This window comes from Pseudophryne corroboree, chromosome 7, assembly GCF_028390025.1.
Source record: "Pseudophryne corroboree isolate aPseCor3 chromosome 7, aPseCor3.hap2, whole genome shotgun sequence".
NCBI lineage: Eukaryota > Metazoa > Chordata > Amphibia > Anura > Myobatrachidae > Pseudophryne > Pseudophryne corroboree.
Genome location: NC_086450.1, coordinates 423,253,066 through 423,397,244, shown reverse-complemented (window position 1 = coordinate 423,397,244; position 144,179 = coordinate 423,253,066). Strand labels below are relative to the sequence as shown.

The window sequence follows — 144,179 nt, the reverse complement described above, 5'->3', positions numbered from 1 at the left end:
TAAATACTTTATTCTTTACATAGTTGAATGTGCTGACAACAGAATCACACAAAAATTATCAATGGAAATCAAATTTATTAACCCATGGAGGTCTGGATTTGGAGTCACCCTCAAAATTAAAGTGGAAAAACACACTACAGGCTGATCCAACTTTGATGTAATGTCCTTAAAAGAAATCAAAATGAGGATCAGTAGTGTCTGTGGCCTCCAAGTGCCTGTATGACCTCCCTACAACCCACACAAGTGGCTCAGGTAGTGCAGCTCATCCAGGATGACACATCAATGCGAGCTGTGGCAAGAAGGTTTGCTGTGTCTGTCAGCGTAGTATCCAGAGCATGGAGGCGCTACCAGGAGACAGGCCAGTACATCAGGAGATGTGGAGGAGGCCGTAGGAGGGCAACAACCCAGCAGTAGGACCGCTACCTCCGCCTTTGTGCAAGGAGGAACAGGAGGAGCACTGCCAGAGCCAGGGCCGGTTCAAGGGCGCTCTGCGCCCCGGGCAGGAAATGGGGTGTGGCCTAATACAGGGGGCGTGGTCAATTACGCCCCCTGTACATTAAAAGCGCCGCTTGAATGCTGAGCGGTGCGCGATGACGTCATCGCGCACCGCACAGCAAAAGGTCCTCTCCACGAAGGGAAACTAGACGCTGCAACATCCTCCAGTATGAGGGCCCGACGCCCACAGGTTGGGGTTATGCTTACAGTCCAACACCGTGCAGGACGTTGGGCATTTGCCAGAGAACACCAAGATTGGCAAATTCACCACTGGTGCCCTGTGCTCTTCACAGATGAAAGCAGGTTCTCACTGAGCACATGTGACAGACGTGACAGAGTCTGGAGACGCCAAGGAGAACGTTCTGCTGCCTGCAACATCCTCCAGCATGACCGGTTTGGCAGTGGGTCAGTAATGGTGTGGGGTGGCATTCCTTTGGGGGCCGCACAGCCCTCCATGTGCTCGCCAGAGGTAACCTGACTGCCATTAGGTACCGAGATGAGATCCTCAGACCCCTTGTGAGACCATATGCTGGTGCGGTTGGCCCTGGGTTCCTCCTAATGCAAGACAATGCTAGACCTCATGTGGCTGGAATGTGTCAGACCATCCGCCACCTCATCAGGAGCATGCCCAGGCGTTGTAGGGAGGTTATACAGCCACGAGGAGGCCACAGACACTACTGAGCCTCATTTTGACTTGTTTTAAGGACATTACATCAAAGTTGGATCAGCCTGTAGTGTGTTTTTCCACTTTCATTTTGAGGGTGACTCCAAATCCAGACCTCCATGGGTTAATAAATTTGATTTCCATTGATAATTTTTGTGTGATTTTGTTGTCAGCACATTCAACTATGTAAAGAATAAAGTATTTAATAAGAATATTTCATTCATTCAGATCTAGGATGTGTTATTTTAGTGTTCCCTTTATTTTTTTGAGCAGTGTATATATATATATATATATATATATATATATATATATATATACAGGTATAGTTTTTTTTTATTATCATGTTCATTTACACCCAGTAATACAGTTGGTGCCGACAGGGTCACCCACATACGACTGTGTCTTCCCATACAGTGTTTACTTTGTAAAAGCTTACAACTACCGACATGCTGACACTTAATCTACTGAATCAAGTACCATCAGGAGTCGGCAACGCCGACAGAGGGATCCCCATAGCTGTTTGTGGCAGAGCACTCACACATGTCGACACACGTGTACTAAATCGCTATAATGGGTAGATTCCAGGATCTGACAGGGAGAACACAGAAACTTTTTAACAACTCATTAACCACACGCTCATTTATACATATATAGTGCTTCTTATATGAGCCCATAGTGCACTAAGCAACTGTGCCCCCCTCTGTTTTACACTGTTAGTTTTTCCCCAGTGTTTTGGTGGGCCAGCATCTCTGTGAGGAGAAAATGGCGCTGTATAGAGTTGTGAGGGCTAAGCCACGCCCCCTTCTCGGCGCACTTCAGCCCCGCTCATTTTTCACCGTTTTTTACTGGCGGGGGTCTGGATGCCAGGATGTATATATGAGGTATAATTGCTGCCCTGGGTGCCCCCCCTGCGCCCTGCACCCGTGTAGTGCCGCTTGTGTGTGGGAACAATGGCGCGCAGCGCGACCGCTGCGCGGTACCTCAGAGACTCTGAAGTCTTCTGCCGTCACTGAAGTCTTCTGTTCTTCTAATACTCACCCGGCTTCTTTCTTCTGGCTCTGTGAGGGGGGGTGACGGCGCGGCTCCGGGAACGAGCAGCTAGGCGAACCAAGTGATCAGACCCTCTGGAGCTAATGGTGTCCAGTAGCCTAAGAAGCAGAGCCCTTGAACTCAGAAGAAGTAGGTATGGTGCTGTAGCTGGTCCCAAAATGGTAGGGGGCATGGTCCCGTAACCACATGGTAGTACCGGGTAGTACCAAATTGTAGGAGGCGGGGCCGCATACCCACGAAGGCGGGGCGGCCACGCCTCAGGTGGTACAACGTTGCGTGAGCATGGCGCACCGCTCCCCTTGTTTTTTCGTGCCCTGCAGTTTGTTTTGGTTGTGATTATGTATTTAATCAATAAAGCTGTGATCTTTTGATTTGCCCAAGAAACGAAGTTGTCTTGTCTCAGTTATTGCTTGACCAAAGAGAGGTGCCGGCATGTCGCCCTCTCCCTCCTTAACCCAGGAGAGCTCCCCTAGTGTGTGTCCAGTCTCTCTGGACACAGAGTCTAACTGGAGTCTGGAGGAAGGGCATAGAGGGAGGAGCCAGTTCACACCCATTCAAAGTCTTATAGTGTGCCCATGTCTCCTGCGGATCCTGTCTATACCCCATGGTCCTTTTGGAGTCCCCAGCATCCTCTAGGACATATGAGAAATCTATTTGCAGTACAGTACAGTGAGCAATTGGTTTGCAGTAATAAGATATGTATCCTAGTCAGCTTGTAAAGGGGAGACTGCTGATATGTTTATTCTTGTGTACCTAAAATATTATATGTATTTGTGCCATTTTTCATTTTACATGCTTATTGCAACTTTGCTACCCACCGTTTATTCTGTTCCTGACCGTGCCGTGTTTTTGCACCTTCCTTGTCTCCTGTTGTCTATGACTTTTGCCAGCCCTGACCCACCCTCAAATGTCAACAAACAAAAAAGGCCCCCTTCTCCTCTACCTCCCCTCCCCAATGCACATCGACCCACCAGGAATTTTCCCTGTTATCCCTATGGCCAATCCACACCTACTCCTTGGAATTAACTTTGCTTTCTTAATGCCACAGTTACAGTCTTTTGGTAAGACAGTTAACCATTTTAGTCTGCTTTATCATTGTTCATACACCAATGGAATTATCATTCTTCATTGCATCCCACTGATTCTTTAACATAATGCACATCGTTCTGCTGTTACTCAAGTCTTCAAGTATATTACTGTGTTTACCAGTACTGTGTTATCCTGAATTCTCCAATACTAGTTATTTGTGTTTCTGCAGTCCTGATTATGTTATGTATTACTGGTACTCTGTTTCTTTTATTCTAACATCTGGAATTCTCTAGTACTTGGACTCAAGTATTACCCAGAGGGGTGTGTTGACAAATTAAAAACAGCTCTATTGTATTGTTCTGTATTTGTGATATATTTACTAACAACACCATTACAGAATGTAACAACTGGGGATGGTGTTTTACTAATAATAGACATTTGGGTGTAGGCAGAGTCCCTTTTGATGTTAATAATACTTATGACTGCAGTCTGTTGAGATTGTGATTATTTATTTCTAGTAACAGACTACTTCTATTTGTAAATGTCTTTTAAATATTTTTTTTCCCTGTGGTATAGTATTTGACTAAATTAATTTTTATATATAAGCTGGTGTATCAGATTGTTTGTTACTACTGATTGCCAGCTAATATTATTGACTTTATATTACTCATCTTTGTATTTGATTTTGGATTTATTATGACAGCTGATGCTGGTGGGTGATGATACAGCAAAATGTAAAAAGGACAGAACAGAACTGTGTGAATGCGCGCAGTACAATTAAGAGAATGCGGAACCAACACCCATGAGTGAGTCATTATCTTAAGCTTCAACAAGGAGGCCAGTCGCTGGTAATGGCTTGCTTGCACGAGATTTGTGCGGCATGGGATCCGGTCTCTAGGTCAACAGTAACTAGGTTAACACTATATAGGTCGACCACTATTGGTCGACAGTATCTAGGTCGACAGGATTTCTAGATCGACAGGGTCTCTAGGTCAACATGTTCTAGGTCGACAGGTGAAAAGGTCGACATGAGTTTTTCACAATTATTTTCTTTTTTTAAATTTTTTTCACACTTAACGATCCACGTGGACTACGATTGGAATGGTAATCTGTGCCGAGCGAAGCATGGCGAGTGAAGCAAGCCATGCAAGGGGACACGGTGCACTAATTGGGGTTCCCGGTCACTCTACGAAGAAAACGACACCAAAAAACATGAAAGACTCATGTCGACCTTTTGACCTGCCTACCTAGACCATGTCGACCTAAAGACCCTGTCGACCTAGAGACCCTGTCAACCTAGTTACTGTCGACCAATAGTGGTCGACCTAGACACTGTCGACCTAGTTACTATCTACCGTCCATACCACACCCATGCGGCATACCCAATAGCTAGAAGAGCAAGCTGCCAAGCATATTGCTAGGGATCGTGGCAATACACCCCTTTTCAAAGAGTGACTACCAGATGCCCCATGTTTGGTATGTTTTGTGGAAAAAAAAACCAGTGTATGGGCATGAAGGTTATCAATAGACTTCCAAGATCATTTTTCTAGCTACATTCCTCTACTTGACGAGAAATCGCCAACTTCCATGGATGTTGGACAGTCAGAATCTTCTCTACGCGGTATTCATCTTGCCCTTGAACCTAGATGGGTGGAAGACCTAACGGAAGGTATTGAAGAAGATAATAATGCGTTCATGGACAACATGTATCCTGAACTTATTGTACAGCAATTGACGCATGAGTGCAGAAGATAGAGGTTTTTATAAAATGGAAAATTGAACATTAGTCAGTTTATGCAATGGTCATCTTAAAAATTAATTCTTAGTTGATTACAAACTTTGTCCCACGCAGAAAATACAGGAGCCAGCCGTGATGTTTATTGGCTTCACCTTTTATTCACTTTTTGCTGTTTGAGTTTGAAACATATACAGTATGTAAAGAATTGCAAAAAGCTCTCCAGAACCATTCTGGTAATCGATTGACTACAACTAGTATAGTAGTTTGAACTATGGATGGTGGAGATGTCTTTCTAAGGACCTGTGGTTGTAGGCAGAAGTTAAAGTAAACTGGCAGGTGCTAAATATCAAATGTATTTAGTGATTTGGTACCAACAATAATATCAGGAGAAAGGCAGGAAGGCCCTGCTTGCAAGCTTACAATCTATAGGGAAATAGGCATTGATACACAAGGATAGATGCTACCTATTGCATAATGGTCCACCAGATTCCTAGGTTCTTAATGGGTTGTATGATATGATCACCGAGCAATGTTGGAAGACAAAATAAGTGAAGTTATGTGGACTGTGCAGAGAGGATGTAATTAGATAGGGAAGCATTGAAGATTATGTGGATGGGACTGGAATTTGATAGGCTTCTCTGAAGAGGTGAGTTTTCAGGGAACGTTTAAAGGTTTGGAGACTAGAGGTGAGTCTTATTGTGCATGGGAGGGCATTCCACAGAGTGGGGGAAGCCCAGATAAAGTCCTGTAATTTTGAGTGGGAACAAGTAATACTTGTGGATGAGAGACGCAGATCTTGTGCAGAGCAGAGAGGTCTGGTAGGGAGATATTTTGAGACGAGTGAGGAGATGATGGTGCAGTATGGTTAATAGCCTTGTATGTAAGTAAAATTATTTTATATTTAACACAGTAGAATACCGGTAACCAATGGAGGGACTGACAGAGGGGGTCAGCAGATGAAGAACGTCTAGCGAGGAAGATTAGCCTCGCAGCTGCATTTAAAATGGATTGTAGTGGTGAGAGTCTATCTTTGGGAAGACCAGTAAGCAGACTATTACAAAAATCAATGTGGGAGATGATGAGTGCATGGCTTAGAGTTTTTGCAGTGTCTTGTGTAAGATAAGGACAGTTCAGAGTCAAGGATGAAACCTAGGCAGCGAGCTTGTGGGGTAAGATGGATAGTCGCATTGTCAACAGTTATGGAGATATCAGGCTGGTAACTACTCTTGGCTGGTGGGAAAATAATTAATAATGTTTTGGAAATGTTAAGTTTGAGGTGGCGAGATGACATCCAAGATGAAATGGCAGACAGGCATTCAGTGACACGAACCAATACAGATGGTGATAAATCTGGGGAGGATAGGTAGATTTGAGTATCATCAGTGTATAAATGATACTGAAATCTGAAGGAGCTGATTAGTTTACCAAGAGATGAGGTATAGATTGAGAAGAGCAGAGGACCTAAGACTGAGCCTTGCGGTACTCCAACTGATAGAGGTAGAGAAGAAGAGATAGAATCAGAGAAGTGAACACTAAAAGAGCAATTAGATAGGTAGGATGAGAACCAAGTAAGGGCTGTGTCCTGAAGATCTAGGGATTGTAGTGTTTGTTTAAAGAAGAGAGTGGTCCTCAGTGTCAAAAGCAGCAGAGAGATCTAGAAGAATAAGAAGTGTGTAATGACCTTTCGATCTAGCAGTGACCAGATCATTCACTACTTTGGTCAGTGCCGTCTCTGTGGAGTGTTGGGCATGAAAGCCTGACTGAAGTGGGTCCAATAAGTAGTGTAAGGTGCATGTAGGCAAGTCTCTCAAGTAGCTTGGAGAGACATGGGAGCTGAGAAATGGGAGTGTAGTTAAAAAGAGTGTTTGGGTCAGAATTGTGTTTTTTTCAGAATGGGAGTAATCACTGCATGCTTAAACAGAGACGGAAATATACCAGTAGAGAGAGAGAGATTACAGATTTTAGTTAAGGTTGGGATAAGCACAGGAGACAAATTTTTACTGACTTGTGAGGGTATAGAATCAAGAGGAGAGGTAGTGGAGTAGGAGGATGAAAAGAGTGTTGATACTTCATCTTCACTTGTGGGATCAAATGAAGAGAAAGTGCCAGAGGGTTCAGGTAGGGAATTGAGCAGGTCACTGGCTGAGTTAGAGCATACCATTTCATCTCGGATTTTATCAATCTTATCCTTGAAGTAGGAAGCAAGTTCTTGTGCACGGATAGTAGCTAGTGGGGGAGATGAGGGAGGTTAAAGAAGTGATTTAAATGTATTAAAAAGTCACTTGGGGTTGGTGGCATGAGAAGAGATGAGAGATTGGAAATATGTTTGATTGGCAGTGTCCAGGGCCTGACTATAGGAGTGGGTGGTGCTCTATTATGTGAGAAAGTCACTTGGATTTTGAGATTTACGCCACTGACGCTCTACTTAACGTGGCAGTTTTTGTAGGTGTCTTGTTGATTTAGAGTGCCACGGTTGGCATCTAAGTCTACGTGGAGTGTGATGGGTAGCTGGAGTCACTTCATCAAGGGCACGCTCTAGAGTCTGGTGCAGATGGGATACAGCAGTCTCAGGTGTGTAGAAATTGATGACAGCAGTTGTTGCAGAGAAGTGGAAAGTTGTTGAAAATGTATATTGTTAGTATTTCAGCAGGTTAGAGGACGCTTGCTTGTTTTTAGTGTCATAGAGTTTAGAGTAATGGAAGAGATTGAGAAGGTGATCAGGTTGTGGTTGTGATTAGGAGTGTTAATGAATTCAGAAACTGAGCAGAGCCTGGTGAACTCAAGATCAAGGCAGGAATTTTGTTTTCTTCTCTTTTACAGGTTCCCCAATCTAGGAATTGTCCACATCAGTCTAAAAAACACTTCTTACATATAAAATTATGTTTTTATTACATTTTATTGGAATTTGGTATTTTAATAATAATCCCCAATGTCTTTTAATTATATGTTTAATCTGTTCCTATTGATAATTGTATTGTATAATAAGAGATTTGATATTACAGGATCTATTTTTTGATAACTGATCCAGCAGTTGGTTCCTATAAATCCATCCAGCATTCTGTTTGCTTTATTTATGAACTCTACATCCCTTCCATAGAAATTGTTCTTTTCATTTTATTTGGTCCTATGGACCTGTTTTAAATGACTGTCCAAAATTCTTTTAAGCAAATTTTGATTGTCATTACTGTTATTATGTACAAAATGCAATCAATTGCTTTTTTTTGCATGAATTTCAATATTATCAATGTTTATAATGAACTCTAAAAAAATGTACTAGAATTAAAGGCAAGTTGAATATTGAAATATAAATACAAAATTGTTCAAGGGAATCATAACCCCCTCTCCAGATAAAGAAAGCATTGTCAATATATGGAAACTAGAATGCCAAGTTTATAGCAAAAGTGTGAACCGTCTACTTAGAAAGGTCCTTTCAATATAGCAAAACCACCAGGTTGCCAAATTTTGTCTGAAAAGTTGAATAAGTCCACATGGAAGGGACCTCTCAGTTTCCAATAATCTAGGGGCAAGCTTGGTACCCATTACTGTTCTTGTCTTCTGTAAATATAATTCCTCAAACAAAAAAACATATATTATTGCTTGATATAAATTCAATAAGGATTTCCAATATTATTAACTTGATTCCTTATCTAAAAATATTTGGTGGCCTCCAGTTCTTTCTGTGTAAAGCAAACTCATATCTGACATGTTTAATTTTGAGCCTGTTGCCATTTGATATTATGTAACATCAGTATATAGCTAATATATCTTTTTGGCCCCCCCAAGGTGCCTCGCAAATCAGGAGTTATGGTGCTCCACAATGTCATAAAGCAATTGTAGGAATAAATATTTTAGGAAATGAGTCAAGGAGATAGCTTGGGTCTGCAGTTCAAGATGACTCTATAATCGCTTGGTAGTAGCATCAATGTTTTCCCGGATGAGTGAAGCAGTGATGGCTTTTATGATGTTTAGAAAGGAAAAATATTTCTTTCTTCTCTACATATTTTATCATAGTTACATGTTAGGACATCTGATTTGCAATTATGAGTATTAAAGCATATAAAACACAGAGCCAAAGAACCTGACTTGAATTCAATTTCTTGGCAGTTTATATTCTTCAGATTTTTATGATCTATTTAAATTGTAATTTATAACTAGAACCTTCCGGTAGATGTCTCCACTCTTTTAAGACTAGACGAATCACAAGGAAATCTCTATATTCTACTAAATAATTTACCTCTGCTGGCGTCAGTCTTTTTGAAAATTAAGCGCATTGATAAAAGATCTTTTTTTCCACACATAGCTCCTATTTTGGATACACATGCATCAACTTTTACAAAGAATGCTGGAACTGGTTTAGGGTGAACCAGCAAAGACGCTAAATGAAATGTCTTCCTTAATTTAAGAAAAACCTCTTAAGCCAAGATGGGCCATTGGAAAGCACTGAATTCGTAAGATGTGTAATACATTGAATGATTCTACAGGAGTTTTTTTTAATTTGTTTTTAAGTTCCTGTAAAAATGAGCAAATCTTAAAAACCCCTGAATAGGTTTCATAACACCACTAATCTGTCCATTCTCACGCCATCATTTTGGTAATGACTTGCTTCAAGAAATCTACAGTTATTCTACAAGATGCTAAAAGTTGTCCTACAGGCCATTTTCCATTCATCTCTAGACCTAAGTCAAGGGGAATTTTTATTTGTTTGTAAAGGTGATACACAGCGTTGTCTTTAAAAAAAAATTGCTGATAATCTGCTGTTTGTCAAACTGCCATTTGGTAAACAAGACCCCAAGCTTAGTTGAAATCCTAGTAAGTGTCTTTCCTTTACAAAAGTTTCAGAATATGTGGAAGAATTAATGATATTACTATTTCAGAAATACACAGAGGGACTGAGGCCTCCATCATTTTTCCCAATAATAATGAGGCCCATGCTGAAGATATGCAGGGACGGCTAAAACCTCTTTTAAAATAATCAATGCTGTATTCCTTAAGAATATCAAAGTGTATATTTCACCAAATGGAGTAGAAGCCCAGGGAATTAGTTTAATCAGGCAATCATAAGAGACAGGGGAAAGTGTGTGTGTGTGTGTGTGTGGGGGGGGGGGGGGGGTTTGAGATTCAGATTGCCTTGTATCAAACACATTCCTAAATTCTTAATATTGAAAAGCAATTTTGTAATCTGCTGTCTGTAGAGGATGCTGTCAAGATGCCGGCTGTTGGGACTCCAGAATCCTGACAGCTGGCAGACTGCCAACGCCTAAATCCCCACAGGGTCAGGAGAGCAACGTCAGAATCCTGACACCGACATCCTGACCGTAAGCATGGCGGGCGGGTTAGGGCCGGGTGTGGTATTGAAAGTCGACAGTAACTAGGTCGACAATGTCTAGGTCGACCACTATTGGTCGACAGTAACTAGGTCGACAGAGTGTCTAGGTCGACAGAGTCTTTAGGTCGACATGTTCTAGGTTGACAGGTCAAAAGGTCGACATGAGTTTTTAATGTTATTTTGGTGTCGTTTTCTTCGTAGAGTGACCGGGAACCCCAATTAGTGCACCGCGTCCCCTCGCATGGCTCGCTTCGCTCGCCATGCTTCGGGCATGGTGCCTTCGCTTCGCTTGGCACAGATTACCGTTCCAATCGTAGTCCACGTGGATCGTTAAGTATGAAAAGGTTCAAAAAAAGAAAAAAATTGTGAAAAACTCATGTCGACCTTTTGACCTGTCGACCTAGAACATGTCGATCTAAAGACCCTGTCGACCTAGACACCCTGTCGACCTAGTTACTATCGACCAATAGTGGTCGACCTAGACGTTGTCGACCTAGTTACTGTCGACTTTCAATCCGGATCCCGTTAGGGCCAGTGGGGGTTAGGTTTAGTCACCACCTGGAGGGTTAGGATTAGGCTGTGGGAGTTGGTTAGGGTTAGGCTGCAGAGAGGGGGGTTAGGCACCACTGGGAAGTGGGGGTGGGTGTTAGATTTAGGCACTGAGAGGGAGGGTTAGGCTGCGGGGAAAGGGGATGTTATGTTTAGACAGCACCGGGGGGAGGTTAGGGTCAGACATTAAGGGGGAGGTTAAGCTTAGGCTGCGGAAAGGGAGGGTTAGGGGGTAGTGGAGAGGAACAGTCTTACCTCCCCCTGTCATGATTTACACTTTCAGGATGTCGGCATCTGTATTGTGACCGCCGGCATCCCGTCAGCCGGGATATCATACTGAATCCATCTAAAGGGTAGCTAAATGTTCCCTTCTTCTTCTATGTGTGTACAAAATTGGTTGCAAGAAGAAGTAAAGGACAGGTCCTGGGCTACCAAATTACAGATCGATCAGTTCAAGCATTGTCAAAGCTGTTGGAAATTTTGTAGATTGGACAACATCCAAGTTTAAACTTTGAGAAGTCCTATTAACGTCCCCACCATTAACGGCATAGGTTCACCATTCACCAGTGTGGATGTAATAAGCTATCAATAGTTTTTGATAGTTTCTGAAGAGAAAACTGTCACTTTCTTAATTAAAGGAATTAAATTTATCTTCTGACAAATATCTTTAAAATCTGTTACTGAACCTGGGAGACTTGCCAGATCTAAGGGATACCAGTGTAGTGATATAACATCTGGGTACACTTTAGTCAGGGCTTGTTGATTTATTCAGAGGGGAACAATTACAGATAATCCTTTTTAAGGTACATGGGTTGGTTGATTTCCGAAACCCTATGATTTTTTTTCTCCATAACGTACATTCCACCAAAAAGTGTACTAAAGGCAAAAGTTAAGCTCACTTCTACTTATTCTTTTTTGAAGGCAAGTTCCCCTCTAACTTGTTTGGGCTCAACATTGGGTTTTATGTTCATGAGAGCCAAATGTCTGATACTAGAAGAATGCAGATTAACAGACGACTTGGTTTAGCATACTTTTGTTTTCCTCTGGAACATCGAGTATCTGTCATGAAACATTGGTCCATTAAACTGTCCAAATCCAGTGGAGGATCAAGTTTTTGAGTTGTCAAGCTGCAATTCAGTATACTACACTCTGCCAGCAATGAAAGCTTTATCTTCTTCAAAAGAGCATATGTTGCAGAAAATGTTACAGTGACCGACCATCAATCAAGACAAGCGAAGACAAGATCCTGAAAAGTGAATTCAAATAAGCACTTACACACTTTTATTTTTGTGCAAGCACTTTAGTATCCTTGTATTTGGTGTATGAATCAGAGAAGCAATTCCCTATTAGGTACTGCTGATTTCTGGGGGGGTTTCCCCACAGGAACTGTATGCCATATCTTTGATCTATAGATTTAAAACAGCAACAGAAAACAATGCTAAACAAGTCCGATTTAGCATTTATTTCAACTGGACAAATCTGCGGATGATCTGTGGCTTTCAAAACACACTGGTTAGCAAATATAAAAAGTAATTATTCAACATTTATTAAAAAACAAACAAACAAAAAAAACCAATGGGATGTTCCACATAAAAGGTCAATGTAAAAAGGGCAAATTAGCACACATTTAAATATGCACAACAATATACTAGAGCAAAACAGTGAATTCAGGTCTGTCTTGTACCCACATACAGGGCCGGATCTTGCCCTTGTGGCGCCCCGGGCAAAAATAGGGGCGTGGCTTCATATGGGGGCTTGGTCAGTTACGCCCCCATTTGTGCCCCCTGTAGCGCAGCTGGAAAAAAATAAAAGTATACTTACAATCCCCGCTCCTGATTCCAGACCTCCTCCTCCGCCGGCGCCGCTCTTCTCCTGTCCTCGGATGGTTGTGTCTGTCCTCGGATCTATGGGAGAGACGTCATTACGTCTCTCCCATAGCACAGCATAGACACTAGAGGTCAATTATGACCCCTAGTGTCTGTGCCACTATGCTGTGCGGTGCGCGATGACGTCATTGCGCACCGCACAGCAAAGGTTCTCTCCATGAAGAGAAACTAGACGCTTAGCGTCTAGTTTCCCTTCATGGAGAGGACCTTTGCTGTGCGGTGCGCGATGACGTCATCGCGCACCGCATAGCACAGTCCTCTCCATGAAGGGAAACTAGACGCTTAGCATCTGGTTCCCTTCAAAGCGGGGGACCAGCGGCGGGCACAGCGCGGGGCACTGCGGAGGGCACAGTGGCGGATCTTGCCATGGTGCGGAGCCCTCCGGATGGCGCCGGCGCCCTCCGGAAGGCGGCGCCCCGGGAAAAAGTACTGCTTGCCCGTGGCAAGATCCGCTACTGCCCACATATACGAATTGCTAAAGTCCCATCAATATAAGGTGTCAGTCCAGATAGGTTATTTCCTGGGAAATTTACCAGTCCTTGGATATTGAGGTCCAGACAGTCCCTAAGCAAGATGACCTTCAGTTGTTTTGGCTGTGTATCCGTGGCTGGAGAGATGGACGATGCTGGTGTGTTTGGGAAAGATGCAGTCCTAATTTTTAGGGTCCAGATGAGTCACTGTAGCATCAGTGGAAGGTGCATATGAGCTATTAAAAGGTTGAGTAGCTCCTTAACATGTTTCGCTGGGCCAATCTCCCCCAGCTTCTTCAGAAGCAATACGGTGTAACGCTGTTGTATAGATGGCCATCCATAACTCATGGTTGGTAACCATTGATGTTTTCAGGCCAATGGTGATGGTTTTTCAGTTTAATTCCATGGGTACAACAGTGACAACCAATGATTCCAATGGCTGTTTTCCGATGTTTGGTGAAGTCATTCCAGTTGGGTACAGCACAAAAGAAACCTGAATGAGCAGCAGAGCTCTTTTGCACATGTAAAAATCTTTGGGGTCTATTCACGAAGCAGTGAAAAGAGTGGAGAAAAGGACCAGTGGAGAAGTTGACTATGGAAACCAATCAGCCTTTATCAAGTACATTCTATAAAATGTAAGGGAGATGCTGACTGGTTGTCATGGGCAACTTCACTGATCTTTTTCTCCGCTCTTTTCACTGCTTCATGAATAGACCCCTCTCTCTGTCCCTTGTTCACATGTATGAGAGTACCATTGATGACACATTCATCAAGCTGCCCGCCTCCTCTAGTAAGGTTCTGACCCGCGGGGGGCCAGACGCACTGAATAACTTTGTAACCGATAACATCACTAACTATCACTTGGGATGCAGAACTTCAGGTGTCAGCACACAAAGCCTGTCCCATTAAGTCTGTGACACAGGAGGAAGCAAGAAGGTAGAGTGGTCGGTCTACACATTGCACTCCAGCCGCATCACGGCATTTAGCTTGCAGCTCAGCTGTCTTTCAGGAGAAAGAATTTCAGGTATGTCTGTAATTTTGATTTTGCCTGGCTTTGGAACTTACTTGTGAACTTATTATGGGGTCTATGTACTAAGAGAGAGATCAAGTGGACATAGATAAAGTACCAGCCATTCAGCTCCTAACTGCAATGTTACAGGCTGTGGGATCTATGTACTAAGCCTTGGAGAAAGATAAAGTGGATGGAAATAAAGCACCAGCCAATCAGCTCCTAACTGTCATTTTTCAAACATAGACTGTACCATGGAGTAAGGCGCTGATTAGTTGGTACTTTATCACTCTCCACTTTGTCTTGCCAAGGCTTGGTAAAAAGACCCCTAAGTTTATTGTTGCTAACCATCACCTTATTTTGGGGCAATGGCATATAGAGCACTACTGACTGTGGGGGCATATGGTAGGGGGTATTTATGTGGGGGCATATCTATGTGACACTACAGTGTGGGTGCATATGGGGCACTTTCCAGGAGGCATTGCAATGTGGCACTACAGTGTTACTTATAGACATAATTATATAGAAAGATGAGGAGGGGGGTGCATGCAAAATTCCTGTAGACAGCGAGGCCTGAGGCCAACTCTAATGCTGCATACACACAGTGCGATTCTCCTTGCAATATGAGGGGTAATTCAGAGTTGATCGCAGCAACAAATTTGTTAGCAGTTGGGCAAAACTATGTGCATTGCAGGGGGGGGGCGGCAGATATAACATGTGCAGAGAGAGTTAGATTTGGTTGGGGTGTGTTCAAACTGAAATCTAAATTGCAGTGTAAAAATAAAGCAGCCAGTATTTACCCTGCACAGAAACAAAATAACCCACCCAAATCTAACTCTCTCTGCAAATGTTATATCTGCCACACCTGCAGTGCACATGGTTTTGCCCAACTGCTAACAAATTTGCTGCTGCGATCAACTCTGAATTATCCCCATGGTCTATATAGTCCGTATTGCACCTTGTGTATAGAACTTGTGATGCCGATGCGCAGTCCCGGCATCGCAAGAAAAAATAGACTGTGCAGGCAACCCAACATTGGCCCTCATTCCGAGTTGTTCGCTCGCAAGCAGATTTTAGCAGATTTGCTCACGCTAAGCCGCCGCCTACTGGGAGTGAATCTTAGCATCTTAAAATTGCGACCGATGTATTCGCAATATTGCGATTAGACACCTCGTAGCAGTTTCTGAGTAGCTTCAGACTTACTCGGCGTCTGCGATCAGTTCAGTGCTTGTCGTTCCTGGTTTGACGTCACAAACACACCCAGCGTTCGCCCAGACACTCCTCCGTTTCTCCGGCCACTCCTGCGTTTTTTCCGGAAACGGTAGCGTTTTTTCCCACACGCCCATAAAACGGCCTGTTTCCGCCCAGAAACACCCACTTCCTGTCAATCACATTACGATCTCCAGAACGATGAAAAAGCTGTGAGTAAAATTCCTAACTGCATAGCAAATTTACTTGGCGCAGTCGCAGTGCGAACATTGCGCATGCGCATTAAGCGGAAAATCGCTGCGATGCGAAGATTTTTACCGAGCGAACAACTCGGAATGAGGGCCATTGACTATATCAGTGGTGCCGGGCTCCGGCCACATCACATAGTCAATGGGGGTAATTCTGAGTTGATCGCAGCAGGAACTTTGTTAGCAGTTGGGCAAAACCATGTGCACTGCAGGGGAGGCAGATATAACATGTGCAGAGAGAGTTAGATTTGGGTGGGTTATTCTGTTTCTGTGCAGGGTAAATACTGGCTGCTTTATTTTTACACTGCAATTTAGATTGCAGATTGAACACACCACATCCAAATCTAAGGGTGCATACACACGGTGAGATTCGGACTTATCCGATTCTCACCGTGCGACAGGGGGCCGGGTCGGCACTTAGCCAGTATCGCAAGCACATAATAACTGTGCTTGCGATGCTGGCTATGTGCGATTTCAATCCTGACTATCTCTTCTATAGAGATAGTCAGGATTGACTTGCCTGCACAGCCTATTTTTTCTTCCGATGCCGACCGCGCGGGGCCGCGCATCGGCATCGGATCGGGATCGCAAGGTGACTGTCACCTTGCGATCTGCACTATATTTTCTTCCGATTCTGACTATATAGTCAGAATCGGAAGAAAATATCTTACCGTGTGTACACACCTTAAGGGTGTGTACACACGGTGAGATAAATCTGTAAGATTTTGACTATATAGTCAAAATCTTATGAAAAGTTAGTGCATATCTCATGGTGCTAGGCAGCTTGCGATACAGATTCGATCCCGATGCGCGCTCCCGTGGGGTCGGTATCGTAAGGCTAGATAGACTGTGCAGGCAAGTCAATCTTGACTATCTAGTGTACTATCTAGTATAGTCAAAATTGGCACTTAGTCAAAATCGTACATAGACAAAATCTCAAGCACAGATAGTCAAAATCTGTCCTATCTGTGCTATCTGGGCTCTGGGGGAGTTCAAGGGAAATCGCATAGTCAAAATCGAACATAGCAGGGATCTCACCGTGTGTACAAAAATCTGGTACTGGATAAGAGCAAATGACAACAGACCATTTGCTCCCAACCACTGGAAAATAGACAATGGTTGTTCAAACAAATAGGTTAAATCAGTTTGTTTGGAAAAATGTGTTAAATCAATAGTTTTAATCCATTTTCCAGTGTTTGGGAGAAAATGGTTGCTTGTCATTTGCTCTCATCCATTGCCAGATTTTCGTTCTCACCAGACAGATTGGACAGATAAATCTCACCATGTGTACACGCCTTTACTCTCTCTGCACGTTATATCTGCCTCCCTGCAGTGCACATGGGTGGTAATTCCAAGTTGATCGCAGCAGGAAATTTTTTAGCAGTTGGGCAAAACCATGTGCACTGCAGGGGAGGCAGATATAACATGTGCAGAGAGAGAGAGAGATTTGGGTGTGGTGTGTTCAATCTGCAATCTAAATTGCAGTGTAAAAATAAAGCAGCCAGTTTTTACCCTGCACAGAAACAAAATAACCCACCCAAATCTAACTCTCTCTGCACATGTTATATCTGCCCCCCCTGCAGTGCACATGGTTTTGCCCAACTGCTAACAAAGTTCCTGCTATTACATGGTGTAATAATGTAATAGCAGGACTAATGGTGTAATACTTATGACTATATGCATAATTTGTCTGTGCCAGGTATTCCCACTAGGGTTTTAGTCCACGCCACCACCCGAGGGTACTCACTACCGAGAATTTTGTTGGGATTCCGGCATCGGTACTGTATTTTGACTGCTGGGATCCCGACTGTTGGAAAATCCTACTGAATCCCGTATAGCTGTACATTTAATTTGGTATTGATATTCCAGCGCACAGGATCTCAACAGTCACATTGCTGACAATGGCCTCCCAGCGTTCAAAATCCAGATGAATCTTGGTAATATTTTAACCCTAACACAGCCGAACACTAAATGCCCGCACAACTTTACCCTAGCCTTCACACCAGTGCGTAACCTTTACCCCAGAACTTACCAACGGGATGCCTACCGCTACATACCTTCCAACATGGTCCCTGTGGGAAGAGGGACAGCTGTGCATGCCTGCAACTAGGGGGTTTGGTCTTGCGAATAGTGGTGTGGCCTCATGGGAAATGCCCGATTTCGTTAGTGTGGGGGCATGCCCAGCACCTAAGACCCAAGTCCCTCTCTCCCAGTGAATAGACACTGTTGGCATGTGCACAGCATCTATTCACTACTGCCCTGCTAAGCAGAGCAGGGTGTGAGAGGGGTGCCTGCCAACTACCCCCACCCTCCCACTGCGACCCATGGGGGGAGCAACGGGACAGTGCGGCCGTAGCCTGTGGGCCTTCCCCTGGCAGCAGGACAGTGCCCAAAAATGAGACTGTCCGTGAAAATCAGGATAGTTGAGAGGTACTGTCTGCCATTGGGATGCCACTGTCGGCATTCTGACCGTCGAGATCCTCACCACCGGTACATTAACTACATCCCGTATATTTAATGACTGTATTGTATATAATTTGTATATATGTGTATATATGTGAATATGGTGTAATATTGCAGCACATACAGTATAATAGGACTGTATTTTACCCGGTGCATGGTACTGAATGTGGTGTGAATACATGTAATAGGACTGTATTGTATATAATTTGTATATATGTGAATATGGTGTAATATTGCAGCACATACAGTATAATAGGACTGTATTTTACCCGGTGCATGGTACGGAATGTGATGTAAATACTAGAGATGAGCGCCGGAAATTTTTCGGGTTTTGTGTTTTGGTTTTGGGTTCGGTTCCGCGGCCGTGTTTTGGGTTCGACCGCGTTTTGGCAAAACCTCACCGAATTTTTTTTGTCGGATTCGGGTGTGTTTTGGATTCGGGTGTTTTTTTCAAAAAAACCCTAAAAAACAGCTTAAATCATAGAATTTGGGGGTCATTTTGATCCCAAAGTATTATTAACCTCAAAAACTATAATTTACACTCATTTTCAGTCTATTCTGAATACCTCACACCTCACAATATTATTTTTAGTCCTAAAATTTGCACCGAGGTCGCAGTGTGAGTAAGATAAGCGACCCTAGTGGCCGACACAAACACCGGGCCCATCTAGGAGTGGCACTGCAGTGTCACGCAGGATGTCCCTTCCAAAAAACCCTCCCCAAACAGCACATGACACAAAGAAAAAAAGAGGCGCAATGAGGTAGCTGACTGTGTGAGTAAGATAAGCGACCCTAGTGGCCGACACAAACACCGGGCCCATCTAGGAGTGGCACTGCAGTGTCACGCAGGATGTCCCTTCCAAAAAACCCTCCCCAAACAGCACATGACGCAAAGAAAAAAAGAGGCGCAATGAGTTAGCTGACTGTGTGAGTAAGATAAGCGACCCTAGTGGCCGACACAAACACCGGGCCCATCTAGGAGTGGCACTGCAGTGTCACGCAGGATGTCCCTTCCAAAAAACCCTCCCCAAACAGCACATGACGCAAAGAAAAAAAGAGGCGCAATGAGGTAGCTGACTGTGTGAGTAAGATAAGCGACCCTAGTGGCCGACACAAACACCGGGCCCATCTAGGAGTGGCACTGCAGTGTCACGCAGGATGGCCCTTCCAAAAAACCCTCCCCAAACAGCACATGACGCAAAGAAAAAAAGAGGCGCAATGAGGTAGCTGACTGTGTGAGTAAGATAAGCGACCCTAGTGGCCGACACAAACACCGGGCCCATCTAGGAGTGGCACTGCAGTGTCACGCAGGATGGCCCTTCCAAAAAACCCTCCCCAAACAGCACATGACGCAAAGAAAAAAAGAGGCGCAATGAGGTAGCTGACTGTGTGAGTAAGATAAGCGACCCTAGTGGCCGACACAAACACCGGGCCCATCTAGGAGTGGCACTGCAGTGTCACGCAGGATGGCCCTTCCAAAAAACCCTCCCCAAACAGCACATGACGCAAAGAAAAATAAAAGAAAAAAGAGGTGCAAGATGGAATTGTCCTTGGGCCCTCCCACCCACCCTTATGTTGTATAAACAGGACATGCACACTTTAACCAACCCATCATTTCAGTGACAGGGTCTGCCACACGACTGTGACTGATATGACGGGTTGGTTTGGACCCCCCCCAAAAAAGAAGCAATTAATCTCTCCTTGCACAAACTGGCTCTACAGAGGCAAGATGTCCACCTCATCATCATCCTCCGATATATCACCGTGTACATCCCCCTCCTCACAGATTATCAATTCGTCCCCACTGGAATCCACCATCTCAGCTCCCTGTGTACTTTGTGGAGGCAATTGCTGCTGGTCAATGTCTCCGCGGAGGAATTGATTATAATTCATTTTAATGAACATCATCTTCTCCACATTTTCTGGATGTAACCTCGTACGCCGATTGCTGACAAGGTGAGCGGCGGCACTAAACACTCTTTCGGAGTACACACTTGTGGGAGGGCAACTTAGGTAGAATAAAGCCAGTTTGTGCAAGGGCCTCCAAATTGCCTCTTTTTCCTGCCAGTATAAGTACGGACTGTGTGACGTGCCTACTTGGATGCGGTCACTCATATAATCCTCCACCATTCTTTCAATGTTGAGAGAATCATATGCAGTGACAGTAGACGACATGTCCGTAATCGTTGTCAGGTCCTTCAGTCCGGACCAGATGTCAGCATCAGCAGTCGCTCCAGACTGCCCTGCATCACCGCCAGCGGGTGGGCTCGGAATTCTGAGCCTTTTCCTCGCACCCCCAGTTGCGGGAGAATGTGAAGGAGGAGATGTTGACAGGTCGCGTTCCGCTTGACTTGACAATTTTCTCACCAGCAGGTCTTTCAACCCCAGCAGACTTGTGTCTGCCGAAAAGAGAGATCCAAGGTAGGTTTTAAATCTAGGATCGAGCACGGTGGCCAAAATGTAGTGCTCTGATTTCAACAGATTGACCACCCGTGAATCCTTGTTAAGCGAATTAAGGGCTCCATCCACAAGTCCCACATGCCTAGCGGAATCGCTCCGTGTTAGCTCCTCCTTCAATGTCTCCAGCTTCTTCTGCAAAAGCCTGATGAGGGGAATGACCTGACTCAGGCTGGCAGTGTCTGAACTGACTTCACGTGTGGCAAGTTCAAAGGGCATCAGAACCTTGCACAACGTTGAAATCATTCTCCACTGCACTTGAGACAGGTGCATTCCACCTCCTATATCGTGCTCAATTGTATAGGCTTGAATGGCCTTTTGCTGCTCCTCCAACCTCTGAAGCATATAGAGGGTTGAATTCCACCTCGTTACCACTTCTTGCTTCAGATGATGGCAGGGCAGGTTCAGTAGTTTTTGGTGGTGCTCCGGTCTTCTGTACGTGGTGCCTGTACGCCGAAAGTGTCCCGCAATTCTTCTGGCCACCGACAGCATCTCTTGCACGCCCCTGTCGTTTTTTAAAAAATTCTGCACCACCAAATTCAAGGTATGTGCAAAACATGGGACGTGCTGGAATTTGCCCATATTTAATGCACACACAATATTGCTGGCGTTGTCCGATGCCACAAATCCACAGGAGAGTCCAATTGGGGTAAGCCATTCTGCGATGATCTTCCTCAGTTGCCGTAAGAGGTTTTTAGCTGTGTGCGTATTCTGGAAAGCGGTGATACAAAGCGTAGCCTGCCTAGGAAAGAGTTGGCGTTTGCGAGATGTTGCTACTGGTGCCGCCGCTGCTGTTCTTGCGGCGGGAGTCCATACATCTACCCAGTGGGCTGTCACAGTCATATAGTCCTGACCCTGCCCTGCTCCACTTGTCCACATGTCCGTGGTTAAGTGGACATTGGGTACAACTGCATTTTTTAGGACACTGGTGAGTCTTTTTCTGACGTCCGTGTACATTCTCGGTATCGCCTGCCTACAGAAGTGGAACCTAGATGGTATTTGGTAACGGGGGCACACTGCCTCAATAAATTGTCTAGTTCCCTGTGAACTAACGGCGGATACCGGACGCACGTCTAACACCAACATAGTTGTCAAGGCCTCAGTTATCCGCTTTGCAGCAGGATGACTGCTGTGATATTTCATCTTCCTCGCAAAGGACTGTTGGACAGTCAATTGCTTACTGGAAGTAGTACAAGTGGGCTTCCGACTTCCCCTCTGGGATGACCATCGACTCCCAGCAGCAACAACAGCAGCGCCAGCAGCAGTAGGCGTTACACGCAAGGATGCATCGGAGGAATCCCAGGCAGGAGAGGACTCGTCAGAATTGCCAGTGACATGGCCTGCAGGACTATTGGCATTCCTGGGGAAGGAGGAAATTGACACTGAGGGAGTTGGTGGGGTGGTTTGCGTGAGCTTGGTTACTAGAGGAAGGGATTTACTGGTCAGTGGACTGCTTCCGCTGTCGCCCAAAGTTTTTGAACTTGTCACTGACTTATTATGAATGCGCTGCAGGTGACGTATAAGGGAGGATGTTCCGAGGTGGTTAACGTCCTTACCCCTACTTATTACAGCTTGACAAAGGGAACACACGGCTTGACAAATGTTGTCCGCATTTCTGGTGAAATACTTCCACACCAAAGAGCTGATTTTTTTGGTATTTTCACCAGGCATGTCAACGGCCATATTCCTCCCACGGACAACAGGTGTCTCCCCGGGTGCCTGACTTAAACAAACCACCTCACCATCAGAATCCTCCTGGTCAATTTCCTCCCCAGCGCCAGCAACATCCATATCCTCCTCATCCTGGTGTACTTCAACACTGACATCTTCAATCTGACTATCAGGAACTGGACTGCGGGTGCTCCTTCCAGCACTTGCAGGGGGCGTGCAAATGGTGGAAGGCGCATGCTCTTCACGTCCAGTGTTGGGAAGGTCAGGCATCGCAACCGACACAATTGGACTCTCCTTGTGGATTTGGGATTTCGAAGAACGCACAGTTCTTTGCGGTGCTTTTGCCAGCTTGAGTCTTTTCAGTTTTCTAGCGAGAGGCTGAGTGCTTCCATCCTCATGTGAAGCTGAACCACTAGCCATGAACATAGGCCAGGGCCTCAGCCGTTCCTTGCCACTCCGTGTGGTAAATGGCATATTGGCAAGTTTACGCTTCTCCTCCGACAATTTTATTTTAGGTTTTGGAGTCCTTTTTTTACTGATATTTGGTGTTTTGGATTTGACATGCTCTGTACTATGACATTGGGCATCGGCCTTGGCAGACGACGTTGCTGGCATTTCATCGTCTCGGCCATGACTAGTGGCAGCAGCTTCAGCACGAGGTGGAAGTGGATCTTGATCTTTCCCTAATTTTGGAACCTCAACATTTTTGTTCTCCATATTTTAATAGGCACAACTAAAAGGCACCTCAGGTAAACAATGGAGATGGATGGATACTAGTATACAATTATGGATGGACTGCCGAGTGCCGACACAGAGGTAGCTACAGCCGTGGACTATTGTACTGTACTGTGTCTGCTGCTAATATAGACTGGATGATAATGAGATGTAGTATGTATGTATAAAGAAGAAAGAAAAAAAAACCACGGGTAGGTGGTATACAATTATGGATGGACTGCCGAGTGCCGACACAGAGGTAGCTACAGCCGTGGACTACCGTACTGTGTCTGCTGCTAATATAGACTGGTTGATAATGAGATGTAGTATGTATAAAGAAGAAAGAAAAAAAAAAACCACGGGTAGGTGGTATACAATTATGGACGGACTGCCGAGTGCCGACACAGAGGTAGCTACAGCCGTGGACTACCGTACTGTACTGTGTCTGCTGCTAATATAGACTGGATGATAATGAGATGTAGTATGTATAAAGAAGAAAGAAAAAAAAACCACGGGTAGGTGGTATACAATTATGGACGGACTGCCGAGTGCCGACACAGAGGTAGCTACAGCCGTGGACTACCGTACTGTACTGTGTCTGCTGCTAATATAGACTGGTTGATAAAGAGATGTAGTATGTATGTATAAAGAAGAAAGAAAAAAAAAACCACGGGTAGGTGGTATACAATTATGGATGGACTGCCGAGTGCCGACACAGAGGTAGCTACAGCCGTGGACTACTGTACTGTGTCTGCTGCTAATATAGACTGGTTGATAAAGAGATGTAGTATGTATGTATAAAGAAGAAAGAAAAAAAAAACACGGGTAGGTGGTATACAATTATGGACGGACTGCCGAGTGCCGACACAGAGGTAGCTACAGCCGTGGACTACCGTACTGTACTGTGTCTGCTGCTAATATAGACTGGTTGATAAAGAGATGTAGTATGTATGTATAAAGAAGAAAGAAAAAAAAACCACGGGTAGGTGGTATACAATTATGGATGGACTGCCGAGTGCCGACACAGAGGTAGCTACAGCCGTGGACTACTGTACTGTGTCTGCTGCTAATATAGACTGGTTGATAAAGAGATGTAGTATGTATGTATAAAGAAGAAAGAAAAAAAAACCACGGGTAGGTGGTATACAATTATGGATGGACTGCCGAGTGCCGACACAGAGGTAGCTACAGCCGTGAACTACCGTACTGTGTCTGCTGCGACTGGATGATAAATAATGATATAAAAAATATATATATATCACTACTGCAGCCGGACAGGTATATATTATATAATGACGGACCTGCTGGACACTGTCTGTCAGCAGAATGAGTTTTTTATAGAATAAAAAAAAAACACCACACAAGTCACACGACGAGTGTTTAACTTTTTCAGGCAATCACAATATAGTATACTACTAACTATACTGGTGGTCAGTGTGGTCAGGTCACTGGTCAGTCACACTGGCAGTGGCACTCCTGCAGCAAAAGTGTGCACTGTTTAATTTTAATAATATGTACTCCTGGCTCCTGCTATAACCTATAACTGGCACTGCTCCCCAGTCTCCCCCACAATTATAAGCTGTGTGAGCACAGTCAGATATATACATAGATGATGCAGCACACTGGGCTGAGCAGTGCACACAGATATGGTATGTGACTGAGTCACTGTGTATCGTTTTTTTCAGGCAGAGAACGGATTATATTAAATAAAACTGCACTGTCTGGTGGTCACTGTGGTCAGTCACTACTAAACTCTGCACTCTCTACAGTACTCCTAAGCTCCAGTAAATCAAGTGTCTCTGTCTCAAATCAATCTCACTCTCTCTCTTCTAATCTAAATGGAGAGGACGCCAGCCACGTCCTCTCCCTATCAATCTCAATGCACGTGTGAAAATGGCGGCGACGCGCGGCTCCTTATATAGAATCCGAGTCTCGCGAGAATCCGACAGCGTCATGATGACGTTCGGGCGCGCTCGGGTTAACCGAGCAAGGCGGGAAGATCCGAGTCGCTCGGACCCGTGAAAAAAACATGAAGTTCGGGCGGGTTCGGATTCCGAGGAACCGAACCCGCTCATCTCTAGTAAATACATGTAATAGGACTGTATTGTACCCACTGTGTGGTACTGAACATGGGGCTGCTACATTGCAGTGCATATACTGTATATAATACGACTGTGTAGATCTCGGTGAGTGCGGTACAGAGGAGGGTGTCCCTAATGATAATAACAGAGTCAGAGAGAGACACAGCAGCCGGCGGCACATACGCGCGCATGGCAGGAGTCCGGCCCGCCTCGGGGGCGCGCTCGGCGCTTCCCCCGACCGCTGCTCTCCTCTCCGTTCCCGCTAGACGTACTCGTCCCCGCGCCCCCCTTCCCGCAGCCCCCGGCGACGCAGAGCGGGGGTACGCGCACGCACAGGCTGCTCGCTCTCCCACACTCACCGAGGAGGAAAGCCTCTCACCGGGCATGGCTGTCACGCAGCGCTCGCTTTGTTATTGCCTCCCACTCCCGGCGCAGCGGTTGCCGCTGGCAGCTTGATGGGTGGCGGTGGAGCGGAGGAGGACGGGCCCGGCGCGGAATCCCGGGAGCAGAGCCGGGGTGTTTCCTAGGTGAGTGCCGGGAGCCGAGGGGGGTCATTCTGGGAGGAAACTTTGCAGCCGAGGCGGCCGGGTGGATGGAGGCCTCAGAGAGTGGGGCTCCGTGGGATGGGCAGCGGGGGCTGGAGCTGCTGTAAGGTTGAGCTGGGCCTGAGCTTCCCCTGCTGAATGTGGGGGTGCAGGTGCCTCCAGTGCAGGCCGGACCCCCACAGTGTCCTCCATCCCAGTCACTGCCGGGGCCCCAGCAGCACAGCCAAGCCAGTTCTGCCACTTTGTGCACCCCTTCATTCGGCACCTTTCTGTGATTTATTTGAACCCCATTATTTGTCCCCCTCTGTGATTTGTGCACCCCTTTTTTTTCGTCCCACTCAGTGATTTGTGCACCCCTTTATTCGTCCCCTTTCCGTGATTTATGTGCACCCCTTTATTAGTTCCTTTGCTGTGATTTATGTGCACCCCATTATTCGTTCCTTTACTGTGATTTGTGCACCCCATTATTCGTTCCTTTACTGTGATTTGTGCACCCCATTAGTCGTTCCTTTACTGTGATTTGTGTGCACCCCTTCATTCGTCCCAGTGCTGTGATTTATGTGCACCCCTTTATTCGTCTCCCTCTGATTTATGTGCACCCCTTTATTCATCCTCTTCTGTGATTTAAGGTGCACCCTGTTATGTGTCCCTGTCTGTGATTTAGGTGTGCTTCAGTATTCGTCCGACTGTGGTTTTGGTGTGACCCCCCCACACACACACACACACACACACACACTTGTTATGTATGTGGACCCCATACTATCCCCGCTTCCCTGTAATATATGTGCACTCTATTAAACGTATTCTTCCATGATTTAGGTGCACACCTTTATCCAAACCCCCCCCCCCCCCCCCCCTTCATATCCTCCTCCTTCTGTGATTTAGGTGCACTACATTAATCACTCCCCTCTGTGATTTAGGTGCACCCCATTTTTTGATCCAAATCTGGGTCAAACATTATCAACATTATTTGTCACTGCCACTACTTCCCCGTTCTCTCTACGTTCTCCCACTCAGCTGCGTACAGAAGTACAAATAAAATGAGCATTATTAATACCTTTTATTTATCGTTTTATTAAGATTTATATAGCACCAGCACATTCCGTTGCGCTTTACAATTTGTATAATGACAGAGAATGTGCAGTGCTGTACAATAAGGTGGATCATGATGTAACCAAATTACTGAACCTACTGTACAATGACAAAAAACAGGAGGAAAAGATGGACCTTCCCAACTGAGTTTACAATCTAGAATTGGACTATTTACAGGACAGGACATTACTGTTTTTCTCTTTATTTAAAATACAAGCAAGGACTCCACTGATCATGTGCATCATTTGTACGCTGAAATTCTGTTTTAGTTATCATGTTCTTTGTTTATAACCTGGATTTATACTGATTTGTGGGAATCTAGAGGATTTGATCAGGAGTTGTGAGTATTTTCCTGGTCAGGATTTTGCAAATAGTTCATTACAGTAGGATGCATTTGTTTCATATGATCCATTCTATGTAACTGCCGTTCTCATAAATTTATCTCTGACGTTGCGTGCTTTTGGCAGCTTTTTTGGGAAGATCCAATTTTTTGTATATGCTGTTGTGAAATTCTTTGTGTTTTTTGCTTTTAATACTGTAGTTCTGTTTGTTTGTACATGGTTTTCTGTAATCATCTTTTTATCAATATTGAATCATGAAGTGTTCACAAATCCTGCATAATTGCTGAGAACGAGTTTGGGGCTTAAAATGCACAATCTAAATGAGCAATTATTGGATATTATTTTTAGCAACACGATTCTCACTTACCCTCTTCCCCCCCTCCCATGAATATTATTTTATAGGATTTTCGATAGATGGTCAAGTGGTTAACTTAGTGGTTTAACTTTGTAAATAAATGCTGGATCAGTCGTGTAGTGATAAGGACTAGCTAAAGCATTGATGAATTCCATTGCAGGTAGCAGATCTACATGTGTGTTTTGTTGTATTTAAAATGCAACACGCTAGTGTCAAATCTCCCAGCATGAGTTTTGCGATTTCAATGCGTACCATGTAAGGTAATAATGTAAATCCTTGCACAATGTTTCATTGTTAAGTTTCCTGAGACTGTATCAAATGTAAATGTCAGATAAGCGATCTCTGTGGAAGATAAAAATCCTGAAAACTGTTTTGTTACAAGATTGATAAATATAAGTCAGTTGCCTTTTTGAACAGGCTGATTGCATTGCTAAATGCCTATTCAATGTATTCCCTTTGAAAGCTCCAGGAGTGCAATTTGCGATATTTGTGTTATATTTTTTAGTTATTTATTTTAATTATCACAACATCTATATCTCAATTGTATTCAGAGTTGCACGATACCACAACTAGTTGTTTGTGATTGTGGAATCATATTATTTGGGCTCGGTAACGTGCTCCATTTATTTTGTAAATGTGGGTGCATAGTATTACTGTAAATTGCATAGAAATAGAGGATTTGTTTTATTCTTAAGCTCTTTGCCTTGAGATATGCAATGTTATGAGAAACGTTTATTACTTTTGTTATCTCTTATCTTTACAGCGTAGTTCAAAGTACTGGAATACTTTATTATTAGTTTGAAGGAATAGTAAATTGGTTCTCTTTCGGATGATATCTGTGGCCAAATGCAAACGTTTAACAACTTTTTTAGCATTTCTGTAAGAGAATTAAACAGTTTGTAAAAGCATAGACAATGCTATGGCTGCGATTCTAGTGCAGATAGGCGGCCGATTCATTTGCTTTGGAAATAGGATTGACGATACCTTGTGTCTTATCAGCTGCAAATTATCTCTGGCAATGACCATACATACACACCTCGTAATCTATTTTCTGTAGGTTAATTTAAGGGAGCTGTAGGTGAGAACACTTTACATTCATTCGCTACATGCTGCAAACAATAGTTATATTATCAGCAATTTTCTGATAGTGTATATGCTCAGAGACTGTCCGCTGAATAGAGCATACTGCAGGTAAGGCTTCTGTCCTGTATGCAGTAACCTGAGCCTACACATGCAGAGATTCCAGGGGATCAATAATACAGAGGGCGAAAAACACGTTAGAGTCCGGTATAAACAGCGGTTGTCTCTCTCATATAAAATGAGGCAATTTGTTGCATTTTCTGCATAGTTTGAAGGCTATTTGCCCCTTCCTCCCCAGTATATGATGGATGCAGCAGTGGCCCTTACTATGCCGCAAGATCCAGTACATTGCCTAACCAGGGTACCGTACTATGTGTCCCGGTAGTGCTAAATCGACTTACCGTCAAAAATCCTGAATTTGCAGACTCTGAATATTTGAAGCTGAAGAATGAAGAAATAGCTTCTACCTGCAGACGTTGGTGCTCTCAGAGGCACTAGTCAAGATTTTGTATTTAGCGGTTCCCAGAACTTTAATAGCGGATATTATCCCTTAACAGATATTCAAGTTGAAATTGTACTACTGGCTTCTACAAGGGCTAGGTTCATCGCGTTTCATTATTCGTCAAAAAGCTTTCTACTCTTCTTGCCCTTGATAATGGACAATTTCTATCCATGGATGATAGTTTAGTATGCCTCTGAAGAGTAATCAGAATAGCTACAGCAAGTTAGTAAGCCCTATTTATGAACAAATGATTTTGGATTTGTATGCGGTAATGTCGGCTTTTTGTTTTATCCGTTACGTGTACCAGAGAAGGAACGGTGCTTGATTTAATGGACTGCAGCTTGATATAGAACCGTACCTGTTTCCTTCACAATAGGGGCTGCCATTGCGGGAGCACTAGTACTTAATGATTGGATGGGCTGAATTATCATCTCATAATAATAGGACCACTGTAATGCAAAATGACTTTCTCCTACACTATTTCTGGTCACTGATCAGATGTGTCATTTTCTGCTCTAGGAACGAGTCCCAGCTGACAGTACGGCATTCAATATCTTTTGCAATGTGTCATTACCATGTCTGTTGACACTCATTGTTCCTGAAATGTTTTTCAGCGATACAGAGTTTCTTGCACGTAAAGGATAAACATCCTATAAGCCATATAAATGGCTGACAGCACAAAACTATATAACCACACTTTTGACACTTATTTTCAGGCAGATGCTTATAATACCATCATCTAGTTGTTTGCAAAATATATCGTCTTGGCATCTGTATGATCAGATACAGCACATACATTTTAGAAATAAAGAAATTGGATATTTTTTTTTTTTTTTTTATTGGATTGAACAGTGATATAAATCTCCACTGCTTGAGACATGGATGTCTGAAATAATAACATTAAGCTATGTATGTGGAGTTCTGCTATAGGTGCTGTGTGTTGTCTTATCTATTTGGAAGTGCTGTAGTCGGGCCTGTATGGATTATAGGTGCCAGGCTACATCTCAAGAATATGGTTCTGCTGTTCAAGTGTATTGAACATGATACAATTGAATTTCCTTTTAAATATATGGGATTATATGATGGGCGGCTTGTTTCCATTTTGGATGAGAGTGTGCCTGTCATAAATGAGCTACTCGTGTATAGATGCAAAACGTGATTTGCTGCTTTTAGCCAGGATTCTAGTATGGCTCCCACATACAGTATGCCTATTTGCAGAAACTTGTTAATGACTCCATTCCATATAATAACCTATTTTATATGCATTGCAGCTGCCTTGGTAAACCCCAACAGACACAGCAAGTCTGGATGGATAATCCCCCAATTGCCTCAACTTCCCTCTGTACTGCCCCCCCCCCCCACACACACACACACACACCCCGTTGGGAATGCGTTTGTTGGGTTGACCCTATTTAGATTGACACTCATTAGGTCGACACCTGGAAAAGGTTGACGTGGTCGGCAGGCTGACATAAAGGGTTTTTGTTTTTTTGGTGTCGTTTTCTTTGTAAAGTGACTGGGAACCCCAATTAATGCACCGTGTCCCCTCACATGGCTTGCTTCACTCGCCATGCTTCGGGCTAGGTTACTATTCTCAAACGTAGTCCACGTGGGCCGTAAAGTATGAAAAAATTGTTAAAAATGGATGTTGATCTTTCATGTGTCGACCTTTGCCATGTCTACCTAATGCTTATGTCGACCTATTAAGTGTCGACCTAAGGAGCATATCCCCCCTCATCGTGTGCCTGGATCTTCTATAATTCAGAAACTTTTCCGATACTGTACCTAGATCTTTATCCACAACACTTCATTGATAACTAATACAATATTTTTTGATGCAACTTAATTCCTAATCTTGCTAAAACCAATAAATACGGTAAATCGTTGTTTACGGAGACAGTCTTTTTTTAATCCTGTACTAGAAAAGCTATTATAGACCTTTCTGTGAGGAAAATCCAGTACGCACATTCTCTGTGCATTATACCGTATGTGCAGCTTGTCCATGTAGTTGAGAGAAAGCTATTTTGGAAAATGCATTTGCCGCTGCTGGAAATGAGATTATTTCTTAGAATATACTTTGAGGGGATGACAGCCTAGCTCACTGTTTATATAGATGGTTTATATATAAACTAACATTAATTGTGTAGTTTTAAGATTAATTCAGTAGAACGGGAGTGGACAAATTTCAGGAGCCAGATAGTCAATACGCCTTAAATAAAAAACCCCAGCTGGCATATATCTGACGATGCCAATTCCTATCGATGCCAATGTATGCACATGTTTCCTAGCTCCATTAAGGGTCTTGTTAGTTATTTGCTGTAATATTCACCCTTGCTACAGTAGCAGGGATATAGTTGCAGACAGTACAATTTAAATCTACAAATATGCACATTTATTAATTCCTGTGATATCTAAAATAAAATTGGCCAGAATAATGTTTAAAAAATGACTGACCTTTTTATGTTTTTCTTTCTTCTTTTTTTGTACAGGAGGCTAATGTTTATCGGGGACGTTTGTCTCAATATGTCCCGATTTTGAATCCGTTTAGTAATTACTACATCCTAATAAAACGCCGTCAAGATGAGTGTCCAAGGGAAAGGTTTCCCTTTGGATCTAGGGGGAAGCTTTACTGAGGATGCACCAAGGCCACCGGTCCCGGGGGAGGAAGGAGAGTTGGTTACAGCAGATCCTAGGCCATTTAGCCACAGTTATTACACTGCAAAATGTGATGGGATCAAAAATGAGACTTCTACCGCAACTCCAAGAAGGTCTGACCTTGACTTGGGGTATGAGCCTGAGGGCAGTGCTTCTCCAACTCCACCATATTTAAAATGGGCTGAATCATTGCACTCTTTGTTGGATGACCAGGATGGGATTAACTTGTTCAGAACTTTTCTGCAACAGGAGAATTGTGGAGACCTCCTGGATTTCTGGTTTGCATGCAGCGGCTTCCGAAAGTTGGAGCCCAGTGACTCTAAGGTGGAAAAGAGGCTCAAACTGGCCAAAGCGATTTATAAAAAATACATTCTCGACAATAATGGGATCGTTTCCCGACAGATCAAACCAGCAACTAAAAGTTTTATTAAAGATTGTGTTTTAAGGCAGCAGATTGAACCTGACATGTTTGACCAGGCCCAGATGGAAATCCAGTCAATGATGGAGGACAATACTTACCCTGTGTTCCTTAAATCTGATATCTATTTAGAATACACAACGATTGGCGGGGAAAGTCCTAAAATTTATAGCGACCACAGCTCAGGCTCTGGAACGGGGAAGGGTCCACCTGGGTATTTGCCAACCCTTAACGAAGATGAGGAGTGGAAGTGTGACCAAGTTGTGGATGATGATTGTGAAAGAGAATCTGTGTCATCTAACAGACTTAACCAGAAACTCATTTTAGAAGCTGTATCACATTGTGCAGCGCCTTCTAGACGGCTGAGTGATGGAAGAGAATTCAGGTATGCCAGTTCTCATTTACTTTCTTTGTATAACTGTATTTTATAGTCAAACTATTGTGCACTTTAGTTGTCTAACAGCTTACTAAAAGTCTTAAGATGATAACTTAGGATTGGTTGTGATTTGTGCCCTGGAATTCTTTCATGTTTGCTGGGGTGGTTGTCCTGCGCTGTGTGAAGCCAGTGAGATTAAGGGTGTCTGAGGCAACTGCTTGGACATGCTCAGTCCAGCTCACTTTGAATAATATTCCAGGCCTTGTTGTCTGGAAAGTAAAGGGTACTTAGGGGGTGATTCAATCGTTTTGCGCGCCCAATATCCTGTCTAAAGTGATGGGAGATCACAGGGTGCAATTAAAAAATTTTTTTTTAGTTGTGTAGATTTGATTGCACCCAGACAGGCCAGGTTTAGCTGCGGAAAACGGCTAAACCTGACCAAAGTGGGCATGACACAAAAACCTCCTGCAGCATTGCACCCAGTATATACGTAAGTTGGAAAATGCATTTTACTACGACTAAGCACCGGGCATTAGTTGCAGTAAACTGCATTTCTTGACTTAAGTGCTGGGGGAGGGGTGGTATTCATGTGACCGGCGGTCGGGAGACCGACAGTCACATGACCTCCTCCAGCATCCCGACCCCTCACTATCCCGATGGTCAGCATGCCGACCAACAGGAACTATTTCCACTCTTGGGTGTCCACGACACCCATAGAGTGGGAATAGAACCACCGAGCCCGCAAGGGGCTTGCTGCACTCGCCCCTCCCCGCCGGGATCCCGGCGTCGGTAAGCTGACCGCCGGTCAGCCATACTACATCCCTGGGGGAGATGTGGGCAATTAAATAGCTCCAGGCACTTATCCCACAGGTTTGATAAACTCGCTCTGAATTGAATTCCCCTCTTAGGGGGGTATTCAATTGATGTCGGATCCTTTTTGACGGAAAGGATTTGACATTTCAGTATTCAATTAGCGGCCAAATCTGGCCGTTCTCGACAACGTCAGTCCGGCTTTTTTTAAAGTCGGATTGACATTGTCGGAAACTGGGCTAAAACCTGTTGGATTTGGCCGCGAATCCGACAAAACCTGTGGATCTGCAGCTAATCTGCCGATCCACGTGTTTTCCGACAAGTCGGAATTGCCGACCTGTCGGAAAAACAGCAACCCAATTGAATAGGTCAGAACACTATCTGACCTAAAAAAAAAAGTCATAAGTCATAAATGCCTGTCTTTCCGACAAGACGACAGTTCCGTCTTGAATTGATTACCCCCTTTTGTGTGTAACTGGGACCTGACTCGCTCCTGGTAATAAGTCAGAAACTTTTGGTACTTAGACTTGTTGTATAGAAGATCTTTTAAAAGCATGTCCTGGAAAATGATCACTTGGTCCTTTAAATAAAATTATTTTTGTTGTTGTATTGTACAGAACTGCATTTATAGACTTCCACCAAAAGCAATAAATGTAGTAATGGGTGGAGATGAAATAGCAACCAATGAGATTGTCTGTCTGTCTGTCTTTAATTTTCTAGGATGTAATAAAGAAATATTAGCTAGAATCTGGTTGCTATGGGCAACACCATTTATTTTTAGAAGCTTTAGTAAATGTACCACCATGTGTTTGTCTTCAAATCGCAATTTATGTACTGTCGTATTTTCATTTATATTGACACCATTAAAATACCTGGCGGTTTGTCCAAATGCCATGTAAACTGGAGCACTCGCCTAGCGTGCCGCTGTATCCAGGCAGTCTTTGTCCAAGTCCTTAGTGTGTTTGTTGCCGCCCATATCTTTTGGTAAACCCCCCCCCCCCCCCCCCCCCCCAAAAAAAAAAAAAAAAACTGAGTAGTTTTCTATCAAAAACACCAGGGGGTAAATTCTAATTTTATTTCCCCCAATCTAGTCTAAAGTGACGGAAGATCGCAAGGGGGCGATATTAATTTCATGCCCCCTATCGCACTGATCGCGTCCATTAGCGTCGGAGCAGCTAAACCTGACTAAGCTAATGGGCGCGATTAGGAAAACTTTTCACACATTTCAGCTCGCCATCCACGGCGGGTGCGAGCTGAAATGTAGATGCCGGCAGCCAATCGCGCCCAAACTGAGCTATATTTAAATATCTCCATTGGGCGCCATCTTGTAGCTGCCAGCATCAGTAAGATTTGTATCTCGCCCCAGGTATGAGCTTTCAGCTGTGACCTATATAGTTTTAGATTTGCCATTTGAATAATATGTAAATGAATGGTGATGGCTCCAAACTCTTATACAAATATACGTGGAAGTATTTCTGTTACACGCTGGCATTATCCATGTATTACTGACTTGGAATATTGTCTTCTCACCTTCTTCCTCTGTAATATACAGGATACTAGTTTGTACAAGATATTAGTGAGTGTAGCAGTTTGTAGAGCAATATCTTTACCTGTATGGGGTGGTCTCTATGAACGTCAGTGATTCACACACCTATAGGGCACCTTCAAATGAGTGTTTGCGTACAACGCATTCTGCCTGACAGCCCCCCCCCCCCCCCCAACTCCTGTGCTGGTGAGCAGAAATATGTGAAAAGTGACCTCTTTGGGCGCCCAAACAACACTTTTCATGTCGCACACCCAGCACTGCAGGGTGCAGTCAGCACGCAAACAAAATGAATTACACACCCTGGTCTGCCGTCACTGTAGATGGGAGATCGTTCATGAATAAATAATTGAATTGCCGCCTAGGTCTACTGTCGTGCAGTTTAAAGGACTATTAAACCTCCGAATTTGAAGTGTCTGATTTAGCTCGTTCCACATCTTACGTAGGTCAAAAGCTTGTTTTGCAGACGTGACGATAACCTTGTGTTGAATCTACCAATCAGCCAGGTGCACATTAAGCAGCACATTGTCGCTAGAGAAGCACCTCCCTCATAACATGGCGTCCACCTATGCGGGAGTGAGAACCAGCATGGTGGATGTGTGAAGTTCTGTGTAACTACACCAGCTGTTAATGTATAGTGCTGAAGTCCGCAATACCCAGCCTGTGCTATATAATAATGACAAATATTGACTTGACTTCTTCCATAGACATCATTGCCTAGAGCATATAGTTGTTGATGAGAAATACTGAAATATGAGGAAGCCGTACTACACGATGTACAAACCAATAACCTCATCTGTAGGTGGAAAACCGTGTTAAACTGAAGCTACAGTTGTTATGATGACGTACAGCTGAGCGCTTTATCCTTCGGTCATCACAGTGATTGTTTGCTCAGGAAATCATGTCCTGGTTTTTATTTTGTATGACGGAGGCTGCATGTTTCTAGTTAGTCTGCCCCAAGTCACTTCTTTGGCTTCAGCCTATAAGTTGTCTTTTGTGTTTTACCAGGAAAATTGGTATTTGGGCCAGAATTAGGTCATCCCCAAAATCAGCTATTTCTCCCCTCAATGTGAATAGATGCTGTGCACACGACATCTAGTCACCAGCGGCCATCTGAAACCCGATTAGGGCATGGCGTAGCACCCTGGTAAATCCTTTACCTTCACAATGATTAGCTAGAAAACAAAAGTTATGGTGGAATAAATTGCGTCAGCTATATACTGTACCTGCTGCTATCCTACAGCATATGATTAGCTTTGTGACCCAATTCATTCAGGGTGATTGCCCATGTTTTGTTTCGGGTTTTTGTTAATAAGGGGACATAACTAAAAGGCCAATAAATGGAAAGGATAAAAATGCATAGAACTTGCCTTATCTTAATGGTTGTCCGTGTATCATTCTTCTCTATCTTTGTTCTATAGTATTATCAGCTCCATCCCCTCACTCTTAGGCGTCCATTCAATTCGCTACAAGGACTCCGCAGCGCCCAATTACAGAGTACATATGCACATAATCAACGGGAAACCAGTGACTTACAGTTGAAGACAATATAGGATAAGTACATGGTAACTAAACAGCAGATGACACAGAGATAAGTATCAGGGTGGCAGAAAACTGCAGGAGTTGGGGCAGTTGAGGATTATTAAAGTAAGAAAAGGATAAGCACATGAGGTAAGAGGGCCCTGCTCGTGAGAGCTTACATTCTAAAGGATAAAGCGATAATTTCAGTTGCACAGCTAGAACACATTACACCAAGTACAGTTAATCCAAGCAAGCTTTCTAAGGGGTCAATTCAATTTGCCAACAGTTGACCAGTGCCGGGATTTAGCTCCCGTTGCTATTCAATTCTGCTCATGTTAAGTCGGCGAATGCCCATTCTCCCAGACTTAACAGGTTGATTTGTCGGGAGAACAAGCATTCTCCGACTTAACTGCCCGGCGTGATGCTGATTCCCGACAGAATCAGCCTTGCTTCGGCCGCTCGCCTGCACTTTTTTAGTCGGATTTCTACTTGCACCCCCCCAACGGGGGTGAGAGAAGAATTCCCGACAATTAAGTGTCACATGGCGCTGTTTTGAATAGTGCTGGGAGCTAATTCTATGTTTAGTTACCATGTACTTATCCTACATTGTCTTCCAATGTAAGTCACTGTTTTCCCGTTTTGATTATGTGCATATGTACTCTGTAATTGGGTGCTGCGGAATCCTTGTGGCACTATATATATATATATATATATATATATATATATATATATATATATATATATATATAAATGTTTTTATAGATCAGTGCGCTTATCCAACGTTTGGAGATCCCTTCCAAGGGTCACCAGATATCACCAAGCAAAATCTCAGTCAATTGTATTCAGTCAAAATCCAAAGTGATCTAGCAAATTTTTTTCGGGTCCTATGAACACCTTCCAAACTTCTTTGGTGGCAGCTCAGTTCCTCAGAAAATGACCTGGGTATGTTCAGTCATGAATTTCTGTGTAGGTAGGGGAGAAGAACAAGCGCCATATGGTGTAGTAGTTTGAATAAATGGTATATTATAGGCACGCAAATAGGAGTTAAGTACCGGAAGTAATCTTGAAACCAGGCCTATCAGTCTCTCTTTTCCAGTGGCTGTTCCCCACCTATATATCAGGAGACAAAGATCATCGCCATATAGTGTAGTACCTTTGTAAATAACTTGAGGGTCCCTCCCCTATATATCATGCGTACCACATCAATGCTTTAGTCATGCATATAGGATAAACCTTTATCCAAGTAACCCAAGCAGGTCCCGTGTAGTATGCTGTTCACACAATTTCAAAAAACTGCCTTGTATAACAAAAACGTATTTTTAATAAACAAATAAGAATAAAGTAATAAAAAGCTTAGCTCAATGATACAGGCAGTAGGTAGGTAGGTCAGTCTCTCAACGCGTTTCGCCTCATGTAGGCTTCCTCAGGAGATTACACACTATACAACATAGCTCAAATTTATAACAATAGCTGTCAGTTAATTGGTTGGCTAAGTCACATGTCATGTATAACCTTTAGAATTTCATTTATATACACTTATAATGTTGCAGAATAGAGCGGTTTAGATGGGAATACATTTTTAGTATAATAAAACAAACTATTTTCCTATTGTGCACGCTACATCCGGAACCGGAAGTAGCGGCTCAGAACGGGAAGTGACGTCAGTTCCTGTTATAAACATCCGTCCCGCCGCTGCAGGCGGTCAGGGCGGGTATTATTACTTAGTAGTGAGTGTCTCTTAGTGCAGTAACAAATAAAGGGAAGAAATCATGAACCATATTTGGGGCTTAGAGTTATGTTTTATATATTAAACTAACCCGCTACCGGAAGTGAGGTAAACGCTACATGCGTCACCGGAAGTAGCGGGTACCGGTTATGACGCCACGACCGGACGTCTGTGGGTGCTGTAATCTTATTGGATAAGGCTTTCTGGTAACCATAGCAACTATTTTTGTTTGTATACACAAACGGGAATATATGGAACCCATATAAAACGTAACTCTAACAATTACAGTAATAATTGTCTGGTATGTTGCAATTAGAAGTCAGCAGAACTTGTGAAATGGCATTATGCGGCAAATAAGAACGCCAGGCTAAGCCGGAATCATGGTGATAGTGGAATGCATGACATATATTTTCATCATTTGTCAAGATTGGGAAAATCGTCAGTTTAGAGAAAACCAAACCCGCACACACTCCTTTCTGTTTCTCATGTATGCTTATTCAGAACATCTGCCCACAAGCATGTCAAAGTAACAGCGGCTGAAGCACTGAAGAGGGAGACTAATGAGGTCTTTCTCTAACATCATTTGATGCAGTACTATTTACAGACTCCAATAGAAAGCCGCAGCACTGTTGGTATATATAGGGCTGGTAGAATTAGAGAAGTAAAGATGACAGAAATGGACAGTTGAAGAAAGTGTTTAGTAAAGAGGTGGCTAGTTTAAATGTATGGAATTCATGTAATACAGACAAGCATTTGACATATGTATGTTATTGTGTCTCAAAGAAGCTTGTACCTTTGGAATGCTTTGAAGAGTACTCTTCCTTTTGAATGGCTCATAAGTACCTTAAAAATGACCAGCGTAGAACGAAGCGCAGGTCTTCTGTTTACTATCAAGCATCATACAAGACATAACGGGCAGATGCTGCTATTGTATTCGCTATTCTGTTGAAAAGGGAATGGCGGTCATTAGGTCGACATACTTTGGGTTGACCACGTTTGGTCGACATGTATTAAGTCGACACGGTCATTAGGTCGTCGTGTACTCGTCGACATGAGATTTTCACAATTTTTTCTCTCTAATTTTTTGACCTTTTTCATACTTGATGATCCACGTGGACTAGAACGGTAACCTGTGCCGAGCGCAACAGTAGCGGAGCGAGGCACCTTGCCCGAAGCATGGCAAGCAAAGTGAGCCATGCGAGGGGACACGGTGCGCACTAATTGGGGTTCCCCGTCACTTTTCGAAGAAAACGACACCAAAAGAGTAAAAAAAAACTTGTGTCGACCTAGTGATCATGTCGACCGTTGAAAAGTTATCATGCAGAAAGATTCAGTTTCTTGTGTCCCATGAACAGTTTGTTCAGCAATTGAGAGGGGGTAGTGTGATGTACAGTGATTGTGATCTTTTAATGGCGACACAGTACTGTGACCAGATTAGCTGGGTGCAGTGACGTCAACTTTCGGAATATGTATTTATTTGAAAATTAAGTAAATTTGTACAAACATTGGGGTCGATTCAATTCGGCAACAGATGAATAGCGCCGGGAATTAGCTCCCGACGCTATTCAATTCAGCTAAAGTTAAGTCGGCGAATGCCCGTTCTCGCCGACTTAACAGGTAGTCTTGTCGGGAAAACGGGCATTTTCCGACTTAACTACCCGCGTCGATGCTGATTCCCGTCAGAATCAGTCTCGTAGCAGCACTTTTATCGGTTTTCTTCTCTCACCCCCCAGTGAGAGAGAAGAATTCCCGACAATTGCGGGTAACTAGTAGCTGAATTGAATAGCGTCGGGAACTAATTCCCGGCGCTATTCATCTGTTGCCGAATTGAATCAACCCCATTGAGTTACAGACGGCACTTTATTTTCTCTAACAATGCTACTTTAAGGGGGCGATTTATTTGTTGAGCTCCTGTTTAGTGCGTGGAATTCAGTTGATTTGCACGACTTGCTCAGTGGCTGCACATATTGTGGATTTCTGATAGCACACACCTGAAGTGCAAGCAGAAATTTTTGTAAGGTAGGGCTGCGGGGTAATTCACGCTTGGCAGGCACACCGCCACCACAACTGCAGCTCTCTCGACACTTTGCACAGGAGATGCTGCTTAATGCAGCTAAGCCTGTGCATTTGGCCATGAAAAGGGCCCATCGCTGATTTAATTGAACAGCACTTGGGAGCTAATTTCCCAACCAAAAATTGAATTCAGTCCCTCTAAGAATGTGAACTGAATTATGCATACCGTAGTTTGCGTATAGCTCTGGGGCTGATTCAGTTGTGGTGAGCGCTACCCGTCTGAAGGAATGGGGTCAATTCTATTCGGCAACTAAAGAATAGCACCGGGAATTAGCTCCCGACGCTATTCAATTCTGCTACTAGTTGCCCGCAATTGTCGGGAATTCTTCTCTCATCCCCGGGGGATGAGAGAAGAAACCGGACAAAAGTGCTGCCTCGCGGCCGGCGCGAGGCTGATTCTGTCGGGAATCAGCATCGCCGCGGGTAGTTAAGTCGGAGAATGCCCGTTCTCCCGACAAAACTACCTGTTAAGTCGGCGAGAACGGGACATCGCCGACTTAACGTTAGCTGAATTGAATAGCGTCGGGAGCTAATTCCCGGCGCTATTCATAAGTTGCCGAATTGAATCGACCCCAATGGGTGTCTATCTGAGCTATTTAATTGTTGCTCCGATAGACGCCCATTAGCTGCGACAAACACATTTTTTCTCGCACTCCCGGAGGTGCAAGAAAAAATGTGTTACAGTCCGTAAAAAAAAAAAATGCTTGGCCTTAACTAGCAATGGGTGTCTGATTGGAGCAACAATTGAATAGCTCCGATAGACGCTCGTTGCTAAAGACACCCATCACTGGAGAGCAAAAACAATTGATTTGGCTCCAAAGTGATCATACTTGATATTACATTCAGAAGTATTATTTGAAATCAATTGTTTTTCGCGCTTATAGCTCCCACCTAAAGTGATAGATGTCCAACCCATATTCTCATATCCAAAATGCACGGGATTAGTGGTGTAAAGCGGCTTTTCCCATGCTAAGTATGGTGTGCGCTCAGCAGGGCAAGAGAAGAAATCTGCTATAAGTGACCATCTCCCAAAACTACTGAATAGCTCCTGGTCACTTTAGAATTGAATGTGCCTCTAATTACAAATTCACAATTTTTAACTTCAGAAGTGGGGCTACAGGTCCCCTAAGAAACCAGTGCCAACATTATTAAACACATTTCTCTGACGTCCTAGTGGATGCTGGGGACTCCGTAAGGACCATGGGGAATAGACGGCTCCGCAGGAGACTGGGCACATCTAAAGAAAGATTTAGGTCTATCTGATGTGCACTGGCTCCTCCCCCTATGACCCTCCTCCAAGCCTCAGTTAGATTTCTGTGCCCGGCCGAGCTGGATGCACACTAGGGGCTCTCCTGAGCTCCTAGAAAGAAAGTATAGTTTAGGTTTTTTATTTTACAGTGAGACCTGCTGGCAACAGGCTCACTGCAGCGAGGGACTAAGGGGAGAAGAAGCGAACCTACCTAAGTGGTGGTAGCTTGGGCTTCTTAGGCTACTGGACACCATTAGCTCCAGAGGGATCGCACACAGGACCCGACCTCGTCGTCCGTTCCCGGAGCCGCGCCGCCGTCCCCCTTACAGAGCCAGAAGCAAGAAGGTCTGGAAAATCGGCGGCTGAAGACTTCTGTCTTCTCCAAGGTAGCGCACAGCACTGCAGCTGTGCGCCATTGCTCCTCATGCACACCACACACTTTGGTCACTGATGGGTGCAGGGCGCTGGGGGGGGGGGGGGGGCGCCCTGAGCAGCAATATTAACACCTTGGCTGGCAAAACTGACACCATATATAGCCCCAGAGGCTATATAGGTGTAAATTACCCCTGCCAGAATAACACAAAAAGCGGGAGAAAGCCCGCCGAAAAAGGGGCGGAGCCATCTCCCTCAGCACACTGGCGCCATTTTCCCTCACAGCTCCGCTGGAAGGATCGCTCCCTGGCTCTCCCCTGCAGTCCTGCACTACAGAAAGGGTAAAAAAGAGAGGGGGGGCACAAATTTAGGCGCAGTATAATATATATATGCAGCTATAAGGGAAAACACTCTTTATAGGTGATATCCCTGTGGTATATAGCGCTCTGGTGTGTGCTGGCATACTCTCCCTCTGTTTCCCCAAAGGGCTTTGTGGGACCAGATTAGCTGGGTGCAGTGACGTCAACTTTCGGAATATGTATTTATTTGAAAATTAAGTAAATTTGTACAAACATTGGGGTCGATTCAATTCGGCAACAGATGAATAGCGCCGGGAATTAGCTCCCGACGCTATTCAATTCAGCTAAAGTTAAGTCGGCGAATGCCCGTTCTCGCCGACTTAACAGGTAGTCTTGTCGGGAAAACGGGCATTTTCCGACTTAACTACCCGCGTCGATGCTGATTCCCGTCAGAATCAGTCTCGTAGCAGCACTTTTATCGGTTTTCTTCTCTCACCCCCCAGTGAGAGAGAAGAATTCCCGACAATTGCGGGTAACTAGTAGCTGAATTGAATAGCGTCGGGAACTAATTCCCGGCGCTATTCATCTGTTGCCGAATTGAATCAACCCCATTGAGTTACAGACGGCACTTTATTTTCTCTAACAATGCTACTTTAAGGGGGCGATTTATTTGTTGAGCTCCTGTTTAGTGCGTGGAATTCAGTTGATTTGCACGACTTGCTCAGTGGCTGCACATATTGTGGATTTCTGATAGCACACACCTGAAGTGCAAGCAGAAATTTTTGTAAGGTAGGGCTGCGGGGTAATTCACGCTTGGCAGGCACACCGCCACCACAACTGCAGCTCTCTCGACACTTTGCACAGGAGATGCTGCTTAATGCAGCTAAGCCTGTGCATTTGGCCATGAAAAGGGCCCATCGCTGATTTAATTGAACAGCACTTGGGAGCTAATTTCCCAACCAAAAATTGAATTCAGTCCCTCTAAGAATGTGAACTGAATTATGCATACCGTAGTTTGCGTATAGCTCTGGGGCTGATTCAGTTGTGGTGAGCGCTACCCGTCTGAAGGAATGGGGTCAATTCTATTCGGCAACTAAAGAATAGCACCGGGAATTAGCTCCCGACGCTATTCAATTCTGCTACTAGTTGCCCGCAATTGTCGGGAATTCTTCTCTCATCCCCGGGGGATGAGAGAAGAAACCGGACAAAAGTGCTGCCTCGCGGCCGGCGCGAGGCTGATTCTGTCGGGAATCAGCATCGCCGCGGGTAGTTAAGTCGGAGAATGCCCGTTCTCCCGACAAAACTACCTGTTAAGTCGGCGAGAACGGGACATCGCCGACTTAACGTTAGCTGAATTGAATAGCGTCGGGAGCTAATTCCCGGCGCTATTCATAAGTTGCCGAATTGAATCGACCCCAATGGGTGTCTATCTGAGCTATTTAATTGTTGCTCCGATAGACGCCCATTAGCTGCGACAAACACATTTTTTCTCGCACACCCGGAGGTGCAAGAAAAAATGTGTTCCAGTCCGTAAAAAAAAAAAATGCTTGGCCTTAACTAGCAATGGGTGTCTGATTGGAGCAACAATTGAATAGCTCCGATAGACGCTCGTTGCTAAAGACACCCATCACTGGAGAGCAAAAACAATTGATTTGGCTCCAAAGTGATCATACTTGATATTACATTCAGAAGTATTATTTGAAATCAATTGTTTTTCGCGCTTATAGCTCCCACCTAAAGTGATAGATGTCCAACCCATATTCTCATATCCAAAATGCACGGGATTAGTGGTGTAAAGCGGCTTTTCCCATGCTAAGTATGGTGTGCGCTCAGCAGGGCAAGAGAAGAAATCTGCTATAAGTGACCATCTCCCAAAACTACTGAATAGCTCCTGGTCACTTTAGAATTGAATGTGCCTCTAATTACAAATTCACAATTTTTAACTTCAGAAGTGGGGCTACAGGTCCCCTAAGAAACCAGTGCCAACATTATTAAACACATTTCTCTGACGTCCTAGTGGATGCTGGGGACTCCGTAAGGACCATGGGGAATAGACGGCTCCGCAGGAGACTGGGCACATCTAAAGAAAGATTTAGGTCTATCTGGTGTGCACTGGCTCCTCCCCCTATGACCCTCCTCCAAGCCTCAGTTAGATTTCTGTGCCCGGCCGAGCTGGATGCACACTAGGGGCTCTCCTGAGCTCCTAGAAAGAAAGTATAGTTTAGGTTTTTTATTTTACAGTGAGACCTGCTGGCAACAGGCTCACTGCAGCGAGGGACTAAGGGGAGAAGAAGCGAACCTACCTAAGTGGTGGTAGCTTGGGCTTCTTAGGCTACTGGACACCATTAGCTCCAGAGGGATCGCACACAGGACCCGACCTCGTCGTCCGTTCCCGGAGCCGCGCCGCCGTCCCCCTTACAGAGCCAGAAGCAAGAAGGTCTGGAAAATCGGCGGCTGAAGACTTCTGTCTTCTCCAAGGTAGCGCACAGCACTGCAGCTGTGCGCCATTGCTCCTCATGCACACCACACACTTTGGTCACTGATGGGTGCAGGGCGCTGGGGGGGGGGGGGGGGCGCCCTGAGCAGCAATATTAACACCTTGGCTGGCAAAACTGACACCATATATAGCCCCAGAGGCTATATAGGTGTAAATTACCCCTGCCAGAATAACACAAAAAGCGGGAGAAAGCCCGCCGAAAAAGGGGCGGAGCCATCTCCCTCAGCACACTGGCGCCATTTTCCCTCACAGCTCCGCTGGAAGGATCGCTCCCTGGCTCTCCCCTGCAGTCCTGCACTACAGAAAGGGTAAAAAAGAGAGGGGGGGCACAAATTTAGGCGCAGTATAATATATATATGCAGCTATAAGGGAAAACACTCTTTATAGGTGATATCCCTGTGGTATATAGCGCTCTGGTGTGTGCTGGCATACTCTCCCTCTGTTTCCCCAAAGGGCTTTGTGGGGTCCTGTCCTCTGTCGGAGCATTCCCTGTGTGTGTGCTGTGTGTCGGTACCGCTGTGTCGACATGTATGATGAGGAAATGATGTGGAGGCAGAGCAAATGCCTGTAAATGTGTTGTCACCCCCTGAGGGGTCGACACCTGTGTGGATGGACTTATGGAAGGAATTACGTGACAGTGTCAGCTCCTTACATAAAAGGTTTGACGACATAGGACAGCCGGCTACTCAGCTTGTGACTGTTCCAGCGTCTCAAATGTCATCAGGGGCTTTAAAACGCCCGCTACCTCAGATGGCAGACACAGATGTCGACACGGATACCGACTCCAGTGTCGACGACGATGAGACTAGTGTACCCTCCAATAGGTCCACCCGTTACATGATTGAGGCAATGAAAAATATATTACACATTTCTGATAGTACCCCAGGTACCACAAAAAAAAACTACCAGTAGTTTTTCCTGCATCTGAGGAATTAAATGAGGTGTGTGAGGAAGCCTGGACTTCCCCCGATAAGAAATTGATAATTTCTAAACGGTTATTGGCAGCGTACCCTTTCCCGCCAGAGGATAGGTCACGTTGGGAAACGTCCCCTAGGGTAGATAAAGCGCTTACAGGTTTATCAAAACAGGTGGCACTACCGTCTCCGGATACGGCCGCCCTAAAGGATCCTGCTGATAGAAAGCAGGAGGCTACCCTAAAAGCTATATATACACACACGGGCATTATATTGCGACCAGCGATTGCATCAGCATGGATGTGCAGTGCTGCTGCTGCTGCGTGGTCAGATTCCCTGTCGGATAATATTGATACCCTGGATAGGGACACTATTTTGCTGACAGTAGAGCATATAAAGGACGCTGTCTTATACATGCGTGATGCACAGAGGGATATTTGCCGGCTGGCATAAAAAATAAGCGCAATGTCCATTGCCGCCAGAAGGGGGTTATGGACTCGGCAGTGGTCAGGTGATGCCGATTCAAAAAGGCACATGGAAGTTTTGCCTTATAAGGGGGTGGAACTGTTTGGGGATGGTCTTTCAGACCTCGTTTCCACAGCTACGGCTGGGAAATCGACATTTTTGCCACAGGCTACCCCACAGCAAAAGAAGGCACCGTATTATCAAGTACAGTTCTTTCGGCCCCATAAACACAAGAGGGCTCGAGGCGCATCCTTTCGGCCGAGAGGCAAAGGTAGAGGGAAAAAGCTGCAGCATACAGCCAGTTCCCAAGAGCAAAAGTCCTCCCCCGCGTCCGGTAAGTCCACAGCATGACGCTGGGGCTTCACAGGCGGGTACGGTGGGGGCCCGTCTCAGAAATTTCAGCACACAGTGGGCTCTCTCACAGGTGGATCCCTGGGCCCTTCAAGTAGTATCTCAGGGGTACAGGCTGGAATTCGAGACGTCTCCCCCCCCCCCCCCCCCCCCCCGCCGTTTTCTAAAATCTGCCTTACCAGCAACTCCCTCTGCCAGGGAGGCAGTGTTGGTGGCTATCCAAAAACTGTATTCACAGCAAGTGATTGTCAAGGTACCCCTCCTTCAGCAAGGGAAGGGTTACTATTCCACAATGTTTGTGGTACCGAAACCGGACGGTTCGGTGAGACCCATCTTAAATTTAAAATCCTTGAACACTTATATCAAAAGGTTCAAGTTCAAGATGGAATCGCTCAGGGCGGTTATTGCGAGCCTGGACGAGGGGGATTACATGGTCTCCCTGGACATCAAGGATGCGTACCTGCATGTCCCCATTTACCCTCCTCACCAGGAGTACCTCAGATTTGTGGTACATACTGTCACTATCCGTTCCAGACGCTGCCGTTTGGGTTATCCACGGCACCGAGGGTCTTTACCAAGGTAATGGCCGAAATGATGATACTCCTTCGCAAGAAGGGAGTTTTAATTATCCCGTACTTGGACGATCTCCTGATAAAGGCGAGGTCCAAGGAACAGTTGGTAGTGGGGGTAGCACTTTCTCGGGAAGTGCTACAACAGCACGGCTGGATTCTCAATATTCCAAAGTAACAGCTGGTCCCGACGACACGTCTTCTGTTCCTGGGAATGATTCTGGACACAGACCAGAAAAAAGTGTTTCTTCCAGTGGAAAAAGCAGAGGAGTTGTCATCTCTAGTCAGAGACCTCCTAAAACCGGGACAGGTGTCGGTACATCAATGCACACGAGTCCTGGGTAAAATGGTAGCTTCGTACGAAGCGATTCCATTCGGAAGGTTCCACGCAAGGACTTTCCAGTGGGACCTGTTGGACAAATGGTCCGGGTCCCATCTCCAGATGCAACAGCGGATAACCCTGTCGGCAAGGACCAGGGTGTCGCTGCTGTGGTGGCTGCAGAGGGCTCATCTACTAGAGGGCCGCAGATTCGGAATACAGGACTGGGTCCTGGTGACCACGGATGCCAGCCTTCGGGGCTGGGGCGCAGTCACACAGGGAAGAAATTTCCAAGGACTGTGGTCAAATCAGGAGATTTCGCTTCACATAAATATTCTAGAGCTAACGGCCATTTACAATGCCCTAAGCCAAGCAAGGCCCCTGCTTCAGAACCAGCCGGTACTGATCCAATCAGACAACATCACGGCGGTCGCCCATGTAAACAGACAGGGCGGCACAAGAAGCAGGAGGGCAATGGCAGAAGCCACAAGGATTCTCCGATGGGCGGAAAATCATGTGTTAGCACTGACAGCAGTGTTCATTCCGGGAGTGGACAACTGGGAAGCAGACTTCCTCAGCAGGCACGACCTCCACCCGGGAGAATGGGGACTTCATCCAGAAGTCTTCCAAATGCTGGTAAACCGGTGGGAAAGACCACAGGTGGACATGATGGCGTCCCGTCTCAACAAAAAGCTAAAAAGATATTGCGCCAGGTCAAGGGACCCTCAGGCGATCGCTGTGGACGCTCTAGTAACACCGTGGGTGTACCAGTCGGTTTATGTGTTTCCTCCTCTGCCTCTCATTCCCAAGGTACTGAGAAAAGGGCATTCCGGAGGAAGTCATCCCTACCCTGATTAAAGCCAGGAAGGATGTCACTGCAAAACATTATCACCGCATTTGGCGGAAATATGTTGCTTGGTGTGAGGCCAGGAAGGCCCCAACGGAGGAATTTCAACTGGGTCGATTCCTGCATTTCCTGCAAGCAGGGGTGACGTTGGGCCTCAAATTTGGGTCCATTAAGGTCCAGATTTCGGCCCAGTCGATTTTCTTCCAGAAAGAACTGGCTTCACTGCCTGAAGTTCAGACTTTTGTCAAGGAGTTCTGCATATTCAGCCTCCTTTTGTGCCCCCAGTGGCACCTTGGGATCTCAATGTGGTTTTGGAGTTACTGAAATCACATTGGTTTGAACCACTTAAGACTGTGGATTTGAAATATCTCACGTGGAAAGTGGTCATGCTGTTGGCTCTGGCTTCGGCCAGGCGTGTGTCAGAATTGGCGGCTTTGTCCTATAAAAGCCCTTATCTGATTTTCCATATGGATAGGGCAGAGTTGAGGACTCGTCCTCAGTTTCTCCCGAAGGTGGTATCAGCGTTTTCACTTGAACCAGCCTATTGGGGTGCCTGCGGCTACTAGGAACTTGGAGGATTCCAAGTTACTGGACGTAGTCAGGGCCCTGAAAATTTATGTTTCCAGGACGGCTGGAGTCAGGAAAACTGACTCGCTGTTTATCCTGTATGCACCCAACAAACTGGGTGCTCCTGCTTCTAAGCAGACTATCGCGCGCTGGATTTGTAGCACTATTCAGCTGGCGCATTCTGCGGTGGGACTACCGCAGCCTAAATCTGTAAAAGCCCATTCCACAAGGAAGGTGGGCTCATCTTGGGCGGCTGCCCGAGGGGTCTCGGCTTTACAACTTTGCCGAGCTGCTACTTGGTCAGGGGCAAACATGTTTGCAAAATTCTACAAATTTGATACCCTGGCTGAGGAGGACCTGGAGTTCTCTCATTCGGTGTTGCAGAGTCGTCCGCACTCTCCCGCCCGTTTGGGAGCTTTGGTATAATCCCCATGGTCCTTACGGAGTCCCCAGCATCCACTAGGACGTCAGAGAAAATAAGAATTTACTCACCGGTAATTCTATTTCTCGTAGTCCGTAGTGGATGCTGGGCGCCCATCCCAAGTGCGGATTGTCTGCAATACTTGTAAATAGTTATTGTTACACAAATCGGGTTGTTATTGCGAGTTATCTGTTCAGAGGCTCCGTTGTTATCATACTGTTAACCGGGGTTCCTATCACGAGTTATACGGTGTGATTGGTGTGGCTGGTACGAGTCTTACCCGGGATTCAAAATCCTTCCTTATTGTGTCAGCTCTTCCAGGCACAGTGTCCTAACTGAGGCTTGGAGGAGGGTCATAGGGGGAGGAGCCAGTGCACACCAGATAGACCTAAATCTTTCTTTAGATGTGCCCAGTCTCCTGCGGAGCCGTCTATTCCCCATGGTCCTTACGGAGTCCCCAGCATCCACTACGGACTACGAGAAATAGAATTACCGGTGAGTAAATTCTTATTATGACTTTACTGTAGAATAGAATATCATGGCCACTTCACGTGCTTCCTCAGCCTGCCCCCATCAGTGATGTCACGGCTTGGGCGTGCCCCAAACAGTGACGCCGGCGGGGGGCTGCGCTCCCTCCCTGGCTGACCCCCCCTTTACGAGCACACACAGTACATGCACGACAGCCCTGCGCCATGGCAGCACGGAATTTCACGGGGAACACTATAAGAGAGTTACAAATAGACGTTCTTATATACCTTTCCATACCCTGATACAGCTTATGCTGCCATTCTATACAATTAAATGTTCTCCAGTCCCAAATTACAGTTTGTTTTGCTGCTGGAATCCGTAAGCACTGACCTAGTCTATGATCAGTGAGTTTAGTCCATAACCACAGTGCGTCCCCACTTCTCAGCAGATGCATCACTGAGTAGAGCAAACATGGCCTGGTCAGGTAGGACTGTAAAGAACTGTCCTGTCCAATTATTACTATGGTGCTTCTTCTCCGTACCGTTTATTGTGCCCATGGAACTTGGATACTCCCAAGCCCTGCGACAGCTGAGAGAGAGAGATGATTCCCCAGCTGCCAGTGTCTGCACAATCCAGATCAGAAGCGTCTCCAGAGAAACTATTCCAAAAATGTCTATTGATTAGAATCCATCATCTATGCGTGCAAAGTACAGTTACTATACATCCAAGGACTGTTCAGTGCAGACAATAAAAGATCCCATGCTTGTACAGTGGTTATCTGGAAACCCATTATCCACACTTCTGAAAGAGAATATTTTTTATATTTTGGGGGGGGTAAATTGTTGTGGTTACAGTTTTTTTTGCCATATTTGCAAATAAGGGGACAATTCGATTGAGCGTGAGTTTGTTTAGCTCCGGGGATGAGTGCCAGAAGCTCTTCACTTGCCTGCACTGTAAACCCACGACTAGTGGATTTCTTCTCTCTTCCTTCTAATATGCGAACAGAAATCCGACTGCGACTATTGGATTTCTCCTCTCTCCCTTCTCATGTGCGAACAGAAATCCGACTGCAGCTAGTGCCGCTATGCTAGTTGTAGGCTTACCGTGTGCGCTAACAGCATTGTTTGGCATGTAAGTTGGAAAATGCAGTTTACTGCGATTAAACCTAGGGCATTAGTCGCAGTAAACTGCAGCTCCCAACAAGTGGTGCGCGCAATGCTTAGAATTGAATAGCTGTGGCAACAGATGAATAGCGCCGGGAATTAGCACCCGACGCTATTCAATTCAGCTACTAGTTACCCGCAATTGTCGGGGGGGGAGAGAAGAAAACCGACAAAAGTGGTGCTGCCGCGAGGCTGACTGTCGGGAATCAGCATCGCCGTGGGTAGTTGAGTCGGAGAATGCCCGTTCTCCCGACAAAACTACCTTGCCGAATTGAATCGACCCCATTGGGGCCAATTAAATTGTGGTGCGCTCCACCTGCTGGCCATCTGAAGGAATGGGCGTCTATCAGAGCTATTCAATTATTGCTCTGATAGATGCCCATAAGCTGCGGCAGACACACACTTTTTTTTTTCCACACCCCCTGGTGGTGCGAGAAAAAATGTGTTAAAAAGTCCGTAGTTTGGGTGGCCAAACCCTGACTATGGGCGCCCATTCACGCTTTTTAGACGTGTTTAGCTGACAGGCACCTTAAGTAGCAATGGGCATCTGATCAGAGCAACAATTGGATGGCTCTGATAGACGCCCATTCCTTCATAAGGCCAGCAAGGGGTGCAGTAACAATTGAATTGGCTCCATTCTCTGAGCTAAACAAACACATTCAATTGAATTCCCCCCATGATGACCAGGGGGTATATTCAATTGACGTCGGATCCTTTCCAATGGATAGGATCCGACATTTAAGTATCCAGTTATCGTCCAAATCCTATTTGGCCGTTCCCGACAATGCCAATCTGACTTTTTTTAAAGTCGAATTGACATTGTTGGAAACGGGGCTAAAACCTGTCGGATTTGGCCGCGATTCCAACAAAACACGTGGATCGGCGGCTATTCTGCCGATCCACATGTTTTCTGACAAGTCAGAATTAAGGCAGGAGAATTGAATATGTCGAATCATGATTCGACCTTAATATGTCGGAAACTGACGCCTTTCTGACAAGACTGCAGTTCCGACTAGAATTGAATACTGCCCCAAGTCTTCCTTACTCAACAACGTAATGTGTAGGGGACTACTATATATATAATATATATATACATACATACATACATACATACATACATACACTATATATCTTCTTTTTAAATATTGAAGACATAGGGGCACTTTCCGACTTTTTTAGGTCGTATCTGGATTCGACCTATTCAAATCCAGTGCTGTTTTTCCACGTTTTTTGTCGAATTTGCAGGCATTTCCAACAGGTTTTTGACCCCTTTTTTCGACAAAGGCGATTCGACTTAAGAAAAAAAAAGTTGAAACGGCATTGTTGAAAACCGGCAAAAACCTGTCGGAAATTACCACAAATTGAGAGGATCCGACACTAATTGAATATACCTCATAGGGGGAATTCAGTTGTTTCGTGACAGTAGACAACCTGACCTCGAGCACAGTGTGTGCGCTCGCTGCGCTTTGGGCTCGGTGGCAAGCTTTACTCGCCACACTACAGTATTTTATTCCCCCCGCCTCGGGTGGTGGCGTGGACCATCACCCTAGAGGGAATACCGGGCAGCTGTCAGGATTTCGACCGCTGTCAATTTCCCTTTTTTAGGGATTCCGTCGTCATTATTTTGACAGCCGGGATCTCGTCTTTCAGAAAATTAACTGCATCCCCCAGGGGGAGGATTATAGTCTGTTTAGGTTAGACCCCCTCCCCCGAAATTGTTCCCTGGATCTTCCAGCACAATCCGCCATTGAAGCCTAAAGTGAGACGTTGCTGTGGTGTTTAGCGGCCGCCCGTTTCACAGCTCTGGTCTGGGCTAATGTTCCAGAATAATGCGCTCAACGGGTGTGCCTGCCCTAGCAGCAGACAACTGACTTACAGCGGCGTATTATCCCTGTCTGCTAATGTGGTGTATTATCCTTGTCTGCTAATGTTTGCTTTGAGAAGCCACTGACCACAGCAGTTATGCTCCGTATGACCTCATCACACTTCAAAGGACAGAGAACATATATGAAGGCTTTATGTATGCGAAGACTAATGTGAAAATATATGTATTCATTGCCATGGCAATGCTATTCTGCTGATGCAGACTGCAGTAGAGTTTTCCCTCTCCACTCACAAGACACAACTTCAAAGCCTTCAGCCGTGATTCAAACTTTCCAACAATTTTTTTTTTTTTATGTGCTAAGAAAACTTTTGATGCTGTTGATACTCTGGAAATACTGCGCTCGTTTCAACAAATACTGGCAATCAGCTGACCTTTTCATTTTGGTGGAAAAATGATTCCTCCAGAAATGACAGCTTGCTAATTTTCCATCTGACATAAAGTAACGGAATGCGGTTTTGCTGTTTACTATATTTATACATATATATTAGCGATCTGTGTGCTGTGTGGTTGCCGGAGCGGTGTCCTTTGATTCTCACAGTGCTCTTTTCATTCCACTCGCAAGTTTCCAAGCCGATCTGTTTATATTTCGCCTGGTTTATGGTGGTAGTGCCTAGCGTTCTCATTAGAGCTGGTAGTTACAGAAATAAGCGCAGTGCCAACAATTGAGTTTCCTTTTACTTTTGTTCTGCAATATATTTAACCATTAAGCATGTTTGTTGTTTCCCAATGCTGTTGTATCTCTTGATATGTAAAAACAAGACAAATAGCGTCTAGGCTGCTAAAGAAATTAGGACGGGGTTTAAAGCATAGAAGCAAATGCTTTGGGACTGGCTTGTGCTTCCTGGAACCTTTCCCTGGGTTTTTTTTCCCTGTGTGTGTGTGTGTGTGTGTGTGTGTGTGTGTGTGTGTGTGTGTGTGTGTGTGTGTGTGTGTGTGTCTATGTAGTGTTCCTTCTAGGCTGTTTCAGCAGGGTGCTGCACCCTGCCCATTTTTGAAATGTGAAAAAGCACCCTGCCCTTTCTCAGTGCACCCTGCAGGACCATAAATCGCCCCTTGTATACAGAATGCAACAGTCAGAGAGCATGTTACAGTGTTGTCGTCTACTCCTTGCCCACCTCTGAAATTGGGACATAATTTATATCCTTAGCCAACTGGATGGCAGAGGAGGCACTGTATATAACACAGCACTCTGATAAAGAGGGAAAGAACAGGGTAAGCAGTGAGCATGTACTGCTTACAGTATTTCCCTAGTAGAACAGACTTATTTTTTCCCTATATATTTTAACCCATTGTTTAACTTTTCTGTTTTATAACACATACGGATTATAACTACTTCAGCACTGGAAAAGACATTTATAATTATCTACTTATGTATATGCTACAGCCGATCTTTCAAGAAGACTGGACATATACAGTATGTTTCTCAGTACCGATGTTAGGTGTCTTATATGTATGCATAGGTATATGATTTCCTAAGGGCAAAATGTATGTACAGAAACTATAAACATATGCGCTATGCTTTGTGCGCAAAGCGTCACATCAAAAATATGCCTTTCAAAATAAAAATGTGCCCACTTCAATGCTCAGCACCCGGCCCTAAAAAAAATCCTAGAGTGAACACTATCTGTATGTGTGTGTGTGTGTGTGTGTATGTGTGTGTGTGTGTGTATGTATGTATATATATATATATATATATATATATGTGTATATATATATATATATATATATTTTAGTATTATTACCAGTTATTTATATAGCGCGCACACATTCCGCAGCGCTTTGCAGATCATATTTGGCCATTCACATCAGTCCCTGCCCCAGTGGAGCTTACAATCTATATTCCCTATCACATGTACACACAGACACATTCACGCTAAGGTTAATTTTTGTTGGGAGCCAGTTAACCTACCAGTATATTTTTGAATGTGGGAGGAAACCGGAGTACCCGGAGGAAACCCACACAAGTACAGGGAGAATATACAAACTCCACACAGTTAGAACCATGGTGGGTATCGAACCCATGTCCTCAGTGCTGTGAGGCGGTTAAGCATAACTGCAGTATGGTTTTTGAGGTGGAAGAACGTTAATGTGCTGAATACAGGACATCACTGATTTCCTCAAGAAATGTTAACTCTAGGGGGCAATTCAGTTGTTTCTCCCCACAGCCGACATTAGATGCCGCCCAACCGAGTAATTCAATTGTTGCTCCTGTAGGCCGCGCAGAGCTGCGGGGAGACACGTTTTAGCTCGCAGCCCCCCAAACTGCACTTTTCGCTATTGTGCCCATTAGTTTAGTTGGGTTTATCTTCTTTATGTGGCTAAGCCAGACACTAATGGGCGCAAAAACGGGCATCAATTGAATATTGCCCCTGCGATGTCCCATCACTTTAGACAGGAGATCGGGCGGTGATATAAATTGAATGTCCCCCTAGGTTAAGTGTTCTGATCAGTGAGGTAGGCATATTTTAATTTTTGAAGGGCAAAATTTTAAACGTGATGTATCACTACAGCTATGGTAGCGAAACATCATGGTGCCGATTCAATTGTTATCGCGGCCGCCACAAGAGGGTGCCCAAAGGCAGCAATTCAATTGTTCTGCCATTTGGGCGCCCAGCGGCCGCTGAGGTCAAATTTGTTCTCGCAGACTCTTGAGGTGCGATAAATAACGTGTTGGAACTGGGCACTTTGGCCGTCCAATCGGGAGTTAGGACGCCCAAAGCAGGAAGTTCAGACAGGGGGTAGCGAGCTGAAATTAACTTGTCGCGTCCATCCGCAGCAACATTAGAGTACTGCTGGCGGGTGCGATAGGGAGCGGAAGAGGTGGGGGGAGATTTGAAACTCGCCCATATTATACACACGCGCATACAGTACATGCATTCATACATAAATTGTTTTCACACTGGAAGACAGATACCAAACCACTTTGTAATTGCATTGAGTTCCAACAGGTATGAGCCCATCTGCAGAATGTCCGTTATCACTCCCACGTTTTACAACCGATACAATTCAGGACTTATGGGCCCCACACATTGGCGATTGGCCGCCGAGGTGCCTGACTGCCGATACGGCGGCAGGTCAAAGTTCCTTCACTCCCCCGTCACCCAGCCACATAGCCCTGCATGTTAACTTGGACGAGATTGTCCATATTGGCCTGCATGTATAAACGAGCGCGGGCCGCTCATCGTTCATCGTTGGTGCCTACACACTGAACGATATGAATGAGTTCTCGTTCATTAATGAACGAAAACGACCATATCGTTCAGTTAGATCTTTAAGTGCGTAGGGCCCTTAATTAACACAGCAATTTTGAAACACAGAAACAAAAGTGACAGCCATTAGGCCACACCTCTACTGAATAGTGAGCATTGCAAATGTACACACACACACACACACACACACACACACACACACACACACACACACACACACACACACACTAGACAAAATGTAATAAATAATCTTATTTTATTCTACATTTATCAACAGCACACAGAATCATTGGAGGATACAAACCAAATCCATTTCTGATTGCAGTCCTTAAACACAAACATCTCTGGGCCTGATTCATGTTTGCAAGCAACTGTGCAAAACCATGCTGCACTGCAGGTGGGGCAGATGTAACACGTGCAGAGTGATTTAGATTTGGGTCGGGTGTGTTCAAACTGAAATCTAAATTGCTGTGTAAAAATAAGCTGTCTAACATTGTGGGCCACATGCAGGGCTGGGAGGGGCAACAGGGGCTGTCGGTCCAGGGCCCCGCACACTGTCAAGTAGTATACAGGTTTATTTAGTTAGTAGCTGCGCTGCCTCTCTAGCCTGTAATATAGCAATCATTTTCCTATAGATGCAAAACAACAAAACAAAATGTCATATTTATTTTATTATTTGTGGTTAGTGCATATGCACTAATTAATCCTACAGTAGTTTAAGCTGTAAAATCATAATTAATATTTAATCAGTCATTCTTCCTAAGGGATTATTAGTGCGAGCAGAAATCCGACAAAAGTGCTGGCGCAATGCTGATTTCTACCATTAGCGCAATGGACAAATCATTGCACCAGGCACTTTAGTCGGAGAATGCCGGTTCTAGCAACAAAACACCCTGTTTAGTCCCCGAGAACCGGCCTTCTCCGACATGACAGCGCACTGAATTGAATAGCACCGGGAACTAATTCCCAGCGTTATTCAATCCGCGCTGATTTGAATCGAGCATGTCAGGCCCTGCCCCGCCGCACAATTACAAAAGCATTGCACGGCGGCGCTGCTTTTGTACTTGAAGAGTAGCTCGCCACCAGCTCAGCTCCTGCGCGCTAGCAGGGAGCTGCCCGTTGCTGTGGCGGTTGCAGCGGCTGCGCGTGATGTCACGCAGCTGCCGCGCCCTCCCCCCCCCCCAAAAAAAAACCCGTCGGCCAAATGCCGCAGGGCCACCCAGCACCGCCTCTACCTGTCAATCAGGCTGAGACAGCCGTCGGCGCACTTTAACGCCGGCGCATGCGCAGTTCAGCAGCGATCAGGTCTGAATTAGCCCCCATGTCCGCACCAGGAGACTCTCGGTCTCTGAGAATGGATGTAGGTGTGCTCTGTCACTCCCCTTTTATTTAGAGAATCAAACGTTCACCATATTGAGACACATTTGTAATCTAGTCACACCCCGACATTGCTAGCCCATAAGCTAACATTTAGATGTATTGATGTGTTCAGTGTATCCATGTCCTGTGCCTGGTTCTCTATGTGCTGAGTGTAACAAAACCTGTAACGGGACCCCCGTCTCCCCCCGACAAACGTGTAGCTGTGGGAAGTCTATATGGGGTCGCCTCCCTCCCCAGTAGCCTGCTCAGGTTTCATTACATGCAGTGAGGCACACAGCGCACGCTACCACCATACCTACTTTGTGTAAACTTATCTGCTGAGTGGGCCGCACTTCAGTGAAATTGGAGGGGATGGGGGGGGGGGAGCAGCTTGTGTAAACCGTTTATAGTCATACTGGATCCATTTGTAAATTCCTGCCCTCCAGCTGAGCTGACAGGAAAGAGAAAGCATGGCCAAGAAAGAGGCCTTTTCCATCATTTTTTTACACAAAGCACAGAATATAACCCAGTCAATAACCACACAGTCGGGGGAAAGTGAATTATCATTAGGAATAATTATCTTGGTACCAGACTGCTGTGTGACAGCCCCGAGCAACATGACATGACTGGGAAGTTATTTAACTGTAATTTACACAAAGGCAACTTGACGCACTTAGTTTCCCAATCTAGCTTTCATTTCCAACATCTCTGGAATAATCAGAGCACGTCGCCTCAGGTTACTATATACCCAGTGTGAGAGATGTTTTCTGAAGGCTGCAGTAGCCATTCCTCCTGCAATATTATGTCTGTTTTTTTAGTGTGATGTATGTGCTGTTAAGTCACTAACATCATTGGTGTTTAAGGGAAAATAAGCAGCTTAAATTCACTTTAGACCTCTATACAGCTATTGGATCCAATCCTGTGCGGATTCAATAGCGCCGGGATTGAGCTCCCGGAGCTATTCAGTTCGGCGCAATGCTGTCCCCAACTAGAGGATTTCTTCTCGCGCACCAAAGCGAAATCCGACAAAACTAGGTCCGCTGTGCTGTTTTGTTGCCTATATATTGACAATACTAAATTCTTTTGTCGTATAAACAACCCTTAATGAAGTCTAAGAACACTGTACGCTGTTCACTTAAGAAGTACCGGAAGGGTACGCTAGTTGCGTAACGATCGCTCAGCCGTAGGCGAGACGCTCAAGCGTCACGTTCGCTCACGGCCCAGTGATCACAGGACAGCACGTTGTTGGCTATGACTAGAGAAATGATTCGCTATGGCGTAGCGGACGCTCGAGACCACGAGGAGATCACCAGCGGCGCAGACGCTCACAACGCTATACCTTTATGTCTAAACCTTTTACCAAGGAAATACACAGAATACCTTAATGTGAATACAGGGTGTAAGTGCAACCTTGTGTACCCTGACTAACAACAAAGCTGCTTGAGCGTCACCGACGCTCAAGTGAACACAACCCTATAGGAAATACACAGATACGGGTTTAGGGTCCAAAGCCTATTAACTGTATTATATCTAATATACTTGTAAAAGAGAATAACAGTACAAATGATACACTACAATATAACAGATTCTTCCTAACCAATATACAATACTATCTAATACAATTCAATACTAGTCTAGGGGAGATGTGAGAGAAAAGAGAAAGGAGAGAGAGAGAAATGGAAAGAGATGAGAGAAAATTGGCTCACAGTAAGACAATGATTACGGAGAGAAAACTTACGCACAAAGGGTATGATCGCATGCGCCTCGATATCCAGCTCCCGATTATCAGCAAGAAAACCGTTGATGAGAGTGAAGTTGGATATGGTCGGCCTGCCTATTTATGCCCCACACACAATGCAATCTCATAGTCCCTACAATCCCATTGTCCATTGGATGAAGGAATTCGGCCCCGCATCATAACAAAAGGTCATAGGTTGATTCATACAGGTGGGCTGTGACGATTTCCAACAGCTTAGGTGGGTGGGAAACTGGGTTTCCCGCCGCATACCTGAGTATGAGTAAATAATAGAAATGGACATAAACTTCTTATGTCCATAACTATCCGCACGAGCGATTAATACGCTCCAAACCAACACCGGAATATTGTTAATTAAATACTCTTCCGATGGGTACCAAACACTGCTATATGATTCCTGTTAGACCCTTCGTACAATACAAAGAGGGATTCCTCCGTTCAGGGACGTTCTATATTAACCAAACTTTCAGGAACTATTAAAGGGATCATGATCTATAAACTACATTAATTATGAAAATGTGTAACGAATGAGTCGCACGCTACGACTACATAAACTCTACCGTAAATACGCATACCGTGCGCCCGCGGGTGCACGCTATTGCGGGTATGCGCCTTCACGGGAGAGCGTACGCATGCGCAGCGCGGACCAGCGTGAGGTGCAAATATGGCAGCATGTATAGGGATATTTTTCTGACTTTGACAGTCCACCCTTTGGCAGTCAATAATAACTGCCACCTTCTAAAACATTTCAAAAGGAGAAAAATATATGTCAGGGGTTAATTCATTTCCATGGTTGGGTAGGGGAGGAGAGAGGAGTAGGTGTGAAGAGGGTATGACCTAGTGAGATAGCAGAAGCATGTGTGTATGAGTCCATGTTTGGGGGGGGGTCATGTATCATCGTGCCGTACGTGTTGTAAATCAAGCTTCGAGGTATTGCGAAGTATACATTTGAATTCCTTCTTATCCTGTGGTACAGGTCTGTGGATGGGCTGTCAAACTTTACCGAGCTCTTTTCGGATTTTTGAACAAAATGGGGAGCACATTTTAGTTGATGATACATGAATGGGGGAATATGTGATTGTTGATATCTGTGCCTGTATTCCCTATACTATGTGTGTTATTACCTGAGGGTTGTAGAGATGAAGATGAAGAACACTTATGGAAAATGCAATGATATTCTATGTCAGGTAAATGTACATCTGTCGTCGAAGTTTTGTTCGGTATCAGTTGAAAGTCGTCTTCTTTGCGCTGTTTTGCTCCTTAGGCATGAGCAACAAGCTTTGTCAGTGCCATCAGATTTACAAAAAATGTTGGGCTAGCGTGAGTTTAAAAATACTAGGGAAACTGGGGATCCATGGCAAAGTTCATCAAGTGTCCATTTCTCAAGTGGTCAAAACTCTTTCTTTGGTCCATCCGTTGTCTGTATAGCGTCTCGTCAACTTCCTCGTCCAAGGGGGTCTTGTTATCTTGGAGAAAAGCAGAAAAACAGGTGAAAGAAACGGACCGTATAATCGCATTTTCATCACATCCTGGTTTCTATTATTGGGTCATAAATCAAATCCAGGTTAATTACGGTTTCCTCACTCCTCAAGCTCATCACTTTTGTACTTTGTTTGCACCTCATTAAAGCCTGCCCGCATCTAAATATCAATCCAATAGATATAACAACACCCAAGATACATAGTAGAAACTTTCCAACATCCATTATGACTCCTTGAGCCCAGTCTCCTAAACCGGAGAACCAATTTCGCGGGTTCAACCATGACACCCAACCAGTCAGCTCATTACCTACAGCAGCAAGAGTGAGATTGTGTTTTCGGCGAAATTCCCACTTTAATTGCAGAATATCGTCCATCTTTTGGTCTATGACCTCTACCGGATCCTCGGTGCTATTTGTGATATACGTGCAACACTTCACGCCGTACTGTGTTGCCAATGTAACACAATATCCGCCTGTTACTGCTGTGAGGTAATTAAGAACCATTCTATGCTGTACCAGTTCTGTTTTATAAGCTTGGAGTTGATAGAGCTGTCTAGGTAGCTCTGGTTGGTCCCTTTGATTATCATGTCACTTCTGGATACCAGGTCATAATGTATTGCTGAGAGAACTCAAAGACACACACAGCCGCATGTCTCATAAGTAATCTGCTTTATTTTGGTCAGCTTCGATATTTATACACAAATATTGGCAGTAAATGATTAACACAATTATATAACTTCATATGCCCCTTGTCCTTCTGCTTATCTGGAGCTACATATAGATATTTTCCATTTCTGAGGAGAGAGCAGAGAGCAGGGTGCCAAATGCTCACTTTCACACACAATGTTATATAACACAAGCTTTTATATTTTCCATATGTTCAAGCTAGTTTAATCAAATCTCTTTGTAATATAGAAATGAATTGCATTATTATAATTAAGAATGGTAGCTAAGCTTTTATCTCTATCAGTTTCCCTCCTATTTATAATAATCAAACATTACAGGTTCATCTGGTATTACAATATGACATTACAGTTGAGCTACAAGGCATCACATAAACTCTACCTACAAGAGACTAAGCAAACAGTCTAGCTATAATGGTGCTAAAGGCTATGTTCCCATAGGACGGTGCTTGTCACTCTATCCCATGGAAGGTAAAGAACCGTTCACATCATATCCATTAAGGTAGACTGCTCACGGCTCCTTCTTGCCAAGCTCTTCTGTAGTTTCTTCTTTGAGTTTACACTTTACAAATTTCTTTCAAGCTGAAAGGAAGGGAAACAAAGATAGCATCTTAAATTCAGATATATGCAATTTGCTAAAAAACATCACTATTTCAACAATCTCCTTTGCATGTTTGCATATTTCATCGTTCAAACTTAACTTGAGCAAAATTGCAGTGGAACCCAAGTTTCTCTTTCCTTAATTGACACAGAAGTGGGCGTGGTCAGAAACACTCGATATGGACCATCAAATCTGGGCTCAAGTGACTTTTTCACGTGTCTTTCCAGATACACCCAATCTCCTGGTTAAAGCTTGTGGGGATTCAGATCTGCTCCTGAATCTGGGAGATAAAAAAACTAGAGAACACAGAGGTGTCAGTTTCTTCAGTAAGAACACTTTAGCATCCCTTTCTGGTTTCTGTGACACACTCACTAATCTGATACTGTAACTTCTGGTACTCCTTATCTGCAAATATCTTCTGAACTTAATTTTCTATCTATTGATCTTGCTGTAGCTTTTGCCATTGGCCAATAACTGAAAAATGTCTGTGACTATCAATACATCTTTGGCAGTTAGTTATAGTCAATTTGCAGTCTGGAAAATAACTTTTTTGGGGATTGCTCCAAGGGTTGTCTTGACCTTCTGTCCTGGATTGGACATTTCCACATATACAGCAGGCTTGTACAAACTTGGCTGCATCTGGATAAAATTCTGGAGCTATCCATCTTTTCTGTGACTAAGTTTCCCATCTGATCATTTCCCAGGTGTGTGAGTCCATGGCTGACTTAACACATAAGGGGGTATAAGCTTCTGGGTAAGTATAAATTTTCTTCTAATTTCCATAAGCCAGTTTCTTCTTCTTGTCTGGCTCCTCTTCTCTGCCATGCTGATTTTTCTTTAGGACCTGCTTGTTCCTGAAATTTCTTCAAATCCTGTAGATCAGGCATTTGAGGCTTTGCTTCTTTCTGTTACTTCTGTATGTGTGGTGTAGATGGCTACCTTTACTGGTTGTTTCGTTGCTTTCTCTTTCCACAGGCTTCTTTCTCACTCTCTCCTGCTTGGTTCTGAAGTTCAATCAGCGTAGCATAATCAGGCATTTGGTCTGGCACTGGAATGGTTACTGTATAGGCTTGCCTTTTCTGCGGGGGGCATTTTGCTGCCCTCTTTGCTTCAGCATCTTGCCAGATTGTTGCCTCTTGTTTCAGGAGTGTCATTTCTTCATGTGCCTGGATCTTCATTACTGCAACCTTTTCTGTGGCCCTTGCAGAGCTCTCAACTGGTGTCTGATCAGGGAAGCACATTGTATGTCTTCACCACTTGCCTTCTTGAAGCCTCTGCTTTTCCATATCTGGCCCACAATCTTGTGCTGGAATGGTAGGGATCCTGAGTCCACAACTTCATGTTTACTGGTTACTGCGTATCCTGTATAAGGAATCCCATCCTCATAGTATCTTGAACCATCCACATAGAGATTGTGCTGTGCATCAGGAAGGGTTGTGTCTGTGACATGAGGTAGTGGTTGAGTCTCTTGTTCCATCAGAGCCATGCAGTCATGGGAAAAAAAAATTTATTGTGAATATTTTCATCACTTTCTGCATTCCCATAGTTCATGTGGTCCTCATCATCCTGGTTATTCTGGGTACCATTGCTAGAGATATTATATGTCTCTCTTCTCCCTCCTTTTGAATCTAGAGATTCATACTCTGCTCCTTCTTCCTGCAATAGGGCTGGTAGTAGAGTTGCTGGGTTGAGGGTGGTGCATCTTTTGATGGTGACATTTGTGGCACTTAGTAGAGCTACTTCATACTTGGTGAGTCTTGCAGCTGATAAGTGCTTAGTTCTGGCTTGCTGTAGTATTTCAGTCACTGCATGTGGTACCTGAATGATCAGTTCATGATTAAGCACAATGTCTATGCATTTCTGTTTGAGAACTGCTGTTGCTGCAACTGCTCTGATGCAGGTGGGTGCTCCTTGGATAATGTTGTCCAGTTTGCTTGAAAGATAAGCCACTGGGCGTTGCTTGCTTCCATGCAGTTGCGTGATGACTCCAAGTGCATGGCCTTTCTCCTCATGGAATTTCTTCAACTTGCTCTGTGGTGTAGCTTGAAGCCTCTTTCTTTGTGCTGTCATACAAAACTTGCATGTAGATAAACTTCAATTGCTGCTTCAATGCTAGGCTTCATGATAGCTGGAATATTGCTGGTATACTTGATTCCTTGTGGGGTATACTGAATAGTAGCTTGCATGATGTTAACGATATCAGCTCCCAACAAATTCACTCTTTGAAGAGGGAGGGGCTGTCCTCCCAGTCCTGTCCCATCGACATAGTGGCTGGTTAAGAGTTCTTCTGGGACGTCAGTTTTCTTAAGTACAGTGACTGCTGCTCCAGTGTCCAAAAGGCATTCTAGGGTGTTTCCTGTAGGTAGAGTAAGCATAACAGTACCTTTTATGCGGTCAGTGTAGGTGTCACTTGAGTAGGTGGACCCCGTAGCAGGATTCAGTCATTCCTGTTGTACCGTGAAGTTTGGGACAGAGTCCTTATATTTCAGCCATGTCTGGTATTTTCTGCTTTTCTTCTTCTGATGATCTGAAACCTTGCACCAAAAACATTTACCAGTCATGTCTTCACCCTGCACATTTCTTGTGGTGTAGGGCCTGGAGTTATTTACACCTTTACCTTGATTTTGGACCTTATTTGTCTTGGTGTTAGACTGGGCAGCCTGCACTACATGTATAGTAACAGCTGGTGCTTTGGAAGTTCTCTTATCTCTCCTTTCTTTCTCGTTATCTTGAATCCCTTCTAGGACTTCTACTAGTGAGGTAATGTTCATCAAATTTGCTTCTGGTCGGACTGCATACAACTGCTGCCTGTATTCAAGCAAACAGTCTGGCGTTGTTAGAGTATTCCCTTATGCTGAGGTTTTTTTGTACCAGATCAGGTTCAGCTGGTGCAGTGTCTCTAATTTGCTTACATCTGACTTGTACTCTATACAACAGTTGTGAGCCTGAAGCCATAGTATAGCGGTTGGCTTCAAGGGGAGCATTCTCAATTTTCCCCCTATCACTATCTGCCTCCTGAGGAGCTATGGCAAGAAGCATATTATATTCACCTATTCTTATGGAAGCTCTAAGAATCTGTTCTAAATCAACCCAACACGGTCTATACACAAGATACACTTGTTTAATCTTTTTTTCAAATTCAGCTGGACTTTTTCTGATATCTGGTAAGTCATTTACAGTACGCATAACCTCTGAAGGGAGCCAGGGTATGTATTGTTCCTGCTCCACATATGCTGCAATATAACCTTCAGCCCCAGGTAACCTGTCAGTTGTATGTCTGGGATTAGCATGACTACTAACTCTAACAGGCATTACATTGTAATTTTTACGAGATATTCCTCTTGGATCTCTGTTAGGACTACTAGCAAAGTTCCACAACCTCCTAAATATCCCTGGAGTTTTTGGTTTAACATTTTGTGATTCACATGGTCCTGAATTTGTCTCTACCCAGTTACCACAAAAGAAACATTTTTCACTTCCCTCCGGAACACATCTCCCACAATAAAGACACTTTCTTTCAGGGTAGTGGATAACATCCCTAAGAACCAGTGTACCTTCTGGATTTTTTTTATAACTTAAAGTATTTTCATAACGTTTTTCAGTTGTCATTTGTTCTGCATATGTTGCTGAAGGAGTTAAAACTCCTGCTTTATCATGTGTCCTTGATTCTGCATGCATTGATACTGCTGAGGGGGCTGACCCCCCTTCCACATTCCCATCATTATAAATAGCATAACATGTTATTGTAACATTGGGTGGTGGTATTATATTAGACCTACAATCTTCCTGTCTAATTCTTTCCTCAACTTCCAGTTCTTGTGAAACAATAAGCCATATATTTACAGTGTCCAAATAACCTTTCTTTTGTAGCCAGTGACTATCTGTGGCCTGGAACCTTTTCCAAGCCTCTGTATCTAAGATTCCATCTTTTGGAAAATTAGCTCTTTTAAGGATAGCGTTAATACGCTAAATTCCTCTCCTTCCCTCACGTTCTGCTATAGCTTCATCCTACTCCCTTTCCCTCCCATTGGGGTAATTAAGCCCTCTGGGTGTGGCCGAATCCACCTGCGGCGAAGAGGGATATGTCTTTGAACGAGAAGTATCTGTATATCACTGGCTATAAGTTTTGTTTGGACACAAACCTTTCTCAGCCTATTTTTGTTTCTACTGAACTTGTCTGACTGTACTAAATCACATTTACAATACATGCAATCTAAAACACCATATTCAGTCTTCTAACTTTTCTGACAACTTGTTGGACACTGCTGGTATTTTTTTTTAAAAAAATGATCAGTAGGTTAATCAGCTAAGCAGAAAGGATATGGTTCATTTCTATGCACTGATAACATTTGAGCATCCAAATGATATCCCACAATACTAGCAAATTCTGTTAAAATGCCTTTCCTATTCTGAGATGGTTATCTACGTTGCAAAAAACACTGGGTAAATCCTGCATAATAATTAACCTTAGTATACCTCTGTACCGCACACAATTGCAAACTAGGTACGCCTTTGTATTCTATTCCAATTGTTCTGTGGGCGCATGCGCTAATAAGACATAGACACAGATTCAGTCATTCAGCATACATATAGAACATACAAACATATGACAACAACTGCAATATGCCTTACGCCTTATGCCTTAGCTTTATACTGTAGCTGCAACAAGCAATGCACCTTAGCTAAGCAATACACCTGTATATGCCTTAGATTACAACAAGCAATAAACTTTAGCTGCGCAAGCAATACACCTGTATCTGCCTTAGATTACAACAAGCAATACTTTTTAGCTGCGCAATACAACATAATTCAAGTAATCTAGGCTGTGTGACAAGATAATCGGGTTTCTTTATAATGACAGTTCAAGGAAAAACATAAATGCACATTGTCTCTATAATGGACTTAGAACTACACTCAAGAAGTCTGATTTTTGAGCAAAATATGGCTGCAGTCCCATCGTTTTACTCACCCAATGTGAAATCAGAGTCCTTGAGAACAATTCGCCTCCAACACAGAAACTCTCATTAGATGCCTTTCCTTGTGTTAGTCATCCCGTAGAGTCCCCCATTAAATGATAGAGCTGTCTAGGTAGCTCTGGTTGGTCCCTTTGATTATCATGTCACTTCTGGATACCAGGTCATAATGTATTGCTGAGAGAACTCAAAGACACACACAGCCGCATGTCTCATAAGTAATCTGCTTTATTTTGGTCAGCTTCGATATTTATACACAAATATTGGCAGTAAATGATTAACACAATTATATAACTTCATATGCCCCTTGTCCTTCTGCTTATCTGGAGCTACATATAGATATTTTCCATTTCTGAGGAGAGAGCAGAGAGCAGGGTGCCAAATGCTCACTTTCACACACAATGTTATATAACACAAGCTTTTATATTTTCCATATGTTCAAGCTAGTTTAATCAAATCTCTTTGTAATATAGAAATGAATTGCATTATTATAATTAAGAATGGTAGCTAAGCTTTTATCTCTATCAGAGTTCTCTTACAGTGTATCTAAACGTGTCATCATACATTTCAGTGATATTATCTAACAAATTGGCGAGTGCGGAAATGTATCTATAATTCATCACTCCTCGAGCGGTGCGAGTGAAATCTAACGCTACCAGAACCTGAATCCCGGTGGATTCATGGATAAGATCAGAGGCCGGATGCTCTAACCTTTCTGACAGTTGTCTTTTAACTCGGTGCTCGTAATGGGTGTGAGTATAAGGAGCTTGGGCACCACGGTGTATGTCCTTCATTTTGTCATGTGTTACAGTCATCACTTCAGGCAATACTTTTCCAATATAACACAATCCTTCAGAGTTTGGGGCAAGCCACTTGTACGCCTTTCTCCCGCATATGAAATATGCATCATCGGGGAGGACATATGGGACGGAGAAGGACATTACCATGTTACACACCTTCCAGGTGAACTCTCCTGACCCTAATTCTTCCATCTGCTTAATGCACGTATCAGTTTGTACGATATGTGCACAGTATCCTGGTGATACCTCTCCAACTCTAGTAATCCTATTTCCTAAGGTATATCGATACCGGAAAGATTTTCCTCTACTGGCTATGTGGCGTACAAGCTCTGTATCTGTAGGCATTCTATCTGCTCTATGCGAAAAGGTCATGGTAAGGTTGCTCCATGACACTTCCCAATTTCCCGGCTTACGGGGATTGGAGATATTAAAACATAAGAGGGACCTATCCACATGGTATTGGTGGAGCTTCAAACTAGGAGGGCTGGAGATGTTAAACCTCCGGTCCACCGGTCTCCCACCACTTAGCTCAAGTACCTCCCCTAACGTTAAAGGAAATGGTACTAGCCCTGATTTGCTATGACCCTGAGGTACTTGAGAGCATACCCAACAATCTGTTTGGTTTAATGCGTTACCCACTAAGGAGTGATAGTCACCCAATGGATGCCGGTCCATACGGATATTAAAACTGGATTGGCATTTCTTTATGCATCCATCTTCAATCAAATTGTCACAAAGCCTACAGATACAGTTTTCTTCAGCTAACAATCCGTCACAATTCCTTCTATGATCAATGCTATCGGATCGTTTTCTGATACTCGCCTTTGCTTGTTGGTTTGGTTGATCTTGGAAAACTACGCCTCCATCACCATAATCGGAACCCATTCCAGAACCTCTTTCGACCTCTATGGTACTCTCGCCGGAACAGACTGCTCTGGTCAACATCATGGTTAACATCAAAATCCGGATCACAGTCTCTTGGGGCAAGTCCATCTTTGAGGGGAAAATAGAGAAGAATGAGAAGGGGGAAAAAGAAATTTCAAGGAAGAGGGGATGGGAAGTGGAGAAAAACAATAAAAGGGATTGGGGAGTCGACAACTGCTTTCGGTCTTCAAGGCTCAGGTGCCGCCTCAGTCCTCCTGGAACAGACACTCCAGTGATACAACCTCTACCGTCTGTTCCTTATCACGGGACTTCTCTGGATCAGCAACCTTCTTGCAGTGGGATGAATGGACCCAAGTCTCTCTCTCAGCAACCTTCAATGCTGTGGTGCTAGTCAATAAGACCTGGTATGGTCCTTCCCATCTATCAATAAGACAACCTGAGCGTAGAAAATTTCGTATCATTACATAATCCCCAGGTTCAATGTCATGACAATTACTATCTGGTAAATCAGGAATCACCAACTTCAGATTATCATTTTGATTCCTCAACTGCTTACTCATGTTAATCAAGTATTTTACCGTTACTTCATTGTTACATTTCAAATCATCCTGAGGGTTAATCATGACATGCGGTTGTCGACCAAACAGAATTTCAAAAGGGGACAGGTTAAGAGGGGACCTGGGAGTGGTTCTGATGCTATACAAAACAATGGGTAAAGCTTCTGGCCACGTCAATCCTGTCTCTGCCATTACTTTACTCAATTTATTTTTAATAGTGCTGTTCACTCTTTCGACCTTCGCACTCGCCTGTGGACGGTACGGAGTGTGCAGCTTGCTATCAATTCCCATCAACTTACACATTCCTTGAAAGACATCACCTGTGAAATGGGTACCCCTATCACTTTCGATTATCCTAGGGATACCATATCTACACACAAATTCCTGTACAATTTTCTTAGCTGTAAACATAGCGGTATTTGTAGCTGCTGGAAATGCTTCGACCCAATTCGAGAAAACATCTATACAGACAAGTACATATTTCAAATTTCGACATGGGGGTAATTGAATGAAGTCAATTTGTATTACCTGGAAAGGGCCGCCGGCAGGTGGGATATGGGATGGTTCTGTAGGTATTGCTTTTCCAATATTCTTTCTCAGACAGGTAAGGCATGACATTGCTCTTTTACTCGCATGAGAGGAGAATCCTGGGGCGCACCAGTATGCTCTTACCAATTTGCACATCCCCTCCTTGCCTAAATGAGTCAGCCCATGAGCTGCTTCAGCCAGACATGGAAGGTATGCCCTGGGGGCCACTGGTTTACCATGTCCATCCGTCCAGAGCCCTGAGGACTCCTGGCCATATCCCTTTGCCCTCCAGACTGCTCTTTCCTGTGTGGAACACAAATTCTGCATCTCACACAACTTCTGTGTGTTGATGGTATTAAATACCATCAGTTGTGTGGTGTCTGTCTGTATGGGGGTAGCAGCTGCAAGCTTTGCGGCTTCGTCTGCTCGGCTGTTACCAAGGGATACTGGGTCTTGGCTATATGTATGTGCTTTACATTTGATAACAGCCACTCTGTCGGGTTCCTGTATCGCTGTTAGAAGCCTTTTTATATAAGCTGCATGCGCTATCGGTGTACCAGCTGCCGTCATGAAATTTCTGAGGCGCCATAGGGCTCCGAAATCATGTACTACCCCGAAGGCGTATCTAGAATCGGTGTAGATATTGGCTGACTTACCCTTAGCCAATTCACATGCTCTGGTTAGGGCGACCAGTTCAGCAACCTGGGCTGAGTGAGGTGGGCCTAGCGGTTCCGCTTCTATGGTGTCTTGGTCATCTACGACTGCGTATCCAGTACACAAGTCTCCCGAGTCTGACTGTCTATGACAACTACCGTCAGTGTAGAACGTGAGTTCTGCATCTTCCAGTGGATTGTCACTGATGTCAGGCCTTGCGGTAAAATTTTGGGTCAAATATTCCATACAATCATGTGTATCTTCCTTTGTATTAAATCCTCCTTCCCCATCACTCTCACCTTCCACCCTTTGTGTCTGACCAGGCACACCTGAGAGAAATGTTGCAGGATTTAATGCGCTGCATCTCCTTATGGTGATGTTTACTGGGGCCATTAATGCCAATTCCCATCTTGTAAACCTTGCTGATGAGACGTGTCTGGTTTGGGCAGAATTCAATAAGGCAGATACCGCATGTGGTGTATGGATTGTGAGGTTGTGGCCTAGCACGACATCTTCGCTTTTTGTCACTAGCAATGCTATCGCCGCAACGCTACGCAAGCATGTGGGGAGGGATCGCGCTACCGTGTCTAGCTGAGCGCTGTAGTATGCAACTGGCCTGCTGGCGTCACCGTGTTTTTGGGTTAGTACACCTGCTGCGCAACCAGCACTTTCTGTTCCGTATAGTTCAAAGGGTTTCCCATAGTCTGGCATACCTAGTGCTGGCGCCTGCGTTAGGCACTGTTTGAGTCTCTCAAATGCTGTTTCGGATTCGTCAGTATGCGAAATCCTATCAGGTTTGTTTGAGGAGACCATTTCCTGCAAAGGTAACGCCAATATGGAAAACCCTGGGATCCAATTACGGCAATACCCACACATTCCTAAAAAACGTCCTGATCTGTTGCTGGGTTTGTGGTAGAGTCATGTCTCTAATTGCTTGGATTCTATCAGCGGTCAGGTGTCTCAGTCCTTGTGTTAGACAGTGTCCCAAATATTTTACCCTAGTTTGGCATAATTGCAACTTGTCTTTGGAAACCTTGTGACCTGTGTCTGAAAGATGAAACAGGAGCTGTTTCGTATCCTTCAGGGATGCTTCCAATGAATCAGAACACAGTAGTAAATCATCCACATACTGTATCAATACTGATCCACTCTCTGTTTGGAAAGACTGTAAACAATCATGCAAAGCCTGAGAAAATATGCTTGGACTATCTATGAAACCTTGGGGTAACCGAGTCCACGTGTATTGGACTCCTCTGTATGTGAATGCAAACAAATATTGTCTGTCAGGGTGCAGAGGTACCGAAAAGAAAGCGGAGCAGAGGTCAATAACAGTGAAAAATTTGGCAGTGGGAGGAATTTGCATTAGGATGACAGCTGGATTAGGCACTACGGGGAACTGACTCTCAACTATTTTGTTAATCCCCCTTAGATCCTGCACGAGCCTGTAACCCCTCCCCCCACTCTTTTTAACAGGGAAGATGGGACTATTTGCTGTGCTGGACGTTCTTACTAGAATGCCCTGTTGTAGCAAGCGTTCTATTACTGGGAAAACTCCTAACTCCACCTCTGGCTTCAGAGGATACTGTGGGATTTTTGGAGCTATCCTACCATCTTTTACTTGTACAACTACTGGAGCTACGTTTGCCATTAATCCAGTGTCCTGTCCATCTTTTGTCCAAAGTGACTCTGGTATCTGAGATGTCATCTCTTCTACTTGGGATGGATTCCTATTTGTCATAATGGTATGTGACATTAATTTTGATGGGGAGTCTAACATGTCTCGCACTTCCTGAGCGTGATTCTCAGGAATGTCCAAGAATACACCTTCAGGAGTACAATAAATGACGCAACCCATTTTACATAGTAAGTCTCTACCCAGGAGATTAGTTGGTGCAGATGCAGCCAGCAAAAAGGAATGCTTGGTATGCAAAGGCCCTATTGTAATCTCGGCTGGTTTGCTAACAGGGTAGTGCTGGACTACTCCTGTTACTCCCATGGCTGGAATGGTCCTACCAGTGGTTCTCATGCCCACTGTCGAATTTATCACTGACTTGGCCGCCCCTGTGTCTACAAGAAAATTTAAAGTTTTACCAGCCACGTTGATTGCAATCTCTGGTTCACTTCCAAGACTGGCAATCAATTTAACTGGTTGCAGATTACAGGTATGGCCACACCCCTATTGGGTATGCTGACCTCCCTGAATCCCGCTGGCAGCAACTACTTGTGAGGGAGTTAGTTGGGAACTACCAGAGGCATGCCAGTCTCTGTTCGGGGGATATCTTTTTGTTTCTCCTGTATGTGGCTCAAAACTCCGCCTCTGTGGACCCTGCTCCCAATGTCGTGTGTCGTGTCGTTGTCTAGGGGGTTGAAAAGATCTTTGTACACTCTTTGTTCTACAGTCTCGTGCATATTGTCCCTGTCTGTTACAAGAAAAACATGTTATTACACTTGCCTTACCCACAGGATTCGGTGGTACATACGCAGGCTGCCTTGTGGTCAGCGCCTGTATACTTACTGACATCAACTTATCACTTTGCGACTCCCTGTGCCTAGTGATGTTTCTGTCGTGATCAATAGCAGCCTCTCTCAATGTGGACACCGACAGACCTCGCCAACATGGTTGCGTGGTCTGAACCCTAGTCTTTAATGTTTCCTTTAAACCATCCATCAGTACAGATACTGCTACGTCTTGATGGTTTGGGTTGGTCTTAATGTCTTCTATTCCAGTGTACTTTGCCATTTCTAATAGTGCCCGGTGGAAATATTCTGCTGCCGTTTCGGACTCTTTTTGTCTAATGGAGAATATCTTGTTCCATTTAACAACGGCTGGGAAATACTCCTTTAGCTGTAAATTTATCCTTTTTACATTATCCTTGTTGTACACGTCTGTAAGCGGTACATCTTTATCCAATGCACAGTCAGCTAAGAATTGAGTTGAGTCGACATTGGAAGGTAAACAAGCTCTCAGCAGTATCTGCCAATCCTTGTTGTTGGGTTCTACAGTGTTACCTAGATCCCTGATGTATTTTTGGCTAGCAACTAAGTCTTTCCTGGGGTCAGGAAATTCGGACACTATTGTTCTTAATTCCATTCGGGAAAATGGAGTGTACATGGCAATGTTCCTTATGGGAGTGGCTCCAGACACATCTGTTTTTCCATTGGGAACTGCTATTACCCTTACAGGAGCAATTCTAACAGCCTCTTCCTGTGTAGATTCTACAGCTTGTTGTGGTACAATTGTTTCAGTGTAGTGCATGGTGCCGTACTTACCCGTTGACACGACCTCACCTATCCCTCCGCTAGGGGCCTTCGCTAATCTCGTGGGTGTTGCTGTGCCTACTGTGGTCTCTGCTATAGTGGCTGCGAGAGAGAGAGCTGAAATTGTTGCTGAATCGTCTTCTTGATCACACTCCTGAGGAAAGTTCAAAACAGGGTACAACTTGCACGGGTTAATAATTGCATGAGTTACTTGGTTAACATCATTAACATTTACAGGGTTACTAAGTGTTTGTGTTTTACAACCCAGTGCGTTTCTCTCCGCAATCAACTTCTCTCCTGCTATATATGGTGGTGGCGGGGCTGTGGCAATCAATTTTCTGTTAGGGCCAGCCCCCGCCGCCAGAGCCAAACCTCTCTGTATCTCACCTTCCTGGTGCCATAACTGTAAATAATCATGATGCTGAATTCGTCTCTTTGTTGATTTTATGAGACATATCCTCCTCCTTAAATTTTGTAACACTTCTGGACTGAAGCTACCTATTCTTGGGAATTTGTCCCTGTCTTGTACAGTCATTCTCTCCCATTCATCACATAAAACCTCTGTGTGACTTCCGTATTTTTCACACATGATGTATCTTGCCGACCCGACTGGTCGGTTCTCTGAATCAACCCGAACCGAGGTTGATCGCCCCCTACCTGAACAATTGGCCCCCATAATCTGCAGGTGTTGCTTACTACTCCTTTGATCTTTATATCACGGTCTTCAGCGAACCCTTACAGCAAACCAAATTATTCAGAATAGGCCGGCGGTGGCGGTTTACCGAGTACCCCACTCACTCGCCCACCTCGACCAATACGACCTGATCACACCGATATGGTGCTGGCGTACTCGATACAGGGCCCTACCAGAAAGAACCTTCTGTTTACTGGAACATATGAGGGTTACCCGCAGGACACTTACTCTTTCCAGTAAAGGTGGGGTTGTTAGATAGTTCCTGAGTGACCAGCGAACTTCCCTTTAAAAATAAAAAATTACACAAATCACGTCAGAATGTACAAATAGCGTTTGTGACCACTTTACTCTAATGGTATTAGGTCAGATTACTAACTACTGCACACAATTACGTGCGGTACAATCGTTCAGTACATAAGCAACTATTTGTTATGTACTGAGAGATCAGTGGAATCGATGTTTCCGGCCGCGATTCCTTCAGCAAGAGCTTATGGCCTATATGGGTTCTGCACCAACCCCCGGGGTTGTGCCTCTTGTACCTTTATAGCGGACCTCTTTGTCTCCTTATGACCTCCTGGTCTTGTCTGTACGACCTCCTGGTCTGACCTCCTGGTCTTGTACTGGTCCGCTATACTCTAATGCTCAAATATTATGTTTAACCAGGGATGCCTCCCTAGCCACCGTATATGTCACTTACACGTGTGTCCTACCCGATTTCTTTTGGTTCAACCTCTAAGTTGTATAAACTTGTATACAAAAAAACACACTCACTCAACACATGTACATTTTCATTTATATATCTATTTCTGCGCAGAAATTTTTCTTCAGCCCAGCTGTGTTACCAATTAGGAGCAGGATCTATTAAACTAAATTTCAGATTTTCCAAAAATAGATTTGCGTTATTTACCGCGTCGCGTTATCTATCGCTGTGCGTTAATTATCGCTTTGCGTCAATTATCGCTTTGCGCTAATTCGACTTTTCGTGACTTTGAGCTACGTGGGCGTAACCGGACGCTACGTTGCGTAATGTACGCTGCGTGCGTCTGCCTTTGGATTGCGTACGCTAGTCTTTGTTAGAGACACGTGTACGCAAAACAAAGATCCACCGTAACACAATTTCTACTTTTATCAATGTAGATGATCCCTGATCATCTACCGCCCACCACACTGACTGCCTTATCTCCCAGACAAGCCGTGTGTTGGTCTATACTTTAACTATTACCTCTATTATGAAATAACAGCAAATCTCTTTTAGCACTTTCTATCAACTATAAAAAATTGGCAAACAGGAATAGTGATATACGAATTTGAAAAAGAAATGCAGATATATGTATGCGTGCGTGTATACGCAAGACAGAAGAGAAATAAACAGTTTTAAAAGACACAAGCGTTTTGTTCTTACTTCCGGTTCCCGGATTCCTTCAGCACTCTTTATCTAAGCGAAGCAGAAGCTTATCCCGTCAGCACTGCGAGACAACCTCCCACCCTTTGCTGGGGGATAATGTCTGCTGATCTACCTAGTGCAGATATGAGAAGGACAGGATGAGCCTCCAATTGACAATACTAAATTCTTTTGTCGTATAAACAACCCTTAATGAAGTCTAAGAACACTGTACGCTGTTCACTTAAGAAGTACCGGAAGGGTACGCTAGTTGCGTAACGATCGCTCAGCCGTAGGCGAGACGCTCAAGCGTCACGTTCGCTCACGGCCCAGTGATCACAGGACAGCACGTTGTTGGCTATGACTAGAGAAATGATTCGCTATGGCGTAGCGGACGCTCGAGACCACGAGGAGATCACCAGCGGCGCAGACGCTCACAACGCTATACCTTTATGTCTAAACCTTTTACCAAGGAAATACACAGAATACCTTAATGTGAATACAGGGTGTAAGTGCAACCTTGTGTACCCTGACTAACAACAAAGCTGCTTGAGCGTCACCGACGCTCAAGTGAACACAACCCTATAGGAAATACACAGATACGGGTTTAGGGTCCAAAGCCTATTAACTGTATTATATCTAATATACTTGTAAAAGAGAATAACAGTACAAATGATACACTACAATATAACAGATTCTTCCTAACCAATATACAATACTATCTAATACAATTCAATACTAGTCTAGGGGAGATGTGAGAGAAAAGAGAAAGGAGAGAGAGAGAAATGGAAAGAGATGAGAGAAAATTGGCTCACAGTAAGACAATGATTACGGAGAGAAAACTTACGCACAAAGGGTATGATCGCATGCGCCTCGATATCCAGCTCCCGATTATCAGCAAAAAAACCGTTGATGAGAGTGAAGTTGGATATGGTCGGCCTGCCTATTTATGCCCCACACACAATGCAATCTCATAGTCCCTACAATCCCATTGTCCATTGGATGAAGGAATTCGGCCCCGCATCATAACAAAAGGTCATAGGTTGATTCATACAGGTGGGCTGTGACGATTTCCAACAGCTTAGGTGGGTGGGAAACTGGGTTTCCCGCCGCATACCTGAGTATGAGTAAATAATAGAAATGGACATAAACTTCTTATGTCCATAACTATCCGCACGAGCGATTAATACGCTCCAAACCAACACCGGAATATTGTTAATTAAATACTCTTCCGATGGGTACCAAACACTGCTATATGATTCCTGTTAGACCCTTCGTACAATACAAAGAGGGATTCCTCCGTTCAGGGACGTTCTATATTAACCAAACTTTCAGGAACTATTAAAGGGATCATGATCTATAAACTACATTAATTATGAAAATGTGTAACGAATGAGTCGCACGCTACGACTACATAAACTCTACCGTAAATACGCATACCGTGCGCCCGCGGGTGCACGCTATTGCGGGTATGCGCCTTCACGGGAGAGCGTACGCATGCGCAGCGCGGACCAGCGTGAGGTGCAAATATGGCAGCATGTATAGGGATATTTTTCTGACTTTGACAATACCTAGATATTCGCAAACAGCATTGTGGCGAGGCAGTTTAGTCGGAGAATGCTCGTTCTTGCGACTGAACTCCCTGTTTAGTCCAGGAGTACGGGCATTCTCTAACCTAGCATGGCGCTGAATTGAATAGCTCTGGGAGCTCTGTCCTGGCGCTATTCTGTCCGCGCATAGGAAGATGCCTGCTGCCATTTTTAAACGATTGTTCATTGCATACAGTCCATATATTGACACTTAAAGGTGAATACTAGTTTGGAATGATCAAGCAAGGGAAACCTTTTGCTTTTACTCTCTTGCGTATACTTAAAAAGTCATTTAGTCGTTCCTTAAAGCTTCAATATCACCTACATAAAAGATCTTACTAATACCCCTTTTACACTCGCAGAAAAATCCCGGGATATTGCACGTGAACGCGCATCATCCCGGGATTTTTCTCAGTGTGAATGGGTACAGGGACAATTTCCCGGGACGAGCATCCCGGGATTTCATCCCAGGTCTCCACCAGGGTTGAACCCGGGACCGTTCCGGGAAGCTGGCAGTGTAAACGGGTATACCGGGTCAAGGCGACCCGGCACCCGCTCTCTTCATAGGAGGAGGCGGTGCTTGGAGAAGATTATCTCCAAGCACCGCCTCTGGGAGACTCAGCGGTGACGTCACTGACCCGGCAATATGCCGGGTCAGCCCGCTAATGTGAAAGGGTCATTCCCGGGAATGTGTCCCGGCAAATATACCGGGACACATTCCCGGGAATGAACTTTCCTGCGAGTGTAAAAGGGGTATAATGTGATCCCATCTCCAGCCATTTTTCCAAGGCAGCCTTTGTGTCACTTGTATTACTGGCTAAAAATCAGGGTTGAGCTTGATGGACCAATCATAAGCCACAATCTCTTGAGTGTGGCTTTTTGATTGGTTCCTCCTACTCACTCTCACCTCATGTTCGCTATCGGAGTTGGTGAACAAAATCAATTTGCTGGCCTTGTTATACAGAAGCGGGCATGTCCTTGGAAAAGCAACTGCATGTGTGCAGCCGCTGGCATTACAGCTACAGGTAAAGGAGTGTAGGTGGTTCTGTAGCACAGCTTTAACAAGGAACTTCATAGTTTGTGTAATCCACAATGGATGGCCAGATCATTTGCATTTGTGTGAAAAATAAGTAAATGAAAGTGGTTTTCCAGCTTGTCTGCGCTAAGCTAGAGATATTGTGAACATGAGTCAATTCTGAGCTCTCAAGTAAGTCTCTTCTCATTGCTAATTTGTGCTGCAGTCTGCAAAACAGTTACCTGACTAATGAAAACAGCCATTGTGGACTGTAATTCAGAAGATCGCCTCTCAGATTAACTTTACTGCCACAAGTAATACAATTGATAGAACTGCAGTGTGCCGTCAACCCATCTGCTATTAGAAGCCTGGACAAAATGGTTTTCCAGAAGTTGCGTATCTATATGTGACCGCATACCCTGCCAGCTATCACCTGATGGGATTGGTATGAGCGGGGCGAGTGCTACCAAGCCCCTTGCAGGCTCGCTATTGTAACCAAAAAAATGTATAGTGTATATATAGTATACCGTGAAGTGTGTATGTATAGAAACAGAATTTGACGGCAGATAAGAACCACTTGGCCCATCTAGTCTGCCCATTTTTTTTATGCTTTAGGTAATCGCAACCCTTTTTGAACCTTAATTCTTTGTAAGGATATTCATATGCCTATCCCAAGCATGTTTAAATTGCTCTACAGTCTTAGCCTCTACCACCTCTGACGGGAGGCTAATCTACTTATCCACTACCCTTTCTGTGAAATAATTTTTCCTTAAATTTCCCCTGAACCTGCCTCCCTCCAGTTTCAGTGTATGTCCTCGAGTTCTAATACTTCTCTTCCTTTGAAAAATGTTTCCCTCCTGAACTTTGTTAAAACCTTTGGTATATTTGAAAGTTTCTATCATGTCTCCCCTTTCCCTTCTCTCCTCCATACTATACATGTTAAGATCTTTTAGCCTTTCCGGGTAAGTTTTGTGATGTAGGCCAACCATTTTAGTTGCCCTTCTTTGTACACTCTCTAATTTATTTATATCCTTCTGGAGATATGGTCTCCAGAACTGGACACAGTATTCCAGATGAGGCCGCACCAATGACCTATACAGTGGCATTATTACTTCTCTTTTCCTGCTACTGATTCCTCTCCCTATGCAACCAAGCATCTGACTTGCCTTTCTCATTGCTTTGTTGCATTGCTTTCCTGCCTTCAAGTCACTTGAAATAGTGACTCCTAAATCCCTTTCCTCCTCAGTAGTTTCCATTATAGTACCCTTGATACTATATTTAGCCTTTGGGTTTTTGAGACCCAATTGCATGATTTTGTATTTTTTAGCATTAAACTGTAGTTGCCATGTTCTTGACCATTTTTCAAGCCTAGCTAGGTCAACAATCATTTGTTTTACCCCTCCTGGTGTGTCTACCCTGTTGCATATCTTTGTATCATCTGCAAAAAGGCATACTTTCCCTTCAATACCATTTGCAATGTCACCAACAAAGATATTAAAGAGAACTGGTCTGAGTACAGATCCCTGGGGTACTCCACTGGTAACATTTCCCTCCATAGATTGCACTCCATTTACTACAACTGTCTGTTTCCTATCCTGCAACCAGGTTCTTATCCATTTAACTATTCTATAATCCACCCCCACACTTTCAAGTTTATTTAGCAGTCTGCGATGTGGGACAGTGTCAAATGCCTTACTAAAGTCTAGATATGCTACATCTATAGCTACCCCTTGATCTATTATTTTCATCACAGACTCAAAAAAGTCAATAAGATTTGTTTGGCATAATCTCCCACCAGTAAATCCATGCTGTTTTGGATCCTGTAAGTTGTTTGATTTAAGATATTCCACAACTCTTTCTTTTAGTAGTTTTTCCATTACTTTCCCTACTACTGATGTAAGGCTTTCTGGTCTGTAGTTACTTGCTTCTTCCTTCCACTTTTGTACAATGGAACTACATTTGCTCTTTTCCAGTCCTCTGGAATGGCACCTGTATTTAGTGACTGGTTAAATAATTCTGTTAATGGTGCCACCAGCACATCTTTTAGCTCTTTTAGTATCCTTGGTCGTATTCCATCTGGCCCCATTGATTTATCCACTTTTAGTTTTGAAAGTTCAGTTAGGACCTTCTCCTCTGTAAATGTACTTTCATCTACCTTATTTTTATGAATGTCCTTGCAACATAACTGGGGCCCCTTCCCTTCTTCTGTAGTAAATACTGAGCAAAAAATAAGAATTTACTTACCGATAATTCTATTTCTCATAGTCCGTAGTGGATGCTGGGAACTCCGTAAGGACCATGGGGAATAGCGGCTCCGCAGGAGACTGGGCACAAAAAGTAAAAGCTTTAGACTAGCTGGTGTGCACTGGCTTCTCCCCCTATGACCCTCCTCCAAGCCTCAGTTAAAGATACTGTGCCCGGACGAGCGTACATAATAAGGAAGGATCTTGAATCCCGGGTAAGACTCATACCAGCCACACCAATCACACCGTACAACTCGTGATCTGAACCCAGTGAACAGTATGATAACCGTAGGAGCCTTTGAAAAGATGGCTTCCAACAATAAACAACCCGATTTGTTTGTAACAATAACTATATACAAGTATTGCAGACAATCCGCACTTGGGATGGGCGCCCAGCATCCACTACGGACTATGAGAAATAGAATTATCGGTAAGTAAATTCTTATTTTCTCTGACGTCCTAGTGGATGCTGGGAACTCCGTAAGGACCATGGGGATTATACCAAAGCTCCCAAACGGGCGGGAGAGTGCGGATGACTCTGCAGCACCGAATGAGAGAACTCCAGGTCCTCCTCAGCCAGGGTATCAAATTTGTAGAATTTAGCAAACGTGTTTGCCCCTGACCAAGTAGCTGCTCGGCAAAGTTGTAAAGCCGAGACCCCTCGGGCAGCCGCCCAAGATGAGCCCCCTTCCTTGTGGAATGGGCTTTTACAGATTTTGGCTGTGGCAGGCCTGCCACAGAATGTGCAAGTTGAATTGTACTACAAATCCAACGAGCAATCGTCTGCTTAGAAGCAGGAGCACCCAGCTTGTTGGGTGCATACAGTATAAACAGCGAGTCAGATTTTCTGACTCCAGCCGTCCTGGAAACATATATTTTCAGGGCCCTGACTACGTCCAGCAACTTGGAGTCCTCCAAGTCCCTAGTAGCCACAGGTACCACAATAGGTTGATTCATGTGAAACGCTGAAACCACCTTAGGGAGAAATTGAGGACGAGTCCTCAATTCCGCCCTATCCGAATGAAATATCAGGTAAGGGCTTTTATAGGATAAAGCCGCCAATTCTGATACGCGCCTGGCTGAAGCCAGGGCCAACAGCATTACCACTTTCCATGTGAGATATTTCAAATCCACTGTGGCAAGTGGTTCAAACCAATGTGATTTTAGGAACCCTAAAACTACATTGAGATCCCAAGGTGCCACTGGAGGCACAAAAGGAGGCTGTATATGCAGTACCCCTTTGACAAACGTCTGAACTTCAAGCACTGAAGCCAGTTCTTTCTGGAAGAAGATCGACAGGGCCGAAATTTGAACCTTAATGGATCCTAATTTTAGGCCCATAGACAATCCTGCTTGCAGGAAATGTAGGAAACGACCCAGTTGAAATTCCTCCGTAGGGGCCTTCTTGGCCTCACACCACGCAACATATTTTCGCCAAATGCGATGATAATGTTTTGCAGTTACATCCTTCCTGGCCTTGATCAGGGTAGGGATGACTTCATCTGGAATGCCTTTTTCCTTCAGGATCCGGCGTTCAACCACCATGCCGTCAAACGCAGCCGCGGTAAGTCTTGGAACAGACAAGGTCCCTGCTGGAGCAGGTCCTTCCTTAGAGGTAGAGGCCACGGGTCCTCCGTGAGCATCTCTTGCAGCTCCGGGTACCAAGTTCTTCTTGGCCAATCCGGAGCCACGAGTATCGTTCTTACTCCTCTCCTTCTTATGATTCTCAGTACTTTTGGTATGAGAGGAAGAGGAGGGAACACATATACCGACTGGAACACCCACGGAGTTACCAGAGCGTCCACCGCTATTGCCTGAGGGTCCCTTGACCTGGCGCAATATCTGTCCAGTTTCTTGTTGAGACTGGACGCCATCATGTCCACCTTTGGTTTTTCCCAACGGTTTACAATCACTTGGAAGACTTCTGGATGAAGTCCCCACTCCCCCGGGTGGAGGTCGTGTCTGCTGAGGAAGTCTGCTTCCCAGTTGTCCACTCCCGGAATGAACACTGCTGACAGTGCTATCACATGATTTTCCGCCCAGCGGAGAATCCTTGCAGCTTCTGCCATTGCCCTCCTGCTTCTTGTGCCGCCCTGTCTGTTTACGTGGGCGACAGCCGTGATGTTGTCCGACTGGATCAATACCGGTTGACCCTGAAGCAGAGGCCTTGCTTGACTTAGGGCATTGTAAATGGCCCTTAGCTCTAGGATATTTATGTGAAGAGACGTTTCCATGCTTGACCACAAGCCCTGGAAATTTCTTCCCTGTGTGACTGCTCCCCAGCCTCTCAGGCTGGCATCCGTGGTTACCAGCATCCAATCCTGAATGCCGAATCTGCGGCCCTCTAGAAGATGAGCCTTCTGTAACCACCACAGGAGAGATACCCTTGTCCTTGGAGATAGGGTTATCCGCTGATGCATCTGAAGATGCGATCCGGACCATTTGTCCAGCAGATCCCACTGAAAAGTTCTTGCATGGAATCTTCCGAATGGAATCGCTTCGTAAGAAGCCACCATTTTTCCCAGGACTCTCGTGCACTGATGCACTGACACTTGTCCTGGTTTTAGGAGGTTCCTGACTAGCTCGGATAACTCCCTGGCCTTCTCCTCCGGGAGAAACACCTTTTTCTGGACTGTGTCCAGAATCATCCCTAGGAACAGTAGACGTGTTGTCGGAATCAGCTGTGATTTTGGGATATTTAGAATCCACCCGTGCTGACGTAGCACTACTTGAGATAGTGCTACTCCGACCTCTAACTGTTCCCTGGACCTTGCCCTTATCAGGAGATCGTCCAAGTAAGGGATAATTAATACGCCTTTTCTTCGAAGAAGAATCATCATTTCGGCCATTACCTTGGTAAAGACCCGTGGTGCCGTGGACAATCCAAACGGCAGCGTCTGAAACTGATAATGACAGTTTTGTATCACAAACCTGAGGTACCCTTGGTGAGAAGGGTAGATTGGGACATGGAGATAAGCATCCTTGATGTCTAGAGATACCATATAGTCCCCTTCTTCCAGGTTCGCTATCACTGCTCTGAGTGACTCCATCTTGAATTTGAACCTTTTTATGTAAGTGTTCAAAGATTTTAGATTTAAAATTGGTCTCACCGAGCCGTCCGGCTTCGGTACCACAAACAGCGTGGAATAATACCCCTTTCCCTGTTGTAGGAGGGGTACCTTGATTATCACCTGCTGGGAATACAGCTTGTGAATAGCTTCCAATACTGCCTCCCTGTCGGAGGGAGACGTTGGTAGAGCAGACTTCAGGAACCGGCGAGGGGGAGACGTCTCGAATTCCAATTTGTACCCCTGTGATACTACCTGCAGGATCCAGGGGTCCACTTGCGAGTGAGCCCACTGCGTGCTGAAATTCTTGAGACGGCCCCCCACCGTGCCCGAGTCTGCTTGCAGAGCCCCAGTGTCATGCTGAGGACTTGGCAGAAGCGGGGGAGGGCTTCTGCTCCTGGGAAGAGGCTGCATGGTGCAGTCTTTTTCCCCTTCCTCTGCCCCGGGGCAGGAACGAGCGGCCTTTTTCCCTCTTGCCCTTATAGGGACGAAAGGACTGGGTTTGAAAAGACGGTGTCTTTTTCTGCTGAGAGGTGACCTGGGGTAAAAAGGTGGATTTTCCAGCCGTTGCTGTGGCCACCAGGTCCGATAGACCGACCCCAAATAACTCCTCCCCTTTATACGGCAATACTTCCATATGTCGTTTGGAATCCGCATCACCTGACCACTGTCGCGTCCATAACGTTCTTCTGGCAGAAATGGACATCGCACTTACTCTAGATGCCAGGGTGCAAATATCCCTCTGTGCATCTCGCATATATAGTAATGCATCCTTTAAATGCTCTATAGTTAATAATATACTGTCCCTATCCAGGGTATCAATATTTTCAGTCAGGGAATCCGACCAAGCCACTCCAGCGCTGCACATCCAGGCTGAGGCGATCGCTGGTCGCAGTATAACACCGGTATGTGTGTATATACCTTTTAAGATATTTTCCAGCCTTCTATCAGCTGGTTCCTTGAGAGCGGCCGTATCAGGAGACGGTAACGCCCCTTGTTTTGATAAGCGTGTGAGCGCCTTATCTACCCTAGGGGGTGTTTCCCAACGTGCCCTAACCTCTGGCGGGAAAGGGTATAGTGCCAATAATTTATTAGAAATCAGCAGTTTTTTATCGGGGGAAACCCACGCTTTATCACACACCTCATTTAATTCATCTGACTCAGGAAAAACCACTGGTAGTTTTTTCACACCCCACATAATACCCTTTTTTGTGGTACTTGTAGTGTCAGAAATGTTCAATGCCTCCTTCATTGCCGTGATCATGTAACGTGTGGCCCTACTGGACATTACGTTTGTCTCGTCACCGTCGACACTGGATTCAGTATCCGTGTCAGGGTCTGTGTCGACCATCTGAGGTAACGGGCGTTTTAGCGCCCCTGACGGTGTCTGAGACGCCTGAACAGGCACTAATTGATTTGTCGGCTGTCTCATGTCGTCAACAGTTTTTTGCAAAGTGCTGACATTGTCACGTAATTCTTTAATTACTACCATCCAGTCAGGTGTCGACTCCCTAGGGGGTGACATCACTAACACAGGCAATTGCTCTGCTTCCACATCATTTTCCTCCTCATACATGTCGACGCAATCGTACCGACACCCAGCACACACACAGGGAATGCTCTGATAGAGGACAGGACCCCACTAGCCCTTTGGGGAGACAGAGGGAGAGTTTGCCAGCACACACCAGAGCGCTATATATATATACAGGGATAACCTTATATAAGTGTTACTCCCTGTTATAGCTGCTGTATTTATATATTAGCTGCCAATAGTGCCCCCCTCTCTGTTTTACCCTGTTTCTGTAGTGCAGGACTGCAGGGGAGAGTCAGGGAGCCGTCCTTCCAGCGGAGCTGTGAAAGAAAATGGCGCTTGTGTGCTGAGGAGAAAGGCTCCGCCCCCTTCACGGCGGCCTTTTCTCCCGCTTTTTTCAGGAAACTGGCAGGGGATAAATGCATCCATATAGCCCAGGAGCTATATGTGATGCATTTTTTTTTAGCCATATAAGGTTTTTATATCGTTTTTATTGCGTCTCAGGGCGCTCCCCCCCAGCGCCCTGCACCCTCAGTGACCGGAGTGTGAAGTGTGCTGAGAGCAATGGCGCACAGCTGCAGTGCTGTGCGCTACCTTATTTGAAGACAGGAACGTCTTCTGCCACCGCTTTCTCCGGACCTCTTCGCTCTTCTGGCTCTGTAAGGGGGCCGGCGGCGCGGCTCCGGGACCCATCCAGGCTGAACCTGTGATCGTCCCTCTGGAGCTAATGTCCAGTAGCCAAGAAGCCCAATCCACTCTGCAGTCAGGTGAGTTCGCTTCTTCTCCCCTTAGTCCCACGATGCAGTGAGCCTGTTGCCAGCAGGACTCACTGAAAATAAAAAACCTATTTAAACTTTTACTTCTAAGCAGCTCAGGAGAGCCACCTAGCTTGCACCCTTCTCGTTCGGGCACAAAAATCTAACTGAGGCTTGGAGGAGGGTCATAGGGGGATGAGCCAGTGCACACCAGCTAGTCTAAAGCTTTTACTTTTTGTGCCCAGTCTCCTGCGGAGCCGCTATTCCCCATGGTCCTTACGGAGTTCCCAGCATCCACTAGGACGTCAGAGAAATTATGATTTAGGTGATATGCTATTGCCTTGTCTCCCTCCACCAAATTCTCACACTCTGTCTTAAGTCTTATTATTCCTCCATTTGATTTTCTCCTTTCATTTATATACTAAAAAAAAGTTTGGCCCCCTTTATCTACCGACTGGGCCATTTTCTCCTCAGCTTCTGCCTTTACACGTCTGATCACTTTCTTAGCATCCTTCCGTCTGTCAAGATACACCTCTTTGTCGTTATTATTTTGAGTCTGTTTGTATTTCCTAAAAGCCATCTTTTTTTGCTTTCACACTAGTTGATACTTCTTTTGTGAACCACACTGCCTTCCTTTTCCTGGTGCTTTTCCTAACCCTTTTGATACAAAGGTCTGTTGCCCTTACTATTGCACTTTTCAGTTTTCCCCATCTCTCCTGCACTCCTTCCAAGTTCCTCCACTCCGCCAATGAATCACTTAAACATCTCCCCATTTCTGTTACGTCCTAGAGGATGCTGGGGACTCCGTAAGGACCATGGGGTATAGACGGGCTCCGCAGGAGATAGGGCACCTAAAAAGAACTTTGACTATGGGTGTGCACTGGCTCCTCCCTCTATGCCCCTCCTCCAGACCTCAGTTAGATTCTGTGCCCAGAGGAGAAAGGGTACAATGCAGAGAGCTCTCCAGAGTTTACTGTTTGGAAGAATTTGTTATATTTTTTACTTTCAGGGAGTCCTGTTGGCAACAGGCTCCCTGCATCGTGGGACTGAGGAGAGAGAAGCAGAGCTGGCTTGTCAAGTTGGGCACTGTTTCTAAGGCTACTGGACACCATTAGCTCCAGAGGGAGTCGGAACACAGGTCTCACCTGGGGTTCGTCCCGGAGCCGCGCCGCCGTCCTCCTCACAGATGCCGAAGATAGAAGCCGGGTGAGTATGAGAAGGCAAAGAAGACATCAGGCGGCAGAAGACATCAGATCTTCATGAGGTAAGCGCGCAGCGGTATGCTGCGCGCCATTGCTCCCTGTACACACACACAAGCAGGCACTGAAGGGTGCAGGGCGCAGGGTGGGGCGCCCTGGGCAGCAAGTTTCTTCATTTTTTGGCAATATAAAGCAGGATTAGGCTGTGGGACAGTAAATCCTAAAATCTCCCGCCATTTTTTATATAGAATTACTGGGACCGAAGCCCGCCATCGGGTGGGCGGGGCTTGATCCTCAGCACTAACCAGCGCCATTTTCTCCACAGAAACTGCATGAGGATACGTTGGCTCCCTGATCTCTCCCCTGCTGAACTTCACAGGCTGGAAAAAAGAGGAGGGGGGCACTTTGGCGACGCAGTGAGTGGGAATTAAGGTTATATATATATAAAAAGCGCTATCTGGTCATATATATTCCAGTGTTTTTGAGCGCTGGGTGTGTGCTGGCATACTCTCTCTCTGTCTCTCCTAAGGGCCTGGTTGGGGTTTTGTCCCCTTATAGGTTAATCCCTGTGTGTGTGGGGTGTCGGTACATGTGTATCAACATGTCTGAGGCGGAAGGCTTCTCCAAGGAGGAGGTGGAGCAAATGAGTGGTGTGTCCCCGTCGGTTGTGCCGACTCAGGATTGGATGGACATGTGGCATATGTTGAATGCAAGTGTGGCATCTTTACATAAAAGGCTTGATAAGGCTGAATTAGGGGGGACATCAGGGGGTCAATCCTCGGATTGGACAAAAGCGTCCCTTAACACAAGACACTACTACCGACACGTATTCTGATTCCAGTGTCGACTATGACGAAGTAAAATTGCACCCTAGGGTGACTAAAACCATTCAGTGTATGATTGTGGCAATAAGGGATGTGTTGCATATTGAGGATGAACCCTCGGTCCCCGATACAAGGGTACACATGTTTAAGGGAAAGAAACAGATTATTAATTTCTCTGACGTCCTAGTGGATGCTGGGGACTCCGTCAGGACCATGGGGATATAGCGGCTCCGCAGGAGACAGGGCACAATAATAAAAGCTTTAGGATCAGGTGGTGTGCACTGGCTCCTCCCCCTATGACCCTCCTCCAAGCCTCAGTTAGATTTTTGTGCCCGACGAGAAGGGTGCAATCTAGGTGGCTCTCCTGAGCTGCTTAGAATAAAAGTTTAAGTTAGGTTTTTTATTTTCAGTGAGTCCTGCTGGCAACAGGCTCACTGCTACGAGGGACTTAGGGGAGAGAAGAAAACTCACCTGCGTGCAGGATGGATTTGCTTCTTAGGCTACTGGACACCATTAGCTCCAGAGGGAGTCGGAACACAGGTCTCACCCTGGGGTTCGTCCCGGAGCCGTGCCGCCGACCCCCCTTGCAGATGCCGAAGTTGAAGAGGTCCAGAGGTTCAGAAACAGGCGGCAGAAGACTTTCAGTCTTCATAAGGTAGCGCACAGCACTGCAGCTGTGCGCCATTGTTGTCAGCACACTTCACCAACAGTCACCAACTGTCACTGAGGGTGCAGGGCGCTGGGGGGGGCGCTCTGGGCAGCAATGTATAATACCTTTTTATGGCTAAAATACATCACATATAGCCCTTGAGGCTATATGGATGTATTTAACCCCTGCCAGATCTCACAAACTCCGGGAGAAGAGCCCGCCGAAAAGGGGGCGGGGCCTATTCTCCTCAGCACACGGCGCCATTTTCCTGATCAGCTCTGCTGTGAGGAAGGCTCCCAGGCTCTCCCCTGCACTGCACTACAGAAACAGGGTTAAAACAGAGAGGGGGGGCACTTATTTGGCGATATGATTACATATATAAAAATGCTATAAGGGAAAACACTTGTATAAGGGGTTGTCCCTGTATAATTATAGCGTTTTTGGTGTGTGCTGGCAAACTCTCCCTCTGTCTCCCCAAAGGGCTAGTGGGGTCCTGTCCTCTGTCAGAGCATTCCCTGTGTGTGTGCTGTGTGTCGGTACGTGTGTGTCGACATGTAGGAGGACGATGTTGGTGAGGAGGCGGAGCAAATTGCCTGTATTGGTGATGTCACTCTCTAGGGAGTCGACACTGGAATGGATGGCTTATTTAGGAATTACGTGATAATGTCAACACGCTGCAAGGTCGGTTGACGACATGAGACGGCCGGCAAACAAATTAGTACCTGTCCAGGCGTCTCAGACACCGTCAGGGGCTTGTAAAAACGCCCATTTACCTCAGTCGGTCGACACAGACACAGACACGGACACTGACTCCAGTGTCGACGGTGAAGAAACAAACATATTTTCCTTTAGGGCCACACGTTTCATGTTAAGGGCAATGAAGGAGGTGTTACATATTTCTGATACTACAAGTACCACAAATAAGGGTATTATGTAGGGTGTGAATAAACTACTTGTAGTTTTTCCTGAATCAGATAAATTAAATGAAGTGTGTGATGATACGTGGGTTTCCTCCGATAGAAAATTATTGGCGGTATACCCTTTCCCGCCAGAAGTTAGGGCGAGTTGGGAAACACACCTCAGGGTGAATAAGGCGCTCACACGCTTATAAAAACAAGTGGCGTTACCGTCTCCAGATACGGCCGCCCTCAAGGAGCCAGCTGATAGGAAGCTGAAAAATATCCTAAAAGTATATACACATATACTGGTGTTATACTACGACCAGCAATCGCCTCAGCCTGGATGTGCAGCGCTGAGGGGGCTTGGTCGGATTTCCTGACTGAAAATATTGATACCCTTGACAGGGACAAGATTTTATTGACTATAGAGCATTTTAAGGATGCATTTCTATATATGCGAGATGCGCAGAGGGATATTTGCATTCTGGCATCAAGAGTAAATGTGATGTCCATATCTGCCAGACGACAGTGGTCAGGTGATGCAGATTCCAGACGGCACATGGAAGTATTGCCGTATAAAGGGGCGGTCCATCGGACCTGGTGGCCATGGCAACAGCTGAAAAATCCACCTTTTGTTACCCCAAGTCACATCTCAGCAGAAAAGGACACAGTCTTTTCAGTCTCAGTCCTTTCGTCCCCATAAGGGCAGGCGGGCAAAAGGGCCAGTCATATCTGCCCAGGGGTAGAGGAAAGGGAAGAAGACTGCAGCAGGCAGCCCATTCCCAGGAACAGAAGCCCTCCACAGCTTCTGCCAAGTCCGCAGCATGACGCTGGGGCCGTACAAGCGGACTCAGGTGCGGTAGGGGGTCATCTCAAGAGTTTCAGCACGCAGTGGGCTCACTCACAAGTGGACTCCTGGATCCTACACGTAGTATCCCAGGTGTACATTGGAAATTCGAGACGTCTCCCCCTCACAAGTTCCTGAAGTCTGCTTTACCAACGTCTCCCTCCGACAGGGAGGCAGTATTGGGAACAATTCACAGGCTGTATTCCCAGCAGGTGATAATCAAAGTACCCCTTCTACAACAAGGGAAGGGGTATTATTCCACACTATATTGTGGTACTGAAGCCAGACGGCTAGGTGAGATCTGAAATATTTGAACACTTACATACAAGCGTTCAAATCAAGATGGAGTCACTCAGAGCAGTGATAGCGAACCAGGAAGAAGGGGACGATATGGTGTCACTGGATATCAGGGACGCTTACCTACATGTCCAAATTTGCCCTTCTCACCAAGGGTACCTCAGGTTCGTGGTACAGAACTGTCACTATCAGTTCAGACGCTGCCGTTTGGATTGTCCACGGCACCCCGGGTCTTTACCAAGGTAATGGCCGAAATGATGATTCTTCTTAAAAGAAATATGGACGCTTTCCTGATAAGGGCAAGGTCCAGAGAACAGTTGGAGGTCGGAGTAGCACTTTCTTAAGTAGTTCTACGACAGCACGAGTGGATTCTAAATATTCCAAAATCGCAGTTTTTTCCGACGACACGTCTACTGTTCCTAGGGATGATTCTGGACACAGTCCAGAAAAGGATGTTTTCTCCCGGAGAAGAAAGCCAGGGAGTTATCCGAGCTAGTCAGGAACCTCCTAAAACCAGGAAAAGTATCAGTGCATCATTGCACAAGGATCCTGTGAAAAATGGTGGTTTCTTACAAAGCGATCCCATTCGGTAGATTTCACGCAAGAACCTTTACGTGGGATCTGCTGGAAAAATGGTCCGGATCGCATCTTCAGATGCATCAGCGGATAACCCTGTCTCCAAGGACAAGGGTGTTTCTTCTGCGGTGGCTGCAGAGTGCTCATCTATGAAAGGGCCGCAGATTCGGCATTCAGGACTGGGTCCTGGTGACCACGGATGCCAGCCTGAGTGGCTGGGGAGCAGTCACACAAGGAAAAAATTTCCAGAGAGTGTGATCGAGTCTGGAGACTTCTCTCCACATAAATATACTGGAGCTAAGGGCAATTTACAATGCTCTAAGCTTAGCAAGACCTCTGCTTCAAGGTCAGCCGGTATTGATCCAGTGGGACAACATCACGGCAGTCGCCCACGTAAACAGACAGGGCGGCACAAGAAGCAGGAGGGAAATGGCAGAAACTGCAAGGATTCTTCGCTGGGCGAAAAATCATGTGATAACACTCTCAGCAGTGTTCATTCCGGGAGTGGAAAACTGGGAAGCAGACTTCCTCAGCAGGCATGACCTCCACCCGGGAGAGTGGGGACTTCATCGAGAAGTCTTCCACATGATTGTAAACCGTTGTGAAAAACCAAAGGTGGACATGATGGCGTCCCGCCTGAACAAAAAACTAGATATTGCGCCAGGTCAAGGGACCCTCAGGCAATAGCGGTGGACGCTCTGGTAACACTGTGGATGTACCAGTCAGAGTATGTGTTCCCTCCTATGCCTCTCATACAAAAAGTACTGAGAATCATAAGAGGGAGATGAGTAAGAATGATACTCGTGGTTCCGGATTGGCCAAGAAGGACTTGGTACCCGAAACTTCAAGAGATGTTCACGGAAGACCCGTGGCCTCTACCTTTAAGAAAGGACCTGCTCCAGCAGGGGCCTTGTCTGTTCCAAGACTTACCGCGGCCGCGTTTGACGGCATGGCGGTTGAACGCCGGATCCTGAAAGGGCATTCCAGATGAAGTCATCCCTACCCTGGTCGAAGACAGGAAGGATGTAACCGCAAAACATTTTCACCGCATTTGGCGAAGATATGTTGCGTGGTGTGGGGCCAAGAAGGCCCCTACAGAGGAATTCCAACTGGGTCGTTTCCTACATTTCCTGAAAACAGGACTGTCTATGGGCCTAAAATTAGGGTCCATTAAGGTTCAAATTTCGGCCCTGTCGAATTTCTTCCAGAAAGAACTGGCTTTAGTGCCTGACGTTCAGATGTTTGTAAAAGGGGTACTGCATATACAGCCTCCTTTTGTGCCCCAGTGGCACCTTGGGATCTCAATGTTGTTTTGAGTTTCCTAAAGTCACATTGGTTTGAACCACTCACCACTGTGGACTTAAAATATCTCACATGGAAGGTGACGATGCTATTAGCCCTGGCTTCAGCCAGGCGTGTGTCAGAATTGGCGGCTTTATCATATATAAAGCCCTTACTTAATTTTTCATTCTGACAGGGCAGAATTGAGGACTCGTCCTCAATTTCTCCTTAAGGTGTTTTCTGTTTTTCACATGAACCAACCTATTGTGGTACCTGCGGGTACTAGGGACTTGGAGGACTCCAAGTTACTTGACGTTGTCAGGGCCCTGAAAAATATGTTTCCAGGAAGGCTGGAGTCAGAAAATCTGACTCGCTGTTTAGCCTGTATGCACCCAACAAGATGGGTGCTCCTGCTTCTAAGCAGACGATTGCTCGCTGGATTTGTAATACAATTCAGTTTACACATTCTGTGGCAGGCCTGCCACAGCCAAAATCGGTAAAAGCCCATTCCAAAAGGAAGGGGGCTCATCTTGGGCGACTGCCCGAGGGGTCTCGGCTTTACAACTTTGCCGAGCAGTTACTTGGTCAGGGGAAAACACGTTTGCTAAATTCTACAAATTTGATACCCTGGCTGAGGAGGACATGGAGTTCTCTCATTCGGTGCTGCAGGGTCATCCGCACTCTCCCGCCCGTTTGGGAGCTTTGGTATAATCCCCATGGTCCTGACGGAGTCCCCAGCATCCACTAGGACGTCAGAGAAAATAAGATTTTACTTACCGATAAATCTATTTCTCGTAGTCCGTAGTGGATGCTGGGCGCCCATCCCAAGTGCGGATTGTCTGCAATACTTGTACATAGTTATTGTTACAAAAATCGGGTTATTCTTGTTGTGAGCCATCTTTTCAGAGGCTCCTTCGTTGTTATCATACTGTTAACTGGGTTCAGATCACAGGTTGTACGGTGTGATTGGTGTGGCTGGTATGAGTCTTACCCGGGATTCAATATCCTTCCTTATTATGCACGCTCGTCCGGGCACAGTATCCTAACTGAGGCTTGGAGGAGGGTCATAGGGGGAGGAGCCAGTGCACACCACCTGATCCTAAAGCTTTTATTATTGTGCCCGGTCTCCTGCGGAGCCGCTATATCCCCATGGTCCTGACGGAGTCCCCAGCATCCACTACGGACTACGAGAAATAGATTTATCGGTAAGTAAAATCTTATTTTTCCCACATCTCATGAATTAAATGATTTCTTTGGAAAAGCTTGGGAGACTCCGGAAAAGAGACCGCAGATTCCCAAAAGAATTTATATGGCATACCCCTTCCCTAAACAGGACAGGGAGATTTGGGAATCACCCCCCACTGTGGACAAGGCCCTGACGCGCTTGTCCAAGAAAGTGGCGCTACCGTCTCCTGACACAGCGGCCCTTAAGGACCCTGCAGATCGCAGGCAAGAAACTACCTTAAAGTGTATTTATTCTCATACGGGTGCTATGCTAAGACCGACAATTGCGTCGGCATGGGTATGTAGCGCAATTGCAGCTTGGACAGATGAGCTGACAGATCAATTTGATAATATGGATAAAGATACTATATTCTTTACTCTAGCCCATATAAAAGACGCAGTCTTATTTATGAGGGATGCTCAAAGGGACATTGGATTGCTAGCTTCTAGGGCCAATGCCATGTCTATCTCGGCGAGAAGATCCTTATGGACTCGCCAATGGACGGGTGATGCGGATTCCAAAAAACATATGGAAATACTACCCTATAAGGGAGATGTATTGTTTGGGGATGGGCTGACGGACCTGGTTTCCACAGCTACAGCAGGTAAATCAAATTTTTTACCATATATTCCCCAACAGCAAAAGAAAGTACCACCCTATCCGATGCAGTCCTTTCGGTCGCACAAGTCCAGAAGAGGTCGGGGATCCTCTTTCCTTGCCAGAGGTAAGGGCAGAGGCAAAAGAGCACCTGCTTCGGCAGGTGCCCAGGAACAAAAGTCCTTCCCGGCTGCTCCAAAACCCACAGCATGACGCTGGGGCTCCCCTGAGGGAGTCCGCACCGGTGGGGGCACGTCTTCGACTTTTCAGTCAGGCCTGGGTCAGATCAGACCTGAATCCCTGGGTGTTGGAAATAGTTTCCCAGGGTTACAAACTGGAATTCGAGGGGGTGCCCCCGCGCCGATTTTTCAAATCGGCCCTACCAGCTTCCACATCGGAAAGGGATGTAGTGTTAGCTGCAATTCAAACGCTGTGTATACAGCAAGTGATAATCAAGGTTCCCCTGCACCAGCAGGGAAGAGGTTACTACTCAACCCTATTTGTGGTCCCGAAACTTGACGGTTCGGTCAGACCTATTTTGAATCTGAAATCCCTAAACCTGTACATAAAAAGATTCAAATTCAAAATGGAATCGCTCAGAGCGATAATAGCCAACATGGATGAGGGGGTGTTTGTGGACATAAGGGATGCGTACCTTCATGTCCCAATATATGCCCCCCATCAGGAATACCTGAGATTCGCTGTACAGGATTGTCATTAACAATTTCAGACGTTGCCGTTTGGACTTTCCACGGCCCCGAGGATTTTCACCAAGATAATGGCGGAAATGATGGTGGTCCTGCGCAAGCATGGAGTCACAATTATCCCATACTTGGACGATCTCCTGATAAAAGCGAGATCAAGAGAGAAATTGCTGAGCAGTGTGGCGCTCTCTCTGAGAGTGTTGGATTCTAAATCTACCAAGTCACAGTTGATTCCGACAACTCGACTACCGTTCCTAGGTATGATACTGGATACGGAACAAATGAAGGTCTTCCTCCCAATAGAGAAAGCCCAGGACATCCAGAACATGGTCAGAGACCTGCTAAAACCGAAAAGGGTGTCAGTTCACCAATGCACTCGAGTTCTGTGAAAAATGGTGGCGGCCTACAAGGCCATCCCCTTCGGAAGGTTCCATGCAAGGACTTTTCAATGGGACCTACTAGACAAGTGGTCCCGATCCCATCTGCACTTACATCGGAAAATAACTCTGTCCCCAGGAGCCAGAGTGTCTCTCCTGTGGTGGTTGCAAAGTGCTCACCTGCTGTAGGGTCGCAGGTTCGGAATTCAGGATTGGATCCTGGTTACCACGGACGCGAGCCTCCGAGGATGGGGAGCGGTCACATAAGGAAAAAATTTTCAGGGACTTTGGTCAGACCAGGAGTCCTGTCTACACATCAATGTGTTGGAACTCAGGGCCATTTACAACGGCCTTCGACAAGCGGAGAGTCTTCTTCGAAACCTACCGGTTCTGATTCAATCAGACAATGTCACAGCAGTGGTTCATGTGAACCGCCAAGGCGGGACAAGAAGCAGAGTCGCGATGGCGGAAGCCACCAGGATTCTTCGCTGGGCGGAAAATCATGTAAGCGCTCTGTCGGCTGTCTTCATTCCGGGAGTGGACAACTGGGAAGCAGACTTCCTCAGCAGACACGATCTCCATCCAGGAGAGTGGGGACTTCATCAAGAAGTCTTTGCAGACATAACACGTCTTTGGGGAACTCCTCAAATAGACATGATGGCGTCACGCCTCAGCAAAAAACTTCGGAGGTATTGTGCCAGGTCTCGGGACCCTCAGGCAGTGGCTGTAGACGCTCTAATAACACCGTGGGTGTTCAAATCGGTCTACGTGTTTCCTCCTCTTCCTCTCATCACAAAAGTGTTGAGGATCATAAGGCAAAGAAGAGTACATACGATACTCGTTGTTGTCCCAGACTGGCCTCGAAGGGCTTGGTACTCAGATCTACAAGAGATGCTCACAGGAGATCCCTGGCCTCTTCCTCTGAGGGAAGACCTGTTGCAACAGGGGCCCTGTGTATTTCAAGACTTACCGCGGTTACGTTTGACGGCATGGCGGTTGAACGCCGATTCCTAGCGAAAAAGGGGATTCCGGAAGAGGTCATCCCTACTTTAATAAAGGCTAGGAAGGAGGTGACGGTTAAGCATCATCACCGTATCTGGCGAAAGTATGTGTCTTGGTGTGAAACCAAGAATGCACCTACTTAAGATTTTCATCTGGGTCGTTTTCTCCACTTCCTACAGACAGGAGTGGATATGGGCCTGAAATTAGGCTTTGTTAAGGTACAGATTTCGGCCCTCTCGATTTTCTTTCAGAAGGAGTTGGCTTCTCTTCCAGAAGTCTAGACGTTTGTAAAGGGAGTGCTGCACATCCAGCCTCCTTTTGTGCCTCCAGTGGCACCGTGGGACCTCAACGTGGTGTTGCAGTTCCTAAAATCACACTGGTTTGAACCGCTTAACAAGGTTGAGTTGAAATTTCTTACTTGGAAGGTGGTCATGTTGTTGGCCTTGGCATCAGCACGGCGAGTGTCAGAATTGGCGGCTTTGTCACACAAAAGCCCCTACTTGATTTTTCATGTGGATCGAGCTGAATTGAGGACACGTCCGCAATTTTTGCCTAAGGTGGTTACTTCATTCCATGTGAATCAACCTATTGTGGTGCCTGTGGCTACAAGTGACCTGGAGGATTCCAGATCCCTGGACGTAGTCAGGGCCTTAAAGATTTATGTAGCCAGGACGGCTAGAATTAGGAAAATAGAGGCTCTGTTTGTCCTGTATGCTGCCAATAAGATTGGCGCACCTGCTTCGAAGCAGACTATTGCTCACTGGATCTGTAATACGATTCAGCAGGCTCATTCTACGGCTGGATTGCCGGTACCAAATTCGGTTAAGGCCCATTCCACTGGGAAGGTGGGCTCTACTTGGGCGGCTGCCCGAGGCGTCTCGGCATTACAACTTTGCCGAGCGGCGACTTGGTCGGGGTCAAACACTTTTGCTAAATTCTACAAGTTTGATACCCTGGCTGATGAGGACCTAGCGATTGCTCAGTCGGTGCTGCAGAGTCATACGCACTCTCCCGCCCGATTGGATGCTTTGGTTTAAACCCAATGGTCCTTACGGAGTCCCCAGCATCCTCTAGGACGTAAGAGAAAATAAGATTTTAAACCTACCGGTAAATCTATTTCTCCTAGTCCGTAGAGGATGCTGGGCGCCCGTCCCAGTGCGGAAACTCTGCAAGACTTGTATATAGTTGTTGCTTAAATAAGGGTTATGTTACAGTTGACATCGGTCTTGGACCGTTGCTGTTATTGTTCATACGGTTAACTGGTTTTGTATGATCAAGGTTATGTGGTATGCTTGGTGTGGGCTGGTATGAATCTTGCCCTTGGATTTCTAAATCCTGCCTTGTAGTGTCCATCTCCTCTGGGCACAGTTCTCTAACTGAGGTCTGGAGGAGGGGCATAGAGGGAGGAGCCAGTGCACACCCATAGTCAAAGTTCTTTTTAGGTGCCCTATCTCCTGCGGAGCCCGTCTATACCCCATGGTTCTTACGGAGTCTCCAGCATCCTCTACGGACTAGGAGAAATAGATTTACCGGTAGGTTTAAAATCTTATTTTTTGCAAAGTCAGCATTTCTAAAATCCAACACCTTTGTTTTTGTGTGACAGGAGTTGGATCCTAACTTTATACTAAACCATACTGCTTGATGATCACTGGATCCCAGGTGCTCACCCACATATATGTCTTATATCCTGTCATCATTTGTAAGAATCAAATCTAATATTGAGTCTTTGCGAGTGGACTTCCTCACCAATTGCTTGAGAGATGCTCCCTGTATGGAATTTAGAAATTTGCCACTTGTAGCTGAACTTGCAAAGGACCCCTCCCAATTTACATCAGGTAAATTAAAGTCTCCCATGATTATAACTTCTCCCTTTAAAGCCATTTTAGAGATGTCCGACAATAGGTTCCTGTCCAAATCCTGCCCCTGGCCTGGTGGTCTATAGATCACCCCAATGCGAATAATGTCCTTCTCCCCAGTTTCCGTGGTGACCCAAAGGACCTCAGTTTTGTCCTCAACATTTTGTATTAAAGTAGCATTTATGCTTTTTTTCACATACATTGCTACCCCTCCTCCTATTCTTCCCATTCTATCCTTCCTAAATAAATTGTATCCTGGTATAGCTATGTCCCAGTCATGATTCTCATTGCACCATGACTCAATAATTGCGACAATATCCAGGTTATCCCTTGTCATTATCGCAATTAGCTCTGGAATTTTGTCTCCTAAGCTCCTAGCATTTGCACACATAGCTTTAAGAATTTTGTCTGTGCATCTGTTATTAGTAGCCATGTCCAGACAGTACAAAAAATAACAAGTTTAAAGTTGAAATTACCTGTTTGGTGATGATGTTCAGTGTTTGTTTGTTTGTGCCCCCCCCCCCCCCCTCCCAATCAGGAATCACACTCTGTCCTTTACACCACGACTACACCTCACTAAATGAAAAGATATAGTACACCTGTACACAAATGGCCAAGTGGTCAAAGGAGGTAAACACCAGACAGCATGCAGTAATAAAACTGTTTCACTGAACAACTTCCCCACACATGCAATACCAATTACAAGCAATTCATCACATCAAGAACATACATGAGTTTGCATAATAGAGAACTGTAGTGAGCAGATTGGGGATGTCTTTTCTTAGTTTAAAAGACAGATAATATGCATAAGATGAACTACATACTTTTGATGCATTAAGGCAGTCCATATGTCATAGTTTTGGTGTGTTGTTTTCCTTCTGTTCTCCTTCGGTTTAACGCAGGTATAACGCTAATATTATAATAACACTTTTATGTCAGCACTTGTATGGAAGCACTCCCAGCCGATAGCTTCCAGCCGTATACTAGACTTTAAATAGGAACAATTTCCATGTGAATGCAATGATTGCAAACTCCTCCCCCAATACAATCCCACTTCAAACTAAGGCAATAAATTAACTTACACAAAAAGCATTACATACCAATAAGGCAGCCAACTAAATCTTTACAGAGTTAAAAAAAAACAAAAAACAAAAAAACTCTTTCTCAATGTACCTAAACCATGCAATCATGGTATTCATTTGAGATAATCAGCAGATGCAGTACAACTTGCTGGTATTTGTAGTTCCACGAATCGTACCTGTTGAGGACAAGTATATATAAAACGTAGCAAAATTACAGCACTCAGTAATAATCAAATAAAATTGACATGGTGGTGCAGGGTCCTGGAAATTGATACAGACACTCACTTTTGCAAAAGAAAAGAAAAAGAGACCAGCACTCACGTTTTTATGATGAAAAGAAAAAAGGGGTTTATTCCTTACAGAAGAAACATCTGGACATGATCCTAGTACTACAGCCCGATGGCCGTTTCAACTCTCCGTGGTTTTCGCCCCTGACGAAAACCACGGAGAGTTGAAACGGCCGTCGGGCTGTAGTACTAGGATCATGTCCAGATGTTTCTTCTGTAAGGAATAAACCCCTTTTTTCTTTTCATCATCAAAACGTGAGTGCTGGTCTCTCGTTCTTTTCTTTTTCAAAAGTGAGTGTCTGTATATAAGTTTATGTATGTGTGTGTATATATATGTATATATATGTGTATATATATATATATATATATATATATATGTATGTATGTATGTATATATATATATATATTCGGCGCTTTGTCGCAAACTGCTTTGACAAATGAAGCTGCTGCTGAAATTAGGGGTAGTCAATCCCTCAAACAGAAAATACAAACAAACAATACATATAGCAGCGCTTTTGTTGATGAAATGTCACATCTGCATATTAAGTAAAAATAGAAATTTATTTGCATAAAATTGGGCTTCCAAATATTATAATATAATAAGAAACAATATTTGAAAAATTAAAAACGACCACACCAAGTTGGGTGTCTGTAACCAGCACAGTTCAAAGATCCGTTCCCTTTATAGTACCTCCCTGTACGCCACTTTGTAGAAAGTCTTGGTTTGGATAGTTCTTATTTCAAAGAGATATCTGAGTCACTGGAGGGTTAAGTGTCCTGGAATAAATTGTAACCAGAGCTATGACCCTAGATGGTAAAGTCCAAAATACAGATAGATGACTCCATAAATGGGCGTCCCATTGAAGGAGGTTGGTCCGGAAAATGCTGAGTGCGGTTCCCAATGCGGTCTGTACAACTGACGCGTTTCGCTGCGCCTGGCAGCTATTGTAACTGCTTCCCATCTGATGGAGCATGCTGAGGTTTGCAGTTTCACAACACCTGGAGAGGCGCAGGCTGTCCGCACCTATCCTATCAGCTGTAGGTAAGACATCCTTTTGTCAAACCCATGCTTAGTGTTAATTGCACACGTTGCCATGGTCACTGGTGAACCAGGCACCATAAAATCAGGTTTTTCCCTAAAACATGGACGATATGTGAAGACTTGGACACTGTAAATCTTGAAAGGGAACTGTCAAATTCTTACTGTCTTTGGGGGCAATTCAATTAACTGCAGGACTTTCCGTATGGTTTTTACGCTCAGGTTAAGTAGCCAGAGCTATTGAATTACTGCCTACAGTTAACTTGAGACTAGCCCTATGGATGCACTTAATGTGGATTTCTGCTTACACCCTCCTAAGGTGCGAACAGAAATCTGCATTAACTAGTGCTTTCCGGGACTAGTAGTGGTAATTGCATAGCTCCAGGAACTTAATTAGCGAACAACGGCTTACTGTGCTGAAACACAGTAATTGCATCGCTCCGGGAACATAACCAGGGAACGGCGGCTTACCATGCTAAATAATTGAATAGTTCCAGGCACTTAACCTGGGAGCTAAAGCCCAGCGGGGTTAAATTCAGTTGTTTAATGGGAGCCCGCTGGCAGCAATTCAATTCTGCTGCCGTATGGGCACGCATACTGGTGGCGCTGACATTTCTTCTCGCAGTGCCTCCATGTTGATAAGAAGAAATATGTAAAAAGTGACCCGAAGCGCCCAGCACTTGTCTTTTCCTGTTTTATGTGGCTAAACCCGGTGTGTCTAGACGCGATAAGCGCGGTAAACAAGAGCAATTTAATAGCGCCCCCCCCTGATATCCTGTCATTTTAATCAGGAGACTGGGCACGCAAAACAATTGAATCTCCCCCTTTGTGTTGCTGGCAGCATTTTGCGCTGCTAAACATGGTGCTTTTGAGCATGTGAGAAGTAATGGGTGCCCAATCGGAGCAACAATTAAATTGCTCTGACGGGTGTCCATTGCTATGGGTGCTCAAAAAACAATTAAAGTGTCCCCTTACGGGGTATAGAAAAGTACCATTTCTGAAGAGGATGTGTGCGTTTTTACAAATACGTAATCAGTTAACCATAGGTAAGACTGACCCATGTGTATTATATGTAAAGGATGGCAAGTTACTGTACAAATAGGCTGCAGAATATCCCCATGCTGATTTTATGTCTCCGATTTTAAACCTTTGGCTTGTGCCAGTTCTTTGATATCATTGCATTTACTCACTAAGCATTTATGCTGACAGGCCAATGACAATGGGGTTGATTCAATTCAGCGACAGTTGAATAGCGCCGGGAGCTATTCAATACAGCGCCAAGTGACACCAATTGTCGGGAATTCTTCTCTCAACCCCGTGGGATGAGAGAGGAAATCCGACAAAAGTGCTGCCGCACGGCCGGCGCAAGGCTGATTTTGTCAGGACTCAGCATCGCGGGGGGAGTTAAGTCGGAGAATGCCCGTTCTCCCGACAATTCAACCTGTTAAGTCCACGAGAACGGGCCTTTACCGACTTAACTTGAGCTGAATTGAATAGCGACGGGAGCTAACTCCCGGTGCTATTCAACTGTCGCTGAATTGAATAGACCCCAATGTGATCCCACAATTCCTGCTATGTGTACAGTGTATCATAACAGGCCACTAGAAGTTACACTGTGTGGTGCAGTTTACAAAGCAGCTTCTATAGTAAGCACCGATAGAACCAAAAATGATATGCCTCAAACACATGTTTATTTTCATTCAGTGGTTTCCACAAGCTTGGGAACCTTTTGTATTCATCAATAAAAAGCCAAAATATTTGTGTTACTCAATGATCAAAAGCCTCATTGTCACTGGGAGTTCTCTAATGGCGGCGTATGATAAGGACTGGAAATTTCCACTCGGTTGGGATAAGTATGAGGAAGACTACAATGTAGCCTGATGTCCTATTCTGTAATGTGCTGGGAACGTCAATGTTATGTAAACGCTTCCCTCTCTGCAGTGCCATGCGGGCGCTGGGTGCAGCATATAACTGGGTGTTCTACGTAAAGCGTTTGCAGAGTTTTTGTACGTGCTAGGCTGATAAGAATCCAGAAAGTCCTTTCATTAGGTCATACTCCTCCATATGGAGCAATTGAATGCTACTATACATATACAGGATCACAGAGTGCCTGTGTGATACTACCTTGTCTCAATGCTTTGTTTCCTCTTTATGAAAATAATGTGCTTTTTCTTTTGTACGCTTGACCCTAATAGGCCGGGAACGTGGAGAGAGCCAGTCAACCCTTACTATGTCAACACTGGGTATGCTGTGGCGCCTGCCACCAGTGCCAACGACAGCGAGCAGCAGAGTATGTCCAGTGATGCAGATACCATGTCTCTAACGGACAGCAGTGTGTAAGTACAGAAAGCCGCCTATTTGTAGCAGGAGTGGGTGATTCCAAATCCGCCTGGAAACACGCCATTCCCAACCTCGGTCCTCAAGGCATACAATTGTTTTTAAAGCCGCCATAATTAATGGTCACCCATTGTTGCAATGCAGTTGTTTTGGGCACCCTTTTAATTATCGCGCTTATTGTGCCCAATTAGGATTTAGCCGCTTAAACTGCGACTAAACTAATGGATGCAACAGAGACGAGTGCGGTTTGGGCGCCCAAACAGGCATGTGACTGCTGCGCTAACGGGCGTCTGATAGGAGCAACAATTTAATTGCACTCATATACGCCCAGTAGTTTAGCTTGCCCATAAAAACAATTGAATTCCCCCCTAACAGTCCAGGTGACTTAATTAGTACCTCAGTTGTTTTGATTTAATCATGTGTGCTGCTTCCTGGGTATCCCTAAAACATGTCCTGTTAGTGTGGCTTGAGGACCGAGTTTGGGAATGCCTGTCTGGTCCATACTGGCTTGATAATACGGTGCAGTTATTTGTCGGCTACACATTTATGCTGTTAATCTAGCACCCTCCGCCACACGGAACCCAAGGTATCCTCAGGAATAATGAGTATCACCTGTAGATCTATCGCGTTATCACTAGACGATATATCGGCCATTTGAGCAAGCGGCCAATATATCAATAGCGGGTGGCGGGCTTAGGCAAATCATGTCTGTGAATGATATATTTTCAGATATAACAGCGCAGCAGGCCACATGTACATGTAGTCTGCTGAATATCAGTCCATTTGCTGTGGGGGGGCGATGTCACAGCTGGGTGCGCAAATTCACATGCCTGCCCGCCTGTGTTGTGAAGACCGACATATTGAGAAGCCAATCGGCAAGTGTGTAAGCTATCCTGCGCCGGTCACTCTGTTGGCACAGCGGTGAGTCTGCCGTCATGTTGTGTAACGGTGTGTACCCAGCCTTAGTCAAGTAACACACCTGTGCCCCAGCTTGATGGTCTGGAAAGCGTGCAGGGTTAGGGTTCCATGAGGACTGGATTTGAGAAAGAGTAGGCAAAGGTCTAGCTTGCCCTAACAGTAAAACTGTAGCAGGATATGCTGGCATGTGTAGTTCCACAGGTTGCCTGCCCCTGCTGTAGTGTGTGAACGCTTGTTTTGGGTGGTGCTGTTTTAATACCCATTAGTTCTATAAACAATTCAATGTTTCAGGACCTAGTTACTGTTTTTGCGACATGAAATTGTTATTATCTAGATCAAATCTAATCTGTGTCTCTTTTTTATACAGAGATGGGATTCCACCGTATAGACTACGGAAGCACCATCGCAGGGAAATGCAAGAAAGTGCCAAAGCAAATGGACGTGTGCCACTACCTCACATTCCAGTAAGTATTAAAGTTCACTAAAGCAATTGTTAGGAGCGCATTACAAATGATCCTTAGTGACGTGTGTCAGGTTTTGCTTTGTGCATTGTGTGCTTCGGCAGCCTGGAGGGATTGTCTTCCTTTGTCCGGCGATTACTGTGAGATGCTCCCGGCTTGTGCAGTGTTCTGCATAAAGGACAACAGCAGCGGTGTTACTCTACTCCCCGCAGCTAGCGCAGTGATACATCACAGGAGATTTTCATGGCTGGAATAGTGATCTATCACAGGAGACCTTCAGATTGTGTACTGTCATCACAATACATTCATGACTGGGATGGTACATCAGACTCCTAGTCTATTTCCATGATTAAAGTAATACAAATCAGAACCACCTTCCCAGATGAGTGCTGTGTGGGAAAATGCTTCCCAAATGCTGCAACCACCAATTTAGCTACACCCTGGGATTACCCTGCTGATGTTCTAACCAATGCGCCTTTCCTGGGATATCCAATACTAGCATTTACTATCAGGTTGGTGCTTTGTGTGTATCATTAGTGTAATCTGTGTAACCCACCATTCCAGCATCTGACATCCGATCCAGAACCCTGAGCACAGCAAAAACATGGTTTGCTGTCTTCTCACACGCTGCTTCCTGCAGGCACGTACCCCAGTGCTGGAAGATCCTGTCACACAGCCTCTGCTGGGTATATCTGCTTAGTAATGATGATCCCTGTAGTGCGTTGGGGGGAGCCATTGCTGATAGTGACCTTTTGCATAGTTAGCACACAAGTACAGGGAGGCCCCGATCTTGTATACTGTACATTTGGCGTCGCAGCTCCTGTTGCACAATTGCACCTTCTTTAATTGTAGAAGAGATTCTTCCCATTTTTTTTTTTTATGCAGTTTGTTTTTAGTTGCTCGTATTTAAACCCAATGATTGCAACATTCAGCCATGGTTTTTTAAAGCCCCGGATTTCTGATATGTTTCTGTACAGTAAGGATCATCCAGCATCCATGTTGTTTTAGTATTTGGTCGGCTGTAAATATTACATCCAGGTCATTCTAGATTCCAGAGCGATCCGTTCTTTTTCAAGTCAACCATGCCGTTGTGAATGGGGGCTTTTGTTTTCCGGACCCGATTCATTGGCTTTCAGCTATCTTGTGTTTACCCAGGGGATTTGATTAATCCATCTCTCTGCACTATTTGGTTGCCCTCTTTAAGGGTTTCTCCAGGTTATTTTTGGTTCCGGGTTTTATTGATTCATATACTTTACCCTAGATCATTTTTATTCTTCTTGTAATCCGTACTCACCTACTGCATGTGTGCATTATATATTATAAGCCAGCACAGTGATACTAAATCATTTAGGAATGATGCTCCGTTGTTTTTGGAAATCTACTTAAAACTACACGACTCCATTAATCTGCGTCGTCTGCATGTGAGGAAGCGTTAATGAAAGCTAATGAAATTCAAATCTGAAGAGCATTCATCCCCATCCCCCACCCCTTTTAATTAATGCGCGCCTTTCAAAAGCTGTTTCTACTTTTATAGTTTTTAAATGGTCAAAACACCAAATTGGGGGTGGAATTCAATTGATTTTCGGGTGCCCATCAGAGCAGTTGAATTATTGCTCTGATCTGGTGCCTGTTACTTTTTGAGTGCCCAAATAGACCCTATTTAGCCCTTGCTCCTAATTCCATGTAAAGTCCTGGTTAGTGCGCCCAAACCGCAGACTTTGCGCACATTTCTTCTCGTTACTGTTTCTTGGAAAACACTGTAGCGTGTAGTATTTCGTACGCAGCAGCGGCCGCACCATGCATGTAGCATTTTAAATGGCAAAAGCTGCTTGTGCATTCTTATCGCATCATTTTGTGAATTGGATGCATTTTAATGGAAAAAGTCGCACAAAAAATGCGATCAATGATACCAAGTGATGCACGAGAAGGCCTGGATGTCGGTGCACACATCTGTTTGTTTTTTTGTTCTTTTAACTAAAGTATATACATGGTATAGCGTTGCATGGTTTTCTTATTGGTGTACCCCAAGTAGAATTTTTTTAACATTGTTGCCAGTTTAGCAAAATGTAATAGTTTTCAGGTATTTCATTTTCTCTCTCTGGTGTAAGCTACAGGCTGTGTTTGCACTTAATGAAAGAATGAAAAGTTCAGACTTCCGCATTCTCGTTTATTGTTTCCCCCAGCGTACATATCACATACCAAAGGATATTCACGTTGATCCTGAAAAATTTGCTGCTGAGCTTATAAGTCGCTTGGAGGCAGTTCTGAGAGACCGTGAAGCAGAACAGAAGTTAGAGGAGCGACTTAAACGCGTGAGAGCTGTGAGTATCTGTCCAACCGAGGGGTCCGGGATACATGTCCGGCTGTATAAGCCTGGTCTCACAGTCCCCCCTGCCGTTATATCATCAGAGTGCTAGCAGTATGTTGGTTTATCATGTCCCTTTTACAAGGTGAATGCTAATAAATAATTTTCTCCATCAAAGGAAACAATCCTTTGCTCTACTCAAGGCATGTCAAACCTCGTGGCCCTCCAGCTGTTGTGAAACTACAAGTCCAAGCAGGCTTTACCAGCATACCTTCCACTGATCAGCTGATAAAACATGCTGGGACTTGCAGTTTCACAACAGCTATAGGGACACGAGTTGGACATGCCTGATCTACTCCAAATGGCTTCACTTAAATTATTCAGAACGCTTTTATTGGCAAATGAAATGATTGTTCTTCATGTAAGCGGCGCGCTGTTACTGTCTCTGGTCAGTTTCAACATATACGTTTGTAGGGTTTATCCTCATACATCTAGTTTCTCTTTCATCCACTAAGGGACACTGGAGTGAATACACTGGGGTATAGCCGGTGGACGAGTGGAGCCGGCACTAGAAATTACTAGTTGGCTCCTCCCCCTCTATGCCCCACAGGAACACAGTTTTAGATTAGTGCTTGTTTAACACAGTTATGATTATAAATATATTTCTCTGACGTCCTAGTGGATGCTGGGACTCCGTCAGGACCATGGGGAATAGCGGCTCCGCAGGAGACAGGGCACAAAATTTAAAAGTTTGACCACTAGGTGGTGTGTACTGGCTCCTCCCCCTATGACCCTCCTCCAAGCCTCAGTTAGGTTTTTGTGCCCGTCCGAGCAGGGTGCAATCTAGGTGGCTCTCCTAAAGAGCTGCTTAGAAAAAGTTTGTTAGGTTTTTTATTTTCAGTGAGTCCTGCTGGCAACAGGCTCACTGCAACGAGGGACTTAGGGGAGAAGAAGTGAACTCACCTGCGTGCAGGATGGATTTGCTTCTTAGGCTACTGGACACTAGCTCCAGAGGGACGATCACAGGTACAGCCTGGATGGGTCACCGGAGCCGCGCCGCCGACCCCCTTGCAGATGCCGAATAGAGAAGAGGTCCAGAAACCGGCGGCAGAAGACGTCTCAGTCTTCATGAGGTAGCGCACAGCACTGCAGCTGTGCGCCATTGCTCTCCGCACACTTCACACCAGCGGTCACTGAGGGTGCAGGGCGCTGGGGGGGGCGCCCTGGGCAGCAATGTAATATACCTATTCTGGCTAAAATATATCACATATAGCCCCTGGGGCTATATGGATGTATTTAACCCCTGCCAGGTTCCAAAAAAACCGGGAGAAGAAGCCCGCCGAAAAGGGGGCGGGGCCTATTCTCCTCAGCACACAGCGCCATTTTCCTGCCCAGCTCCGCTGCGAGGAAGGCTCCCAGGACTCTCCCCTGCACTGCACTACAGAAACAGGATAAAAACAGAGAGGGGGGGCACTTATTGGCGATATTTATAATATTTGAGCTGCTATAAAGGGAACACACTTATTAAGGTTGTCCCTATATATATTTATAGCGCTTGGGTGTGTGCTGGCAAACTCTCCCTCTGTCTCCCCAAAGGGCTAGTGGGGTCCTGTCTTCTATCAGAGCATTCCCTGTGTGTCTGCTGTGTGTCGGTACGTGTGTGTCGACATGTATGAGGACGATGTTGGCGTGGAGGCGGAGCAATTGCCTGTAATGGTGATGTCACCCCCTAGGGAGTCGACACCAGAATGGATGGCTTTGTTTATGGAATTACGGGATAGTGTCAGCACGCTACAAAAGTCGGTTGACGACATGAGACAGCCGGCAAACCAGTTAGTACCTGTCCAGGCGTCTCAGACACCGTCAGGGGCTGTAAAACGCCCTTTACCTCAGTCGGTCGACACAGACCCAGACACTGACACTGAATCCAGTGTCGACGGTGAAGAAACAAACGTATTTTCCAGTAGGGCCACACGTTCTATGATCACGGCAATGAAGGAGGCTTTGTATATCTCTGATACTGCAAGTACCACAAAAAGGGGTATTATGTGGGGTGTGAAAAAACTACCGATAGTTTTTCCTGAATCAGAGGAACTGAATGAAGTGTGTGATGAAGCGTGGGTTACCCCAGATAGAAAACTGCTAATTTCAAAGAAGTTATTGGCATTATACCCTTTCCCGCCAGAGGTTAGGGCGCGCTGGGAAACACCTCCTAGGGTGGATAAGGCGCTCACACGCTTATCAAAGCAAGTGGCGTTACCGTCTCCTGATACGGCCGCCCTCAAGGATCCAGCTGATAGGAGGCTGGAGAATACATTAAAAAGTACAGTGATCGCACTGAGCCCCCTAAAAAGTGGGTCCCAGGGACCCCTCACTTTTGAAAATTGGGGTCCAACCGGTCCTTTTCTGGGTCCCATTGGGTTAAAGGCTCTTATTGATCTTAATCTTATTTGGACACCACAAAAAAGAGTTGCAAGGGGGGGGGGGGGGGGGGGTTGGGGTGACAATGCAGCTGGGTTGTGTAGCATGCAGGACACCCTGCACCAGAGCTGTAACTAGACATTTTGGTGCCCTTTGGCAGAAAGTGAATTGCTGCCCCACCTCCAAGACCCCAGCATATAGGCAGTTGCAAAAATTTAGGGGCGTGACTTCATGGGGAAGGGGCGTGGCCACATAATAGTGCCAATTCACATTACGCCACACAGTAGTGCCGCTTATACACATTGCACCAAGTAGAACCTCCTATACACACTGCGCCAGTTAGTGCACGTTATACATATTGCTCCAGATAGAACACATCATACACAATGCGACAGGTAGAGCACGTTACACACATTGCGCCAGATAGAGCACGTTACACACATTGCACCAGATAGAGCACGTTACACACAATGGGGTCGATTCTATTCGGCAACTAATGAATAGCGCCGGGAATTAGCTCCCGACGCTATTCAATTCAGCAACTAATTACCTGCAATTGTCGGGAATTCTTCTCTCATCCCCGGGGGATGAGAAGAGAAACCCGACAAAAGTGCTGCCTCGCGCCGGGGAGTTAAGTCGGAGAATGCCCGTTCTCCTGACAATTCAACCTGTTTTGTCGGCGAGAACGGGCCATCGCCGACGTAACTAGTTGCTGAATTGAATAGCGTCGGGAGCTAATTCCCGGCGCTATTCATTAGTTGCCGAATAGAATCGACCCCAATGTGCCAGGTACAGCACGTTATACACATTGCGCCAGGTAGAGGATCACTTACACATTGCAGCCACCACCTCAGACTCCCACTACTTGATGTGCAGGCTAGAGATGGTGTAATATGGCCAGGGAGAGAGAGAGAGGGGACAGGATCCAACCTGCTGTTGCTACTGGCTACTATTACATGTCTCCCTGCAGCTCAGCCTCTTGGGCTCCATGAGCTGAATGTTCAGAGCAGCCCTCACCCCTGGCTTGTGCCTAGCCCTGTCCTATGCTGGGAGCTGGCTGCACACAGTAATAACTGTATGGACACTGCGGCCCTCCCCCACCACCTCCGAGCTCCGTGCACAGCCTAATAAATCAAGCAGAGGCTGCCGCTGATCTCCATAAATCCCGGGTGGTAAGGGAAGTGTGTACAATGAGAGCTTCGTGATGGATTACATAGAGAGGATCAAGGACGGACTTTGCTAGGGGATGGGAACACTAGCACTGACGTGCGGACACTAGCACTGACGTGCGGTAGTGCACTGTAGCCACCCTTTCCCTCCTTCACTGCCAGATCCTCCTGTGCGGTGTGCGCCTGGAACATACTCCCCAACCCCATCCCCGCTGCGCTTACTGAAGCATGCAGGATTTCAGAGGTGCGTGGCCCCCCCTCCCCCATGTGATTCATATCTAAAACAGCGCGTCAGCCGATCAGAACTGCAGCAGCGCCAGCACTGAACAGGCTGGTAGCTGCTGGGTTATGAATACACACTCACAGACGGTCACTCACTGTCGCGGCCAGAGCGCCAGGGAAGAGTCAAATACATTTTTTCTGAATGGGTGTGTCCCTGGGGACGCGCTCCACTCAGATTGGCTAGAGGTGTAATGATTGATGTCTCCCTTGACCAAGAGGCTCCTTCTCCACATATTTAGTTCTCTCTGCAGCCGGACAAGGTAGAAATCAATCATTACACCTCCAGCCAATCCCAGTGGAGCGCGTCCCCGGGGACCCACCCATTCAGAAAAAGTGAGTCCCTGGACCTTCATATTGGGTAAAATACGCGCTATGCCGCGTTTTTGCGATCACTGAAGTATATACACACATACGGGTGTTATACTGAGACCAGCAATCGCCTCAGCCTGGATGTGCAGTGCTGGCGTGGCTTGGTCGGAGTCACTGTCTGAAAATATTGATACCCTGGATAGGGACAGTATTTTACTGACTATAGAGCAGTTAAAGGATGCATTTCTTTATATGCGAGATGCACAGAGAGATATTTGCACTCTGGCATCAAGAGTAAGTGCGATGTCCATATCTGCCAGAAGAAGTTTATGGACGCGCCAGTGGTCAGGTGATGCGGATTCCAAACGACATATGGAAGTATTGCCGTATAAGGGGGAGGAATTATTTGGGGTCGGTCTATCGGATCTGGTGGCCACGGCAACGGCCGGAAAATCCACCTTTTTACCCCAGGTCACCTCCCAGCAGAAAAAGCCGCAGGCTTTTCAGCCGCAGTCCTTTCGTTCCTATAAGAACAAACGAGCAAAAGGACATTCCTATTTGCCCCGAGGCAAAGGAAAGGGTAAGAGACTGCAACAAGCAGCTCCTTCCCAGGAGCAGAAGCCCTCCCCGGCTTCTACAAAGGCGTCAGCATGACGCTGGGACCTTACAAGCAGACTCAGGGGCGGTGGGGGGTCGCCTCAAACATTTCAGCGCACAGTGGGCTCACTCGCAGGTGGACCCCTGGATCCTGCAGGTAGTATCTCAGGGTTACAGGTTGGAATTCGAGAAGTCCCCTCCTCGCCGTTTCCTAAAGTCTGCTTTGCCAACGTCTCCCTCCGACAGGGCGACGGTATTGGAGGCCATTCACAAGCTGTATTCTCAGCAGGTGATAGTCAAGGTACCCCTCCTACAACAGGGACAGGGGTATTACTCCACGCTATTTGTGGTACCGAAGCCGGACAGCTCGGTAAGACCGATTCTAAATCTAAAATCTCTGAACCTGTACATACAAAAATTCAAGTTCAAGATGGAGTCACTCAGAGCAGTGATAGCGAATCTGGAAGAAGGGGATTTTATGGTGTCCTTGGACATCAAGGATGCTTACCTTCATGTTCCAACTTGTCCTTCACACCAAGGGTACCTCAGGTTTGTGGTCCAAAACTGTCATTATCAGTTTCAGACGCTGCCGTTTGGATTGTCCACGGCACCCCGGGTCTTTACCAAGGTAATGGCCGAAATGATGATCCTTCTTCGAAGACAAGGCGTCTTAATTATCCCTTACTTGGACGATCTCCTGATAAGGGCAAGATCCAGAGAACAGCTGGAGGTCGGAGTAGCACTAACCCAAGTAGTGCTCCAACAACACGGGTGGATTCTGAATTTTCCAAAATCCCAACTGATCCCGACGACACGTCTGTTGTTCCTAGGGATGATTCTGGACACTGTTCAGAAAAAGGTATTTCTTCCGGAGGAGAAAGCCAGGGAGTTATCCGATCTAGTCAGGAACCTCCTAAAACCAGGAAAAGTATCTGTGCATCAATGCACAAGAGTCCTGGGAAAAATGGTAGCTTCTTACGAAGCGATTCCATTCGGCAGATTCCATGCACGAACTTTTCAGTGGGATCTGCTGGACAAATGGTCCGGATCGCATCTGCAGATGCATCAGCAGATAAAATTGTCCACAAGGACAAGAGTGTCTCTGCTATGGTGGTTGCAGAGTGCTCATCTGTTAGAGGGCCGCAGATTCGGCATACAGAACTGGGTCCTAGTGACCACGGATGCCAGCCTGAGAGGCTGGGGAGCGGTCACACAGGGAAGAAACTTCCAGGGCGTGTGGTCAAGCCTGGAGACGTCTCTTCACATAAATATACTGGAGCTAAGAGCAATCTACAATGCTCTAATCCTGGCAAAACCTCTGCTTCAGGGTCAGCCGGTGTTGATTCAGTCGGACAACATCACGGCAGTCGCCCACGTAAACAGACAGGGCGGCACAAGAAGCAGGAGGGCAATGGCAGAAGCTGCAAGGATTCTCCGCTGGGCAGAAAATCATGTGTAAGCACTGTCAGCTGTGTTCATCCCGGGAGTGGACAACTGGGAAGCAGACTTCCTCAGCAGACACGATCTGCACCCGGGAGAGTGGGGACTTCATCCAGAAGTCTTCCACATGATTGTGGTCCATTGGGAAAGACCAATGGTGGACATGGTGGCGTCCCGCCTCAACAAAAAACTGGACAGGTATTGCGCCAGGTCAAGAGACCCTCAGGCAATAGCTGTAGACGCTCTGGTAACACCATGGGTGTACCAGTCAGTGTATGTGTTTCCTCCTCTGCCTCTCATACCAAAAGTACTGAGAATTATACGGCAAAGGGGAGTAAGAACGATACTCGTCGCTCCGGATTGGCCAAGAAGAACTTGGTACCCGGAACTTCAGGAGATGCTCACGGAAGATCCGTGGCCTCTACCTCTAAGACGGGACCTGCTTCAGCAGGGACCGTGTCTATTCCAAGACTTACCGCGGCTGCGTTTGACGGCATGGCGGTTGAACGCCGAATCCTAAGGGAAAAAGGCATTCCGGAAGAGGTCATCCCTACCCTGGTAAAAGCCAGGAAGGAGGTGACTGCACAACATTATCACCGCATTTGGAGAAAATATGTTGCGTGGTGTGAGGCCAGGAAGGCCCCGACGGAGGAATTTCAACTGGGTCGATTCCTACATTTCCTGCAAACAGGATTGTCTATGGGCCTCAAATTAGGGTCCATTAAGGTTCAAATTTCGGCCCTGTCGATTTTCTTCCAGAAAGAATTGGCTTCAGTTCCTGAAGTCCAGACTTTTGTAAAAGGAGTACTACATATACAGCCCCCGGTTGTGCCCCCAGTGGCACCGTGGGATCTTAATGTAGTTTTGGATTTTCTCAAATCCCATTGGTTTGAGCCACTCAAATCGGTGGATTTGAAATATCTTACATGGAAAGTAACCATGCTACTGGCCCTGGCTTCAGCCAGGAGAGTGTCAGAATTGGCGGCTTTATCGTATAAAAGCCCATATCTGATTTTCCATTCGGACAGGGCAGAACTGCGGACGCGTCCTCACTTTCTGCCTAAGGTGGTTTCAGCGTTTCACCTGAACCAGCCTATTGTGGTGCCTCTGGCTACTAGCGATTTGGAGGATTCCAAGTTGCTGGACGTTGTCAGAGCATTGAAAATATATATTTCAAGGACGGCTGGAGTCAGAAAATCTGACTCGCTGTTTATACTGTATGCACCCAACAAGCTGGGTGCTCCTGCTTCTAAGCAGACGATTGCTCGTTGGATTTGTAGCACAATTCAACTTGCACATTCTGTGGCAGGCCTGCCACAGCCTAAATCTGTCAAGGCCCATTCCACAAGGAAGGTGGGCTCATCTTGGGCGGCTGCCCGAGGGGTCTCGGCATTACAACTCTGCCGAGCAGCTACGTGGTCAGGGGAGAACACGTTTGTAAAATTCTACAAATTTGATACCCTGGCTAAGGAGGACCTGGAGTTCTCTCATTCGGTGCTGCAGAGTCATCCGCACTCTCCCGCCCGTTTGGGAGCTTTGGTATAATCCCCATGGTCCTGACGGAGTCCCAGCATCCACTAGGACGTCAGAGAAAATAAGATTTTACTTACCGATAAATCTATTTCTCGTAGTCCGTAGTGGATGCTGGGCGCCCATCCCAAGTGCGGATTGTCTGCAATACTTGTACATAGTTATTGTTACAAAAAAATCGGGTTGTTATTGTTGTGAGCCGTCTGTTCAGAGGCTCCTACGTTTGTCATACTGTTAACTGGGTTCAGATCACAAGTTGTACGGTGTGATTGGTGTGGCTGGTATGAGTCTTACCCGGGATTCAAAATCCTTCCTTATTGTGTACGCTCGTCCGGGCACAGTATCCTAACTGAGGCTTGGAGGAGGGTCATAGGGGGAGGAGCCAGTGCACACCACCTAGTGGTCAAACTTTTAAATTTTGTGCCCTGTCTCCTGCGGAGCCGCTATTCCCCATGGTCCTGACGGAGTCCCAGCATCCACTACGGACTACGAGAAATAGATTTATCGGTAAGTAAAATCTTATTATATAAATATATGTGCATTAACACCGTTATGGCCAGAGCACATATCAGTCTGTTACAGCACAATGGGGCAGATGTATTAGGCCTGGAGAAGTGATAAAGCACCAGCCAATCAGCTCCTCACTGTCATTTTTCAAATCCGCAATGATTGGCAGGTGCATTATCACCTTGCGCTTATCACTGCTTTATCACGTCTTTATCCCTTCTCCAGGTTAATACATCTTCCCCCAAAGTCACAGACGTGACTGCGGCAATAACGCAGACACGTGCGCTGCTGTGTCTGATCTAGAATGAGGCCCCACATCCCCTACCATCTCTCTTCCGGTTGTCCCAAGAGTTGCCAGACATTCTCCGCGGTTTGCACCGGGAGCTCCTCTGTCGCACGTTTGACGATTGACAGCCCACACTCCTCTAGTAATACAGCTGAGACTGTCAGTCATTTATGGAAAAAGCTGAAGTAAACTCCAGGTCTATGGTTGGCGGGGGGGGGGGGGGGATTGTAGATACAGTAATTGATTGAATTGGTATTTGTGCGGTAATGAATAGCTCCCAGTGATCCTGTTTTTGGGGTTTTGGTGCTATAGTAAAGGAGTCTCTGCATTTAACTCTTGGAAATGCTTTCAAGTGCAACTGTTCCGTGTGCTCCAAACATTACAGCAAGGTTCATAAGAGCACCAGGCTGCTGTATCTCTGTCTCCCTGCTGAATAAGCTGACCTTTAACATTCAAGATGTAGTTCATCTATTATTTAAATGCCACGCAACCTCTTCTTGCTCACACATATATGCAGGTGGCTGGATCGATGCTAGTACTGCAGTGGTTTGTGTGCATGTTGTAATCTCTAATCTGCAGTAAACAAGACAGTACACATGAATTTGTTTTTCAATTTGTCTATTTGCTTGGGTCAAAATAATAATGATAATAGTAAAAAAAAAAAAAAAAATCAAATCTATTTGACAAGGTCAGACAGCAACAATAAATTCTTGAGTCGACCTGTGCTACAACGGTGCCATCTAGTGGCCGGTTGTATATACGCTATCCCATACATAACACTGTAAAACAGTGACTATATGAGCTGTATTGTGAAAGAATGGAAATATGTAAAGAATATTACTATGAATGAACAAATGACTCTTCCCCCTTATTGTTAACACAGGAAGAGGAAGGGGACGATGCTGATGTCTCGTCCGCACCCTCAATGGTTAGCCACAAGTTGCCTTCAAGCCAACCTGTGCATCATTATGGTTCCCGATATTCCGAGATGGGTTGTGCGGGGATGCAGATCCGAGATGCCCACGAGGAAAATCCAGAATCCATTCTTGATGAACATGTGCAACGTGTCATGAAAACTCCAGGTTGCCAGTCACCGGGCCCTGGTCGCCATTCTCCAAAGCCACGCTCACCCGATGGAGGCCATCCGGGCAAGGGCCTACCCGTCTCTGTGGGAACAATGCAATCTGGACACGGCAAGCATTCAGCCAAGTCTGGGTCAAAACTAGAGGCGTCCAACCTGTACCATAAACACACCTATCACCATGTTCACCATCACAGCGGGGTGAAACCTAAGGAACAGATTGAGGCTGAGGCCACACAAAGAGTACAAAGCAACTTTGCCTGGAATGTAGAACCTCACAACTATGCAACCAAATCCCGTAATTATGCAGAGAGCATGGGGATGGCTCCCAATCCCATGGATTCTTTGGGCTACAGGTAAGTGTCAGACGCAATCTACAGTTTAAGATGCTTTCCATGTCACCTGAAGCCTCTTTGGGGTCGATTCAATTCGGCAACAGATGAATAGCGCCGGGAATTAGGTCTCGACGCTATTCAATTCAGCTAAAGTTAAGTCGGTGAATGCCCGTTCTCGCCGACTTAACAGGTAGTTTTGTCAGGAGAATGGGCATTCTCCGACTTAACTACCCGCGGTGATGCTGATTCCCGACAGAATCAGCCTCGCGTGGCAGCACTTTTGTCGGTTTTCTTCTCTCACCCCCCGGGGGTGAGAGAAGATTTCCCGACAATTGCGGGTAACTAGTAGCTGAATTGAATAGCGTCGGGAGCTAATTCCCGGCACTATTCATCTGTTGCCGAATTGAATTGACCCCTTTGTATAACGCTAATGTGGAAGCGATTCTAAATACAGTATGCCTATTCAATGCCCCCCTTTGTGATGCCGCAGTCATTTTTTACCACAAAGTACATGGTTATATTTCCTTGTATTTCACTACGCAGTGTTCACTCTAATGCCGCAGCATAGCGCGGGCACTGTATCATTTATAGCTCCGTATAGTGTGGCGTGCATGCAGAAAAATATGAATGCTAAAACATTCCGTTGTAAATGTTGCTTCATCATGGCTTTGCTTTTATAATATGAGCCGGTATCCAGCTCCATCAGCTCACAAGGAGCTGGTGACATTGAAGGGTAACGCACGTTGCTTCCTCCAGGGCTGCACTTTAAATAAACTGTACCTGACGTGCATTTCATTGGCTGCAGCCCGATGCCAGGTCCTGAGAAATCCTGGCGGCTATTTTATTATTATTCATTAACGTTTACTTAATAACGCCAGCATGTCCAGTTGCGCTTTTACAAGTGGGAACAAAAGGGTCATAGAACAATATCAGGTAGCAACAGACAAAGAGGTAAGCCATAAAATAAATGTGTGTGTGTGTGTATGTGTGTATATATATATATATGTATATGTGTGTGTGTGTGTGTGTGTGTGTGTGTGTGTATGTATGTGTGTATATATATATATATATATATATATATATATATATATATATATATTTAGAGATGAGTGGGTTCGGTTGTACTCTGGTATTTCGGGTTTTGCTTATTGGCTATCCAAAACGCGTGACATCCGTGATCCAATAAGATGCCGGTTCGAGCCTCGAGTAAAACCGAACCATATACACACATATATATCTATATATATCTATATATATATATATATATATTTCTCTGACGTCCTAGTGGATGCTGGGAACTCCGTAAGGACCATGGGAATAGACGGGCTCTGCAGGAGACTGGGCACTCTAAAGAAAAGATTAGGTACTATCTGGTGTGCACTGGCTCCTCCCTCTATGCCCCTCCTCCAGACTTCAGTTAGAATCTGTGCCCGGCCAGAGCTGGGTGCTCCTAGTGGGCTCTCCTGAAGTACCTTTTGGCAATAAAAATACATAGATACAGTCTGGAACTGTATATATGTAAAAACCCCCGCCATTTTTTTTACACAGAAAGCGGGACAGAAGCCCGCCACTGAGGGGGCGGGGCCTTCTTCCTCAGCACACCAGCGCCATTTTCTCTTCACAGCTCTGCTGGAAGCAGCTCCCCAGGCTCTCTCCTGCAGTATCCAGGTACAAGAAGGGTAAAAGAGTGGGGGGACACATAAATTTAGGCGCAAATAAAACATATAAGGCAGCTATTGTGTAATCACTTATTATAAGTGAAAATCCCTGTGTTATATAGCGCTGTGGTGTGTGCTGGCATACTCTCTCTCTGTCTCCCCAAAGGACTTTGTGGGGTCCTGTCCTCAGTCTGAGCATTCCCTGTGTGTGTGTGCAGTGTGTCGGTACGGCTGTGTCGACATGTTTGATGAGGAGGGTTACGTGGAGGCGGAGCAAGGGCAGATAAGTGTGGTGTCACCCCCGTCGGGGCCGACACCTGATTGGATGGATATGTGGAAGGTCTTAAACGACAATGTAAGCTCCTTACATAAAAGGTTTGATGACGCTGCAGCCTTGGGACAGCCGGGGTCTCAGCCCGCGCCTGCCCAGGCGACTCAGAAACCATCAGGGGCTCATAAACGCCCTCTATCTCAGATGGTTGACACAGATGTCGACACGGAGTCCGACTCAAGTGTCGACGATGATGAGGCACATTTACAGTCTAAAATGACCAAGGCCATCCGATACATGATTATTGCAATGAAAGATGTATTACACATTTCTGAGATTAACCCTGTTAATACCAAGAGGGTTTATATGTTTGGGGAGAAAAAGCAGCCAGTGATTTTTCCCCCATCTGATGAATTAAATGAATTATGTGAAGAAGCGTGGAGTTCCCCTGATAAGAAACTAGTGATTTCTAAGAGGTTAGTGATGGCGTACCCTTTCCCGCTAACGGACAGGTTACGTTGGGAAACATCCCCTAGGGTGGACAAGGCGCTGACACGCTTATCTAAAAAGGTGGCCCTGCCGTCTCAGGATACGGCCGCCCTAAAGGAGCCTGCGGATAGAAAGCAGGAAGCTATCCTGAAGTCAGTGTATACACACTTTGGTACTCTACTGAGACCTGCTATTGCTTCAGCCTGGATGTGTAGTGCTGTAGCAGCATGGACAGATACTCTGTCAGACGACATAGATTCCCTCGACAGGGATACTGTTTTACTAACCCTGGGCCATATAAAAGACGTCGTCTTATATATGCGGGATGCTCAGAGGGACATTTGCCTGCTGGGCTCTAGAATTAATGCTATGTCCATTTCTGCCAGGAGGGTCTTATGGACTCGGCAATGGACAGGAGATGCTGATTCTAAAAAACACATGGAGGTTTTGCCTTATACGGGTGAGGAATTGTTTGGGGACGGTCTATCGGACCTCGTGTCCACAGCGACAGCTGGAAAGTCGACTTTCTTGCCTCAGGTTTCCTCACAGCCTAAGAAAGCACCATATTATCAAATGCAGTCTTTTCGTTCTCAGAAAAGCAAGAGGGGCAGGGGCGCATCCTTTCTTGCCAGAGGCAGGGGTAGAGGTAAGTAGCTGCACCATGCAGCCAGTTCCCAGGAACAAAAGTCCTCCCCTGCTTCCACTAAGTCCACCGCATGACGTTGGGGCTCCACAGGCGGAGCCAGGTGTGGTGGGGGAGCGTCTCCGAAACTTCAGCAACCAGTGGGTTCGCTCACAGGTGGATCTCTGGGCTGTAAAAATTGTATCTCAGGGATACAAGCTGGAATTCGAAGCGACTTTCCCCCGCCGTTACCTCAAATCAGCCTTGCCAGCTTCCCCCATTGAAAGGGATGTAGTGTACTGGCGGCAATTCACAAGCTGTACCTCCAGCAAGTGATTATCAGGGTCCCCCTCCTTCAACAGGGAAGGGGTTACTATTCCATAATGTTTGTGGTACCGAAACCGGACGGTTCGGTGAGACCCATTCTAAATTTAAAATCCTTGAACACTTATATAAAGAAATTCAAGTTCAAAATGGAATCGCTCAGAGCGGTTATTGCAAGCCTGGAAGAGGGGGATTTTATGGTGTCGCTGGACATCAAGGATGCTTACTTGCATGTCCCCGTTTACCCACTTCACCAGGAGTACCTCAGGTTTGTGGTACAGGACTGTCATTATATTTTATATATATATATATATATTGCGCCAGGTCAAGGGACCCTCAGGCGATAGCTGTGGACGCCCTAGTGACACCGTGGGTGTACCAGTCGGTATATGTGTTTCCTCCTCTTCCTCTCATACCCAAGGTACTGAGAATAGTAAGAAAGAGAGGAATAAGAACAATACTCATTGTTCCGGATTGGCCAAGAAGGACTTGGTACCCGGAACTGCAAGAAATGCGCACAGAGGACCCATGGCCTCTGCCTCTCAGACAGGACCTGCTGCAACAAGGGCCCTGTCTGTTCCAAGACTTACCGCGGCAGCGTTTGACGGCATGGCGGTTGAACGCCGGATCCTAGCGAAAACAGGCATTCCGGATGAAGTTATTCCTACGCTGATAAAGGCTAGGAAGGACGTGACAGCAAAGCATTATCACCGTATATGGCGAAAATATGTTGCTTGGTGTGAGACCAGGACGGCCCCTACAGAGGAATTCCAGCTGGGTCGATTCCTGCACTTCCTACAGTCAGGGGTGACTATGGGCCTAAAATTGGGGTCCATAAAGGTCCAGATTTCGGCCCTATCCATTTTCTTTCAAAAAGAACTGGCGTCACTGCCTCAGGTTCAGACGTTTGTTAAGGGAGTGCTGCATATTCAGCCCCCTTTTGTGCCACCAGTGGCACCCTGGGATCTTAACGTTGTGTTGGATTTCCTGAAATCCCACTGGTTTGAGCCACTTAAGACCGTGGAACTAAAGTATATCACGTGGAAAGTGGTCATGCTGTTGGCCTTAGCATCGGCTAGGCGTGTGTCGGAATTGGCGGCTTTGTCATGTAAAAGCCCATATCTGATCTTCCATATGGACAGGGCAGAATTGAGGACTCGTCCCCAATTTCTACCAAAGGTGGTATCATCGTTTCATTTGAACCAACCTATTGTGGTGCCTGCGGCTACTCGGGACTTGGAGGACTCCAAGTTGCTGGACATAGTCAGGGCTTTGAAAATATGTTTCCAGAACGGCTGGAGTCAGGAAGACTGACTCGCTGTTTATCCTGCATGCACCCAACAAGCTGGGTGCTCCTGCTTCGAAGCAAACTATTGCTCGCTGGATCTGTAGCACGATTCAGCTGGCTCATTCTGCGGCTGGATTGCCGCATCCAAAATCAGTAAAAGCCCATTCCACAAGGAAGGTGGGCTCTTCTTGGGCGGCTGCCCGAGGGGTCTCGGCTTTACAGCTTTGCCGAGCGGCTACTTGGTCGGGTTCAAACACCTTTGCAAAGTTCTACAAGTTTGATACCCTGGCTGAGGAGGACCTTGTGTTTGCTCATTCGGTGCTGCAGAGTCATCCGCACTCTCCCGCCCGTTTGGGAGCTTTGGTATAATCCCCATGGTCCTTACGGAGTTCCCAGCATCCACTAGGACGTCAGAGAAAATAAGAATTTACTCACCGGTAATTCTATTTCTCGTAGTCCGTAGTGGATGCTGGGCGCCCGTCCCAAGTGCGGACTTTCTGCAATACGTGTATATAGTTATTGCTTAAATAAGGGTTATTGTTATGAGCCATCCGTTGAGTGAGGCTCAGTTGTTGTTCATACTGTTAACTGGGTAAGGTTATCACAAGTTGTACGGTGTGATTGGTGTGGCTGGTATGAGTCTTACCCTGGATTCCAAAAATCCTTTCCTTGTAATGTCAGCTCTTCCGGGCACAGTTTCCCTAACTGAGGTCTGGAGGAGGGGCATAGAGGGAGGAGCCAGTGCACACCAGATAGTACCTAATCTTTTCTATAGAGTGCCCAGTCTCTTGCGGAGCCCGTCTATTCCCCATGGTCCTTACGGAGTTCCCAGCATCCACTACGGACTACGAGAAATAGAATTACCGGTGAGTAAATTCTTATTTTATATATATATATATATATATATATATACATATACATATACATACAGAGAACCCTGCATTCTCCTTGGCAGCTTCATTCACCTTAATGCTTTAGTATACATCTGAATAAACAATGGGGTTTTGGTTTATGTATTGTACAATGCATGTAAGCTTGCGGCCCACTCCACGGGACCCCATTTCTCCGCAAGTCCTACTCAAACTTTCACATAGATTTTTTAGGGACCTGGCTACTTCTGTCTCATAGGGGAAAATGTGCTTACCTGGTTTAAAGCTTACCTGCCACACTTTGTACATTTCATAAACCAAAACCCCCCTGTTTATTCAGATGTATACTAAAGCATTAAGGTGAATGAAGCTGCCAAGGAGAGTGCAGGGTTCTCTGTATATGCATATTTGAGGTCGGTGGTCACAGTCCACCGCACCCCAACCTAGGGATGGGGAGTACATGAGTGCATCCCTCTCCTGGGAATGGCGAGCGCAGTGGATCCTTGTGTGTGTGTGTGTGTGTGTGTGTGTGTATATATGTGTGTATATATATATATATATATATATATATATATATATATATATATATATATATATATATATATAGGGAAAGAACCGAGGCGGCACTCAGAGACTTATAACAGCAATCATATATTTGTGCAAATCATATCAACGTTTCGGAGACCTGGTCCCCTTCTTCAGGATAACATAAGTGCCAAACATGTGTGTTTAAATAGACAAGACAAACACTTACCCCCTGACCCCATCCAATCTACAGCTGCAGCGTGTCCGTCTGGCCGCCCTTGCATGACTTCCGCCCGGCTGCTCGCGTCTCGGCGGAACCGGAAGTGATGTCACAAGTGCGAGCCGCGTTAACATGGCTACCACTCGAGGCTTTACTCGCTGCCCGAGTGTCATGCCCTGGCCGCGTCACTCAAGCTACCTCCAATGTGTCAGCCGATCCCACGAGATCTAGAGCCCTGGCAAGGAAGACATTTGCGTTACCATAGAAACGCTGTCGACTGTGCAATACAAACAAGAAGAAACAATAAAATGGGTGACATGTTAAGATGACTTTTGACGGTCAATAATGCATAAAAACATCAATCTAAAAATATTAGTGCAAACTCTATTAAACATACACTTAAGGACATCTAAAACTGCAAACAGAAAAATGCACACCTATAGGTCCAAATATTAAAAAACAAAGAGAACCTGCTGAATGTGACAAAAATTCTAAAAAGGGCACCTTTTGTATGGCAGCTGAATTTAATGATAATGCCTTGTATTTTAGGAATAAATTATTAGTGACATCGGCACAGAGCCCCCCAAAAATGAGTTACATTAAACATGGAGTCGGTAAACTAGGACCTAACCACATTCACAAAAAGTTGATTAATCCCAGATTGTCATTAAGCCCCCCAGGTTTCAAAGTGTTAAGCCTATGGATCCACATGGACTCCAACTGTAATAATTTGCGTCCCCGATCACCCCCCCCCCCCCCCCCGTATTGATATAGATAGATATATATATATATATATATATATACATACATACACACACACACACACACACACACACACACACACACACACACACTCACTCACTTTCAGTTATTCATATAGCGCATACATATTCTGCAGTGCATTACATATAGTTGCCCGGTCACATCAGTCCCTGGCCCAGTGGAGCTTACAATCTATATTTCCTACCACATGTACATGCTAGGGTTCATTTCTGTTAGGAGCCAATTTACCAACCAGTATATGTTTGGAATGCCCAGAGGAAACACACAAGCACGGAGAGCATATAAAACTCCACATAGCGTGGTGGGAATCCAAAACCTCAGTCTGTGAGGCAGTAGTGCTAACCATTACAACAACTGTGCTGCCCAATGAAATCATTTTTCAACAGTTGCTGATAAAGTATCCAATCATTGTGCCTGTGAGCAATTGTCTGTCCATACAGTCAGAGAATCCAGACATTAGCCTGAAGTGTTAGGATATGTTAGCATAGGCTACGGAAATGTGCAGTTGCCACTAGAGTTTATAATCATTCTTTATGCTTGGAACATAGTGACCCAGGGTAATGCAATCACAGAACAGGCTTCCCTGCAAGTGTCTCCATGCACTTAGCCATAGGACAACTCCTTCCCGAGGTTGCTAGCATGTAGCAGCGTCTGTAACATAGGTTCTGTCTTCCAGTGGGAAAGTAAGCATGCTCGCCAAAAGGAACGCCAAGAAAGTGGACTCCGGAAAGATTGAAAGTGCCAGCTATGAAATGCCTGTTGTTCCGGAAGATGCAGAGAGACACCAGAAGATCATGCAGTGGATAATGGAGGGAGAGAAAGAGATTAGCAGGCACAAGAAAACCGCCCATAGGTGAGTTATCTGCTCCAGCACCGATTGCTTGGCTGCCCCTGTTCCCCTGTTATCCTGAAGTTATAACGTAAGTCCCAAACCTGTCTGAGGGATGTAAATCCTGTTAGTTGTGTTGTCGTGTGAGACTTGCGTATCTGCACACTTTGTAGCTGGACAGCACGCATTTTGTGTTGTCTCTTTATGTACCATTAGCTTCTCTGCGTCCTGCTTGCGTTCGCTGTATCAGGCACGTAAAGTACAAATACCACTGTAGGCTGATTTTCGCTGTTTAAACTTAGTGGCCAGATAAATTCATCATATGAAACATTTTCTTTTCTCTGACGTCCTTGTGGATGCTGGGAACTCCGTAAGGACCATGGGGAATAGACGGGCAGGAGACTGGGCACTCTAAAAGAAAGATTAGGTACTATCTGGTGTGCACTGGCTCCTCCCTCTATGCCCCTCCTCCAGACCTCAGTTAGAATCTGTGCCCGGCCAGAGCTGGGTGCTCCTAGTGGGCTCTCCTGAGCTTGCTAGAAAGAAAGTATTTGTTAGGTTTTTTATTTTTAGTGAGATCTGCTGGCTACAGACTCACTGCTACGTGGGACTGAGGGGAGAGAAGCAAACCTACCTGCGTGCAGCTAGCTTGTGCTTCTTAGGCTACTGGACACCATTAGCTCCAGAGGGTTCGAACACAGGGCCTGACCTCGATCGTCCGTTCCCGGAGCTGCGCCGCCCTCCCCCTTGCAGAGCCAGAAGACAGAAGAAGGAGATGAAATCGGCGGCAGAAGACTCCGGTCTTCATTAAGGTAGCGCACAGCACTGCAGCTGTGCGCCATTGCTCCCACTGCACACCACACACTCCGGTCACTGTAGGGTGCAGAGCGCTGGGGGGGGGGGGGTCCCTGGGCAGCAATAAGAATACCTTTTGGCACTAAATACACATAATACAGTCTGGGAAACTGTATATGTGTAAAAAACCCCGCCATTAAGCTATACAAAACGTGGGAGAAGCCCGCCGCTGAGGGGGCGGGGCCTTCTTCCTCAGCACACCAGCGCCATTTTCTCTTCACAGCTCCGCTGGAAGGACGCTCCCCAGGCTCTCCCCTGCAGTATCCTGTACGAGAAGGGTAAAAAAGAGAGGGGGGTCACATAAATTTAGGCGCAAATAGGATAAGCAGCTATTGGGAAAAATCACTCATTATAGTGTAAATCCCTGTGTTATATAGCGCTGTGGTGTGTGCTGGCATACTCTCTCTCTCTGTTTCCCCAAAGGACTTTGTGGGGTCCTGTCCTCAGTCTGAGCATTCCCTGTGTGTGTGCGGTGTGTCGGTACGGCTGTGTCGACATGTTTGATGAGGAGGGTTACGTGGAGGCGGAGCAGGGGCATATAAGTGTGGTGTCGCCCCCGACGGGGCCGACACCGGATTGGATGGATATGTGGAAGGTCTTAACAGACAGTGTCAACTCCTTACATAAAAGGTTCGATGACGCAGCAGCCTTGGGACAGCCGGGATCTCAGCCCGCGCCTGCCCAAGCGTCTCAGAGGCCATCAGGGGCTCAAAAACGCCCGCTAGCTCAGATGGTAGACACAGATGTCGACACGGAGTCTGACTCCAGTGTGGGTGAGGATGAGACAAATGTACAGTCTACAAAGGCCATCCGATGCATGATTACTGCAATGAAAAATGTATTGCACATTTCTGATGTTAACCCGGTTACTACCAAGAAGGGTATTATGTTTGGGGAGAAAAAGCAGCCAGTGACTTTTCCCCCATCTGATGAATTAAATGATTTGTGTGAAGAAGCGTGGAGTTCCCCCGATAAGAAACTAGTGATTTCTAAGAGGTTACTGATGGCGTACCCTTTCCCGCCAACGGACAGGTTACGTTGGGAAACATCCCCTAGGGTGGACAAGGCGCTCACACGCTTATCAAAAAAGGTGGCACTGCCGTCTCAGGTACGGCCACCCTAAAGGAGCCTGCGGATAGAAAGCAGGAAACTATCCTGAAGTCTGTGTATACACACTCGGGTACTATACTGAGACCTGCTATTGCTTCAGCATGGATGTGTAGTGCTGCAGCAGCATGGTCTGATACCCTGTCAGACAACATTGATTCCCTCGACAGGGAAACTATTTTGCTAACCATCGAACATATAAAAGACGTCGTCTTATATATGCGCGATGCACAGAGGGACATTTGCCTGCTGGCATCTAGAATTAATGCAATGTCCATTTCTGCCAGGAGAGTATTATGGACTCGGCAGTGGACAGGTGATGCTGATTCTAAAAGACACATAGAGGTTTTGCCTTATAAGGGTGAGGAATTGTTTGGGGACGGTCTCTCGGACCTCGTATCCACAGCAACAGCTGGGAAGTCAACTTTTTTACCTCAGGTTCCCTCACAGCCTAAGAAAGCACCGTATTATCATGTACAGTCCTTTCGGCCTCAGAAAGGCAAGCTGGTCAGAGGCGCATCCTTTCTGCCCAGAGGCAGGGGTAGAGGAAAGAAGCTGCACCAGGCACCCAGTTCCCAGGAACAAAAATCCTCCCCCGCTTCCTCTAAGTCCACCGCATGACGCTGGGGCTCCACAGGCGGAGCCAGGTGTGGTGGGGGCGCCTCTCCGAAACTTCAACTCCGAAACTTCGGAGTTGAAACTTCAACTCCGAAACCAGTCGGTTCGCTCACAGGTGGATCTCTGTGCTGTACAAATTGTATCTCAGGGATACAAGCTGGAGTTAGAGGCGACTCCCCCTCGCCGTTACCTCAAATCAGCCTTGCCAGCTGCTCCCAGGGAAAGGGAGGTAGTACTGGCGGCAATTAACAAGCTGTACCTCCAGCAGGTGATAATCAAGGTTCCCCTCCTTCAACAGGGACGGGGTTACTATTCCACAATGTTTGTGGTACCGAAACCAGACGGTTCGGTGAGACCCATTCTGAATTTAAAATCCTTGAACACTTATATAAGGAAGTTCAAGTTCAAAATGGAATCGCTCAGGGCGGTTATTGCAAGCCTGGAAGAGGGGGATTTTATGGTGTCGCTGGACATCAAGGATGCTTACTTGCATGTCCCCATTTACCCACCTCACCAGGAGTACCTCAGGTTTGTGGTACAGGATTGTCATTACCAATTCCAGACGTTGCCGTTTGGTCTGTCCACGGCACCGAGAGTATTTACCAAGGTAATGGCCGAAATGATGATACTCCTTCGGAAGAAGGGAGTTATAATTATCCCGTACTTGGACGATCTCCTTATAAAGGTGAGGTCCAGAGAGCAGTTGTTAGTCAGCGTAGCACTCTCTCGGGAAGTGTTGCTACAGCACGGCTGGATTCTGAATATCCCAAAGTCGCAGCTGATTCCTGCGACTCGTCTGCTTTTCCTGGGCATGATTCTGGACACAGAACAGAAGAAGGTGTTTCTCCCGGTGGAGAAGGACCAGGAATTGTCATCTCTGGTCAGGGACCTCCTGAAACCAAAACAGGTGTCGGTGCATCACTGCACGCGAGTCCTGGGAAAGATGGTGGCTTCTTACGAAGCAATTCCCTTCGGCAGGTTCCATGCAAGGATCTTTCAGTGGGATCTGTTGGACAAATGGTCCGGATCGCATCTTCAGATGCATCGGTTGATCACCCTGTCCCCAAGGGCCAGGGTGTCTCTGCTGTGGTGGCTGCAGAGTGCTCATCTTCTCGAGGGCCGCAGATTCGGCATACAGGACTGGGTCCTGGTGACCACGGATGCAAGCCTCCGAGGATGGGGGGCAGTCACTCAGGGAAGAAACTTCCAAGGACAGTGGTCAAGTCTGGAGGCTTCTCTACACATAAATATATTGGAACTAAGGGCCATCTACAACGCCCTGAGTCAAGCAGAGCCCCTGCTTCAAAACCAACCAGTGCTGATTCAATCAGACAACATCACGGCGGTCGCCCATGTGAACCGCCAGGGCGGCACAAGAAGCAGGATGGCGATGGCAGAAGCCACAAGGATTCTTCGATGGGCGGAGAATCACGTGCTAGCACTGTCAGCAGTGTTCATTCCGGGAGTGGACAACTGGGAAGCAGATTTCCTCAGCAGGCACGACCTCCACCCGGGAGAGTGGGGACTTCATCCAGTAGTCTTCACGCAGATTGTAAACCGTTATGAACGGCCACAGGTGGACATGATGGCGTCCCGCCTCAACAAAAAGCTAAAAAAAATATTGCGCCAGGTCAAGGGACCCTCAGGCGATAGCTGTGGACGCACTAGTGACACCGTGGGTGTACCAGTCTGTTTATGTGTTCCCTCCTCTTCCTCTCATACCCAAGGTACTGAGGATAGTAAGAAAGAGAGGAGTAAGAACTATACTCATCGTTCCGGATTGGCCAAGAAGAACTTGCTACCCAGAACTACAAGAAATTATCTCAGAGGACCCATGGCCTCTGCCTCTCAGACAGGACCTGTTACAGCAGGGGCCCTGTCTGTTCCAAGACTTACCGCGGCTGCGTTTGATGGCATGGCGGTTGAACGCCGGATCCTAACGGAAAAGGGCATTCCGGATGAAGTGATTCCTACGCTGATAAAAGCTAGGAAGGATGTGACAGCAAATCATTATCACCGCATATGGCGGAAATATGTTGCTTGGTGTGAGGCCAGGAAGGCCCCAACAGAGGAATTCCAGCTGGGGCGATTTCTGCACTTCCTACAGTCAGGAGTGACTATGGGCCTAAAATTGGGGTCCATAAAGGTCCAGATTTCGGCCCTATCTATTTTCTTTCAAAAAGAACTGGCTTCACTGCCTGAAGTTCAGACGTTTGTTAAGGGAGTGCTGCATATTCAGCCCCCTTTTGTGCCTCCAGTGGCACCTTGGGATCTTAACGTTGTGTTGAATTTCCTGTAATCCCACTGGTTTGAGCCACTTACGACCGTGGAGCTGAAATATCTCACGTGGAAAGTGGTCATGCTGTTGGCCTTAGCTTCGGCTAGGCGTGTGTCAGAATTGGCGGCTTTGTCATGTAAAAGCCCTTATCTGATCTTCCATATGGACAGGGCAGAATTGAGGACTCGTCCCCACTTTCTCCCTAAGGTGGTATCAGCGTTTCATTTGAACCAACCTATTGTGGTGCCTGCGGCTACTCGGGACTTGGAGGACTCCAAGTTACTGGATGTAGTCAGGGCTTTGAAAATCTATGTAGCCAGGACGGCTGGAGTCAGGAAAACTGACTCGCTGTTTATCCTGCATGCACCCAACAAGCTGGGTGCTCCTGCTTCAAAGCAAACTATTGCGCGCTGGATCTGTAACACGATTCAGCAAGCTCATTCTGCGGCAGGGTTACCGCATCCTAAATCGATAAAAGCCCATTCCACAAGGAAGGTGGGCTCTTCTTGGGCGGCTGCCCGAGGGGTCTCGGCTTTACAGCTTTGCCGAGCTGCTACTTGGTCGGGTTCAAACACATTTGCTAAGTTCTACAAGTTTGATACCCTGGCTGAGGAGGACCTTGCCATTGCTCATTCGGTGCTGCAGAGTCATCCGCACTCTCCCGCCCGTTTGGGAGCTTTGGTATAATCCCCATGGTCCTTACGGAGTTCCCAGCATCCACTAGGACGTCAGAGAAAATAAGAATTTACTCACTGGTAATTCTATTTCTCGTAGTCCGTAGTGGATGCTGGGCGCCCGTCCCAAGTGCGGACTCTCTGCAATACTTGTATATAGTTATTGCTTAACTAAAGGGTTATTGTTATGAGCCATCTGTTACTGAGGCTCAGTTGTTGTTCATACTGTTAACTGGGTATGGTTATCACAAGTTGTACAGTGTGATTGGTGTGGCTGGTATGAGTCTTACCCTGGATTCCAAATCCTTTCCTTGTTGTGTCAGCTCTTCCTGGCACAGTTTCCTTAACTGAGGTCTGGAGGAGGGGCATAGAGGGAGGAGCCAGTGCACACCAGAAAGTACCTAATCTTTCTTTTAGAGTGCCCAGTCTCCTGCGGAGCCCGTCTATTCCCCATGGTCCTTACGGAGTTCCCAGCATCCACTACGGACTACGGGAAATAGAATTACCGGTGAGTAAATTCTTATTTTTCTGCATTCATACTTTAACTCCGTATGCTGCTAGTATTGCTACAATACAGAACAAAGCCTTTAATCCAGTTGCTGAGTAACATAAGGTCAATTGAAGACGTGATTATAAAACCATTTAAAAGTAAAACACACAGTATAACCTGCAAACTTTGCCAATGGGTCCCCGCCATTTTTTTATTTAACTGGGTATTGTTATTAGACTCTAAGAACCTACCGACCTTCCCTTCTCACGTATTTAGCCATGTCCCCGTATGGGTGTTTCCGGTTACTATATTCATGTATTTTATTTTCACTATTGTACTCTGTTACAGTGGGAAGATCACACTTCTGTATTGTACTGCTCATTTTTCTGCACATTGGGGGTTAAAATCGCATTACGCACGTTTAGGGTTTCAAATTGTGGTTGCATCTCGGAGGATTGACAGGTGGTGGGCATTCGGGGCAGCGATGCGTTGTGGGGGTGGGGGGAACGACAACGTTTCCTGCGATCGGAATCATGGCTGCCGTGCTCTGTATGTGCAGCTTGCTGCGTATGCAGGGGGTCATTCTCTATTTTGGCTCCTGCAATTGCAATTTAATTGCGATTGTAACGCAGGGCGGCATGATCCCTGCTGGGCGGCCCCCAGATTGCAACTTGATCCTTAGCAGTTTTCTCTAATTTAGCAAAAATTGCTAAATACTCTAAATAACCCCCATGGTTTGTATTTTGTGATCATTTCAATAAACACATATTTAAAAAAAAAAGTAACTTTCACTTGCTGCCCTAAAAATACCAGTTTGGTATACTGTATATGGGCCATTTTCTCTAGTTTTGTATGAATCCCACAGTGCACCCTATTTATAATTGCACAGGGCTATGGGGGCAGTTTATAGCCTGTTTGTGTTGCATTTGGATTATTGTTGTTGACCTTTGCATGTAATACAATTATTTCTCTGCAGCTCATCAGGTGCCAAGAAGCAGCCCGCTCATGATGTGCCTAGACCACTTTCCATTGAACGGCCCGGTGCAGTACACCCTTGGGTCAGTGCTCAGCTACGCAACGTGGTGCAGCCCTCTCACCCCTTCATCCAAGACCCCACCATGCCACCTAACCCTGCCCCCAATCCACTGACGCAGTTGGAGGAAGCACGCCGGCGGCTGGAAGAGGAGGAGAAAAAACCTGGGAAAGCGCAAGTGAAACAAAGGTATCAAACTATTCAGTGTTCTCGCATCATCCCATCTGCCTGTGCCGCAATCTCACGTTATCTCAGGTTACCGTGCCCCATATAGAACCAGGGCTGGATCTGCGACCACTGCACAGCAATGGCCTGTATACGTGTTTTAGTTGTGTTGGGGAAGGTGTCAAGCAGCCACTGTAGTAATTCTAGTATGTAACGGTATGGATGAGGACATTTCAGATGAAACCAGCGACCGTACAGCAAATATAGAACTTGGTGTGATGAAACGCTACGGCCACTCAGAACCCTTCGTATACAAATACAGACTCGCATCAAATTGCTTAATGTAATCTAGCAATGCAGTTTAGGCGCTCCCAGTTGTCTTACTTACGTGTGTGCACATTGTGAGTGAGAAAGACATTCCACGTGGCCGAGTCACCCAGGACATGGCGCACCGAGCCGAGAGGGGTTATGTGGCGCAACTGAGACCACAGTGTACAAGGACACATCTGTATGTATGTGTTACATCGTGACTGTACGCTCTAACGATATGTCATCTCACACCACCTAGAACCAATGTTTCCTTTATTTCTTAAGGTGTCCTTTACTTGCCATTCAGGTTAGTACAGGATAGACAGAATAATGTAGGAGCCTGTCAGTCAAATCTATTGTCTCCTTAATTTTTGGGGGGTATAATGGCTTTTTGGATACTGATCAGTGGTTAGACTTGAGTTTGTACTTCATTGGGAATTCTTAAAGATTCTCAAAACTTTTTAGTGCTCCAATTACATCTTGGAATATTTACTGATGGAAAAATTGTTTTAAATGTAAAGTTTTTGTTATGTTCTTATACTGTCAGTCCTTTTGGTAAATGTCTGCATTTTCTGAAAATATATTCTGCAACTGTTCCTCATTTCACATGGACATCATAATATACTTGTGGCTTCAAAGGCTCATTACAGGCTTAATAATTATGCGTTTAAGACAGTGGTACCCAAACTCTGTCCTCAATGCACCCTGACAGTCCAGGTTTTAAGGATATCCCTGCTTGTGCACATATGCAATAATCAAACTGACTGAGGCACTAATTAAGTCACCTGTGCTTAAGCATGGATATCCTTAAAACCTGGACTGTTAGAATGCCTTGAGGACAGAGTTTGGGAACCACTGGTTTAAGAGGATTTCCTCCCTGTTGTATTTTTCTTTCGTTCACAGCCGTCAAACGCGTTTTAAAGTCCTCTAACGGCTTCATGCAGTGTTGAGGTTGCGCTATAACATTCAGATGTGGCCACATAGAAGCAGTTTACCAAGGGGGCAGATGTATTAAGTAATAAAGTGGAAGGTGATAACGCGCCAGCCAGCCAGCTCCTGTCATTTTTCATACTCAGCCTGTAATGTGGAAGTTAGGATCTGACGGGCTGCTGTGTTATCACCTTACACTTTATACAGATTCAGTATGATAGGCCGGCTATCGGGATCCCAGCGGTCAGGAGACCACCGGCATCGGGAACCCGACAGCTGGAATACTGGCGGCCAGCGCACAGTGTCCCGTCACGGGTCGGGATTCCGGCGTCTGTATCCTCACAGCCGGGATCCCGACAGCCGGCAAAATGAATGCCTCCCCTTAATACATCTGCTTCAGTGATCCCTGTGACAGTTGTGTGTTTCTCAGTGCGTGTTGAAAGCGCTTTAGTTCTGATGAGCGCACAGCAGTCAGCACTGATGGTAATGGACTCCAGAAGCATTAGCCTTTCAGCCACCTGTGTGATAAAATAGGCTGGACACCGTACAATGGGGGTTATTCAGAGCCGATACTGCTTAATGTGTAGCATTGTGCAAGAATGCTGCATAGGACATATTACTGAGTTAGAACTACAGTTTTATAGGCTGCTGGAAATTATTAAAGTGAACTCGCCTCCACACGCCCTCCGCGCCCCTCTCCCCATTTTCCAGGAACCGCCACATGTCCTGGCATCGGGATAAAAATCCTGACACATCCCGCCCATATTTTCCCTAGTGTTGCTGCTTCTCATAGCTGCATACCAAACTCCATCCGGGCTTCTTCACTGGAGCTCTGGGAAGGAAGGTGATCATATATTTCTCTGACGTCCTAGTGGATGCTGGGAACTCCGTAAGGACCATGGGGAATAGCGGGCTCCGAAGGAGGCTGGGCACTCTAGAAAGATTTATGACTACCTGGTGTGCACTGGCTCCTCCCACTATGACCCTCCTCCAAGCCTCAGTTAGATTTTGTGCCCGGCCGAGTTTGGATGCACACTAGGGGCTCTCCTGAGCCCTTAGAAAGTATAGATTTAGGTTTTTTATTTTCAGTGAGACCTGCTGGCAACAGGCTCACTGCAGTGAGGGACTAAGGAGAGAAGAAGCGAACTCGCCTGCTTGCAGCCGGATTGGGCTTCTTAGGCTACTGGACACCATTAGCTCCAGAGGGATCGACCGCAGGCCCAGTCCTTGGTGTTCGGTCCCGGAGCCGCGCCGCCGTCCCCCTTACAGAGCCAGAAGCAAGAAGAGGTCCGGAAAATCGGCGGCAGAAGACATCAGTCTTCACCAAGGTAGCGCACAGCACTGCAGCTGTGCGCCATTGCTCCTCACACACACTTCACACTCCGGTCACTGAGGGTGCAGGGCGCTGGGGGGGGGCGCCCTGAGAAGCAATTATAACACCTTGGCTGGCAAAAATACCACAATATATAGCCCCAGAGGCTATATATGTGGAAAATACCCCTGCCAGAATCCAGAAAAAAGCGGGAGAATAGTCCGCGGAAAAGGGGCGGAGCTATCTCCTGCAGCACACTGGCGCCATTTCTCCTTCACAGATCCGCTGGAAGGAAGCTCCCTGGCTCTCCCCTGCAGTCTACACTACAGAAAAGGGTAAAAAAAGAGAGGGGGGGCACTAAATTTAGGCGCTGTATAAATTATATAGAAAAAGCAGCTATAGGGGACATAACTCAGTTAGTCCCTGCATTATATAGCGCTCTGGTGTGTGCTGGCATACTCTCACTCTGTCCCCCCCAAAGGGCTTTTGTGGGTCCTGTCCTCTGTTGGAGCATTCCTTGTGTGTGTGCGGTGTGTCGGTACGGCTGTGTCGACATGTTTGATGAGGATAATGATGTGGAGACGGAGCAGATGCCTTTAGAAGGGATGTCACCCCCTGCGGGGCAGACACCTGAGTGGTTGAGCTTATGGAAAGAAATGAGTGCACGTATAGACTCCTTACATAAGAAATTTGACGACATGCCAAATGTGGGACAGCCAACTTCTCAGCTCGTGCCTGTCCAGGCGTCGCACAGGTCATCAGGGGCTCTAAAACGCCCGCTACCTCAGACCGCAGACCCAGATGTCGACACTGATACCGACACCAGTGTCGACGACGATGAGTCTAACCTGATGCCCACTAAGGCCATTCACTGCATGATTGAGGCAATGAAAGAGGTGTTACACATTTCTGATATAAATACAGGTACCACTAAAAAGGGTATTATGTTTGGGGAGAAAAAACTACCCGTAGTTTTTCCCCCATCAGATGAATTAAATGAAGTGTGTGAAGAAGCGTGGGCTTTCCCTGATAAAAAATTGGTAATTCCTAAGAAGGTACTAATGGCGTTCCCTTTCCCGCCAGAGGATAGGTCACGTTGGGAAACACCTCCTAGGGTGGATAAAGCGCTCACACGTTTGTCTAAAAAGGTGGCACTACCGTCTCCGGATACGGCCGCCCTCAAGGAACCTGCTGATAGAAAGCAGGAGGCGATCCTGAAGTCTGTATATACACACTCAGGCATTATACTTAGGCCAGCTATTGCGTCAGCTTGGATGTGCAGTGCTGCCGCTGCGTGGTCAGATAAACTGTCAGAAAATATTGACACATTAGACAGAGACACGATCCTGTTAACCATAGACCATATAAAAGACTCAGTCTTATATATGAGCGATGCACAGAGGGAAATCTGCCGACTGGCATCTAAAGTTAGTGCATTGTCCATTTCTGCTAGGAGAGGCTTATGGACTCGCCAGTGGACAGGAGATGCAGATTCTAAAAGGCACATGGAAGTGTTGCCATATAAGGGTGAGGAATTATTTGGGGATGGTCTCTCGGACCTAGTTTCCACAGCAACGTCTGGGAAGTCAGCATTTTTACCCCATGTCCCCTCACAGCCTAAGAAGGCGCCGTTTTATCAGGTTCAGTCCTTTCGGACCCAGAAAAACAGGCGTGGAAAAGGCGGGTCTTTTCTATCCAGAGGCAGAGGTAGGGGAAAAAGGCTGCAACAAACAGCAGGTTCCCAGGAGCAAAAGTCCTCCCCCGCTTCTTCTGCCAAGTCCGCCGCATGACGGTGGGGCTCCACAGGCGGAGCCTGGTACGGTGGGGGGCCGCCTCAAGAATTTCAGCGATCAGTGGGCTCGCTCACAGGTGGATCCCTGGATCCTTCAAATAGTATCTCAGGGGTACAAACTGGAATTCGAGGCGTCTCCACCCCACCGGTTCCTAAAATCTGCCTTGCCGATTGCTCCCTCAGACAGGGAGGCGGTGCTAGCGGCAATTCACAAGCTGTATTCCCAGCAGGTGATAATCAAGGTACCCCTACTTCAACAAGGCCGGGGTTACTATTCCACACTATTTGTGGTACCGAAACCGGACGGTTCGGTGAGACCCATTTTAAATTTGAAATCCTTGAACGCATACATAAAAAAATTCAAGTTCAAGATGGAATCGCTCAGGGCGGTTATTGCGAGCCTGGAAGAGGGGGATTACATGGTATCCCTGGACATCAAGGATGCTTACTTGCATGTCCCCATTTACCATCCTCACCAGGAGTACCTCAGATTTGTGGTACAGGATTGCCATTACCAATTCCAGACGCTGCCGTTTGGACTGTCCACGGCACCGAGGGTATTTACCAAGGTTATGGCGGAAATGATGATACTCCTTCGAAAAAAGGGAGTTTTAATTATCCCGTACTTGGACGATCTCCTAATAAAAGCGAGGTCCAAGGAACAGTTGTTGGTGGGAGTAGCACTATCTCAGGAGGTGCTGCACCAGCACGGCTGGATTCTGAATATCCCAAAGTCACAGCTGGTTCCGACGACACGGCTACTGTTCCTGGGTATGATTCTGGATACAGTCCAGAAAAAAGTGTTTCTCCCGGAGGAGAAAGCCAGGGAGTTGTCATCTCTAGTCAGAGACCTCCTGAAGCCAAAACAGGTATCAGTGCATCGCTGCACGCGGGTCCTGGGAAAGATGGTGGCTTCTTACGAAGCAATTCCCTTCGGCAGGTTCCATGCCAGAATCTTTCAGTGGGACCTGTTGGACCAGTGGTCCGGATCGCATCTTCAGATGCATCGCTTAATAACCCTGTCTCCAAGAACCAGGGTGTCTCTACTGTGGTGGCTGCAGAGTGCCCATCTTCTAGAGGGCCGCAGGTTCGGCATACAGGACTGGGTCCTGGTGACCACAGATGCCAGCCTTCGAGGCTGGGGGGCAGTCACACAGGGAAGAAACTTCCATGGACTATGGTCGAGTCAGGAGACTTCCCTTCACATAAATATTCTGGAACTAAGGGCCATCTACAATGCCCTAAGTCAAGCAAAATCCCTGCTCCTACACCAGCCGGTGCTGATCCAGTCAGACAACATCACGGCAGTCGCCCATGTAAATCGACAGGGCGGCACAAGAAGCAGGATGGCGATGGCAGAAGCCACAAGAATCCTCCGATGGGCGGAGAATCATGTACTAGCACTGTCAGCAGTGTTCATTCCGGGAGTGGACAACTGGGAAGCAGACTTCCTCAGCAGACACGACCTCCACCCGGGAGAGTGGGGACTTCATCCAGAAGTCTTCCAGATGCTGGTAAACCGTTGGGAAAAACCACAGGTGGACATGATGGCGTCCCGCCTCAACAAAAAGTTAAAAAGATATTGCGCCAGGTCAAGGGACCCTCAGGCGGTAGCTGTGGACGCTCTAGTGACACCGTGGGTGTACCAGTCGGTTTATGTGTTCCCTCCTCTGCCTCTCATACCAAAGGTATTGAGAATAATAAGAAAGCGAGGAGTAAACACAATTCTCGTGGTTCCGGATTGGCCAAGACGAGCGTGGTACCCGGAACTTCAAGAGATGCTCTCAGAGGACCCGTGGCCTCTACCGCTCAGACAGGACCTGCTACAGCAGGGGCACTGTCTGTTCCAAGACTTACCGCGGCTGCGTTTGACGGCATGGCGGTTGAACACCGGATCCTAAAGGAAAAGGGGTATTCCGGAAGAAGTCATTCCTACGCTTATTAAGGCCAGGAAAGATGTTACGGCAAAGCATTATCACCGCATATGGCGGAAATATGTTGCATGGTGCGAGGCCAAAAAGGCCCCAACAGAGGAATTTCAACTAGGTCGATTTCTGCATTTCCTGCAAGCAGGAGTGAATATGGGCCTAAAACTAGGCTCCATTAAAGTACAGATCTCGGCTCTGTCGATTTTCTTTCAAAAAGAACTAGCTTCAGTACCTGAAGTTCAGACATTTGTGAAAGGAGTGCTGCATATTCAGCCCCCGTTTGTGCCTCCTGTGGCACCTTGGGATCTCAACGTGGTGTTGAGTTTCTTAAAATCACATTGGTTTGAGCCACTAAAAACCGTGGATCTGAAATATCTCACGTGGAAAGTGGTCATGTCTGGCTTCAGCCAGGCGAGTGTCAGAATTGGCGGCTTTATCATGTAAAAGCCCTTATCTGATTTTCCATATGGATAGGGCAGAATTGAGGACTCGTCCCCAATTTCTCCCTAAGGTGGTGTCAGCGTTTCACCTGAACCAGCCTATTGTGGTGCCTGCGGCTACTAGGGATTTGGAGGACTCCAAGTTGCTAGACGTTGTCAGGGCCCTGAAAATATATGTTTCCAGGACGGCTGGAGTCAGAAAATCTGACTCGCTGTTTATCCTGTATGCACCCAACAAGCTGGGTGCTCCTGCTTCTAAGCAGTCTATTGCTCGCTGGATTTGTAGTACAATTCAGCTTGCACATTCTGTGGCAGGCCTGCCACAGCCAAAATCTGTAAATGCCCATTCCACAAGGAAGGTGGGCTCATCTTGGGCGGCTGCCCGAGGGGTCTCGGCTTTACAACTTTGCCGAGCAGCTACTTGGTCAGGGGCAAACACGTTTGCAAAATTCTACAAATTTGATACCCTGGCTGAGGAGGACCTGGAGTTCTCTCATTCGGTGCTGCAGAGTCATCCGCACTCTCCCGCCCGTTTGGGAGCTTTGGTATAATCCCCATGGTCCTTACGGAGTTCCCAGCATCCACTAGGACGTCAGAGAAAATAAGATTTTACTCACCGGTAATTCTATTTCTCGTAGTCCGTAGTGGATGCTGGGCGCCCATCCCAAGTGCGGATTGTCTGCAATACTTGTAAATAGTTATTGTTAACTAAAGGGTTATTGTCGAGCCATCTGTTGAGAGGCTCAGTTGTTTTCATACTGTCAAACTGGATATAGTATCACGAGTTGTACGGTGTGATTGGTGTGGCTGGTAAGAGTCTTACCCGGGATTCTAAATCCTTCCTTATTATGTCAGCTCGTCCGGGCACAGTGTCCTAACTGAGGCTTGGAGGAGGGTCATAGTGGGAGGAGCCAGTGCACACCAGGTAGTCATAAATCTTTCTAGAGTGCCCAGCCTCCTTCGGAGCCCGCTATTCCCCATGGTCCTTACGGAGTTCCCAGCATCCACTACGGACTACGAGAAATAGAATTACCGGTGAGTAAATTCTTATTTACACTTGGCTTGTTGTGTTCTGTATTGGTGGGAATGTTTGCATGTGACTGCCTGGTGGTGGTAATCATGGCTGTCACATTAGTAATAGAAAAGCCTATAGTTAGTAATAGAGATAGCGAGTTTTCATTCGGTGCCACTGCATGGATATAGATCATTTTCTAATCTGTAAGGTTGTTCTCTAGGTATGTTCAAGAGGTAATCCAGCGGGGGCGCTCTTCTGTCAGGCCAGCTTATATCCCACTGCTGAATGTGGTACCAGCTGTCTCCGACATGGACCTCTCAGAGTCACAGTATGTGTCACTCTTCTTATCATGTGTGAATTTCTCTCTGCTTTACACCCCTCCCCCACCACCCCAGACTGTAGCCGCCCTCCCCTTTGTGCGTTTTCCCCTCCAGTCAGCTGCTACCACACCTCTATTCACATCCAGTGAGTAGCTGCAGAGAATGCTGTTGTGTTGTAGTTTTTAGCTCCCTTTTGAAAAGTACAATGTATGTATTGTGGGTGCTCCTGAGTGTTGGTGCACATGTAGAGCAGACCCACCACCTCTGCAGCCAGTGACAGCGCAGGACCAGGATGGGGAGCAACCTGTAACTACTACCATGCGCGTAGGACCTGCAGCTGGAAATTTTTCAGTAGATCCGTATGTTTCTGCTTTACCATCGGAACTTATTACTACTGAGATACCAAGCGTAGCATCACCACACATCCACTGTATTGCTCACTCTGTGTGATGTAAGCTTTACAGTGACCGTGTATTTAAGCACTGCACAGAATGGACCAGTTTCGTAGCAATCTAGCTGTGCAATACGTGGTGGTTAAAAAGCCACCTACAGGTAAAGTGCTGAGCTGGGTTAGATACGGAATTCCGACTGTAAGAATCCTGACTGTCAAAATGCTGGCAGCGGGATCCCGACGGTGAAAAGGCCAGCAATCTTTGGTAAGTATTCTAAGGCTAGCCTCACCCCCACACCCCCGAAGCCTAATCCTAACCGCCCCATTCGGCAGCCTAACCCTGTCCTTCCCCCTCACACATACACAGCACAGCCTAACCCTAACCCACCCTTCCTGCAGCCTAAGCCTCACACTTACCATTTCAAGTTGTCGGCAGTTTCACCCATCAGGGTCCCGACGCCGAAGGGTTAAGCTAGTTTACCGGACACATTATTTATAGTTGGCTATAGCTGTCCAGCATTCAATGACAGATAACATTTAAGTGGTGTCTTTCTATCATAAATCACCTTGGGTTCATGTGAAGCTGAGATATGATTTTCTCGTGTTCCTTCTTGGTAACATGAATGACCTGCATAGATTGGTGGGTTCATACACAGGGACACCACCAACTGACATTCTGTGCTTTAGCAGTTAACCATTTTGTCCAGCGTCCTCCTTATGGTTATGTTTGTTTCTGATGGAAATAATGAAACTTGTTTATAACAAATTGTTCACTGTAGTAATTTGCATTGGTTGGAGGAGTAAATGTGTTCTGTGTAGGAATGTAATGGTTTCTTCTACTAAAGGCCCAAAAAAAAACAAATATGGGACCTTATCTAAATGATGCACTGGTAACATTGTCAAATGTGCATATGGCGGGAGTTCAAAAAGTCCCTACACAGTGACTAGGTGCTAAGCAAGTCTCCCTGTAGAGAAAGTATGCTAACCAATATGACAACATTATTAAATGTAATAAGAGAATTTGTTATCCCTAAGTGGTGAAAGTACTATCTATCCCTCTCTGGCCTCCCACAGATGTAGATGAAACCTACAGCCAGAGACCGTGCTTGTTGCGGGGGGACTTTTTGACCTCCCTGTATTATGAAAATATTCATCTTGTGGGAGGAGGCATTTTTCCATGCACATGAGACTTCCTTTTTGTAAATTTCTTTGAAGTCCAAGGAGAGACATTTTGGCGCCTGACATCCTAATATGCAGCACTGTAGGGGGTCCAGAAAGGACTGGGCTCACTTAATGTCATCGCTTTTAGCCTCGGTATGGTTCAGTTATTTACTATTTTTGCTTAACCTTTTTGATTTATCTTCATCAGGTTAAAGCCACAGAAGAAGGGGGGAAGTGGCTCCGGGCAGCCCTGTGATAACATTGTTGTGGCTTACTATTTCTGTGGAGAACCAATTCCCTACAGGACCATGGTGAAAGGTCGTGTAGTGACCCTTGGACAATTCAAGGAGTTGCTTACAAAGAAAGGAAATTACAGGTACAGTCACACATGGCCACACTATACGTCTATCTATCCTGTTCTTACAGTTCTGTGCCTATGAATCTGTCCATCTTCTACATGTATTAACCACAGTGAGTCTATATATCCTGTTCTTACAGTCTGAATATGTCCGTCTCTAGGTATTACTTCAAGAAAGTAAGCGATGAATTTGATTGCGGAGTGGTATTCGAGGAAGTGCGAGACGATGACTCTATTTTACCCATTTATGAAGAAAAAATTATTGGGAAAGTGGAAAAGATTGACTAGGTCACTTGGAAACCTAAGATGACACGCTGGATGGGTAGAAGGGAGACTTGAACACCTTAAACACTAAATGCTGGAATCCAGTAATGACGCAAGTCGGCCCTCGCCGTCGTACGGGGCCGTACCCTGGGCTCGCGAGGCTCCCGCCAGACTGCAGGCCGAGACCCTGCCAGGACCGCGTCCGCCACCTCCCCTTCTGGGAGCAGTTCATGTAACGTAGCCGTGTACAGTTCAACTAGAGATTGTAATAGAACCTTGTTTATGAAAGCTGCATATTTTTGATACCTTGAAATAAACAGGAAGATAATTCCCAATGTCACAGTGCACTTATGTAAATGTAAATCCTATGGTGCTGACGTCACCAGACTTGTCACTAATCATCTTAAGCCAATAGTAACATACACATTCTGCCAACATGTGTTTTATTTCAGATGTTTTAGCTGCCATTTCCAGTGTTCTCTGTTGCCACACATGTATTCTCTATGCTTTTACAAACACTACGGTTTGCTTTGAAGAAATGTCCTGTTCAGTATGCACGCTGGGCCCAGGTGTTGGAAGCGCTGGTACTTTTATGTATGGGCACTTGGTTATTTTAAACAATTTTCCAAACTTTTTTTTTTTTTCTTTATTGAATTGCTCTTTGTGAGTCTTTTTTGAAACTAGAAATATAATTTATTATTTATCCTCCTTGTATTCCAGAATCTTGTTTTATTGCTATATTAAAGTAATGGGTGTCTGTCAGCAACACAAAAATACAGTATTATCTGCGCAATTTCCGCCACAACAGTGGCTGGCGTGGGCTTTGAGTGGTTACAAAGATGTTGCATACTATTTCAGACAACACGTTTTAAAGTACTATCGTTACATTCAGCATTTAATTTCTTTGGGTTTCTTTGTCTCAAAATCGGAATATTTGGCACCGGTCAAAGTGTCACATGGGATGGAAGATTCCCACGTACAAAATACACTGTTAAAATTTAGGAGACGCATGGATTCCGAGTTACGTGTCGTCACAGCACTCCATGTATATGTCTGTGCTGACCAACGCTGGTCAGAAACAAGCTGCAAGTTCTGCTCACTACATTTGTGTGGTCTTCACCTCTTTGGGGTATATTCAGTAAAAGTCGGATCCATTCCGACATGCAGTTGTCTGAATGGATCCGACAACCCCTATTCAATGGACGGCTGCTGCTGACAGCAGAGGCCAGGAGTGCAGATGGTGGCGGGCGTGAGTGGGACGGCAGCGGGGGGGGAGGGGGAGCAGAGATCGGCGGGGGAAGCTGGCTGCAGCGGCGGGGGGAGGCGCTGCAGGGAGAGAGGTCTCTCCTTGCAGCGCTTCCCCCGCTGCCGCAGACATGTCCCCCCGCCGGCTGCCGATCTCTGCTCCTCCTGCAGCACCGCTTGTCTCCTCACCTAAATCCAACTTGTTTTCAAGTCGAATTGAGTTTGTTGGAAAGGGGGCCAAAACCTGTCGGATTTGGCCCCATTTCCGATAGAAGCACGTGAATTGGCGGCTATTCCGCCGATCCACGTGATTTCCGACAAGTCGGGAATTCCCGACTTGTCGGAAAAAATCAGCCCCTATTGGATAGGTCGGAACCCCTTCTGACCTATTTCTGTCAGAAGCTGCCGTCTTTCCAACAAGATGGCAGCTTCCGACAGTTATTAAATACAGCCCTTTGTCTGCTGAGTGAAGTGAATGATAGAGCTGTGTCTGTCCTACTTACATGATGTCTCTGTTACCAGTTAATCGGGATGTGGTTGGAATCCCGATGGTCAAAATACAGATGCCGGAACGCCGCCACAGCTATTTCCACTCCTGGGTGTGCACGACACCCATGGAGTGGGAATGGAATCTGTGGCGAGCGAAGTGAGCCACCAAGTCCGCAAGGGGCTTCATTCCGCTCGCCCCCCTGCCGGCATTCTGACTGTCAGGATTCTGGCGTCGGTATTTTGACCATCGGGATCCCGTACCCAACCCGATTAAGACATAAGGCCTGATTCTGAGTTGGAAATGAAGTAAGAAAGAGCAAGTATCTCTGCACCTGGATAAACCATATTATGGTCCAAGGGGAGCAAATAAATACATAAATAATGGGAGATTTTGCATATAGCCCCAAATGCTGGACAGCTCTATTCCTACTGCAGTTCAGATTACAGTTTGGGCACGCACCTGCCAAATCTAAAGGTGGGTACACACTGGTCGATATATTGGCGCATCGCTGTGTGTGTACGAGCGGTTGGCCGACCGGCCGTACACATGCTGCGGCGGCCGGTGGTGATTGACAGCTGAACTGGGCGGGCGGGTGACGTCAGTCCCCGACGGATCGGGCAGTGTGTATGCTCAACACACTGCCCGATCCATCCATAGATATATCTGCCGATCAATTGATCGGCAAATATATCTACCAGTGTGTACTCACCTTAACGCTCTCTGCACATGTTACATCTGCCCCACCTGCAACGCAGCATGGTTTTGCCAAGGTGCAAAGTTACTGGCTCACTTTCAATTCCGAATCGGGCCCACTGACAGACTGCAGTTGAACGATGTGAGATATATAGGAGATTATATATGGACACTTTTCCTTGCAGGCTGTTTCTGAGACTCCGGTTTCTGTTG

General features: G+C 45.9%; 1 protein-coding gene across 2 annotated transcripts; it reads left to right on the top strand.

The window, feature by feature from the left end:
- The first annotated feature begins 25,218 nt into the window (after positions 1-25,218).
- On the top strand, positions 25,219-142,252 carry AXIN1 (axin 1). Of its 2 annotated transcripts, XM_063934819.1 has the most exons (11): positions 25,219-25,586; positions 31,464-32,432; positions 102,438-102,578; positions 103,865-103,961; positions 106,142-106,279; positions 115,688-116,241; positions 123,946-124,122; positions 131,097-131,342; positions 139,265-139,372; positions 141,125-141,292; positions 141,436-142,252. In XM_063934819.1, exons 2-11 carry the CDS (start codon positions 31,555-31,557, stop codon positions 141,560-141,562), a joined length of 2,634 nt encoding a protein of 877 aa, XP_063790889.1. In that variant the 5' UTR covers positions 25,219-25,586; positions 31,464-31,554; the 3' UTR covers positions 141,563-142,252. The 2 variants fall into 2 exon arrangements, with proteins under 2 accessions (XP_063790889.1, XP_063790890.1); XM_063934820.1 differs by lacking the exon at positions 139,265-139,372 and having other exon boundaries at positions 25,223-25,586.
- The last annotated feature ends 1,927 nt before the right edge of the window (positions 142,253-144,179 follow it).

Excerpts from the sequence above, each read along its gene's own strand:
- AXIN1 (XM_063934819.1), top strand. The coding sequence starts at position 31,555 with ATGAGTGTCCAAGGGAAAGGTTTCCCTTTGGATCTAGGGGGAAGCTTT. Across the intron at positions 124,123-131,096 it reads CACAAGAAAACCGCCCATAG|CTCATCAGGTGCCAAGAAGC; the intron begins GTGAGTTATCTG and ends ATTTCTCTGCAG. Across the intron at positions 131,343-139,264 it reads AAAGCGCAAGTGAAACAAAG|GTATGTTCAAGAGGTAATCC; the intron begins GTATCAAACTAT and ends GTTGTTCTCTAG.